The sequence below is a fragment of the Scomber japonicus genome, chromosome 7 (genome assembly GCF_027409825.1).
Source record: "Scomber japonicus isolate fScoJap1 chromosome 7, fScoJap1.pri, whole genome shotgun sequence".
In the NCBI taxonomy this organism is placed as follows: Eukaryota; Metazoa; Chordata; class Actinopteri; order Scombriformes; family Scombridae; genus Scomber; species Scomber japonicus.
Window position 1 is genome coordinate 7,301,372 of NC_070584.1, and position 144,179 is coordinate 7,445,550.

The window sequence follows — 144,179 nt, forward strand, 5'->3', positions numbered from 1 at the left end:
CAAAATTGTACAAGTCATTACCATGATTTCTGCCATTCCTAACTACACCTTCCTTTATTTTAGCTCATCACTGCCTCTGTTCTGCCTTCCCCCCCCTTTGCATAATAAACCTCCACCCAATTTGTCATGAAATCCCTCATTTGCTGGATACTCAGAAAGGCAGATTATGCTTATTTTTCATTTGGACAGTGGGAGATGGAGCCAGGTGTTTGGCAGCAGCAGAGTGTTCAGGTGTAACTGTGCTGGTGATGGGACATGACGAGCAGCCGCAGATGAAGGATGAGGCGTGGAGGATTTTGGGAAGAGGAGCACCCCTACGACCTGCTCCCTCAAGAATACCCCCACTGATCTGGAGCAGGTAAAAACTTTCTTTCGGATCACTTCTTGCTAGAATCAGCTCTTGTTTCTTAATTAGCGAGTTCAAACCATATTGGAGATACAGCTGTTAGTCTAGGAAGAACGGAGGGGTGATTTTTGCTTTGCTCAACAAGATTAATTCATGGCTCTTCAGACAATAGTGGTCTTATCTACAGTATGAATAGTTCATGAAATAATTTGTCTTTGCTTGTAGTCAAAGTAATACAGAACATTGTTCATAAATGCTGTTGTCTCAAGGGTCTCCTTTATTTATCAGGACAGCTTGTTTGCATGCAATGTATGATAGACCTACATTTGCATAGTGGTCCACATTGTAGGCTATGTTAATCAGGAGACCCAGTCCAATGACTCAGTGATGATTCAGTCCATAAATGTGTGTGAAGGTGGTTTAGGTCAACCGTACTGTAGTCCTCTAAACCTTTTCCAGCTATACACTGTGTCACTTTTGGATACCATTCCACTTTTAATTACTGTGTTGGGCATGTTAATGTTGGCAATTAATACAATATCATTTATACCTACACTTTCCTTTACAATAGCTGTGCAATGAATAATATCTCTGTGAGGTTTATGATTTATGGTATTGTTGTAAGCATCAATAATAGACGATGTGGTAGAAACCAATCATGACCCTTTAGATACCACAAACATTTATTGAATTCCCCCTTTTAAATTTCAGAAACCAGAAGTGTTGACCTTAATGTGGAGACAACTCAGGAGTTGTATTTCCTTTTATTAGTTTTTGCCACTTTTAGAGAGACATAAAACATGGATAGAGAAGTTTGACATGTAAGAAAAGTCCAAATGCCAAAAACGCTGGTCACAAACCACAGATGTTGTAGTAGCTTAGTAGGTTACAGGGTTGCCTTATTATTGATCTGGTACCATACAAGTGACTGTCATTGTATTGTCTGAAATAGCCCATTTCTTTTAGACATGTTAGCAGCATGGCTTTAGTGGAAGCTAGCATTGGTTGATCAGTCATTTTGTAGATAGGTTGGTCAGTCTACTACTGAAATATCTCAAAACATATCAGATCCTATAGCGCTACCAGGAGGTTAACAATTGTGAGTTGTAGTGAAATATCTCAAGTTGAATGCCATGAAATGTAGTACACACCTTCATGATCTCCTCAAGATGAATTATTATAACTTTGATGATTCCTTCACTTTACATCCAGCACTGTTAAGAATTTAAATTTTTCTAATGCTTTGATGCATGACCACATACCTGCTAAATTAAAGACGTTAGCCTGAGCCTCAGCTGTGCTTTGTGTTTAATGCTAACTAGAAAATGTTAGCATGCTATCACTCTAAACTAAGATGACGAACAGGATTAGCATTGACATTGTGAGCCTGTTAGCATGCTGACCTTAGCATTTACCTCAAAGCACCACCATGCCAAAGTATAGTACATTTTTATGGATTCTTGTTGGACCGCTAGTGGCACTATAGAGGAATATTTGATCAGTGGGTCTCCATAAAAACAAGATATGTACAATCCTGCCAATGTAGATGTTAGTAATACATACAACTCTGTGTTTACATGCACTTAAGTAAGTAGGTTACAGTTAGCAGATACAGACGCAGATTTATCTGCCATGTATAGAAGTAAATGGGTTTGTAATTGGCTTTTCACAAGAATGTATGTGTATAACAAAAGACTGCAGACAAAAAGCACAGGCCACAGCGGCTGGATGAAAAGAGAGGCAATTACACAGAGCAATGCGTCCTCATATTTAAAATAATGCCATTCAAAGTCAGACTAAAACTGAAACAAACACAAAGTAGCCTGTAAAAGACTAAATAAGTTAATTTCCACCACTGAACAATTGAGTATTGAGAGGAAAAGCTGCACTCTGTCTTAACTGTCGGTCGTCTCATTGGGCTGTCAGTCTGCTCCGACAAAGACTGACACACCCAAAAAGAAAAAATAAAGTCATAAAGCAGCATCGTCTATCACTAATACAGTTCATATCAGTAAGCCATGGCTCCAAGATAAGGTCGGGATAAATCTGGTTACTGATCTGCTGCGTGTACTGTAGTGTGTATAAGTAGATTTACAGTATTCACGTTACTACAAAGTATTGTCTGTGCAGTACAACCCCGGATAGATCTTATTCCTCTGAGCCGTTGTTGTCCAAAAACCATTAAAATCACATCAATGACACACACACACACACACACACACACACACACACACACACACACACACGCACTAGTTTATTTTAAGTCAAAACCCACATACACCAACCTGCTGCCTGAAATACTCACTAAAGCACCAAATCCTGGGCTGAAAATAGTCCCAAACAAGTACTCCTGTTTTAGTAGCCTAACGTTTTCTTAAAACTACATTCCCCATCTGTTCAAAATCAAAGTATGGATTCATGACCATTTATTCAGGATGTGTGAAAGTGGTTTTGGTCTTTTCATTGGATTTTTGGACAATGGAAAAAATATGATTTAGCATTAATATTATTGAATTTTACTGTCAATACTACTTGAGATTTGTCTTTTATTATTATATCTTATATATAATTGTATCTTATTGTCTTATCATATCTTATTATTATATATTATTATAGATCTATATATTAGCTTTAAACTCAGTCAAAGTTATTACTTCCTCTAATTGTGCTACTTTTTGTGTCTTACCATCATATGATGTGAGATTGTTTCTGTGTCTAACCTCTTACAAACATAAATATGTTGAAATGTCTTTCATATTTAACTTTGGATTAAATATATTGATTTATATTGATATTGATTTTGCCGTTGCGTACTGTTACATGAGATGACTTGTCATCATTTGCAGTACAAAGTTCACTCTGCAATACAGTACACTCCTGCGGTCTTCTGTTTGTGTCCTGAATATTGTAGACATTACAGAAAAATGTTTAAACTAAAATACACACAAGAAATCTAGACACAGTTTGAGTACTCCATGACTGTTTCCACGGTGATTGGAAAGGCAGTAGTGTTTGTTAACATACGCATTTGTTTTCATGTGTTGTCTTTCTTTTGTATCTCCTTCTATGTTTCACATGATTTCTCCTTGCAAGTTCAATTTGTGGCCAAACTGTAGCCATGCCTGCAAGCCAGCTCATCCTAGCACACACAGCCCCTATCATGTAAGCCCCCGAATTGAAATATCCTCTGCTTGAAATATTGACTTTAATATCTCATTTGAAAAATTCATGTAACCTTTTGATGTTAAATCCATACTCAATTTTGCAGAATGTTATAGGAATATGCAGAAAGGGGATAGGAGGCATTATTATGTTTTTTCCTGCAGAGAAATTATGTTTTATGGTTGTAACACCAACCTCCCCTGTGTTCTTTATAGTCCACGAGGGAAAAAATAGGGGGCCATTAAGGCAAAATGAAAAGAGCTATTGATTGGGCTCTTATGCCTTTTCTATTTGCCTCATTTCCTAAATGCATGATAATAAGGGCTCAGCCACTGAAACTAACAAACTCCTTAATGAATCGAACTCAGAAAGAATTAGCCTAAGTTTCCATAATGATTCACAGATGTTTCCATCAATGGATGATATGCATTTGGTTTGTTGTTTTTCTGGATTCGTGTTCCATTTACCAAATACACACTCATCTCTTGATGGCATTATGTTGCAATCAAGAAATTATTTGGTGATTTCTGTTTTGAGAAATCCACTGCTTGTTATCAGAGATGTCTGGGGTGATATTTTTAAAAGCTATCATATTAGAATAATGTTACAGCCTATGTATTGGAGCTAATAATAGCCAAATAGGGAACAGTGGGTTAAAAGAAGGACAGAAAAACATGTGTTGAGTTTTTTTGTTTTGTTTTTTTTTAAAATAGGGATTTGGTGCGAGAGCATCACAAAGAGGGAGAATGAGAAACGAAGAGATGAGCCATCATCAAAACCACAGTCTGCCAGTAAAGACGAGTGCCTTACTAATTTAGAAATGTGTTAATCATTTGCCCCAGGTGGTTAAAAAAGTACTTACACTGCTATGTCAGCAGCTCATGTCACACAGAGAGTTAAAGTGCTGCCGAATTGCTTAATTGAAATTACTGTAATTATATATGTTTATTTCTCTTTTGTTATAATCTCAATTTGTTAAACATGGGTTTTATATTTTGTAGTTTTGGTAATCATTCAGATATTGGACAGTACATATGAATTATTTGGTATGCTACACTGCACAACTACTGAAAGTACTAGAGGCCAATGTTGAACTAAGATGTAAGTCTGCTAAATCTAAAGAATGTTTAGCAAAGGCAGACTGAGTAGTACGTGTATCGTTTGCCTTTCTTTTATATTACAAACAAGTCGGCTTAAGTTGGGGGTTTCATAATACAGCTGCTGTACATGTTGTGTGTGTGTGTGGGGGGGGGGGGGGGTACGGGGATTGGTGGCAATTTTACAACCATTCCAGTTTTCCCACCATTTCTCAGCAATTTAGAAAGGTTCCATATCTTTACATACCATACAATACATGTACAGTCATCCGGTCTGTAATGTCGTTCCACCCCTTTATTTTATTTTTACTATATAAGGACAAGAAACAATTTCTGAACAGAGGTTTTTCTTCCTATTCTACCACTAGTGTTACTGTGAGCAGGACAGAAGTGCAGTGTTTCCCACTGGTTGAGCATTTGCTTGTGGTGGTGGGTGTAACGGGCGGGTTCAGTAATAAACTAGTCAATAAAAGCAATTTAAAAATGGCTATTTACATAATAGCATACTTGTCAAATTTTCAAAATATATTCAAGTATCAAACCACTTTAACTCTGCTTTTAGTCCAAAGTTGTTCTCAGTATTTTGTCATGTGCCTGTTTGTACAGTTTGCATTCTCTGTTGGAATGTTTCATTTTGATTTCTTTGGGGGGGAAAAACACATTTGTAACACCTGTCTGTGTGGGTTTGCTTTATTGAGATTTTGAGGCATGCAGCCAGGCGCTCTCCTTTCCGGTTTCAGCTTTCCTCTAAGGTCAGTTTTGACCTGAAATAGAAACAATCTGGCATAACCATTTTGAAGACAACCGTTTTGAAAGACAAACCAGAGTACACATCTACCCACTCACTTAGCTCATTTTAAAGTGGAGTTTAAAGATCAATTTTGGAACAGATACAGAACAGTTAGGTTTTATAGTTAGGTAAGTATTATCAAATTAGCAGGATTGCAGGAGGTGAGTATACATATGAATGCTCCTGACAGCACATGTTGCTTGAATGACATCAACTTTTGGAGAACTATGGCCTCCTGTCCTCAATGCTGTGATTGGGACAGGACCCTACATACAGTATAAAACACAAAAAGAAAACAAAAAATGGCTATTGGAGAGAATTATTCTAAAGCTGCTCCTTTGCAGAACTCTCTGGAACACCTCGGACAGCCATGGGGCAAAACATCAGCTTGAATGTAAAGAGCAGCAAACAAACTTGTAAGTGGCACAAAATGTGTACAGCATTTCGTGCCACTGGACTTTTTTCAATGTGTGCCTCCTCTGCTAATGCAGCAAGCACAGCTGGAAAGCTCCCCAGCAGGTTGGCAAGGTGCTGGGACAGCTACCGGACATCCTTTACTTCTTGGAAGTAGAACATTGTTTAACTAAAGAAGATGATGTTGATGGAAGACTGTACACTATGAGGATTAGCAGTTGACAGTACACCTTGATTTTCAAGTTGCTGATGCCAAGGATGATGGCTGCTGACCTCAGTGCTGTTGGCACTGTTTGCAGTAGTACAGATGGAGTTCCTGGAGATGAATGTTCCCACATACCTGATCTCTGTAGATGAATCCTTGCATGCAACTGCAAGTTGACTAGGAGTGCATGCTACTGAAACGAGCCTGGTGAAGCTGTCAGTCAGTTGCTTTGGAGCCCAATTCACCCAACCCTTGTGAAGAAAAGAAAGTCAAATAATATATGGCAATATTTTTAATAGAGCGAAGCCTATTATTATTGTTACTGCTGTGCCAATCATCCAAGGATAGTCTGTCTTTTGGGAGCTCCTTTTTCTGGATGACGTCCAGCAGCAACAACCGTGACAGCTTTACCATCCTCCAGGGTAACGTGTGAAGGAACACTCGCCCCTCTTTGTCCAGGTATCTGAAATAAAGTGCTTCTTATTGGCATACATACAGTGGGATTTATTGGCTGTGATTATTTTTGAATTCACCTTTCAACAGCTCCTACATTCATACCCGATATGTATGTTGAGCTGTCAGCTTTTGAAACATCCACGGTTTCATCCATTTCCAGCCTAATGGCTTGATATGACTTCATATCCTCCATGAAAAGCTCCTCAATTACTCCTGCCAGGATCTCCAGCATCTCGTCTACTATTCTGTGGGATCAGTAAGTGTTTCTATGATCCACCTTTTGGATTAAAGAATTAATAATGCAGCTTGTACATCTTTGTAATTGCACATTTACAGAAAAAGTTATCATTTGAATCAAGTTTGGTAAAATAATCACACCCCAAAAGCTCAGCCAGCCGCGTCCTATACCTGCTGTCTTCATCTTCTTGGCACCTTCTTTTTGGCTGAAAATAGGATTCAATGAGCCTCATGGCTGGTGAAAGTGTTAGTCTTTTTTAGGCATCCAATATACAACCTGCTAAGTGTGGTGTTTTTATTATCGAGGTAGGAAAAAAGTTAACGTACCTACCAGAAAAATTTGACACTTCCAGTCTCTCTTTGAATTTGTTGTATCAAATGAATCAGTGTGTCTTGCATGCCTGACACACATTGTCTTGAGAAGTGACAGGTTGGTTAGGGGGCTGAAGGTCTACTTGTCTGTGTACATTATGAAATAACATTCCAAAAATGTCATGTATCTGGATGGGTCTGTTTGGGCAGGTCGCCCATGTAGAGCCTATGTATGGGTAACACTGGATCCCAAACAAATTCTCACAAACATGCACAGAAAGAGTATACGGTCAATGTTTTTATTAAATCAATTTTGATCAAATTCAGACATATTTTATGGAAATGCATCCCACATAACTGTAATGATAAGTTTTATTGTAGAATTAAAGCAAATTGTAGCGACACGTTGACTGACAGTGCCCCTGCTGCCTCATTTGACCAAGAAACGAAGGTCTTTATTCACCATTTTTCCATCTGTAGCTTAGATCCAACAATGAAATGATAAAACAATGGAATTTTAATTGAAACGGATGTTTACAGATGAAATTTTTCCCGTTTTTCAGCAGAAGGCCTACAGAATACACACAAACCATTTGGTAAGCAACGCTGAACGCAAACAAAAGGATGTTTGTTTACGATAAAAAGTCCACAGGGTAACTTTAATTATCTTTCATAAGTTAATCCTGGCCCAATTAATTCTAATTGTTGTTCCCTTTAATGTATTTACCCAGCCACTCAGACAGATATTTATATTCTTTAGTATGAAGAAACGGCCCAGGTTTGTCCCAGTTTATGTTGTTGATTAACTCTTCTCTGGCTACAATAGAAGCATGTCAAATTGCCATAGGTCTTCTTATCAGACGCATTTGCCAATACACTGATGCTAGGTAAGGGTTTTACCACAGGGCAAATGATATATTATATGTCCAACCAGCATGTCTAAACATTAAAGCAAAACAAGGTTATCTCACAGCCCTCATTCCTTTGATCCAAAATACAGTAACATCGTTATAAAATAAGATGCTAATTGTGCCATCTTTACTCCACAGAATTGTATCGTCTAATTTGCTTTGGCTGTTTGGTTTTGCATTACCTAAGGCTACGTATTTGCATAATGAGCATTTGGAGTTGGAGCAGTATATTGTGAAGCCAAGTGCACAGGGGTGAGGCTGACATGGCTTCTTGAAATCGGTTTTGAAAATGTTTTTTTTTTTCAGGCAGCAACTAAACTGCAATGTTTGCATGGCTTTTTTGACAAAATTGAACTGTTAAAACAGCAAGATTACTGACCTCAAGGTTGTAGCCAATAGGAGCGCTGAACTCATACCATTTTTTTTTTCACTGTAAAATCTCTACACCTCCTTTAGAAATCAATGAGATCATAGCTGTATGTGGAAGGTGATACGTGGCAGTAACCACACATCAGTTCAAACTCTTAATAACCAAATAAGTATCTACAGATAACTATAGTGAGACATTAGCACACTATGTTTCTTTATAGACTTGTGCAAAGTGGAATTATATTGTCCTAAAAGGATTATCCAATCCTGGTCTGTTTTTATATCAGCAGTTAATGTATTTCGTTGGTGCGTCACTGCTGTAGACCTCATAACACCATTTGCACCAAGTGTGAAATCTGTTGATACCAAAGACAAAAGCATAATTCATGAGAGTTCACCAACTAACCCCTCGTCTTGCTGTGTTATTGTTAACCTTGGGTATTGAAAGTGCTGCTCCTTTTGATGCAATATTCTCAGCATGTGGCACTTTTAGCCTTTCTAAGCCAGTGAAAAAACATGGTCACAGTGTCACCCCTGGTGAGAGTCCATGGAGGATGTCAGTCAACACTGACAGCAGTGGCTCTGTGATAAAGCCCACTCAGTCATAAGTGAAATGTATCAGTGCAACACTCTAGAAACAACAGTGGAACAACAGAGACGAGGTGGCAGCTGTAAGGTGGCTCATAGTTGGCCGATGACAGTCCTTTTCCTGCTACAGCAGCTTTATAGCAGGACAGTTTACCCTGCCCCGCTCTCTTTCGCTGTCTCAGCTTAACACTATCCTCTATCCTGGGACAGTCACCTGCAGAGGGGCAGATGGTCTCATTTCTCCCACTGGGACTGTCTCACTTTCGTGCAGCAGTGTTGCAGTGCGTCGTTTTGCAACATCTTCCCTGCAGATATTAATTGTGTTCATAACGCAGGTTGTAGAATTAATTTTAGAAACAATTCTGATGAATTTTTTTGTTTTTTAATTTGTGGTGATAACAACATTTCAAATGAAAATGGACCAAGGTTAGGTTTATCTGTCTGTTGATCAGGTCAGCTAATGTTGTGGATGTGTCCCAACCATTATACCAACTAGAAAAGTTGCAAATGACACTGTTAAACTTCCTTGCCCAAAGCTTTCCTGCTGTTTCTCTAAACCTTATCCTCCTCGTGTTTTTTCCAGTTACAAGAAAGCGCTTTACCACAAAATTCACTGTTAATAACTCATGACCAGAGAAAAATGTTTTATACACATCAACATCTGTAAGAGGTATTGTATTGACTGGTTAGATCACTTCTCTCACATAGCACTGGAATCAGCTAGTTATTGTACTTAATGATAATAATAATAAGCTTCCAGGTTGGTAAACCATCAGTGCTCTTGAAAGTTTTCATGATAGAAACATTTATCTCGTAACTTTGAACCAAAGGTCGTCTTTTTAATCTAACATCTGTCAGACCATGACCTCCTCTTAAAGGTGGACTTGTGTTGCCAGCTGGGAAATATAAAGTAGCTATGGTACTGTATGTGAAAACATCAGAAAAGAGGCCAGCAATAACAACAGGAAGCTAGGAGACAAAAAAGCAAAATGGGCAACCCACATCATGTACACTGCCCCAAGCAATAGTTCAAAATAATCCTCATATACAGGAAATACATACTGTAATTATTATATTAATCATCCTTACTCACAACAAGATCAAAATACAAAACAGTATTTAGAGGTTGTTTATGATGTTCTTTTTTGCAGAATCCAAGGTTAAAATCACCAATTACATGTAAATATAATGCGTTTTTTATTGGACAGCAGCTTCAGACATTTTCTCATAAGTCCCAGTTATTATAGGTCCAGCTACAAAATCATGCACCTAAGGGAACCAAAGAAACATATTTTCAGTTAATATCCCATACATTCACATCCTTTTCTCTATGTAATCACTAATCACTCATCTTTACAAATGATGACCTCATCCTCATGTACAATATTATTTTCCTGCACATACACAGCAATGGCCGATTTGCCCTGCATTAACACCTCATTAATATTGCATGATCTTGTTAGTGTCTTCTACTTTTTCTTTACCTCTCCAACCTTCCACCACTCTCAACCTCTAGCTCAACGTCTGCAGAGGCCGGAGGGTATGTCTGAAAGTCAACATACTCCTGCTTTCACCAGGCTTTCCAGACATGGGATTATCTTTCTAAAATAATCATGATAGGAAAGTGTCAAAAGAAATAAGATTAGTTCCCCTCTTATTTGCTCTCTGCAGTGGAAAACACATTTTATGTGTGATTTTCAACCAAATAAGCTTGGGGCACAGATGAGTAGGTTCTTGACAGTTATGAATGAGGACTGTACTACTTTAAGGCAATGACAGAAGGCAGAACACGTTGACGTTTCAAAAATGGCTTGAATAAATCATTATCAAGTGTGTTTTGGGCCCATACCAAATCACTTGACCCCTCATTACCTTGGTCATTCCAGATGGAAGAATTCCTTTAAAAAAGATTGCAACATTTTTAGCAGCAGTGATTCTGCACTGCACTGGTGACCATACATGGAGCCTCTTCCTCATTACAGCAGACAGTGAGGGCAGCAGCATCTTGACGCTGTGGTAATGAAGACCCCAAAGAGGCCAAGGGAAAAGGCTACAGTGGAGTAGGAGTGCTTGGGAAAGAAGGTCAACACTGGAAGTAATGTCAGGGTTAGTCATTAAAAATGCATCTGCAAAACATTTTTAACTCCATAAATTCTCCCTTTTTATATTGTTTACAAATGACTATTACAAACTGCAGTTCTGCAATAAATGTATTATTTAAACACAATTAATCTAATTGTTCAGCTCTGGGTGATAATTGGGTGAAATTTGACTAAAATTGACTTTAGTTAAGATTTAGTCATATTTGTATTTAAACCCCTTGTACAACTACTCCAAAGGACACTCTTGTGTACGACCTGTGATGCTGTTGTCATGGTAACAAAGCATTTAAAGATGTGTTCATAATTGTAAATTACTATTCATTCTATTATTGAATAAATTGTTGAATAAATAATGAAGAAAGAGATCTTTGCATGAAATTTACAATTAAGACAAAAATGTAGTTATGTTAATTTCATTTTAACTTTAATTATTTTAACTAGATAAATGCCTCATTTAAATGTATGAGCAAGAAGCAAAGAGGGTAACATAAAATCAGTGTAAGAACAATATCTACAATACAAACGACGTAAAGAGGCTAAACAGTCAAATTACAAGAGTACAGATAGTGTCCAGTAAAGATGCAAAAACATGGTGTCCAAAGCCCCATCCACCAATCATATGACGGCACAAACACACCCTTCAAGTTTGGTAACTGAATGCAATTAGCCTTTCTTTTGCATCTATTTGAGGGAGCAAAGCGGTTTCCAGTGTTTTTTGGCTTTTAGCACACAGATTGATCCAAAATGAAAACGGCAGAGGGCACGAAAGCCTCTAATAATCAAACTTAGTAGGGTTCATCCTCTGGAGACCATGAATGTCTTTATAAAATGTCATGGTAATTCATCCCTCAGTTGTTGGGATGTTTTAGTCTGGACCAAGGTGGTGGACCAACCCATCCACCAACACTGCCGTCTATAGAGCCCCGCCAAAGAAACAAAGGGATTGACCAAGAGTGCTATATTCCAAATACTTTAAAATTTGAACTTCATTTCACTAGAAATAATCAGCATCAACCATTTCAACTCCCCCTTGTTTCTAGAAGAACGGGCAGAGTATGTAAACTCCAGGGAACCAGAATATAAAAAAATAAAAAATGAAACAAAGTAAATATTAAGATTTTATAGAACAAATATTTTTCCTTCACTTATAGTTTTAGGGAGTTTTAAAGAGTATTTACCAAATCTTTATTGCCCTAGAGACCATTACTTGTACATGAAATCTAATAGACACAGTAATCACCATAATTCAGTATATGTGTATAGCATGACAATGTGATCAGCTTAAAGTAGAGGAAATCTGATGAAAAAAATGTATGTGTGCAATGAATTAAATGCGATCCAAGCAGAAGAATAATAATGAATAAACTTAATATTTAGCATAGCTAGCTAGCAATAGCTTGATCAATAGCTTTAAATGTAAACTAACACTGATCTCTGTATGATCTTCTGCATGTGTGTTGAAACTTTGAGGCATGTGGCACCTCACAGTCGGTGTTTCCATCAGCTGTCAAAGGCAAAATACCTGCTTTGACACCACTTAGCGGGTTGTAACCTGTGCTCCACATGCTGCAAAGTTTCAACTGTTGAGAAACAGCGGATGCTTTATCTTTCTGCCGTGTGCTATTACATTTTAATTTATTTAATTTAAAAGCCTGGTCAGGGGTGTGGGCTGCAAAACGGTTTGAATTGTAGGCTTGGGTTTTTAATATTTGCTTTTTTAATGGAGTAAACAGAAAAAGAAGAAAGCAAATTTGGTAGAAATGGAGCACTCAGTCGGGGTGACAGTTTAGATAATAGTTTATTGGAGACAGAAAACAAAATCATTTTGTTGAAAGCTGCTTTGTTCTCAGTAACTGTAGTCACTCATGCTACAGCTAAAGGTCGTGATTGCTATTCAAACGCTAGCAATAAGTGTTTATTGCAGTGTACTTGAGCTAGCCTTGGATAAACCAGTAGTTGTATCATTACAGGGGTTATTAAATGTAGATTTAAATTAGAGACCAATTGCAAACAGTTATGCTATAAGCTCAATTGCACATTGGTTGTTTATCTATGATCAACAGTGTACCTGCCCATGCTTCTCATAATCCTTCACTCAAGATATGGTTAGATTTCACCCTGGCCTGAACCATTAGTACCGGACATTATTAACTGTTTAGTCAAGTCATGCTGTATATCAGCTGATATCAGATATTTAACTACATAGTTGAGTGTAGATAGGAGTTGTGGCTGTAAAGGTGGTGAAATACTGGACATAGAGGGCATCTGCATGCTGGAGTTTCATTCTGGCAGGAAAGAACAAGAAGGAGCTTTTGTCTGAGACAGCAGAATAGCTACTTTCATTGGAATGAGGTGTAAAATGTGAGACTACCCCATTAACTGCTGGTAATTTCAAACCCAGCTCTGCACAAACATCTTTTAAAAAACCCTTGAAATGACTGATATCTTAGCAATCAAATCCATTTCCGAGAACGGTTAAAAAGCCCTCTGTAATTCCTTTTTAACTATGACCACATCATTCAAACGATAAGGTAAATCTACTCGAGCATGGCACACCAAACAAGGCATTACCTTTTTCTACCAGCGCGCGTTTAAGTGTGGGCGGAGATTTCTGAGAACTCTTTGGAGATTAAATTTTGTTAATTGCCATCATCCATCAAGCATAACATTCATAAATGGAATAGCCATTGGACATTTAAGATAATGCTGAACTATTATGATGGATCGCGGTCTCAGTGCTCGTGTTCAATCTGGTTAATGTCTGAGATAATAATTTAGCTTTAATCAGTATTATTTGGTATATTTGAAATCACCACTACCTCCGGAGGTACTGAGGTGATATTTTTGGGTCCATGACACATAACACAACCATTTAAAGCTCTCATAATGTGACAAATAAATACATCTCTGGTAGTATATTATATATATATATATATATATATATGAGGTGCTTTTACTGCATTTGCTCCAACTGTAGCTGTGACAGGAGATATGGAGTGACAACATAGTCCAATGAAGACTATATTTTGAAAGAAAAGTTCATATTTGTTGATGAAAGATTTGGTCTTTTCTGTTGTTTGATAAATGGGGGGGATGAGATTTGGAATCAGCCAAAACTGAGAACATATTGTTTAATCTAAGTTTAGTACAGAAAATAGTGTGAAGTTGTTGAATCTTTGCAGGAGGAAAGGTTTCTGTGTATCATACCATTAGATTTGGGAACCAGATGTCATGTCAGTAGTGATGAACAGGATAGGCTCTGTCGGTTATGTGAGTTAAACGAAATAGAAAATGAAATCAATTTTGTTTTATATTGTCCTTTTATATCATGTTCAGAGAAAGAGAGAGGTTATCCAGTAGAAGTAAAAAACATTGCTTTTTGTGTCAAGACGCAAAAAACTAATGAAAAAAACAATTTTGCATTATCACTGTATCTGGAAAACACAGAGAAAACAAATGTGTTGTTCATATTGGGTAAAACATGACTTACTTTCTTTTTGGGTTAAGGAACAACACACTGTGTGAATTTACAGTGATTTGTTTCTCTGTGTAACTTTGTCTGCTGGAAGTGTTCATTTATATACTGTATTATTGTGAATCATGTATTTCCATATGGGATGGACCACTTCAGTGCTATGACATAAATAAAACACTCAGGATCAGAATAATAGGCAATAATGTTAGAAAATCAGAAATTGAAACAGCTCAGATGTATATAGAGGGCTCAGTGAACATGTAGGTGTTGTGGAATACCATAGTTTCTGTTTCTGTGTTGAATTCATTTGTTAAATACCACATTACAGAAATGAAACACATCAAAGCGGCTTATAAATCTACAAGGTAACACTTCTTTCTCCTGTAATTCCCATTATTTTGTGGCAGGATAGCTCACATACAACAGACGGCATGTGTAATGGGGTTCAAGAGTTACATCAAACATGCACCTCAACTCTAGTCCGACTTTCAAAAGATGTGTCAGTGTCAATAAATGACAAGCAGGTGGAGCTGTGAGCAAAGTTAAGTTCAGAAACTCCCAGTAACATGACTTTCTTTTTTTTCTTCCCTAAGAGAGACATGTGTTGATGCTTTATTCCTGTGAAGGTTCCTCATAAATGAGCTTATTATTACTGTGTAGCCTGCTTCCAAGCAGTTAACTCTATGCAACATCAAGACCTTGCCTCTCTGCACTTACTCCACAGCCAGCATAACTAGAGGCTAACGTTCTCATTTTAATTGATGTTACTTCCACATCTCTGCTTCTTCCTGTGCATTCTGACGCCGTTACTGGTTGGTGCTGTAAGTGTGGAGAGGCGCTTGTAATCCGGAGGTGGCAAATAATCAGAATAATTTGGGCGCCTGCGTGTTTGTGTGGGGGGGCATCGGCCTGTATGCACCGCTTGTCATTTTTTCAATTACTAGAGCTGCGGTTAAATGTTCATTTTCAGCAGTCAGCCCCAAGCAAAAAAACTACTGAGCCCCATTAGGTTTTACCCACAGCCTCGCACTCATTAGTTTTCTCCGGTCAGACGAGAGTGAGGGAGAAGCATGGGGCCGGCCTTTCTAAAGAGGTCAGGGTGGAGTCTAGTGCTGTGCACGGCCACAGTAGAGATTGTTAAGGAGTTTCCAGCCAGTATCCCACAATAGTAAGATTGCTGTGAAGACATGGGTGACCTTTTTAAGGTAAATGAGCACACAGTCCTAATTGACCTTCTCTCCGTCTTTCTTCCTGTCTCTCACATAGTCACCCTGCGTAGGAAACTACTGACATGACAGCACCAAACTAGTGGGGATTATGTTCATGTTTAAATCCAGATTTCAGGAAAGCTATGAGGAAATGCACATTCTCATCACTGTTAACAGTTCCAAGGGCTTTTATCTTTCCTCTTGCATCTCGCATGATGCTTTCAGAGCAGCACAAGCATCATTAAGCAACGTCCTCTGTTTCCATTGACCTGAGGGATCCTGTCTTGATTTTACGCCACTATACGGCTCTGCCAGCTAAATGGAGGTTACAGGGAGATGGCATCCATTATTGAGGTATTCAATTCAAATGTCACCCGTTTCCACTTGGCACTGTTTTCTCTTCCCTAATGTTTGCTCGGGGCATGGGGGGAACCGAGCGGGAGGGGTGAGCGGGAGATACTAGTTTTTGTGGCTCATTGTCTCAGCACAGGGAGGGACTTTTTAGCAGGCATTAGCAGCTACGGATGCAAGGTGACACCATTGTAAGTTTCAGCGCCTCACCTTGCACTCTGACACCTGGACGTTCTCTCGCACTCTCCCCGCATGGTTAGTATCCTCCTGAGCACAGGCCTCTAAAACAAGGCTGATTGTAACTATTCATCATCCAGCCTTCGCTTAATTGGAGCAAAAGTAGATTGTAGGGCGGCGCAACCTCTCAGGTGGTCGCGGACGGACTACAGTTCAGATGAGACCGTTATTAAACGATCGGCGCTGGAAATACGGGAGGTACTCACATGGAATAAACCCACTTTCTCTCTAAGTGCAGGTTACTTATTTAGCCACTGCAGACTTGGCTTTCATTACCCGGTTACCCTCCTGTCAGTGTAATTCAGTGCTGTCATCCCTCAACCCAGTTGAAATTAACAGGTAATTTGTAAGTGTCACTTTGGGTTAGACACCTCATTTTCTTCATTTTCCAACAATCCAGCAACCCACAAGCTAATTTTTCTTGTCTTTTGAATAAGATTTTCATTCACAAATAGAGTTATGGTCCACTAAATAAATGAGAGTAATTGATGAGGGGAAAAAAAATGTGATTTACCGTAACCTATTAGAGTCAATCAATGACACACTACCCAGGATTCCTTCAGTTATCGTAATGCTGCATGTCTGCCCAAATCCTGAGGATGTTAATTGAAGAAGTGAAATGAGACGCGGTGAGACGGTAAAAGTGCTGTTTTTAAAGTATTTTATTTCTTCTCACACACACACACACACACACACACACACACACACACACACACACTTGAACAAAGGAGATTCAAAGAGCTTTACACATTGCTTTAAAACATTAAAAAGGAAAAATAGGGTAACATATTACAGTGCAAATGAATGCGCTATGGAAATTACAGATAAATACTAGCTAAGTAAAGATGTAATTGCAAGATTGATGATGATGGAGAACATGAAGATCCCTAAACTGCTACAATTAGGGCAAGTCTTAAATATTCTGCGAGTCTCCAGCTGTCTGGTACAAAGGAAGTAAATGCTGCGTGTCCATGTTTAGTTTGGACTCAGGTAGCAGACAGCCGCCAAGGTTCAGGAGGCCAAGAAGTTTAAATATTGGATTTATTATATCACTACTGCGTTTAAATTATAACTCCATTGATGTATTTTGTTTATTTCTACAGTTTTTTGTTAATTCCATTTTTCCACCAAAGCTGCTAATACACTCTGTCTAAGGAGGGAGGATCCTTCCAACATATTTTCCTTCTATTCATCAAAAGAGCTCAGGGAAATTTTCCTTTTGACCCGTGGAGCGACCCTATCCTGGACTATTTGTTGTAGCAGTGACAGGAGTATCCGCTGTTTGCCTGACAATCTCATGGTGATGATCACATACCGAGCTTTTTTCCCCTATCTTTATTCAAGATTGTGGTCTTTCAATTTGAGAGTGTGATTTATTGATTTCATGTTTAGATTTTGTAATGCTTTCTTCTTGCTCTCAGATTTCCTGCTCCAGCTTCCTCGCACTCAGGCTGCTTCTGTGCGCTCGATAAACATCTGCTCTCTTTTTTTACTTTTTTTTTTGTGCAACAACCCTGTCACAATCCCCAAACCAATGGAAGAACAGGTGTAGTGTTGACCAATGACATGACCCCTGCCTCCTTGTCGGTGCTTTACTTCTTAGAGCGTCCTGAACTGGATCATCTCCTCCTGCTCTCCATGGTTTTATTAAATGTACTTCCTTGCTTTCTTTATGACTTTTTAAATAAAAGGACAGTTAATATATGCATACCAGTGCCTGTACTTATAGCTACATACTATAGTAGCCATATAGCACACTCCTGTTTAGCCAATCACAAGTCAAGGACCTCAAATTAGTTTGTATTTTAATAGCTAGCTAGCTAGTTACTTCTACTCTTGGTACTTTTCCCAATTCCTGAACACTACAATACAGTGGCATTCTATTTTGTTGTAAGTTGCCTACCAACCCTGTTCCAATAATATACAACACTTGAAAGCTAGCATATTATCATGGACCTATTATTGTGCTGCAAATATGACTTAACCAATTAAATTTGAAGGTAGTAATAGCACCTTACTATACTAACTTACTTGAGGTCCTTGTCTTTAGCGATTGGCTAGACTCCTGCTCCTGAGTCATGAAGGTGACAGCGTTTTCTCCTCTAGCACGCCGACAAGAGGCTCGTATGCTATACAGCTACTATTATATGTAGCTATTATAGTACAATGGACTGTACTTATATAGCACCTTTCTAGTCTTTATGACCACTCATTCACCCATTCACACACATTCATACACTGATGGCAGGAGCTACCACGCAGGGTAATCATTAGGGGGAATTGTAACCATTAATTCTCATTCACACACCGTTGGCACAGCAACGGGAGCAATTTGGGGTTAAGTGTCTTGCCCAAGGACACATCAACATGTGGACTGGAGGAGCCAGGAATCGAACCGCCAATCTTTCAATTGGAGGATGACCGCTCTACCGCTCTCCTGAGCCACAGCCGCCCCCTAAAAGAACATGTACAGGCGCTGGTATATACATTATACTGTCCTTTTATTTCAAAAGTGGTAAAGACAGTAAGGCAATGACCTGAAGAGCAGGAATGGATGAACCTGGTTAAAGAGTGACCCACAAGACCTGAGATTATTTCATTGGTCAACACTACAATGGCTGGCTTGGTTGGGGGACTTTGACAGGGTAACAGTGTACAGAAGCAGTGCTGAATCAAGAAATAATAAGTGAGAGCAACAATATATCTCAGCGCAAACATACAGTTTGAGCAGAAGCAGAGCAAATATAAGTGCAAGCAGGAACTATATGAGTGTGAGGGCAGGGTTTAAAGGAAGGAATTACAAAGTCTGAATGTGAAATCAATAAATCATGGTCTCAAATTGAAAGACCATGCTCTTGAATAAATATAAGAAAAAAGCCCCATAATCACAGTGCAGGAAGTGACTGCTGCCGGCAAATAACCCCCCACAAAGCAATAACATGTTGTTTTATACACTTTGGTTTTTATACAGACTAAGCTAACGAAATATATGTGTTCATTAGTGAGCCACTGGAAGGTGGACGTTGTTTGAACAGCCAGGCTTGGTGTTTCCAGTCTTTATGCTAAGCTAAGCTAACCAGCTGTTCATTCATATTTAGCATACAGACAACACTCTGAAGCAAAGCGAATTTCTCTAAACATCAAACTGTTCCTTAAAAGCTCGCTCTTTCCTCTTACCTGTGCACAGTCATGGAATTGTGTCACGCAGCCTTGGATTGCTGTGAATTTTCCACTCAAGCTGCTTTTAAACTGCATGTATACTTCAGTTTGAACACCTTTTCTTTGACTTTGTATCCAATCTTCCCCTGAAATTTTCTTCGCTTTCCTTCAGACGATGTTGATTTTGCGGACCCGAAAAACCCACAGAGATATTGTTGGAGATATTGAGTTACACAACTAAATCTGACTTGACGAAACATTGCAACGTTCATATTATAAAATGCGTCCCATTTTTTAAACTGTGATCTTTTGGTTTGTTAAAGAGCTGCAGTTCTTACCAAAAACCTCTACACAACCATAAATGGTTCCTGGCCAGATATTCTGCATTCATACCTGCTGGATTACATTTTTATCACACAGAAAAAGAAGTAACCGTTATACCTGTGGTGGCACTAAGGCTACAGAGAGCTGCCAAAATCATAAAGTACAACCTTGATATCAATAATGTGGTGATATTTGAGAAATAGCTATTGGTACTTTTCAAAAGATAGAAAATGTTTTAGAGATGATCATTAGGAGTGTGGATATGATGAACAAGCAGGTAGAGGGATTCATGTTTCATTTCACTCAGCTAGAAGGGCCCTAATGAGACAGATTGTTCCATTAACTATAATTCAGCCTTTATGACCAGGAGAAGACAACATTTGGGCTACATCACAGTATTATCACAGCCAAAATCCCAGATAATATCCAGCCTCATTTGCGGATATTGTATTATATTGATACATCGCCCAGCTCCAGGTGGCATGACTACAGAATGTGTTGGTAGCAATAACTCAGTTCAGACAAGGCATCATCGGCTTTCATACATAATGTATTAGTTATCAAGCACTCCGAAATTTTTGAGGGAATTTGCATAAATAAGCATGCAAGTCCAGATACAATGAGAATTGTGACCTCCTACAATTGAAACAGACATAATATAGCATGCATTCAGCAAGTTTTAGGACATGAAATGCTTTTGTTATATAGTTGTCTCACGACTTTTCCATGACCATCACTCAAAATAGCATTTAGGCTAATTCCCCAATCAGTCAGTGCAGCGGCTAAGTGGAATTCAAGACTAATTTCACCATGTGATACCGGTGTGCCTCCAGCCTAAAAGCCTCTGTGTGATTGATAAATACAAGAATTGGGGAGACATTTAGACTGGAAAAGGCCTCTTTCATTAAAAATATGGTGTTCATAATGAAGGAGGAATTGAATTAGCACTGAGAAGGATGACGGGGAAGCAAATTGCTGTAAATATTGTAAAGACTGATTGGCAACCTCCTCCTCCAGCCACAGCAGAAAGTCATTATGTGGGTTTTGGATATAGGTTCCCCATGACCGCATATTTATTATCTATCTAAATAGAATCACTTACCTCTGATGCTGACTCTGATAGCCAGTCACCACAAATATCAGTTCCCCCCGGTGCCTCAGCCGGCAGTTTTACATAAGGCCAAATGATTATGCGCGCATCCAGACAGGATTGCATTTTGTTGTTAACTTGATTCGTGTTTCCCTATGAGAAATAACCATTTGCGGGAGAGATTTTTTCCCTTTAAGACTGTAAATTCAACACTGTTTGACATCCTTCCATGGTGGAAAATGAGGTCAGTGGTAGAAAGTCAGTGTACTTTTTAGAAGCTGTGAAAAAAAAGCCTTCTTGTATTACTATGACTGCGATACAGCCATAATCTTCCTTTATGATCCCATATCTTTATTCACTGTACCTTTTTTGTCAGTATGTTGCAATTTTAGTTGTATTTTTTTCTGTACAGTGATTGTTCAGGCATTAGGAGTTATGGCAATAAATATATGTATTACAACAGGGGATGCAGAACAATGCCTATTTATGAAGGCAACATATGCAATGCTCAAAAGCATGTATGCACATAGGTATTGGCCCATTTGTCAAGCCTGGAGAGCTAATTATCTCATACCATGCGATATTGTTTTCAACTCATGCATTTCATTTTGCAACATTAAAACACGTGGTGGAGGCAGCAGAAATGGTTTCCATGAGTATGAATGCATTAGAAAATTTTGGGAGGGGATGTTGTATTAGAACTCCACAGGGATATCAGCATGCTACACCTCTTTTGGTTTGTCATTCATCTTCCTCTGTGAGGGCGGAGAAAGGAACCAGTGGGTAGTGGCACCTTCAGCCAACTTGGCAGGTTAATGAAGGTAATTTGATTTCATACATAATGGCTGCCCAAGCCACACAGGGCTTTAATTGTGCTCTGTGTCTGGGCGTCATTTCACGGTACCAGCCGAGGCCCTGTGTATTTCCTGAAGGTAGTGCAGAGGCAAACAAGTTCCTGATTCAAGCGAGATGGAACCGATAGCTCTTTTTCATCTGCTAATAGTTTATCTTATTTCCCAGGCAGCTGCAAGCTCTGCTGTCACAGTGTGACGGCGGCGGCTCGGTTTTAGTGAATCAAGCGAGTTCATTACTACATGGCAAACAAACACCATAGTAGGCCTTACAGTCCTGCGATGACTCTAAAGGAACATGCTGGTGTTAGCTCTGTCCTATTTGTTACACCTCAATTTGGTATTATCCGTGTGGAATCTGTTTCTGTAGAATTTTTCTGTTGTTGTTAGCCTAAGATGACTGTACGTTCCTATGTCACTTGCAATAGCTGCATGAATCTCTCAGTTAAAGGTGAATCAGTAATATGTAATAAAATACCATACTGTGTACGGTGAGATAATCTCTAAACAAGCATGTTTGTACTGTTGGAGATGCTCTTCAGAACTTGCCGTTGAGAAACGTTGATGAGGCTGTCAGTTTGTAACAGTCTAGACTGACAGTGCATATAAAGTACTGATACAATCGTTAATTCTGTCATTCAATAGATTATATTTCAATCTGCTTGCCAGCTGGATGCTGTCACAAGGTTAGACAACATAGCAAAGCGTGAGGCATGAGGAGAATTAGCTTTAGATTGACTGTGGCAGTCTGTGGGTACGGAAACCCAAAGACATCAATATTTAATAAATAAAATAACAACATATAAATAATCATAAATAAAAACACATCAAATGTATAACATAATCATGCAATTGTAAGTTTTTTTTAACAGGGCATTTATGTGATTGGCTGTTTCTTTTGTTTGTTTAAATTAGGCAGCAGCGAATCATGTAATAAGCATTACCAACTTTGTCACAAATCAATACTTTGTAATAAAAAGTGACTGTTTGAAACAAATCACTAATTCCTTGTGAGATAAAAAAAATGTCTTGAAATAATTACTGTATTAATAATATATACTGAACTTTGAAGATTGATTGGAATATTTCACAGTTTCATGGTAATATAACTTTTTTCCATTATTATTTTATGGTGTCTTTATTATTTATTTAATATTGAACACATTGTTCTACATATATACTCCATAAGTTATATATTTTATTTAACTTTAAGTAAGAAATGTAACTCATGAACTGACTTAATTGGTAATTTAAACATCACTGTGGACAAAGATGTTTGGATTTTTTGGGGACTCTGGTCTTAGATAGGTTTTATTTAAAAAAAAGAAAAAAAAAAAGATGTAGATAAGTATTAAGTATACAAAACACTGATATAAGCAATAGGAAAACACATACTGGAAGAACAATGCACAATGGAATCAAATCATACATAGGACATACATATTATATGGTTGTTTACTCAATTTTCGTTCTGAATTTGTTACTTTTAATTATAAATGAACTTTAATCTGTCATTAATTAATCAGTTGAATAAACAACATATCTCCTCAGAAGTCAAGCAGTAACAGTAAGTGGGATGATGTCTGAAATACACCATCCTAAAATTAATTTTAGATTTTTTTCTCACCCTATAATTGGATCCTAATCAGCATTGGGGTTCAAGCTATTTTCCTAAGACCTCTTCATTTGATCATTATCTACAAAGATATTATAGACCACATTCCTTTTACTCTGCTATACAATCTAAATGGATCTTGTTTCAAAGCCTCAAGGACAGTCTGTGATCAGCCTGACTAGATTGCACTTTCCTGCTTATCTTCATCTACAGAGATGTCTGCAAACATCATAATGTAAAAATCAAAATAATGTGTTGCGCAGGATATACTTAAAACAACTGTGCTTTCAAAAATTCCAAGAATTATGCAAATATATAGAAACCATGAGTGTTGCAAAACTCCTTAAATCAATCCTCAAAACCTGTCCTTATCAGTGAAGTAATGGAAAGTAATCTTTCTACAGTATCTCATAACAGTATATAGTGAATATAATTATATGTGTTAGGATTTATATAATTTTTCACTGAATACATAATTTTATATCGCAATGCGTCTACTTTAGAGGTAAAATAACCAGACAGATGGAGATGAGTAATTAAATGCACTGCATCATGTATAGATGCAAGGCTATTTCATATACAATCCAACATTGCTAACAATAGCCTAATACAACCAAAGCCTAAACAGTATCTACAATATGACAATATCTAACAAATTAATATTATCTCACAACCTTGTGTTCTCAAAATTATGTTTATATACAACCAGTTTACAACAGCAAATACATTTTGAAGGAAAGGTAATGCTGTTGTGTGCCATCATAATGTAAAGTAATTAGGATAATGATTTCATAATATATAGATGTAAAATGTAGGACACAGAATTGTGTCTCATGATATAAATACAACTCTACTGTCTAGCTGTGTGTCCACCCATTCGTCTATCAATCCATGTATGTTATCTGTGTTGGTCTTTATGTCAGCTTTGGAACTCTTCTTTCTTTTAAATTTGTGTCAAACTTTTAAAAGAATAGACATAATAATTAGTAATATGATACGTTACATTCAAGCCCTTGCCAAATGTGTTGACAAAAAAGTGATTAAGCCTATCACCATTTTTAATCTGGTGGTGGGTTTGACACTCCCCCACTGGCTTGATGAATACATAGTGCACATACTCAATGGGTAGAGCATGCACCAGCTGAGTTACTAACTTATGGTTAGCTTTCTGCTGACTTGTATGAGGATAAAGTTATTGAATTGTAGGTATTGTCTTGACTTCTCAAATGTTGTTCCAAGATGTTCCAAATGATTGGACTACATGGATCAAATTCTGATAGTGAAACAAGGCATTTTGTGGGGATTGTGTGACGGTCGATGTTTTTTAATTTATCCAGCAGTAGCAGCTAACCCTATGATGTAAGAATGTCAACAGCGTTTTTGTAATTACTTACCTACAGCCAGAAGGTGGCGACAGAAGTCCCACGCTCCACCTTTAACACTTTAGATTTTATGATATTTAAAAAGGAAACATGAAGATACACCATTATGATTAAGATGACAGTGATTATGAGAGCTAGAGGCCTCACAAAAGTATCAGTAGTGGGAAAAAACGTAGTGAAAATTATTCACTTCAGAGATTCATTGACTGTGTAGTTTCTTTTATTAGATAAGTGATCACATCACCGTTTATTTAAGAAAAATGATCCAAATAAAGAGTCAAATATCGAAATAGTTGCTGATTTCATCTCGATCAATTAATCAACTGTTTCAGCTGTTCTTCAGTTCATTAGTAGGTTCAGTTGCTTGTTTGAACTAGTCCTCTACAAACACTGTGTTTTACGTGGGCAGCTTAGCAACCACCTATTTGCAACAGGGTTATCACACCACAACTGTTTGTGATCTCTCAGTAAGCTTTCAGACAGGAAATAATAACAGTGAAGGAAGAGGCTTGGCAGTAGCTTTCTACAGACACTTCTGACATTGTATACCTAAACTATACTTTCCAGCAGAATTGAGTTGGAGGTTTTTAATAGTGTTGCTGTTGTGGGTTGACAATGAGGCAGTGCTTGCTGGATCACACAGTATGTTTGCAGGGGTGGAGTCAGTGCTGCATGAAGATTTCTGCCAGCGTGCAATAGTTTAGAGCCAAAGCTGAGCAGCTGCTTCTTACCTTTGACCCTAATCACATCACAGTCACCAAAACGAGAGTCTGCATTAGCCATTCTCATCGTCCTCTTACTGTATAACAGCGTTCACTCAATGCCAGGAGTGAAATAGAAAGCCGCTCGACTCGACGCAGAGTGGAAAAGCACTCCTACAAATTCTCGAAATATCTAGCTAAAAGCCTGCTTCTTCCTCACCTCACCTCACCTTTACTAGTGGCTGTACAATTAGCAATAACAGCCTCTCACACGGTGTGCATGTGCCAGGGACAACATTAAGCTTTTGTTATGTCTTGCATTCTTGTCATATTTGGGCTTGCATTTACGTTTTACATAACTTCAAACACAAAAGAATCTGTCTAAATTGCTCAACTACTGACATCACAAATAATCAATATCGTAGTTCACATTGAAGCCAGTGGAAAATGTAGAGGCCTAAGCAATTAACCCACTTCAGCCTTTCAATATCTTAGAATTATAGTGAGTGTTAGGCTGAAAATAATAAATGAAAATGGTCAACAATAAATGTCAGCATTAGCTATCTTTGCCATTCCGGTATTATTGCTTGTTTTCTGGAGGCAAGCCAAGCCGAAGATAGTTTAATGGCTGTGAAAGTGTTGAGTGGTTTGCTGGAATGAACGACACTCTTTGCTTTTAGTTGAATATCAACAACCTGAATGTATGGCCTGATGGAAAGAGAGAGCGCCACGTAGGAGCTTTGCCCTTGACCCAACATCGGCACAATAATATTCCTCCGCTTGAGCTTTTCTTCTACTTGTTTACACAAGAATCTTTTTAGGTTCCTCGCAGATGTTTTTTCCCTGAATTGTGAGGTCTTCTTTTTCCAATGATGTGCTGGACTCTCAACTCTAGAAAATATCTTCACCTTGTTTGAAGAGACAAGGATGATCGGCCTCAGCTTGGCATTACCCGCGTCCATGACTGTCTGGTTGTCGGCTGCTGGCCAGTCTGGACTTCACATACTGCTGGGTAGCATAGGGGAAATTTGTGGGGTCTGTTCACATAGATGTAATAAAGCTTGATGGATGTAAAAGACAAATCAATTCACGTCAGTGTCTTAAAGGTGCAGTGGCATCTAACGGAACAGACTTGGCAGAAATGGATCCTACAGTACACATTGGTCTTTTAAGCTTATGAAATTTACAAAAATGACTTACATACTGTACATTTCTTTGGTTGTAAGTGTGTTTATGTGTACAGTACCAGCAGGTTTGTATATTCTGGTTATTTTTCTATAACCCGATTTTGTAATCCGTCATACTAGTGCACTGACTGGGTAGTTACGTCATAGCAACTGTTATTTCAAATGTAGAAACTTCCCTTTTTATAAGGTCAACGTTCATGGTTGTTTGGCTCCATAATCTTCCATAAAGCTAAAGCCAAAGTCCACTTCTGAAAATGGCTCATTAAGATTTTGATCAATCTTGTGCTTTCGGTGAGACAGACTTAGGAAATGCCATCAGAAAATTGCATTTCCCAATGACATTAGGCGCCCAGTTGACCATCCAATTCCATGTGTTTCTATTGAGATGTTAAGATCTGATATCATTTGGGTCAGAAAACCTGCTTTTTTTTCTCTAAGTGAGGCAATTAAATTTCCTTGATGGTCTCTGAGAGCACTTAGCTTAAGAGAATACACTTCTAAATCAAAAAGCTTTCAATCATCTTAAATCATATTTGGGAGAAATCTGCCCCCGAGTGTAGTGTCACATGCAATGCTATCGAGCATGTGACAGACTGGTGCTGAGATAGGCGATGTTAGGAAAGGTTATTGTGCATGTCTGTGCAGGCCGTGCATTGGCTGCGACACGATGTTGGTTAGTTGGCTGGATGTTAACTTCATATCAAAGACAGGACAGGACGAGAGACACTAAACTTAACTGAGGAGAGGGCCGTCAGATTTATACAGAATTCATCAAATTATATAATTAAGGGGAAACAGCTTTTAATACAGGTGAAAATAAGCAAAGAGGCCATCTAGCAAGTCTAAAAATGCATTACTTCATTCTCTATTACTACCTGTTCACTGGTTTACCATTCTGCTCTATTTTATGACAGCTAATTAGGCCAGTTTTATAACCAGGTTTACTTAACTCTGTCATACAAGGATAAATTACCATTTTGCACTTCTCACTTAATCATTTTAATTACCACAGGCAATTTATCAGGCTGTCTTCAGGCTATGAATAATTGGAAGGATTATTAGTTGAGAGTACATATCAGGAAATGCAGTACATATTATACTGTATGTAAGGCTATAGAGTATATTTTGAGACTGAAGCTGTATGGAATATGTTTTTTTTTTAAATACTTCCACAGTTTATCGTATCCTGGCTTCTTAGTCAAATGTGTTGCAATGCAAGCTGAAGTGCAGTTATTCACAGAGTGCGTCCACCCTTACCGAGATCATCAGCCAAAGACAGAAGGCTCGCTGTTATGCAGGTTTACACATTTTAATGCTTGTGTGCTTTGGGAGTGTGTTTGGGAGGGGTGGGCCCTTTGCTGACTTTGTCCTGACATTCATCCCACACTATATCAGCAGCGAAAAAGAGGGGACGCATCAGACACCCCCTCCACACAGATCAAAGAAGGTGTGCCACGCTGCTGTGGGTTTACTTGAGAGACTACCAACATGAAAATACCACATCCCAGACCTCAGCGGGGGGGTGGTCTGTAATTGTGTCTTGTCAGACCTCCAAAGTCCCTCTCACAGCTTCGTACCTGACATTTTCCTCCCAATGAATTTATTTTTCATTCTTTGGTATTTTAGCAACAGTGCCACTTGTGACCAAATTTAGCTCCTCTCTCCCACCATGTGTACTACAAGCCAATGACAAGTGTGTGAAAATGCACTACCAAAAAAAGGATATTATCCCCCATCAAGAAAAGGTCACATTAAAGACCTGATGAACAGGCAGATGCAACATTATTGTGTTAGTTTATTATTCAGGAAAATAGCCATATCAGTTCACACTTGCCATAAAGCCATAGAAGTAAAAAAGTCAATACTGTAGATTCTGCTTTAAATTATATCAAAAAGCATTAAATATGACGGGTAGCGGGTAGCGCTCCCGCCCCATGTGTTGAGGCTACAGTCCTCGTTGCAGGTGACCCCGGTTCGAATCCCGAACTGAGCGGTCTTATCCTGCGTGTCATTCCCCCTCTCTCTGCCTGTTTCCTGTCTCTCTCCACTGTCCTCTACATTAAAGGCAAAAAAAGCCCGAAAAAATATACTTTAAAAAAGAAATATGACAAAATTATATAAAGAATAACAGCTCTAACCACCATTATGCACATTCAACTGCTTTTTAGAGGCACAAATCCCCCCCAAAACACTTATATTTCTAAAGAGTAGATTGGTTTAAAATGATTTTCACTCAAAGTGAATGTCCACACATTCAAAGAAGCCTTACAAGAAGGCACTGTTAAGTTTGCGGTGTACAAGAACCTCACAATTCATTCATCCAATTAGTTTCTTGTGAACTGTGCAACATGCCAGTTTAAAAAGACATTTTTGTAAGTCATAGTTGGGTTTAGAGATTACAGGAAACCCTGACTCCTGTCCAGGTGTGTTGAGAAAGAAAGATTTGTCTGCATGCATTGAAAATGTTTCAACTAGAGCAAACCTTGCATTTAGGTTTCATGCAAGGTTTTAATACTCCAATTCATGAACTCAAAAGGACAAGAAAAAAAGAGAGGAGTCTGGAGGAAAATATCAGAAAGACACATGACTACACGCATTAAACTGTGTAAATTCATGACTAAAACTATGTCTACACACAAAGACAGAAATATGCATACACACTATTTGCATCCGATTTTGTCAAACTGAGCATGTGCATGGTTCTGTTTAATACATCTCAGTCATTGTGAAGTCTGTACCATCCTGTCTGTACACCTGTCACTGAACAAAGCAGGAAAGAAGAAGTGAGTTTCACAGATTGTGTTTGTGCTGCTTCTCCAACAGCCAGAACAGTCATTATGCGCAACTATTACACACGGCTGTCCGGCTCTTCATTGTGTCCATATCATTAATTCATCACATGTAAACCATTATCAGCAGTGATATCTCAGAAACTTAATTAATGATTAGTTTGTAGCTCCCATATCTGTCTCATATCAAATATGTGGATAATGTTTATGCATCTGGCCTTTGGCGTTTCTGAGCTGTTGGTGTCTGTTGATAGCTAGGTTACTGCTAACATCTGTATAGTTGGTCTATAATTTATATCTGGAGCAAATAGTTAAATGGCAAAAACAATGTAGTTGCCAAATTCCTTCTTATCCAGTAGTGGAGTCAAGCTGGAGTTACCGCTACAAAATGTATATTACTTAAACTGACATTTTAAATTGGAGGTAAAACTCTGTCAAGAAACTATGTGATGATAATAGCTACAAAATGTTTTTCCAACACAAGTCTTCTCCTTTTTGATTTGTGCAGCAGTATTCCCTCCATAAACCAGGGCCTAAACGCAGCCTCTTCACTATCATCAAGAGCTGAAAGACTTCTCAGTGGTAGTGGGTGACAACTTGAACTCCTCTTAGTACGCTTTGAAATAAATCTGCTGCTTTATTTGATGTCATGTAGAGAGTGTTGCACAATAATAGAGTTCTGTAAGGCCTTGCAAATTAGTAGTAACTGCTACATTTAGTTGGGTTATACCTTTTATACAGCAACAAAAATCATACTACTGCTACTAACCACAAGAACAGAAAATTGTACAGTATATTTACCAGACAGCACCGGCACAATTAGTTTGACACAATCACATGCTGTTGGTCGTCTCTGTTCAGTCCCACACCTCTGACTTAGTGCTCCTTCAAATCTCTCCCTGCTAACATGCTGTATGTTACTGAGAGCACTGAAGATTAGCATATGACATGACAGATTACATTAAATCATGTCTGCGCCGTACTTTATGACATTAGCCTCTTAGCCCAGGCATACAGATGCATGCAAATGCTCCCCCAAACCCTCTTATTTAAATCTGCTGCATGACAAGGCACCTTTGATATGATTATTAGTCATCTAAGCGACTTGACTTCACCCTCATCAGATAGGGGATGTCAGCGAAGGTGAGAAATGATGGCCACTTTGAACACGAACCTTGACAGGCTGCCGTGAAAGGCTGAAAAGCAGACGACTGACTGAAAATGTTATTGAACAAAGGATGTCCACACGGAGAGATTTCTCTTACTCTACTGATTTTCCCCTGTAAAACGTTTTTTGAAAATCATCTACGACAGAAGTCTTGCTGTTTTTTTACCCCCTGAAATTTCATAAAAGAAAGAGAGTTGTTTAGAATGTGGTTGTTCTTTTCATGCTGTCCAACTCATTAGTAACAGAAGTCAGTCTGTCTCAATCATAACTGCTGCCCAGATGGCTCTCCAATCTGCCCCGTGTAAAGAGTGAATCATCATAATCACACATAATTTGCTGTTTAACACATGCCTTTTGCTTCAATTTTTTAAAATTATACACTACAGTAATACATAAATCAGGTTTGTCCTTTTTTTTTTTCTTTTTTTTTTTAGCTCCTGAAGCTACACAATGATTGCGAGTTATCACAGTCTGTAATCTGGATGTATCAAGCTCATTCCAATTGTCAGTCACATCAAGTGTTTGCATATAGTGGTACCCACAGTCTCCTACTCTTTGGGGAGGTACAGGGATTGTAGATACTTCTCTCCAATTATTCCCAGTGTCATCAGAGAAGCCCCCAACACCACTCGAGTGTCTTGTCTGCTCTGTGGTCTTTAATCTTAATTATAAAGCTATCATTACAGCGTGAACCCTGGACTGCCAACAGTGGAGCCCTGGGCTCATCTGCTCCGAATCAATCAAACTAAGTTCTGCTCTGGAGGACTTTTTCTCCTTTTTTTTCAATCAGGTCATTTTGATTCTCCCTTATCTCATTTTCATAATTATGCTTGTCCCTTCTCTAATGGAGTGAAAATGCTCTACCTCCAGAAGCTATACATGGCCAAGTCTGAATATTTCGACTGTGTTTCAACCTTGAACATCTGACCTTGCTACAGAACTTGGTGACAGTAAGTGTTTTTATTTTTATGCAGCCAGCAGAGCTTCAGTGAGTAATGCAAAAGATCAGAGTTTGCTCTCCAGCAGAGCTTGTTAATAAAGCCTTGTTAATAGGAGGATGAGACAAGAACAAAATAACTTGAGCGCTTTATTGTTTATGAGGAGGTGTTATATGGAGTTATGTGCGTTATGTCTGTGAAACGCCCTCATTCACAGTGAAATTGTCAGCTTCTGCTGTAAATCAAGGCAGTAAAATTGGATGACAGAGAGAAAGTTGGCAGCAGCCAATGACAAATTCTCCCTATCTCAAACGCAGCTGACATCTTAAAGCTGTGATCAAGTGGAATGATCAAAGGCATTCAGTACTCCACAGGGAAGTACAGTATATGTGTGTGCGTGTGTGTGTGTGTGTGTGTGAGAGAGAGAGAGAGTGGGGATGATGGGTGTCCAGAGGTTTTGCTATAAAGCAGTATGTACATAATTATTGTTTGTTTTAACTTTTGTATTCATGATCAAAATTGTAATTAGCATGAAGAAGAAATTAAAGTTTTATTATTCTTCAGCAGTGACTGCATCTCCTACTGTTTTCAAGGGGGGGATCATTTTTAGTTCAGACTGACAGCATTGTTATTTTAATATGATTAATGCAATATCCGTGCAGGCAGGCATTAAAAATAGTTTATAATATTACTATGTTGCCATTGGCCACATATGGAGGCTGACATGGTGAAACATTGATTAGTATTGATTAGTATAATTTAAGCATTCCTTGCATGACTTTGTGTGGTGATTTGATTTGGGTAATTTACTCCAGCTGAGGTTTTAGGACTCCCAATTAGTGAGTCTTGACAGTTTCGTCATATAAGATGACCGCTCATGAAGACACTAGCACTAGCTAGACCTCCTTTCTATAATGTCAAATGAACACTACACAAAGTGTGCAGGAGCATGTGTTGAAATAAAATGATTGTTAAGTAATGTAAAGTGTGAATCACTACAAGCTTAGACTAACTAACTTTCTTGTTCAGAATGGAAGCTAGTTAACCTAGCTAGCAAGCAACACTATTGCAAGTTCATAGGTCCACTAACTAGTGGAAGCTATCAAGCTAGTTAGCCTAGCTAGCTAGCTTCAATTTTCCAAGTGTAATACAAATCTAACATTGTATTTGGGTCACTCCGTTCCAGCATAAATCAGTGGTTGATACAGCTTGATATCACAGAAATATGTGAAATGACAGCAAACCTCTTAACATCACCCTGTAATGCAGTGTAAAGAGGTTGTGGTCATTTCACATATCTGTGTTGGGTTGGTGACAAATGCTATCTGGGCTTATTGAAAAGGGAAAAAATGCCTCAAAAAGAAGCCTGGATGCTGTCCAAAAATTGTTATATCTCTTTGCACAATGAAAATAATGTTTTTGTATTTTTACTAAAAATGTGCAGAACTAATATGTTAATGTAAAAAAAAAAGATTATTCTGTTATGAAGGTTTGGATAGGTATAAGACTTTAAATTTCATGATTTCTAGTAAATGTAAAGAACAGGATATAATCTGTTCTTCCAAAAGTAATATGCATAATTATGTATCAGCAACATCAATCAGCATACTGGTTTCTAATTCATACAATATCCCAATATAGAACCTCACTTTTTAACAGTGATAGTCAGTGAACTTTTGAAATTTGAGTCAACTGAAAACTGAAAGGAAATCTCACACAAAGACAACCTGTAAGTCACATCATTCATCATTAAAGATGATGAAACGGATCAAAGGGCAGATGAATTGAGCTTTTTAACTTTCGGCAGGCAGTGCAGGTATGGTATTGCTTTTCTCTGTCCATGCCACCTAGTCATAGCACAAAGAGAAAAGAGCCTGACAAGTGAACATAAGACAGAGAAGATTATGTTGAGTTCAAAGGTCACATTTCTTTAATGCCCAAACCCGCTTAAATACCTTTTATTGCTGTCTATGAGAAAGCCAAAGCCTTACTTTAATGCGATAGAACAGAGCTCCTCATTGGTTTTAAAATATGCAAAGAAGTACATGCTAACATTAACCACTGCCTACATTATTTATCCTCCTGAAAAGTGTTTTATCAGCACTAGGCCTGCTGTACTTTACTTTTAAATATTCAAATTAGAGGGGTACTAAAATATCTACCGTGCAAGAAAGCAGGAACCTTTTTACATTTGATTTTGAAATTAAGCTCAAAATTCTCATATGTTTGGTTAAAACTAGTTCGGTTTATTGCAAATTCTGTCGAGCTACAACTTTTAAAGGAGATGCCGGAGGCCAAGCTACCCACAGTGATCAATCATATTTCTCTATGTGGCTCACATACATTCTATAACCAACCTCTATCCCATGTTCACATTAGGTTTTTAACCCTAAAAAATAGTCCTTTTTTTGCATCATATGAATATCCAAATACACAAGACCTAGTCAGCCATACGGTTATACTACGAAATTCAAGAATACTCTGTGATACAAGGGCAGTATTTTATTGGTTTAGTTCCACTTGTTCAACTCAAAATTCGACTGGAAAATGAACTGGAATAGTATGAGTGAGAAAGTTTCTTGAACAAAATATGTATCTGAAAGTGACACCATGAGGTCATAAAGTAATTTATGAATCTGTTGCAAGTTACTTTGTGTCCATTTCTCTTTGGTCCCTTCTTTCCCTGATGTGGACTTTATTTACATGGCAGGAGGTTTTAGAGGGAGAGGGAAAAGCTTTTACTGCAGTTTACATTGGCCATGTATCATTGGGCTTACTAAAAACTGAAGCGCTGTTCCTTGCTTTTTAGCACTCAATCTTTCCCCAGCTCTTTATTCCCTAACACCCATCACAAATTTGGTCTGGTATGTGACTGCTAATTTATCCTTTCAATGTATGATATCCTGTCATCTCCTCATTTGTCCCTGAGTGTTTCTAATCTGAGATAATCCCAGTCAAATCCTTTGATTGTGTGTTTGGACCTGATCCATCTCTAAAGAAGCAATTTAATGGGCTTCATGGCACTTGGTGTAAAGTCATTTATCTAGTGGATTGGATGTGAATGCTTGTTTTAATAAGTGCTCTTCATGAATAGTAGGAGACGTGCCATTTAATTAGGCAGAGTGTAGACCTATCCCATCTCCACAACTTCTCCAAGGTTTTCTTTTTTCTTTATTTGAGGGGGTGGGGAGACGGGTTGAGGGCATTGTTAGAGAAAGTCTGGAAGTCTTCAGATTTTGGATGTGTGTAAAGAGTGTTATTGTGTGGTTTTACTAAGGTTTTGTCAGTAGTTCTAAATAGGGCTGTAGACAATATAAAGACTGCTAAATAGAACATTCTCCCAGAGAGTAGATTTCATATATTTTACATGACAACACTACTGAATTTTAACTAATAACATCGAATTTATGACCGCTGTTTAGGAATACTCTACATCTCAAAAGCATTGGTTCAGTTAGCTAAACACAATACTGTTTTAGTGTCAAAAGCCATATTTACCAATCAAAATTCACAACGTTTAAAACCTTATTTTTAAAATTTCACCATGTGCAAGTGCCATTAAAAGCATGTCTTCTCATTTCTAGCCAATGGTTGTAGATTTAGCAGGTTTTATTAGCCGCAGTTAGCTAGTGTTAGCTAGAAATGGCTATGAGGGGAAACCTCTTGCATACACACCAAAAACAAATCCAGTGGATGGAAATATTTATTCATTTATTCCACGAAGTTGAAAATATAGAAACAGAGTGTTTGGCTAATTATTATTTTATTGCACAGAAGGTTATATGTAAAAAAATATCCTCAACAATTAAAATTTTCCTCAACTAACTGTTAATAATTTCTATGTGTAGAAGAGGTGATGATTAAGCGATAGTCATTACATTTTGTGTGTCACCTGACACACATTTAATTTCTCCTGTGTATATTTAATCTTGTGCTGCTCTGGTATTTATATTAATATAACATCACTCAGTTCAGACTTGAAGGTCTGATCTGGTAAGATTGCCGTTGTGACATGTTAAATTGCCATCATATTTTCTTAACGTGGTGCATGTCTGAAACAGGTTACCCATTGCTTACAATTTTGCTCTTGTAGTTTTTTAGTTTTGGAAAGGTTAAAAAAAATGAAAAGACTAAAGTAAAAGTCATTTGTTATTGTCTTACTATATCTGTTGTGTTTATGTTACATTATGTTTTGGATGTATTTGCCTTTTATTCTTAGTTGTTTTGAGGTAAAAACTATTATTAATACTAATTTTATTATTTAGCTCCTACAGTCTAAACCTGCTGGAACAAGCAAGCAGCCACTGAGAGAAACATCCAGAAAACCCACTATTACATTACTACATGCTTGTTGCCCTCTTTATTGAGAAATCACACATCCTGCTGTTAATGACAAGGGTGTGGTGCTGACACACAAGGCCAAATATGATGACCATAACTTATCCAAGATATAAGCAGTCTAGAATGTATACTGATGAGTGATATTTTAATATGATTTATTAATTTAAATACATTTTACGTTTGCAGCTAAGGCAGTTTCATCATTTTCAGAGACTGAATTTACAACTAGACAGTTTAAAATTTAAAAGAATCTTTAAACTTAACAGAAAGTGACATTATATTGTGATATAAATCCAAACCTACTGACTTCTTCTGTATTCCACAGTCTGATAAACTGATTTTTGTACTTGAATGTCAAAATGCAGAATGATATGTGGGGAAATTCCAAAATCTGTTAGTCATTTCCCACAAGTGAGCATACAAGTTTGGCTTATTGCAACACAGTGTTGTTTGTAGGAACGCAGTGTTTTCCATTACACGCTCCTCCTTCATAATGAAACCAACCTAATACTTAACAAAGTGATGGCATGAAATGGAAATTAAAAAGAATCTACCGTGGCACAGTTTTCTATTCTGTTTCTCACCACTAACAACTATTTTTAGAAGTACTGACAGAAAATGCACCACAACCACACTGCAAGGGGTTTGTTTTTCTCCCTCTCTGTCTCTCCGTCATTTGGTTTCCTGTCTTGACGTGCCCCAATGCACAGCTGTGATTGGCTGCCCGCTATTACAACTTCCTCAGAAACAAAAACAGAGCTCGATCAGCTGAGAGTGAGAGCTGTAGAACGTGTAGATATATGCTAAAACTTTGTTTTGACGCGGTAGTCTCTCTCTACATGTTCATAGAACTTCAGCACAAGAAAACAGAGGAATGTTGACAGGAAGTGGAGGAATCTGCTGGTATCTGGAAGCACTTAAAAGTGGATGCAAGAAGACGTCTCTCAGCCATAAAGAAGAGTGAAATATGAGCAGTGACTACCAACCACTGTCTTCAGCAGAATCCTGCAAAAGTTTATACATAGGTAAGTTTGTTGTCCTCAAGAGTTAGAGGAACATATATTACACTTTGGGGCTGATTTGTCCACACATTCATGGTAGAAATGCTTTTATTTTTCAATGTGGAAACGTCCACTTTCTCTGTAACCCAGATGTGACCATACTGAGTCCTGACCCTATATTTATCAACCATGTCAGAATCACTCCCTGAAAAGCTAAACTTCAAACCAGAAACACTCCCACCAAAGAGGACTCGACTTATCTGTGAAGCCTCCTACACTTACTTTCAGCGGGAGTATGACAACTCCTGGGAAAGAGAGAGAGAGAGAGCTGTTTGAAATATTAGGAATTGGTTGAATATGAAAAACAGGAAATAGCAACTTCTTTATATGCCAACTTTATGAGTATTATCACTTATTAATAGATACAGCTTATCTAGGTTATACAGTATTTGTAAAAGTAGTAAGCATACGCTTGATAACTCCTGTCTGACTTTAAATGTTGAAAAGACTGTAACCATGTTCTTTACAAACAGGTGAAAACTCAGGGATTGTCCTGAAATCTTAGTACTGTAAATTTAAAAAATTAAAAATATGGATGAATTCACATATTTAGGGGTTACCCTTGATCAAACTCTTAGTTTTAAAAAACATGTTAAAAAGCTGAGCAACACACTGAAATTTAACCTCACAAACATAAGACACATAAGAAACTCTCTTACTATTGCAGCATCACACATGTATTTAAATGCAATGACTCTCCCACATATTTTCTATTTCATGACAAGTTGGTCTCAGGCATGTAAAACAACTGTGAAATCTGTAATTGATTTTAAATGAAATATGTTCCATCAACTTGCCCAGGGAATATGGGTGGAAAACCCGGTACAATGCATCTCTCCTTGTTTTATACAAGGTTCATGTTGTATTGAGCACTGTCCCTGTTCAAATATAAATAAAACAATTTATATCTCATGATGGTATTTACAGATAAGTCATTTGTTTAAGTAGGATCTATTGGCATTAATAATAACTATTTAAAAAAAATGGAAATAAAGTTTTAAAAAGCAGGAAATTAGTTAAAAATGGGTGCAAAGCAGAAACAGAACAAAGCCCGAATCATCTGTCAAGTTGCCAAGATTTCAACAGATGACAAGCACCTCAAAAAGACCAAAAGACAGAAAAGTCAGAAAAATGCAAACTGCCCCAGTAAATCATTCTGACCACTTCCAAGAGCGTGTCAGGAGACAGCCTTAGTATGAGACTGACAGACAAGCGACACAAATGTGGAATTCCCATTCTGCTGCAGTACTTTTGTGAGAGGAAAGGCTTCAGAGATGAGGACTCTCTGCTCTTTGGACTAACTGTATCTCTTGGAATTATGTCCCACAGGATTTCACAACACTAACAGACTAAAATAGTTTTTATCTTTAAAAAATGTCATTTATCAAAAACGGGTGTTGGTAATGGAGAGTTTGTCAGGGTGGACTTATTTGGGCATTATGGTAACATTAAAAATAGTAACTTGGCTCAATTAACTCACAACTTCCATGAATGCAGACTGTGGAAATGTTTGAATCTGTCCTTTGCAATATGTGATGTTAAGACCCAGATTATCATTTTTTGCAAAGCTGGATTTTCCTTGTTGTCTTGAGGTTTTCAGAGCATGTGCTCTCTTTTGGATCACAAACAAAAAAACAAAAAAAAATGTTTTTGGTTTTTTTCTGTGAATTAGGCCAGTTAGGACTGATTTCTTACTCTGAAATGGTTGGTGTATACAGGCCCAGGTCCAGCATAAGTGCACTGTAAGTGTGTCATTTAAAGCATTAACCTGGCCCTAAATATGGAAAATACTGGGCATACATGAAATAAATCTATATTTAAGCCATTATCTCTTAACAGGTTTTCTTTAATCTTATCATACCAATTAAAATATCAAGGTATGCTATAGATAAACAGAAACTCACAGATTAGATACAGATTTTCAAGCTTTTACACAGTTTTGAATCATGGAAAAGATGTCGTTTCTACTTTTTTATTGGATTTGTCATCTAACTTTGTGATTTGGATCTTATTGCAGTTCATATAACCAGGAAAATAAAAAGTGAATTCACGTTGGTCGGTGAAACACTAACTCCCTCTTCCATCTAGAGGTGCTCTAGGCCTGTGCTTAGAAGTCAGGACGACTGTGGTGTTAGCTTACCAGTCCCCCAACCCCCAACCAACCCCACCCCCCATTGTAGCCAGATGGCTGTCACACAGGCGGTTCCTTGCCCAGACCATGCTGATTTCCCATCACTCTTTTGTTAATGAGGTCGTTAGCAATGCAACGGACAATTAAATTATCTCAATCTGGCATTTTCCTCATTTGTTTACTGTATAGTGTACTGTAGTGCATCTCCTTCATCAAATAACAAGGCTCAGTTCGCCTGCTTCTACTGAGATTATGGCCTGTATTCCTTTATCATTTGTTTTTTTCTTATTATTCATGTCCGCGACGCAGTGAATTAAAACATCACTGACAGACGCCCACCACCAAAGCCAGACAGTCAAGTAGTGTAAACAGAGCTCTTGACGGAGTTCGTGTTGGTACATTCTCCTCCGTGATAGCAGGAGATCAGTGTCTCCAACTGACAAACTTTGTTTTAGTACATCATCACCCTGTATGGAAACAACACAGCCCGGAGCTGCTGCCGTCGCCGCCGCACACAGGAAGTTTTGTTAGCTGTTAAAACGTGTAGAGAGGGGTGACTTCAGCCAGTTAGTCTAGCACTCACCTTCATGTGAAACGCTGCCGAGCACTGACACCGCTGACAGTTAATTATGGGAGTCACAGATCAGGCAGACGTGTCAGCTCGGCTACGATTGACACGCCGCATGTTTACATCTCTGTTGTAATGTTGTTGGGTTTTTTTGTCACCAAGTTATTTTCTCAGCAGCAGTGCATCCGTTATTTAGTCCCAGAATTGCCTCAGGGCTCACCATAATGATCGTAAAAGCAGTACAGATTCAGGGCAATGAAATGTTAAAAATGACTTGTGGGTATAATTGGTGAACCTGCCATCACGGTAACTTTGGAAATATTTTCGGTCAGGCTGTTGAAACACGCAAGACTGCCTGTTAGCTAGACTGTCACACTCTATATGTGTCTGCATGGCTCCATTATTTCCTGCAAAGCCTTCTACACACACAAAGTTATTCTGACAATGAGTGAAAACCAAATTAGCCACATATATTGTGAGACAGAGGAAGCAAACATATGAATTCTGGCACATGGTGGCATTTGGAGTAAGGCTTCACTGGAATGATTTTCCATGTGGGCCAGGTGGTTGGTGTCAGGAACTGGGAGGTAAAACAAGTGGCAGCCAGACACCACAGACTTCACCAAAAATGAGTGTTGAGGGGAGAAAAAAAAAGAAGTTTATCTGGTTTCTCTATTTCACAGCTTGCCTGAGAGATATTAATGCCAGTAGAGTTATATGCCTGGTCAGTAATAAAAACTGCTTACACAGAATCCGATGGGTTACATTAAAAAAGCCCACCCTTTGATTAAAAGATTTTTCATCTGAAGATAGATTTCCACCTGCAGCAATCCGGTTCAATGAGAGGCCCAAAAGAGACAGGAGCTTCTGAGGCAGCAGTTTATCCCCCATGCAGATGACAGCTAGCCCTCACTGCTGTCTCCCAGTATTTTTATGGGATGAAACCAGCAAATCTGGCTCCCAGCTACTGTCCAATATTTTGCTTCAAAGCCCCTGTTTGGGAATCATCTCTGACGAAGATATTGTTGCTGTTAAATCAGAGATGCTGCTCCCAGTACAAAGAGGCATAAAACGGTGAATGATACTTGTGGCTAACCCCAGTCTTGAGCCAGGACCACATGTCTGGCAGCTAGTGCATGGTGTACTCTGCTCACTTTTTATATCCACTCCTAATCTTGATATTTATATATGTTAAACACATTTTTATAATTAGATTTGAAATAGACAGACAAATTATTTCAATCAATTGTCAATGAGTCTTAGTTCTGTCACGAACTGATGACCCATCAATAGTGAATCCTGCCTCATGCCTCTTTCAGATTTAGTGTCTCACATTATTAACACCCTATAGACATGTTTGGGTGAGGGTGGAAGTAAACAAGCTGTCATTAGTGGTGGCATCTCACAGGATTTTGCTTTTTAACCGCTTTATCCAAGAAATATGACCAGGAGATCTTGTATAAACTGTTACATGTCAAATGTGTTCATTGAAATACCCTTAGAGAAAAGGCTATAATTGAAAACAGCTTTTTTTTAACCAAATTTAGTCCAGTTTTAATTGATACCTAGATGTCTTTTCACCCAAACCACACTGACTGTTCTGTGTTGATATCAGGGAAGGCGAATCCTCAAGCCTCTGCTAAATTAAATGAATTTCACTTTAACTTATCTACATTAAATCCTCATGTTGGCATTCTGAGCAGCATGCCAGCAACATACCAACCAAAAAGACCATTGCTTGATCTCTTGCTAGTTTCCTGGTTGCCTATTTCACAAATGTTCTTAAATCATGTGTTTTCATTTGATTACAATGCAAGAAGTAATGGATTGCAAGTTTAGATCAATAACCATATGTTAGGAAATGCAGACTGGATTCTATTACTAGTCAAACCTTTGACATCTAAACTGTAGGGGTTAGGGTTGGGGTGATCCACCTGTTACTGAAGTACCGTAAATTACTAAATCGGGGCTAAATTGACTGTAGCAGAGTCAGGCCTGGACAAATGACTCAGTGGAAACGCTAAGGGGCTGCTTTGAGCTACTGAGTGAGACTTATTTCTTAATGACCAGGACTGCCTAAACAATTATGACCTACTAATGACACCATTACCAGCTATGTAAACCTTTGTGTAGACTCTGTAATTAAACAAAGGAAATCGGAATCTACCCTAACAATAAACCATGGTTTACCAAGGATCTGAAACATCACCTACACAGAAGAAGAATAATGCCTTTCTGCAGGATGACTCAAAAAGGAAGAATGAAACAATGAGATAGGAAGCATGATCAAAAAAAGCACAGACAGACTAGACAAGGTTGAGGAGAAACTGAGAACTGGTATTGCAAGAAATGCCTGGAAGGGATTGAACAAAATGATGGGCAGCAGCAGAGACCGACCCCTCAGTGTGATGACCCCCTCACTCTCTCAAACAATCTCAACTCATATTATTTCAGATTTGTTAAACGGGAGTTTGAGGCTGTCTGCCCTGGAATGACCCCATGCCCTAACATGCTACAGGACACGGGGGTCATCCCTGTGTTTCACAGGGTTAACCCCTGCAAGACTCCTGGCCCAGCTGGACTCAAGAGGAAGGTTTTAAAGGAACAAACTGGGGCTTATTTTGACCCAAATATTCCAAATATTTCTTAATTTTGCGTGGTACCCCAGACCTGGAAGAAAGTGACCACTTTTCCTCTGCTTTCAATGCAGTCCAGCCCCACCTTCTCTTTAAGCGCCTGTGTGACCTGAACATCAGCAGCATTCTGGTCCTTTGGGTCAGGATGTTCCTGAGAGAACGACCCCAACGTGTCTCCATCAACAACACCCTTTCTGACTGCCTTGTCCTGAATACAGGTGTCCCTCGGGGATGTGTACCATCACCCCTGCTGTTCTCAATATACACAAAGGAAGTGTAGTGTAACAGCAGTGACCGCTCCCTTATCGAGTATGTGGACGATATGGCCCTGGATATGAAAAGCGCCTCCTTGTTCCATTACTTCCCCTCATGGTTTGAAGACAGTTTCAGCTGTGTCTAGGAGGCAACAGAAGAGCAGACAGCACAGGCCCTACCTACAAGCCAATCAGTATGAAAAGCCAGGAAGTGAAGCAGGTTATCTATTTCAAATGTCTTGGAACAATAATATAGACGATAAACTCACCCTTCAGGACAATGTCAACTACATCCACAAGAAAACAAGACAGGTCCTTGCTCATCTCAGGAATCTGAGGAGCTAACTGAGAGTGATCTAACATTTATCATCTCATGGTATGGAAACTTCTCAGTGAAACGAAAGAACCAACTGACACAGGTTGTCAACCAGGCCCGCAAGATCATTGGAGACAAATAACTAGGACCCCAATTCCAGGACTTATTTTCTCAATCTGCCACCAAAAAGGCAATCCAGATCTACAATGACCCCACCCATTCTCTCCACTCAGCATTTCAGTAGTTGCCATCAAACGGCAGAAAGAACAATTACAGAAAGCCTTTATTCTATCCACTTGACCATCCATCCACACCCTCAAACACACTTTCTTTTAACCCTTTCCTCTAAGCCCCCTCTTTTATTAGACCTCTGTCTAGGGCATTCTGCAATCAACACCACCACCTATTTTAATGTACACTTATTAATTTATTGCTGAGTACTGTTGTGTATGATGCATTGTTGAGATGGTTATGACGAACAATCCACTTATCACTTTTATTACAGCCATTTACTACTTAGTCACTTTAAGATTCAATCTTACCTTAGTGTTTCATTATTGTGTTATGTATGGTGTGCATTGTCTCATATGCCATTTGCCAAAGATGAATTTCCATTTTATGTAAATTTAATGGACAATAAAGTAATCTGGATCTGACCAGGACATTCATTAAGATGTTTCTCATGTGTCTTTGACAGTGTGTTTGGAAATAAGCTTTGTTGTCATTACACTTAATATTACCTCAATGGAGAAAATGCTCTAGATTACAGAATTCGTAAGATATATTTATCCATTTATGAAAGCAGTTATTATCAATTATTTTAAAGTCATGGGGCCTATTGAGTAAAATTAGATGTATTTCATGTATTGGTCCAGTTTATAAGTAAAATCCAACATAATCCACTGGCTTTTTGATAAGCCTGTCAATCTAATCTTCAAATAGTTTCTAAATGCAGACTCAGTTCAGTTTTAAGTTTGTGGATCCTGCACAATAAAACTTTTTTTTTCTATTCTTTTTTGTCTTTGAGTTTATTAATAATTGGACAAAAATAGATAGTTTCAGCCTCAAGTAACAAAATGACAAATGAGATCAATACCCATTTCTTATTTTTGGACATAAATCAAATAACGTTATTGTTCACAGAGGAGAAAACAAACAAAAAAATTAACAAGATTCTAGTGGCCAAGAATGATAATTAAACGAAAAAAGAATTTTATTTATTTTTGTCACTCTCACCTCAGCACAGTTATGTTTATTGTCTTGTCAGGTCTTGTCAGCCTGCTACAATCAGTTTTAAAAGCCCAGATTCTTTTTGCCACACTCCCACTGGGAACAAAATAAAGGTCTAATGCTCTGGGGAGCTGAACAGTGTGTGTTGAATGCTGTAGTAGGAAATGAGTCGCAGTTGAAGTGAGAATGTTTGCCAAAACATTTCATCTGAATTAAATGTCACAATTTACTTAGGATCGTTAACAACTATGATAAATGCTGCGTCAATTAACAATTGTCCAAGCAGCAATAAATCTTAAGTTGACTCTGGGATTGCAATGTGAAATCAGTCTAATCAGAAAAGATAGAGTGCCATTCGTAACCTCTATCTCCTTCTCTTCTTCTACAGAGGTGTCAGAGTGCTTTATATGCAGGGATGTTGAACTTCCAGCCAGTGACCCACTGAGGAATTTCTGCGACTGCAAGAATTTACTTGCCCATCACGTGTGTCTATCCACATGGATCCAGAGGGTAAGAAGGACTTTCCATGCAGGGAACCTTGATATTTTGAATTTCAGTCTTGCTGGTTTTCCTCATCAGCCATTTGTCAAAATATGATGGGGGGGAAATGTCTGTGTTGAACAGTGAATAAATGTGTTTGCAATGTTAGCATTCCTTATTGAGACAAAACGCCGTTGTTCGCCTCAAGGTAATGAGCTACCTTTCAAATAGCAATACCAATTAGTTTTAATGAGGGTTGCTAACAATGATAATGTGTCATTGTTATACAGTTGAAACACAGAGGCTGAAACAGTGAGAAGTGCCTCATAATGGACTGGCAGAAATCCAACAAGCTATCATGCACCTGACACCTGTCACCGACTGCAGAATAGCTCATTAACATCTGTTGCACTCCTTGAACCAGCAGTTGTATTGATACAGCGGACATTGCTGTGTTGAGGCGCCTCCCAAAAGATCACTTTACAGACTGTTCAGTTAATGAAATGTAAGTTTCTGTAGGTGGCATACATTTCTCTTTCTCTTCAGCCACAGTGCTTATTGCAGCTCATGCTAATTATTCTTCCACCATTAATTCCAGAAAACTGCCGCCACTGCTGCCAGGATTGTAAAAATGTATAATTACCTCTGTGCACCCAAGTATTTTCCCAGAAATAAAAAGTAAAGATGTGTGCTGATTTGAAAATGTAAATGTAACTTTTTTTCACACACACATATATATATATAAACCCCCACTTGTATCAGATGGATTTCTCAGTCACATACTATGAAAATGCATTTCTAGCACCTGTCCATCGACTGATCTACTCAATTTTCACACAACCTAATCACTGTTAACTGCCTTAAAGGGAATCATAGCATTGGCATCATATTGCTATGGTGTTTTACAATGAACTGCACCATTGAGAAAGCTGTGTGCACCATAGCATACAATATACTGTAAGTTAAAGCTGCACTAATCCATTTTAGTGCATGAACAAAGGATCCAATGACTGTGTCAAACCCACAGAGAATTATCACCAAACCCAGCAGTTCCCCTCAGCTCTCTAGACCTTTTTAGTGTCTTATACCTCATTACTTGTTGTTCTTAAAAGCCATTGTACACAACCTGCCCATCACATATTAGCAGAATGACAATGTTAGTGACTATCTGGAGAACGTAGTGAACAAAGCTAAATAGCCAGATAATTCCCTCAGGAGCTGGTGGAGACCAAATACTGGACATTCATCAGGAGAAAACACAAGTCCTAATGAACGCTAATGTTGTCCTGCGTCTGCTCGGTAGTTTGCCAACCCTTTTAGCTCATTACGGATACGTGAAAACTGATTAATGCAGCTTTAAGTATGTGCCTCCAACTGCTAATAGTCAACTACTTAAAGAGGGGAAGTTAATGGATTTTACTCATAAAGATCAGTTTACTCCTCCAGGGACAAACAGCTGTTTAATGTCTTCTGTGGCTTAAAACAGAGCTTTAGTAAAGACTGAAAAGATAACCGTGATGACATCATTGTCAAATTTTATTACACAAAATCCCACGTTACAAACTTGGACCGTGGAATCTGAAAGGTGGGGGTGTTCACCAGGCAGGGAGGGTGTAAGAAAGAGACAGGGTGCATTAAGGGAAGTGTAGGATCTAGCATTGTTGAAGCTTGACTACTTCTACTTAATCAATTTTGATCATTCTTTGAAAAATCTGCCCTCAAACTTTATAGAAATGCAGTGAGTACCTCTTGAACTAGAGAGCCATAGAGCATTCAGATGATTTGAGAATGTATTCAATTAGTGTCATTGTCTCACATGCACCAGCTGTACTCATTAGTTTGAGGCAAAAAGAATCAGAATCTGAACTGTACATACTCTATACATGAGTTATTATTGCATATAATCATTGTGTATTAATTAAATATAATATGTGAGTGTGCTATTGTATGGTGTGCTGCTGTACAGTCCACTCCTGCAAGCTTTTGGGTCTCTTTGAATACTCCACAAGTGGTAGACAGCATGCTACAGCAGACCTTTCATCTGCACCACCCAGCTGTCAGAGTGAAGAGCCACTTCCATTAAGTGTGTGTCTTCCCACTATACAATTATATACAGACACACACGCACATGGCTCATGAGGCAGGCACGCACACACACACACGCACAAACGCACACAGAGAGAACCAGAGAGCGGCTGTCGGGAGTGTGTGCCGACGCAACGAGACTACTTTACTTTTTTGTGTGTGTGTGTGTGTGTGTGTGTGTGTGTGTGTGAGTGTGTGTGAGAGAGAGGCAGACAGACAGAGAGAGAGAGAGAGAGAGAGAGAGCATGCGACCTTTTAGAGTGCTCAGGGTAGGGAGCCCCTTTCCCTTTTTACGGAACAGAAATCAGCAATTGACCTGTCACTTTTGCTCTGATAGCCATCTCTGGAAAGCAGGTCATGCACATATGTCTAAAGTGCCTCTTAACCGCATTTTATGAAGCCACAAAATGTAATCCAATAATGATTTGACTTGCGAGAGAGCCAGCCAGCTGGGAGTGATAGCATGCACCGTTACCGCTCCTAAAAGCAGCTTGAACAGGGGGCTGTGAGGGGGGGCCGGGGGGGAGGAAAAAAGAAAGAAAAAAAAAGGGCAAATTCCACGTCCTTATTTAATTTCACCCACAACAGTATCACACAGATGTTGTCACTAAACAGCGGGCAGGCTGAATTCAAACACAACAAAACAGCGCTGGCATTCATTTCCACAACTGTTGATACATACTTGAGCGTGTTTGCAGCAGAGGACTATCTGAATGATTATCATCTGCACTGAGGCAAACCATACGCTATCTTTTTTTAGACTGACTCATTTGTGTACCCCCCCACCCCCACCCTCATCACCCCCTAACCCTCACTCCCTCCCTTCCATCCACATTCAGGTTCCCAAAGACAAATAGCATGGCACAAAACTAATTAGTAACCAGGAACTAGTTAGGAGATGCCCTTTGAAAAACATGTCCTGAGGCAGGATTTAAATATAGGGACAGAGTCAGTGACTGAGTGTGCCTGGGAGATCCCGGCCTCCAGGCGCGGCAGCACTTTGACCTCTGACCCTCATTATAGGGAGTGCATTCCTAGAGGGGTGAAACCCCTCACAGCACAAAGTACAAGGGCATGGGAGGACTGTATGGTTTGTACCACACCAGCCTAGTGTGGCCTGGTGTGTCTCATTGCCCAACCCAGCGACTGACTTTTTTTTTTTTTTTGTGTTAAATCAGTGGGCTTGAGAAAATACAGAGCAAGGACGGCAGTGTATACCATTACTTTCCAAAAGCCTACGCTAAGCCATCGCAATCACTTTCCCCTCCGCTATCCCAACAGATAAATATGTTTTTCATTTTTATACAGACTCCATCTGGTTTCACTCTATTGAAGTTAATGGGAATGGTATTCTGCAAAAAATTGCTCCTCAGAATTTGTAATCCCATCCATCTGAAATAAACCACATAGCAGTTAGAGAGCGAAAAAAAGGGGCAGAGGGTGGCGAGTCAGACGCGGAGGAGCTTTGAAAATGCTAACGACGAGCTAAGCTAAATACGGCATTGTTAGCGAGCCAGAGTGGTAGCGCTGGCCAAAGTGTGTAAAGATGTAAAAACATAACGAGACGAGCGGAAGATGAGTTTATACGCTGATGTGTCTTCAATATTACGTGTGTGTGTGTGTGTGTGTGTGTGTGTGTTTACATTAGCGTGCATACCCTTGACTGTGAGTGCCTATATCTCTCTTTAATTGCGAGTGGTGTGAATAGGAAGTTAAGCTCTCCCTCCTCGCCTGCTTGCCCCCCGCTCCCCTCCGCCCCCCACCTCCCTCCCTCCTCTATCTGTCTCTCTCTCATGGGTTGATAATTCTCATCATTGCAAACAGACTTGGTTTACATTCATTAGCCCAACACTCACAGCAATCAGGCCACAGTGCCAGGGGCAATGGTCCTCTTTATAAAATCACATTGCCTAATAGCAGTGTTCTATAATTATATGCCATTAACATCTATCAAAATGTGCTGCTACATGCCACGCATATTAGCAGTGGATTTGGCAGTTGTGTTTGTACAAAGTGCTTTTCTTGTTATTAGCATCTTCAGTCAGTTAACACCAGCTTGAAGATTATTGCCAACATGTTATTCTTTATTTGTTTGTTTCTTGTGACATCTACAGAGCAGAAGTGCATGCATTCAAATAAAAATAACATCTATTCATGTATGCCTAACTATTAATTATTAGTTTTTTTAGCTCTGTAATTAAATTAGCATTACTATGCATAATGAACCTTGGGGTTGAACATACCTCCTTTAAAAAAACACACATTTTCTCAAACAAACAATTATATTAGTGATCAAAACACAAACAAATGATTTGTCATTCTACAGTAAATCCAGTGTCAGAGCTGTTGTTTTGATGCAAGGTCACTAAATCACATTTGAATATTGTTTCTTTATAGGGAAGTGGCAGCGAAGACAGGCTGCGATGCATCTTGTGCAAAGCCAAGGTAAGTGTATTCATGTGTTGTTTTTGTTTTTGTTTTTTTATTTAAGGGGTGGAGGCATTATAAAAATTCAATGGGATATTTGATGATGTCTCATTCTTTTAATCTGACTGTGTGAAATGTAGGTACCGAGCATTTAAACAAACACCGTTTAAGTCATTAAACAGTGCCTGCATCCCACAAAACAGATTTAAACAGAGCAGATCCATAATACTAATGAGCAATCAGGTCTTTGTTTTGCTCTGTGATTTAGCTGATTTGCCAGCAGTTGTGTTTCTTATGAGCTGTAAGCTGTCTTTTATTCCTTATTATTGCAGCAGAACACTCGCTGCGGAAATGGAGAAACATTACAATATTTGGCAAAGGATACAAGCCATGTAATGACAAAATCTGTATTCATTTCATGAGCAGAAATTAATCACACTTTCCTGTGGTACATCCCTAATGCAAATTTCCCGTCAACACATTGTGTCTTGTGTTTGTGAGTTTATTCGGATGAAATGGTGGAGCCGATGTGTCATCACAGATGGGGTTGCATGCTGGATAAGGTGGCCACATTACTAACCATCTCAGATTAGGAAGTATGCTGTTGATGTGTTGTATGTATTCATGGTTGCACCGTGGGTCAAAGCGTCACAAGCTGGCTACCCAGTGTTTTATTCATTGTTTGCTCTACAGCGACGGGTTGATGTGATCCTTGCTTTCTGTTGCTGTGTGTATGTATGGGAGAGATCCTGTACGTGGAAGAAAATGTCACACTAACTCTGACAATGACCTTTCAGGATTTTAGGATATTTTAAACATGAAATCATGCTCACACACAGAGATTCACACACTGATGAAAGTTAAACGAAACATTTATTCTGTGGGGAAAGTCTCCAGTGATTGTTGTTATTCATCCAGGAATTTGTGTTTGTCTCCGTACTGGGGTCAAAGAGCGATTGGTCCAGAATGTGATATTGGCTGGTTTTGGACGTAGCTATGGAAACAGCATCTGACATGGAGTCAACTTTCATGGTGTTCTATAGCCTGCAACATTTGGCTGCAGGTACTTTAATTCATGATATGTCCCTCCCCTTATCAACAAACACATATAGCATTAGCATCATTAACCCTTTTCAAAGAGTAGCTACACACAGCGTCCTCATACATATTTTAAAAATACAACAAAGGACTGTAGGGGTCTTGGCCTCGTGGCTATGTAGTGTGTTGGTGGGTCAGGGGACACTGACAGGCCATCACTCGGTGTAGAATGAACAACAATGTAGAACTGGTAGTCGGAGCTGACCAGCCATAAGCAGTTGCTGTTGAACCATAGACTTTAGCCACCATGATGTCACTCCCATTTTAAAGCCTCGAATTTAGCATTTTGATCGTCGCCATCTTGTTTTTTGGAGCCAAAAGTGACTATCTTTGGACAAGAGGGTGGAGTTGACCTAGACGCCAGTGCTAATACACTGCTTAGCTTCTTAGAGAGTCTTTTAGGATAACCAAACACAAGACTTTGAACAAGACTTTTTAAGCAACTGAAATGTTACAATTAACCGTCATGAATTAAAATCACACTAAAATGGCAACAACTGCACATACTCCAGTTCTAATCAGGGGTTATGTTGCATAACGTTCATAAGCAACGTTGTCTCCATGGTAGTAACTTGGCATCCTTCGGTACCAAAAATTCACTGGGGAACACTAATGTAGGGGGCGCTATCACTGCAGAAAAATAGATAGGTATTTATACCTAATAGTAGGTATAGTAGAAATAATAGTACACAAAAAATAAATATTAGAAAAATAGGTACACAAAAATTAACACAATCTAACGCAAAATACTATTCCACTGTAACAAATAATCAGCATTAAAGATTATATAATCTTTAATGATTGTGCTGTATTTGCTGTACAAAGTGAGATTCCTGGGTGATATCTTCAGAATACATGAAAAATCCACTGCAAGCTATCATGCTAACCTGCACACTCTCACCTGACGGTAATAATGTAACTCTGTGTTTAAATGGGAGTCATTTTCACTTGTTTTTTTTTCTCAGTTTCCCTGACAGTATTTGGCTGCAGGCAAACACATTTTTTAGGTGTTACAAAAATCTCTCCTCCTCTGTTACCTATGATGGGACATCTATTGCACTTTTGCAGCATCTCCAACTGACTGTTGCACTTGTCTCCGTCCACTGTACCGATGGCATTGTCATCAATTATTAATGGCGGGCAGTAAATGTCTAAGAGACATCCCACTGAGAGACCAAGCATCCATGAACAGAGGTTAGTGGCAGGACTCGTGAATGCTGCGAGTGGCAGCTGTGCCATTTAGAGACAGATTGTTGGGAAGCTCCCACTATATATTGATATGAACTCTGCTACAGTAAGTTAATGCATCAGTATAATAACATTTTAATGTCTGCAGTGGCACGGCCATTTAATATTTGTCCACAGAGAGATGCATATGTAGATCAGCAATGACTGTAATGATGATAGTGATAATCATTTGGTCTTGTGCTGCTATCACTCTGTAATGCATTACTGCAATCACCCTTGGTTAACATTAAGAGGCTTTTTGCTATTAAGACTTTGAGCAAAGCAGTGCTCATCATACAGTCTCCAGTTCAACGCGTCAGACGTTTCGTTTAGTTGCTCTATTTTGTTGTTGATGCTGCTTTTTCTCCTATGTTGTTTTCCCGGTTTGCAACGAGGTCTCGAATGTGGGCCATTTGTATGAGTTATGCTAATTTGTTGGGGCAATGAATGCATTAATTTCATTAGCACATGGCCTCAAAGCAATAATTACCAGAGTAGGTGTGTCACAAGCAATCATGTTAAAATTTGCCAGTTAATTATTAAGATTTTGTTCTGAGGGACCTGGATTTGACATGAGTCGCCGAGGGAAAAAAAAAGAGCGAGGAGAAAGTTAATGCATTCCAGTGGCCGAGGCTAGGTGCTTGTTGTCGAGCACAGTGGGGGGGTTGTGGCAATGTGTGGGCCTACTGGCACGATTTTTGCATGTTGACAGCTCACATTCTGGACTAATTACTGCAAATAGCAGAGGGCTAGCTGGTGCTTGGTCAATCCAGGAGGGTGTAATTATAAAGAAAAGGAGGTTCAGAGACGCCTGATGGCCTCTGCTCCCTTTGATTGGGGTCCGGTGTTGAAGACATTGGTGGGGAGTTGTGGCCCTGATTAGCCCATAACCAACACAGGGCTGGGGTCATGCTGTTTTTCTAATGCACTCTTAATTTAAAAAAAATGTAATTCTTTGGATCAGGAGGGGTCCCTGACTTGATTAATGTATGATTCATATTTTATAATAGAGAACTGTTTTCAAAAGAAATGTGTTTTCTGTCTTGATAGGGAATTTAATTTAAGTCATGTTGTGTTACCTCGATTTTACAGCGGCCGACTGGTAAGAGGTTTAATTTAAACTTTATAGACCGGACACAAAGCTTTATGACAGTAAATAGTGTAGTGAAAAAATCATGAACCCTGCTAATGTGAGTATATTAAACCAGCAGTGGAGTGTCATATTTTTATGGCTACATTACAAAATCAGAGGTGACTTTTCCTGTGAATCTTGATTGTAAACATATTGTATATCAATATAATACTTAATTACAATAATGATATAATAAACCTCTAATATCAATATTCGTTTTCAGCCTCAGAAATGCAGTAATTTGGTGCACTGGTTTATTAAAACATATTATCCAACACAAACTATGTGTTTTTTTTAGCTATGCGATCATAAATTGTGTTTTCTTGCTGCCAAACCATAGAAAAAATACAACATGAAAATGAATAATGCAGCAGGCATGTATGTTCTATCTTAAAACATACATTGCACTGACAACTTATTTGTCACTAACAACTGAGTCAATTAATTACTGTTGCTAGTGTTTATGCACCATGTAAAGTGACACAATGTGAGATCCAGCATTGGTGAATTAGAGTAAAGAGTGTGGAAGGGCGACATGTAATAATATACATGCAAGTTAGATTAAAATACACTTTATCAGACAAGTGTATTGAGCCATTATCGTGATGGTAGAATAAAGTAATAACATATGGCACAGTCGTACTGTTTGTTTTGAACAGACTTTATATTCATTATGAAGACATGTGAAGCCTGACAAGCCTCTCTACATCTACAGTGTCCTGGTTAGTGTTTTACTCTACCACACAGATAGATATATCGCTGAGAGATTCATTAAAATAAAAATGTAACTGAAATAAACAGGTTAGTTTTTGTCTGATTTCAGTAAGTGGTCTACAATCCAGACATAATATAGAAGACAGTCTAGACAGAGCAGCACTCTAACCTAGAAGCTTAGTTTACACACCACGTCTTCCAACTTAAAATCTCCTGACACTACTCCGCACCGTTTCCGAACCTTCCCCGCCCCGCGTCTCTCAAGTGTCTCCTTAAAGGTGCTAGCATTTACACTCCCATCCCCCCCTCTTTAAAAAAAAAATGTTAATCATTGCTTGATTTTATATGGAAAGCAGATTATCCTTTGATTTTGATGAATGCAGCAGCTGCCAGACTCTTCATTTGACTAAAAGCAGGACATTCTGCTGAGGCCTCTCGTATGTCACTAAGCCTCTGTCAGGACAGTACTGTGACAGGAGATGACACATGAAAGGAATTCCTCCTCATGGCTTTCCCAGGACAATGAAACATGGCCTTGAGGTAGTGTATGTGTGTCTGCATATGTGTGTGTGTGTGTGTGTGTGTGTGTGTGTGTGAGTAGACTACGCATGTTGTCTGGCAGTGGATCATGTCAGGATAACAAAGGACCCATGACAGCACAAAGTTGTTTGTCCTGCTTATACCATCAACACAGACAGTATTTCAATTTTAAATATATTTATTAAATCATGGACTGCAATTCAAATCGTGTTGACTTTTTATGAGAGGAAATTATGTGTAATTATAATGTAATAAATATAATGATGAGCCATTGTACATATTTAAAACTGTCTGGATATATTTGTGGAAGCAGCATTTAATGAGTAACTTAACAGCAGGCTGAAAAGCAGCATTTCACTTCTGCCCGCACCTGTTATTTATGATGGGTGTGCTTTGAATAGTTCTGGGTTGCACCTGTAAGGAGCCTGGAGTACACCTGTACATCACTGCAGAAAGGGGACAAGTTTGAACCATGAAGGTCAGTGAAAACAACATTTTCAGGCGGTGTCATGTTACTCATAAAGGTTCTTTTTAAAGATTGGGTGTTGGGCCATGGCAGTGTTAGAGCTGGAGAACATTACACTGGAGATATTACTTACACTGATACAAGAAGATTTAGTTTGACCCACGTTATACAGAAGAGGAGGATGTAGATAACATTAACCGTTATTCACGTAATCCCATATCGTATGTTACACTAATGTAGAGCTATTACTACAGACAAATAATTAATAAGAAAACCAAAAAATGGACTTGAGTCTGACATAGTACTGTACGCATAATCATCTCCGCAAATGTATACATAGCATCCACGTTGTATTATATATTTAAAAATAAGATTATTATCAAATATAAAACTGAGGCATAAATATTATTGTATATGAACTTTGTAATGGATTACTTTATTTGTAAGAATCTTACTTTTGGGGATATATAACCATGCATTTATAAGGAAATATGTGCATTATATATAGCCAGTTATTATAAATGTTTTGTGTTATGTACATTAGGATCTGTATTTCTAATGGAGATGAAGCACATGGACGTTATTATTACAGATTATTTACTTTATTTAGACGTGTGTATTACAGTTAAATGATTGAAATAAACTCAAGTAAACTATTTGGTGTAAATTCCTCACTAAACTCTGACTGAAACCTTCTCAGAGTGAAGAGAGTCACGAGGTCACCAAACCAAAAAAAACCCACACAAAAAACTAAACCTGCAGCATCTGGTTTGGTCGGGTAAGGTCGCAAACAAGATTTAATTTACATCATAGCGGGGTCAGTCTGTAGCCATTATTCCCAGCAAAGACTTGGACTCTTGGTAATTTCACTCTTTTTATTTAACCTCCATGCCCTCCGTCTCTTTCCTTTCCATCCATCCCCCGTACACAATTCATTTGAGTTCCTGTTTGGGTGGGTCCTGAGGCTGATTCAATTAAGTTCTTTAATTGGCTTTCAGGCATCCAAACTGAAACTGATGGAGAATTAATAACAGGTCCAGTTGGCCCCCACACTGTTTGCAGCCTTGGAAACATCCTTAAGACTGGAGGCAAAGTCGCTCTCTTTTTTCCATGTGTGTGTGTTTGGTAGTCTGATAGTACATCTGAGAGGAATACGTGGTCACAGTTGCTGTGTGGTCCACGCTCTCGGTATGCAATTCATCTCTTTGTCAACACGCTAGACGCTTTTTTTTTTTTCAAACTTCGTACCCACAAAAACACAACAGAGGCCAAAGAAAGCCTCGTATAAGTACAGTGTCTCTTAAGTATTTTTTACTTTTGCTAAAAGATGCACGGTTGCTAAATATTTACTGTTCTCTATCACTTAGCGAGAAATATTAAAACCCTCCTGTAAAGCCCACACAGTGCGTTTTTTTCTCTTATTTGTTCTTGATCGGAGCAGATGTGATACAAAGCAAACACACGCCTTAAAACAAACACACACAAAAAAGCAACTTTTCAGTCAGACAAGTAGTTCTCTGTGGCTATGGCTCCACTCAGAAATCATTTGCAGATGCATTACTATTTAGGTAGCTAACAAAAGAAGAGTTGCAAAATGGCAGAAAATGACTGCGGCTAACATTAAAGGTTGAAGTTCACATATCATTAACAGCCATAAAATCAACTTTTCCTCTCACTATACTCCCCCACCTCCCCCCCAAGAGTCTGTGCCTTTGTCTTCAAACAGCGCCACAGCAATCATTATGCTCAGACATAATGCACCATAATGACAGTAATTTCAGTATCAAATTTTCAAATGTTAGGCCTTAATTCATTGTGGTTAAGTAGCTTAGTTGTAATTCAGATTTTCTACCCTTCTTAGCAGAGTGCTTCAAGGAATGAGACGTCTAAAGCAGGACAGGAGAGCACTGCATGCAGGAACATTGGAAAGCCTTGTATTTATTTAAATACTGTCTCCAATACATGAGGTTTGTGTTGCATTCAGGGTTTACTAGCAGTAACACTCATAATGTAGTAATGTAGTCATTTTCATTTCTAATTTACATGTTTCAGGTTTCACAAATATAATATAAGATAAGTTTTATCTCAGATTAGAAGCATTAAACTAGATGTCAGCATGGCTATCAGGACTGCAACCAGGATGGAAAATGGTTGAATTATTTGGGTTTTTTCGATGTGGCTGTTGGCTTTTCTACGTTAATTTGATTGTATAGTATTACTTGAAATCAGCACTTTTTCCTCTAAATTCCTCCAAAAAAATGAACCACCTCTAATAAAGTCAATGCAAGCTGACAACTGTAGTATCTAAATAAGTCTTGACAACTCTCCGAACTCTCTCTTTATTTTCCCTGTACTTAGGTCACATACTCCTTTCCAGGAAACTTCCCTGGGCATTATTAGAGAATACACTGCCAGGAATAAAATTCAGGAGGAGAAATACTGAAATACTTCATACAGCATCTAAAAATACTGGAATCAGTATGTGTACAGTTTTAACAGGAATCCACCCTGGTTGCTAAAAATCCCCCAAATCTTTAAAAAAAAAGTACAGAGGAAATGACCTCAGCATTCTTAAAGGTAGATAGAGTCCTGTTTGTTACTTTGAGTTGAAGTTGAGCTGAAGTTGGCCAGTTAAAAATACACCTCTATGAAATAAATATGTACTCTGCTTTGGATGGGAGAATGTGTGGCCTGTGTCAATATGTGCTTTAATACCTAATAATCAAGCAGTCATGGGATATCACTTCTTCAGTATGTTTTAGTGTTTATAAAAATGTAAGAATTACATATAATAAAGCCATGTATCATTTACTCCTATATAGAGCTGAATGGATTAGTCAGAAATGTAATTGGTCTCTAATTTGATGATCTATGAATCATTTCAGGCAATTGTCAAGCAAAAATTGAAACCACTGTCTCGTCCCAGCTTCTAAATTATGATGATTTGCTGCTTTTCTCTGTTTTATATAACTTGTACGCTGAGGATTTGAGGGTCTTGGTTTCTGGGGAAACCTGTTTTCTATGGTCTAATCAGCAGAATAACTGATAAAAGAAAATAATAGTTAGTTGCGGCCCTGAGCCAGGCTTATTTTAATTCAGTTTCACATTTTTGATGACCTAAGAACTGAATGAAAAAGAGTGTCAGCTAAATGCAAACATTGTAAACCTAATACTTTTAAAGTATGTGAGTGAAATGATGATGACAGGAAAGTGGCAAAATAGCATTATCACTCTCTGACTTAAAGGTTAATTATTGAAGAAAAAAATGGGAAGTAATGAACAGGGAAGATATTGTATTCTATTCTATTGTATATACATTAAATTCTCATCATGGAAGTAACTTTAAAACAGTTTCACTTTGGTTTGATATCTTACTGCCACTAATGTGAAAACACTTCAGAAATGAACTTATTTGAGGTTTTAGTGCAATAATATCAGATTTGGTTTCATTGTGTTTGCAGGTTGGAATAGGTTTAAATAGGGCATTGGAAATTGACTCCATTTAATCTGAGCATTGAAATGTAGACCGTGTAATCAGTTCTCGTTCACATGTGGGCCAAGATAAGACTGGTTTTATTTGTGTGTAAATCTATCCTGAGAGGCCTCATTCTTGGCTGTGGCTATAGTAAGCCATGCCTTCGAGCTATAGCAGTGTGCATGTGTGTGAGAGTGCATGTGTGTGTGTGTGTGTGTGTGTTTGTGTGTGTGTGTGTGTGTGTGTGTGTGTGTGTGTGTGTGTGTGTGTGGACATAACTGGTCCTTCACTCTGGTCCCCACCCTCTGCCTCAGGATCCTTGTGTAATTGAGAGATGATCTGGGCATCGTGCACAAAGCATGGTCACACTGCCTCAGGAAGTGAGCACAATAATCTTTGTAACAAGGCAAGGATGCCTCTTCCTCTCTCATGGTTGAAATAAGGAAATATAACTGGAGGGGGAGATAATTTAATTCCTTAAATGCATTGTTCAATAAAAGAAAAAGGTTACTGTAAAGCGAACTCCAAAAATCTGACATGTATTAGATATCCTTTAACACCTCAGAGTCACAGTTGTGCCAGTGTATGAACAATGAACTCTTTGTTTCAGCTCAAAGTTGCAGCGTCATACAATACGTGTATGTTTTCTCAATCATTTGCATCCATATCTGTTACTTGAGCTCGTTGCAGACTTACAATGCATTATGAAGAAAACTTGATCGTGAGTTGTCACCTGAGACACATTTCCTTTAATTACAGCCTTTGCACGGACATCCTGCATATGCATACAAATGGCTTATATAAAGAGTGGATGAAAAGGAGTTCATATGAAAAACTACAACAAAACCATTTGTTCCCACCAAAACAGCACTCGCCATATGACAAACGATGCTTTAGTCTTATGAATAATTCTCAAATTCTAAGCAATCAAGTTTTAAAGATATCGTAAATCCTGTTTAAATGGCCTCATTCATTACAGCGCCGGTATGGGAGGGATACTAATAAAGTGTTGCGTCTGGAATCGTCTCTGACTTCATGCGTTGCTGGAGATGTTCAGCGCAGAGCTGATGTATGACGCGACTGACTGTATGGTGATGGAAATGTGGCGGTGGCCTCGTTAGCATTCTGTTGTAACCCTCGGGCAGGGGTGTCAGATTCTTTCAAAATTTACAGCTCACTTTGGAACCAAAGATTGTGCGTAGAATGGCTGTGGGGGGCCTTATAATGAAAATAGTGATCCACAGTAGCGAGGTCTGCTATGAGGACGGTATTAATGAATGAAAAGCTTCATATGTGAAAGGTCAGAATTGTTCTAAAGCAGCAACACTGTGATATATAAATAGTTTTCAATAATTACATTTGCTGTTAGTTATTAAAGAGGTGTTATGTGCAGTGTTTTAATCATTATAATGAGGTCACCACCATACTGTCTCATGTCATCTTATTGTAAGCAGAAAAGAAAAAGAAAAAATAATGTGATACAAGTGAAGGGAAGGAAGTTGGAGGGGAAAGAATTGTGTGTTATACAGTATAACAAAAAATGTATTTTATATTAATTACATTATTAGTAATTATTATAATAATAGAAAGCACAAAAAACTACTAAAAAATAAATAAAATAAAAAAAGGTTATTTTCTTAAACCACTTGGTTAGTCACTATAAACCTCTCCTGCACAAACATATAAACTGACAGTCAGGAATCTAAGGATAAACTTGACAGTAAACTATACTTCTGAACCACGTTTGAATTGATCCATAATAATAACAATAATTGTCTTTGTATCTAAAGCCTGATATATCTCATTCCTCTGTGCAGTAGACTTCTATTGTTGTCTAAAAAGCATGAAGAACATGAGCCACAGTGTTGCACTAATGTGTTTCTTTATTAGATGAACACTGAGTACTGTAGTTAATGTTGAGCTGCTGCTGTAAATACTCACTAAAGCACCAAATAGTCCCAAACAAACACGCTATTTCCAAAATAAAACTTGAGCTATTTTACTGTTTTTCAGAAGGAACCAATGGGCTTGGGACTGAAAACTGCAGACAGTACAAACAGGAGAAGACTGAAAGTAATGACTGAGTTTATTCATTGATATTATTAATGAAAGTAATATCAATAGCCATATCATTTTATTCTAGTAGTGTAGTGATAGTGATAGTGAGTAGTGATCCTAAAGGTTTCTAAAATACCAAATATGATATAAAATGTTTTTTATCAATTATCAAAACCTTTGCCATCATTTTCTGTACTCATCAATAAATCCTCCAATTCTTTCAGCTTCAGGTAAACATCAATGAAAAGAGGAAACGAGAAGCTGAAAGCAACTATTTTTACATTCTCAAAAGCACTTGGGTGAAATGTATACTGCAATAATCAAAATAAGGTGTGTGACTCTTGAAGGCATTATCAGTACAGTTGGTACAGTATACAGCACATCTCTGCTGGGCAACGTGGCCTCTGTGAAACACTTAATATTTACATCTCCACTGGCAGAGGTTGGCAGCTACAAATAGACTGCAGTCTTATGGAATTACAGTAAAAAATTGCAGTGTTTCCTGATTTCATTTTTCTTTATATTTTGAAGGCCAAAGTCATTCTTCTATAGAGAACTCACTGACACCCTGAGGTCTTGTTGATGGCTAGAAAATGAATGAAACAACCTTCAGAGATGGACATTGTGTGCATTTTTAAATCAGCTATCAAATTATTGGTTTCACTTAATTTAGTTATAAAGAAGTGGATTTTATTCCACTTGTATTTATTTTTATCTCATTAAATAAAAACCTCTTATATGTGTAAAATATAAAAGCCTTGTACATTTAATTAACTGAACTGTTAACAAGTATTCAAAAACTAAAACTCTGGATTATTAAAACTAAATATATACAGTGTCTCTGTCTCTGTCTGTCTGTGTGTGTGTGTGTGTGTATGTGTTCTTGTATATGTGTGTTTAGGGGGACGCATGAATGGTCGCACATGCGTGGGTGTGCTTTAAAATCTCACATGGCTGTATTGCAATGCCTCAGCAAAGCTCTTGATTAGTTGTGGTTTAATGTCTGGATGGACCATTTAATTAGGTTACGTACGAGATAAAGGCCAGCCAAAAGTAATCACAAGGATTATTTACTCTTGTTAATTGAGGTTCAATCTTAACACCACAACTAAAGGTTAATGTTCTCTTGGTATATTATTTACTGTCCACACTCCAGAGGCTGGCTCCTACACAGCGGAGGAGGGGGAAGGAAGCTCCACAGGTACGGATGGGGAAATGGAGAATGATTTGTAGCATAATATTGACAGCTGATGAACTTTGGATATTTAATGGTCCTGCTCTAAGCCCTCTGAAATACTGTACAACCTTCATTTTAATAATCTTACTTTGGCTCAGGTGTGATGCTCAAGTTTCCTGGAGCTTTAGGTGGGTGCAGCCCATCACCACTCCTAATCTCTCCTTTAACTAACCGCAGATAATTCTCCATGCACATGTAAATCATAGAGCGAGCTTTAAAGTGAATTGAAAGGTAGATTTGAAGTGACATTGTGTGATTAATTCTGCCGCTCTCTAAATGACCCTTGGTTCTGTCTTCATAGGAAAGCTGTTCTAATAGTCTTTCCAATAGTGATTAAAATTACAAAAATGTGAACCTGTAGGTTAATAAAAATGGAAATTTAACTAGTATCTGATTTAATTGACTCTGAAGAAGTACTTAAACGTGTTTGCACTCTGGAAAATCTACATGGCTCAGCGGCAAAGAAATTGGAATATCCAGCTGTCAAGATAATAAATTTGACTATTTCATCACTGTAATCTTCATACAATCTCCCTTTGTGCTGGTCTCTACCGCTCGCCACTAATGTGATAAATCATCTCCATGTTTGGAATTGTTTCATGTGTTTTAGAATAATCGTAATATACTCAAAAGACCTCAAGTGTGGTGATCCGCTGCTGTTCTTAGCCTTTTGTAGATTTAAGATTTGGAAAGTTTAACTCAACCTTCCACCTATATCAAACTTCTGCTATGTTACTATAAAAATGGCTTTATTAATGCGGGATGGATTGGAATGTAGGGCAACAGAAGATTTTTTTTTTTTACAGTTAGACCTGTTTGAGACTTAATTAAAGTAGCTCAAATCAATGATAAATACATTGTGTATCCTACGGCTGCTCCATAAGCCACCCTGTGTTTCACTAGTTTAACATGTTTAAAGTAAAGCAGTGGTATTAGTGTATATTCAGTTTGCATTAGCAGTAACTTAATGCATTTTTGATACTGTTGTAACAGAATAAACAGTAAACAGCTGTCAAGAAGATAAAATAGCACACAGTAAATCTGGATTACATACCTGCATCTGTGAGTCCTTCATGTATGTAAAGGCAGTTTGAATCTGGAGCAGGAATGACAGACTCCCTCACTAACAATGTAGAGTACTATAAAGAGGTAATGATAGACTGTGAATGCGTTGAATGAATATTGCTGAAAAAAAGCAGGTTTGATTTTACTAACATCAGATAACAACAAGAAAAAGCAGTGAGAGTCTTTCTTTCCCCTTTTTTGAACTTCTATTATGTTCTTTATCCCAGTAAATACTCTTTGTATGGCAACTATAACTCATTTTTATACTGTAGATATTATATTACTAACAAAACCACTCCTTATCTAAGTTTGGAAAAATGTTTAATGCTCATCCCTGCTATTCCTAAGAAATGTAATGACATTTCTGAGCATTATTAATGTTATTCAAGCATAGACATTGCATGATAAATGGTTAACATATATGTTTATACAACATTAATGCATATTACTTTGTGAATGTAGTAACATGATAAATCCATCATAACACGCAGAGTTAAGATTTACATTAACACTATAAAATGTAATGTCTAATCACACGCTCCTGACAAATACTGTTTGTAATAATTTATCAGTGTTATTAAAGGATAAATAATTTACACTTTACTTTAGGTGCCCCTTCTCTGCGTAATACATATTCTACTGCATTACAGGAGGCAATACACAGTTACACTCAGCAGAACATACACACTGACTTTACTGTTTAAATGCACTTTGCTGGGAAGTAATTCATAGATGCCAGAGCTGGGCTGATCAGCAAGCAAGTACTTTGCTCTTCTAAAAGTGGAGAGATGAATTAAAGGTTGGAGTTTAAATTGGTTATATATCCATATATATATATAAATTAAGTGAGCCTTAAAGTAGATTAATACAATTTTACAGTGCATAAAACAACTGTGTTAACAGATTATGCACATATACAAATCCCATAAAATGTGTGAGTTGGTTATATTAAACAGAATTGAAAGACTATGGATGTAAACTTTTTACAATAACATTTATGTATAATATATAATATATTGGTTAACCATTAAACATTTAGATAACACTTTTACAGTGTATTACACAGCATTTATTAATTGTACACAAGTCGAGCAGGTTTAAACTAAAGATGTTTAACTATTGAAGGTATATGATTATATATGATTACATGTATATTATATTTATCAAGTGTTCATTAACTGTGCTTATATCTGTTTACAACAACATTATACTGTTATAATGTATTCATTATTGTATCAATTCTTATGAATGCTAAACAGGAAGGGGCTAAAGTACAGGACTGTGTTATAGACAGGGCTCGGTATCTAAAAGTGTGTCACATGACTGTGATTGTGGATCCCTACAAGGCTCGCAAAGCAGATAATTCTTTCAGGATTATAATTTCCCTCTTTTTTTTTTTTTTTTCTTCATTTCTTATTTATATGATGCCAAAAATATGCTCCCAGGGCTATCATTTTTCTGAGGGTGTTTGCGAAACCAGAGAGCTGAGAGGATTTATCTTCTTGACCCATCACACAAAGACAATGAGCTGCAGAATAGTGGTGTCCAACTGGGAGGACTAGGGGGGAGGAGGGAGGGGGGTGGGACGGGCACACCCAGTCATCCTCAGGCCTCCTTCTAAAGACAGAATCATGTTACAGGTGAGAGACCCCCATTACTCTTGTCTGTATCAACTCTCGCTGCCTTTCTAAAAGCTGGATCATGTGTGTCTGTTGCAGGGATTACTGTATGTCAGTGTTATATCTGTGCTGTGTTTTGACCAGTCTGGGCTTCAGGTTTCTGACAATACACAGCATTAGATATCTGCGATGGCAGCGGCGGGACAAAGCAGCTTGTCCCTGTCTCCAGTAAATACCAGCACAGTATCAACCTTTACATTGAGACTTAGTCATAAAATAGTGTTGCAGAACTCTCTACTTTTTAGGAGGCGTTTGCCCCGGGGCTATGGCTAATGGTTTACTCACTCCCCGACAGGCCCTCGGGCTCCAGGTAACACACATTGTCAAGCTGCTCTCATTAACTCCTATAACTCCTGGAGAGATTCACATCCGACAGCCACACAGTAGAGGTCTTACATGTGGAAGTGCAACAGACTGACAAACACGTTTACAGGCTACAGTACACAGTCAAATTATTAGTTTTTCTTTAGGTTGGAGACAACTTTTTACACATGAATTGCAATTAAAATACATATTTCATAGCATTTTCCACACAGCAGTTGATCATGAATCACTTTTGTGTATGTTCCAAATCTATGTTTCACATTGGCAACATTGGAGGAATATTAATGTGCTTTATTTCACTGAGAGCAACCATACCACAATGTAATAATAATCACTAATATGTAAAGTTCTTTGAAAATGACTCTTAATTAAAAGTGCATAATGTTATTAGCAAAATACACAAAAGCAATTATTCTAAAGATTGACCCCTTCCAAAGAGTTCTATTAATATAAATATTATTAGATTATTATTATTATCATTGCTTTCTTTATATGTAGCAGCATTTTAATGATACAGCTGATAAGGTGGATATAATTGTAACTGCTTTGTATTGTTAGGTAGTTTATCCTCAACAATGAGTTATATTTTTCATATTATGAGCTGATCAAATGTTTTGATCAAATAGCATAGAATTGAAAAATACTCAAGTAGTACAAGTATTGAAGTATTGTACTAAAGTTCAGTACTTCAGTTATGTTTTTTTAAGTTTAGGTTTTAGTTTAAGTTTTAACTGAATTTTGTCATTTCAGCCGAGTGAAGTTTGTGTTTCTTTTACTTTTTGAATGAATGAGTCTTTTCTGATCCACAGTGTACTCTGTGGTTTTTTTACCCAGGCCTGGTGCTACAGAGAGGTGCCATGGTCAAGTACACCCTCTACACCTCCTCTCTTTATTCTGTACTTTTTGGTCTTTTTAGTGGAATGGAGTCCGGTCGCTGTGAGTGGCAGCTTCACATGAATGTTTTGTCAGTAGAAGAAGCAGCTGCTGTGACAGAGAGGGTTATTCTAAAAAATCCTTTATTCTTAGCCAAGTGTAAAAACCTCAGCCCACCAACTATTTGGTTGAACATTTACAGTAAGACAGTGATTTTGCGGTGGTATTATGAGTTCTGATTTAGACAATGGACCTTGTCCTGGGTACTCTCACAGTCACCTGTTCCACCCTTTCTACTTTAATCTTGATTAATGTGGCAATCTCTTTGTTTGACAATGTCTGAGCTCCTGGACCATCGCTCAGCAAAATATGCGTCTCGGCCTATAGGGCTGTACAGTAAATTATAGACTGCTAAGCCAACATGTTTTCTTAAAACATAGTCTCACGTAGAATCAGTCACTTTGTTAATCTACTCATCTATTTATGCACCTCACAGCAAATTCACATCACATACATTCATTAACTTAAAAGTACAAAGATATGTATGCACTCCCTTTTACGGTATATCTAAGAGATGAAAAATCTGCATCTGGCCGACACATTCAAATCCTCTGACAACTGCAAAAAGAAGTCTGATGTGGTTATTGGCAAGAGTAGATGCAGCTGTCTGCATTGTGTCATAGAAAAAGATGACAAGAACCAGACAGTGGATAATCACCATAATCACAACACTTTTAAATCAGTCCAGTAAATAATCCATGCTTGTTTCCTTGTTTGAAGCTTATAGTGTTTTAAGTTTTATTGATTCAACTGTTAGGTAGGTTTTAAGGCATTAGTTTGTAAGATACAGTATACCCAGTGGGCAAAAGACCATATTGGAGGAGTCACATAGCTGAGCAGTTCAAACCAGTGAGTGTTGGCTGTACAACAGTAGCACAGATACGCTTTGTAAATGCCATTAAATAAAGAACATTTTAAAACAAGTTAAAAAATGTTAGAACTTTTTCTGAAAGTGGAGAAAAAAAGGGAAAGTGTAGCTCATTTATTTAATTATTAAGGTTTATGTTTAACCAACTACATAATGTAAAGGACCTTTTCCTTTTTAGCATTCATAGTAGTGTCTGTTTATCGATTTTTAAAAACTTACATAAGGCCTCTCAAATATGCTGTGGAGGAACTATATATCAGGTTAAATGTATTAATTAGCCAGTATGTGTTTTATAGTGTAGCCCAGCTATAAAAGCAGTACTCTACCACCAGTGATATACTATCCATTAGCTGTTCACTGTTCATTTCCTGTGCTGCTTATAAACGCTTATCATTTTAAATAGAAAAAATCACAGAAAGGAAAAATAGTAAATAATTGTAACTTTTTGGCACCTCAAAATTTCAGATTTTTTTTAGTTTGTTCACGCTCTATAGTTTGTAGAGAAGTGTTGAATATGAATGTTGCTATAATGTAGCAGCTTGATTAAAGCACTAAACTTCCATACCACTACACAGCTGTATCACACAGCGGTAAACCACCACTGTCAACTCGTCTTCAAGATTTTTTTTTTTTCTGGAAATAGCAGAGTATTATAATACCCCACCCCCCCGTACATTTTTGTACCTATACAACACATTTTTCTCTCTTCTCTTCTTCCTTTCGCTCCATACTTGTGCTTGTTGAGGTTGAAAAAGATTAGGGGAAAATAGTGCATCATAAACTGGCTGCAGGCCTCGGGGCAACAGTGTCTGTTCCAAAGCTGGATAATCTCATATCAGTGTGGCGTGTTCATTTAGCTTAAAAGATAGGACCCTTTTAGAAGCACCTCCTTAGGTTATTATGAGGCTTTTCATACTCAAGATGATAAACTCATTCTGGCACCTGTGTAATTTACTAATGACACATGATTTTAGCCTGCGTTGCCTGTGAGTCGGGGAGGAATTACAGTGCAGTGCAGAGCCTCTGCAGATATGCCAGCCGCTGACATTGAGGCAGAACCTGCTTGGGTTGTGTTTTAACTTCTTTAATTAGGTGTGTTTACTCTGTATTTTATTTGCAGAGATCATGGGAGAGCCTGGGGAAAGGTAGATTTAATTAAGGGACACTGATGAAAGCACACAGCTTGTACAATCTCCAAAGTGTTTCCTCTGATATTGCTGCAAAATATCCTGATGACAGGTGGTGCTGGGGAGGAGTTGACACGGCTGCGAAATAGAACGATTTGGATTCATTCTCACCATGTGTAGGTGGGAATGTGTTATAGGTCTTCTGTTATATATCACTGAACTCAATTTAACGGCTAAATAAAAACCCATTTCAATACACAATCTGACTTACAGTATGCGTTAAGAGTGGGATTTTTAGGAGTGGAAACATAAAAAAAAAATATGTCAGTGCACATAAAGGAATTGTGATGATCGGTTAGATAGTGAAAATGTACGAGCAGCTTTGCAATTAGCAAGTGCAGGCCTGCCACATTGTCAAATGCCCTCACGCTCTGTCTCTGCGATAATTGTCACAGCCCCTCTCTTTTATTACAATCTGTCATAGAGTCAACCATATTCATTATGAATTCTTATCTGCTTGTTCTTTAAAATTTGCCAGATGGCACGTTGGTATCAAAAGCTAATAATGATGTAGTAAGGAAATTAAGACCTTATCAAAAGCTACTTAATGCCGGAAAAAAAGAAAAATCTAAATACATTGATGCATCGGTTGATCCTTGATGATCCCATCTGCCAACGTGTAAAAAGGTGAATCATCCTATCTCCAAGCCCCACAATATGCAAATTGGAGAGCAAAGCTGAAATTAGATTGGGTTTAACTTAACTAATCTCCTTTGGTCACAATTTAATTTTGATGTCGGGAGAAATCCCTTTTTTTCCTTTTTTTTACACACAGATCTGATGTGCTTTTCTAACCCACTGTGCAGAATCCAACGGAAGGAAACATAAAAGATCATGAAGTGTGAAGTAAGATGTAAGCACACGGAAAGAAACCCAATATACAAGAAGCTTTCAACCTCTCCGATATTATATACACCTGCCAATTCCCAACAAAGGGATTTACCTTTGCCACAAGCTGCAGATGCACCGGTCTAATTAATACATGCACAGAATATCTAAATCTGCTTATAACACAGAGAAATACAGAAAAGGTTTCTTTCAACTCATGAAACCGTAAAATTTTAAGGGCAGCTTAATGTAGGCGAGGTGAGAAGAAGTGTTTGTCAGGGATTGGTTATTGAGAGCCCTGATCTAGTTTTGATCTTATCTTTAAATAATGCAGAATTGGCTGTTGGATAAACCCCTGAGAATAAATAGTCCCTTACCCATTGTAACAAGACATGTCAGAGTGGACCTTTGTGGTTCTGGGCAGGGGCCAAACAGGACCAGTGCTGTCGGGGGGTTTCTCTCAGGAACCTATAGACAAGCCAGGACTCCCTCACTTTAATTCTAGTAAATATATTTAATCATTTTCTTTGCCACATCCACTTATTTCATTGTTACAGCCCAATCTTCTTCATTTCTCATTGAGACATTGAACATCTGTATTGTAACTGCTGGTAAATGTCAGTCGGTGTGTGCGGTCGAAGTCGGTGTTGCACCATCACCGAAGTATAACTGTGGGAATAAAATGTGAAGGTCTAACCCAGCCTAGAGGTCCTGCCATCTCAGGAAATTGCAGCAAATCCAATAAATTCACCACATACTTGAAATCTTAGTTTCTCATTTGAAAAAGTATCAAAAATGTAGTTGCATAATAACAGTCCTAGGATGAATTGTCTAAAAGCATTGAGCCTTTTCACATTTACAGCTCTATTTTCTTTATCTGGGGCTCTACTGGAATATCTTTGCATGATTTGCAGTTTTAAAAAAAAGTCTTTATTTATCTTATATTGACTCTTTAAGCAGCCCCCCTCAGTTTAGCCTCTGTCTGAAACAGGCTGTTTGAGCTCCTGTCTCTTTAAGACCATATTCTGTTATGATTGGCCAACTCCTCTCTGGAGACTTTCGGCAGATCCAGATGTTACATTTAGCAAATAATGAAATGGAAACCTCTCAAATACATCCGTACATATTTGAGCCAAAATCCGATCCGACATATGCGAGTGGACAATTCGAACAACACACGAAACAACCCTAGCAACAACCTTAGCAACCTCAGCTACGGAAAAAAACGGCCTTTTACTGAAATGTACAATGAGTTGACATCAGCCGGGTTGAAGAAAATTTTGCAAATGAAGCATCTAACTAGGCTGAATCCCTCGCTTTTGACTTGCAGGGAGCAATTCATACATTAACCATTTCTGTGCTTTAACCATGATTAGCATATTTAGCATTATCTTGCCAGTATGTATAAAACAGAAAGCCAGAGAAAGCCCCTTTAAATGATGATATAACAAAGCCTCAACACAGGGGACATGCCATACTCAATACTCTCCTACTCTATGGTTTCTCCTTTTGACAGAAATACAGTTTTAATTCAGTAATTAATTGCAATTGCTTCGACTCTGCTGTCAATACAACTCATCACTTCCTATATGTTTCACATGGAAAGCCTTCCAGGAATTGTAGCCTTTTCGAGCCTCTTTTAATGTTAAACGTCAGTGAGAGGCAGTGTTGAGTTTGATTGTTGGCATGATGAATGCAACTGGGAATATTTACTGAATAAAAACAATAAAGCAGAAAGAATAAGAATGTGAGAGCAGCTGAGCGGTGAGTAAGAGATGAGTGTTGATGCACTGATGCACATTACACTAAATATATCAAGATAACAGCGAGCATCAACAGCAAATGACTGTGTAATGGAAGCAGATCAGGAAACAAGAAGGTTTCTTATGATGTGATGAAGATAAAACAGAGAGATTGAACTAAAAGCCCACTTTTCTCAACAAATGAGGTAATTAAAGGGCAGAATGTGAGAGGAAAGGAGGGAAGCTGGCCCTCAGGTCTCACCCTTTGAAAACAAACAATACCAAATACGCCTGATAACACGGCGCTTCTGTGATGCCACCATTACTCTTACCTAAAACGCAAGTAAAGCCCGTTGTTAATGTGTTCCTCTTGAAATGTAGGTAACAGCACAGAGGGAGAATTTCAGCAATGCACAATAAATAGCAGAGAAAATGAGGCTCACGGGAATAAGAGGTACGCTCCTACATTTTCCTCCCTCAATGACACTGTGAATAGTTCAGGAGTTATGTGCAAAAGTTGCGGAAGATAATGTCTGGTGACATAGACTTGTTGTCACATTTTTCATCCACTACTATCTAGTCTCTTTACATTCTGATCACACCTCTTCAGGCAGATAACTATTTCCTCAGGATTAATGTCCCAATTTCTGCATCCTCCAACACATCACAGTTAATGACCTTGATTTAAATCACAAGAAGGTTTGTGTGAACTCATATTACTTCCAAACAAGAAAATACATCAGCCTTTAGGTGTTGTTTTTGTCTGGCCCCGCGCTCCCTAACTTTTGCCCTGCAGCTATCAGCGAGATAGGCGATCGCCTCTACTTTTGGTTAGATTGATTCAGTGTTGTGTTGGCAAGCTGGGACACCTCACTCATGCATATGCTGTTTCTTTCTCCTTTTTTTTGGTGCGTCCTTTTTTGTTTGTTTTTAAAAGTTAAATTCCATCTGTTTAAACGGCGAAGCTTACAGAATTAGACAGTGAAAACTCATGTAGGTCGTGTAGCTTTACACAAGTGAAAGGTGGTGATGGTGATAAGCTCGCAGGGTGAATTAGCGCTACTTTGAAGCTTGCCACATATTTTCGAACTGTATAATAGTTCCCAACGTCTGGGCTAAGCTGATGACAACATCACAGCTGATGACAACATCACAGACGTGACAAAAGTCAAACAGATGCAAGGCAACCTGCTCATAGGCCTATAAATGATTTTAGGCTCAGAGCGGGTGAATCCTGTGACATTGACATTACATACTCAACCCCCTCCTCAAATAGCATCAACACACAGTCTGTCTGTCTGTCTTTCTCTTTCACACACACACACACACACACACACACACACATAGCCAAACACATGTCCATACATTTCCCTCTCATATGACTCTCTGTAGTTATTTTAAGGCTAACTGATACCATACTGCTTAAAAATAGTGTAATATTCACACAATGCTGTAAAACTCAAAGACAAACACAAGTTGTGGGAGTGAAAAATGACACTGTACTTATAATGCTTTAATTTATACCAAATGTTAGCCAAACCCTCTAAAGTGAAATAAAAAACATTTCAAAAAACTGAAATAAGGGGTTTGGCTTCGAGGGCCAGTCACACCACAACTCAAAATGCTGCAATTTTGTGGCAAAGTCAAAGTCAATGAATGCTTGTGGAGGCAAAATTAATTTATACATTTTTACATGCAAATATCCACCGTTGAGAAATACTCAGTGTCTTCTGACCTTATTAAAGTCACAGTAAAACAGCAGTTACATCTTTAGCTTCCATAATGTGGAAAGATAAACTGAATATCTGTGATGAGTGTAAGTTACAAAAGGTATTAAAATCAAACTCTCCAGATTTGACTGGACTTTTTAAAAGCGGGTGTGGCCTAGTAAATACAGTACAGCACAGAGCTGTGGAGAGGCATGGTGCAGTAGTGGACTGCCTGCATCCATCCACACACAGCTTCATTAGCAGCAGCAGGAGGAGGAGGAGGAGGAGGAGGAGGAGGAGGAGGGAGAAATGAATAAATTAGACCTCAACCACATTCTTTGGAAAGGTAAACAAAGTTTTTACCAGTTGATATCCAAATATTGCTCTACTAACGGTTAGGTACCTGAGCAAGGCTCCAAATCACATTTGAGTGGGAACATTTATATTTCAAGACTGAGAATTCAGCATGAATCCTCAAAAAATATCACAGAGATATTTTACAGAGATTTTGATGTTAAAACACTGACAATGGTGTACTATTATTGTTACTATTATTTTAAGTTAATTCAGTTATTAAAGTAAATGTGACTTTATATAGAACGTTTTAGACCACATTAAATGAAACTGAAAACTTTAAATGGTAAATGGAGTCATTGTTGACCTTGGTAGCAGAACATGTGACCAAATGTATATCTCAGCTCAAGGTCCAATGACTATTGTCATCTGAGCTTTCAACCACATTACATGGTCTTCACCAGCAAATGGAACTGGCTCAGGTATCATCATGTGACCAACATGGTGCAGCGTGATAGGTGCAAAAACCTTGACCTGAGATCATTTAGTCACACATTAAAAATGATCTTTTAGCTTCTTCCTATTTCTGTTTGACTTTTTGCATAATCTTTTTCAATGCTCAGTCTGTGAACTGTCTGTCAGTGAATGCAGCGAGACAGATGTGTGATTGAAGAGGAGTAATGACAGTTTACAACCAAAGGTCAAAGTTTCTTGTGTCTGACTGAGAGTGTCAGCTCAATGTCAAGCACACATGATATGACCGTGTGTGTTTTTTGCATCGATGGGGGCGTTAAAAAAAGTGTGACCATTTCCCACGTTTACAGCAACACAGCAAACTGCAAAGCTAATGAACACCTTTTAGTTTTCAGTAACATCTGTTGCAGACCTGCTGAGAATGACATTTCTTTCAGTTCATCCACAGATATATGCTGTGTGTGAACTCATCACTCTGCTGTTGCAAAGATATACAAGTTATATCACATACTGTATGTGAAATCAGTTTCCATGGAGTTGGAAATTCGATCAATAAAGTGTTCAGTGTTCAGCAGTGTTGAGTAGTAGAGAAAGAGAGCAGACTTATGTTTGAATATCAATGTCTTTAGTCTGCTGTACTTGTACTGTAAGAGGGTTATTGTCAGAAACAGATATTATGTTAAAGTGAAAATACAGACATTGAAAGTAGAGCTTGACTGATACTGGATTTTAGGGGCTGATGACGATACCAATATTAGAGAGAGAAAAAATTGTGATATCTATGTATTGGCCAATAATGTTTTATATGGGTCAATGATGTTTTGTTGTGTCCATGTGGTTTAGTCAAATTTAAAGGGGTTAAAATTTGAAAATAAACATATGAATACCTTTGTACACATTGTTTTTTGTGGACCCAGCATAAGATTTCTGCTTTTAATCCATTTTGAGAGAATATATTAGAGGATTATGGCAAAATTGTCTAAGTGGTGTAACCATAACTTTGTACCATAACTTTTTATATTAAATAAAGGTAATGGAATAGAATTGTTCTAAATAATAAATATAATCTGGGGAATCATGTCAATCAGGAACCATTTACATATTTTAAATTAAATAATTATTTGTATAAGTCCACTTAAATACACTGTAGATGGATAAAATATTTAATATTTATCATTCTTTTGTGGTTACACCATTTGACATTTTCAGAAGCAGTTCAGTTGGACAACATATTCACCGATTCTGATACATCACAATGACGAGAGAGCTTTGCAGTGTGTTTCAAACAGTGTATGAACTGCAGTGGTCCAAGTCACAGCAGGTTGCTGTGACGCACGTGTGACGAAGTTGAACACATGCCTGCACAGAGCCAGTAGACAGCAGCTTTAATTGATATGCGAGCATTACGACATTTTTGTCCACGAGACAGATGACTAACATACATGAGTCACTCATGGTGTAGACCGGCTTTAGCCTCCGAATGTGCTGTTACTGTGATACAGTATTAGAATCATAGCCTATAGGATGCCACATATTAAAGCAGTATTACCATTATACAAATCTGTTCCAATCAACAGTTGGTTGTGTGGAATTATCCCTAATAGTGAGGATGTTTTCCAGAGTTTGGTCAGTGTTTAGATCTGTTGTTAACAATTCAGATACATGATTTTTTTTTCTTACTATCATAGCTGTGAACAAACAACCACATCTGGATTTGATCTCAGTAAGGCCTGAGGAGTCTGACTAATCACCAGAGTAACCCAAGTAAACTATTGCAGATGTGAGATAATTGCAGGGACTGACTCTCCAAATACCTTCATTTACAATTTGCAGAAGTTACTCTGTCAATAAGAGGGGTGACGGGTGATTGACCTTTCTCATTTTCCCACCTCTTCTCAGTGCAACACGACCTCCCACTGGTCACTGCTGTAGAACGGATATAGTATTAGAGACTTATCAGAGAGCATGCATGTATGTGCGTGTTCTAATTGAATTAAACACACTTTAAAACTGGGTCTTTGTTGTTGTTAGGTCGTGGTGGAGAGTAAGTGCAGGAGATTTTGAAAGACAAACTCACACTGGCAACAACAGAGCTCGGATTTTGAAATGTAAGCTGCAAAGCATCCTCATTAATTGTGCAAAATAGGTTACTCTCCCAAGAAGTGACAGAAATGGTGTAATGCTGGGCTTCATGGGTAGATATGCTGGCTAATTGGCTCTTTAAAAGAAGGTTAAGGCATTTTAAAAGGCCTCAAATTGGTCTTTTCTCCTTCAAAACAAGTTCTTAGTGCCAAAAATAATTAGGGCAGCGCTGATTGTTATGGAGTCTGTATCACACTAAGGCAAAACAGACAGCAGGGATCAGGGGTGTGCTGGGAAAGAAACTGAGTCCAGAACTTATCTGTTGGGATGGGTCAGGTCAGTGAGGGTTGATTACATGTGTACAGTGTATAACTTGGTTGGGATTGGCCAGCACGTAGACAGCATGTTCTCAGGCGCGCCCAGAGGGCCGGTAAATGCAGCGGCCCACCAGGATTTGTCCCGGTATTCCCAATGGCCTGAACACCACTGGCACAGAAGATGCCAGAGGAAACTTTGAGTCGCATTTGAAGTAAGCTCAACTGATGCTCATTACAAACTGAGCAAGTTGTATGAGAGATACTTAGAAATACAGATTACATAACTGTCTGGCGCTTATAAAACAACAGTTTGCGGTTTTGTGGAATCATTATTAGTGGAATTTAATTTCTGTATGGCACAAGACCTTTCATTTATTCCAAGCATAATATCTGAAGTTATGAGGAGGCCTGAATCCAGAATAAACAACAAAATGACACAAGTGTTCTTTTGTTCAAATGCAGCAAATAAAGCAGCAATTATTTGATTTTTTTTTTTTTGGTTTGGTTTGTTTTTTGGCCACCTGGGGGCAGCAGAAAAAGCATCATAGCTAGTTGTTAAGTTTCTGACCACGTGGCAAAGGTTCACTCGCAGATCAGAAAACATAACTTCCATTTTTCTTGGTTGTTATTTTTTGGGGGGTGGTTTGTTTGTTTTTAATGGGCCAACAGTCTCTGCCTGCTAATAGGGACACTAGATCAGAACATTTGAAGTGGTTGGGCTTTTTTGCCATTTTGAGGCAACAGAACCCACTATAAACACAACATTGATAACACATACATACTATTGTCTTATAAGGTTGTCGGGGTGAACATTATCATTCTTTCAAAGCTTAGTTTCTGGTCAACTGAAAAATATAAATCATATATTCTCTGTTTTGGTCTCCACCAACTCCTGAAAAAATAATCTGTCTTTATAAATTATATATAAATAAATAAACTATGTTCACTAGTAAAAGTATGTAATTTGTCTTTTTGCTATATGCGACTGGCCATGAAGTGTACAGTGGGTTTATCAGAGCTGTCTTGCTGTAAACAGCAGCCAGTTGCAGCTGATAAGGTGATTCATGTGAGAAATGAGTGTGAACTAAAACAGTTTTGGGATATAAAACTAAAATAATGAGCAAGAAAAAACCCACTAAAACACTCTATAGAGCTGTGGGGAACTGCAAAGTTTGATGATAATTCTCTATTGGTTCATTAAAACCAGCAAGACTTTTAACATAACACATAGTTTGTTCCATTGTTAATATAAAACATATAAAAAAATATATTGATTAGTGCAGCTTTAAGGACTAGATTTGGTTTAACAGCAAAACATAACTTTTAAGACATAAAAGATATAATGAAGTAAGCTGCTGTTAAGGAAAAAACATGGTGTACATACAATACATACGTACATACATACATATCCTTGAATGTCTGCTCTCATTACACAGCATTATAAGAACTAGTCTAATCTGATCTTATTTATTAAAAATTAAAATTAAAATGTTTTAAATTCCTGTTTTTTTCCTACCAGCAGTATCTCTATTCTTTGGCAATGACAGAGATTAAACATTAATAGTCAAATACCCCTCTGAGCACTCATTCCTCCTTTGCAGCTGTTTGGGGACTTGGGCATTGTGAGGTTCCGTAACGCTGACATGGAAACATGGTGAGCAGTCGGATGTCCTAGTAGCCTCATTCTCCCCGCTAGCAGAGCATGTCCCAACTGTTGTCAATTTATCAATGTATCGTGCACTAGTGGGCACAGTTTGAGCCACCATTAGGACAGGTGCCTCCATCCATCATGGCCAAGTCACTTATTCTGCCTTGTCAGGGGAAACTAAATGGAGCTTTTGAAGAAATGTAAACAACTCTCTGTGGACAATCAGAGGACCCATCTCAACACTCCAACTGGAGGAGTGAGTACAGCTAGAGTTCAGTCTCCCATTAACATCGGAGGCCTCCTGTGTTCACGCTGATGTTTTCCCATATGTTCTTTAATTCTACATACACACTTGATATGCAGCATATCGGCTGCTTTGTGTTAAGATTGTGGCTTGAAAGCTGCATATTTTCCTCCGTTTGTAATTATCCTACTGTCTTGATTAGAAGAAAATTACTCCACTGTGAACTACAATAACCTTGTCATATTGAGAAAAAAAAGAAAAGAAAAAAACTCTTAGCTGATTTTCTGGTTGACATGAAAACATGTTGTGGTCAGGACTGTAGAGGGAAAAAGAAAAGGGTGGGTAAACCCTACCCTGACTCAATTACAGTGCTCTTTTGTGGGACGCGAGGCCTGTGATGGAGGTAACGAGGAACCGATCGGTATCTCAAAAGTATCAGCTCTCAGATGTACGTCGCTTTGGATAAAAGCGTCCGCTAAATGGAATTGTAAATTGTAATTGTGAAAGACAGTCTCCCTTATCAAATACATACATCTCTATTAGCAGCTAACCCTGTTTCTGTGGCATTTATGATGGATCAATGTTTGAAGTATAGCTCAGTGACAAAAGTGACTGAGGTGCAATTAGGCCTGTCACAATAATGATCAACTTATCGAACAATAATGTAATTATCATCATCACCATGTCTATATATGGTCTTATCATATGATACATTAACATGACCTTGATCATTTTATTGATCTCAATATTGCCACATTTCACATCAGCAGCTAAGAGGCTATTCATGTCACAGTGGCTAAGCAATATAGAATTAAAGGTAAATAACATAATGGCAATCTGTGTTTTTACAGAAGCGTAGCACCCACTCTCCAATCCCAACCCCCACCCCTCTTGCATTATTATAGTATTATATTATCATTATATCAGTGGTATAAAATGATCTTCAAATGACAATAATATCGTTTATCGCGATTATTTCTGAGACGATATATCATCCAGCAAAAGCAGTTATCATGACAAGCCTAGGTGCAATTCATCTCTGTGAAGTCTAAGCTGCATCACATTCATACAGTTAGTGGACAGCCTGACTTACATATGACAAATCTGCATTTTGTGTGTCTCAACTGATCATAACAGAAAATATCTACCAATTACAAAACTTTTCAAAATAAAAAGTTAAGTGACCTGCTACGTGGTCTTTGGTTTGTCATATTATTTGAAGCAGCATGTTTCATCTAATGGGTCCACTCTCTTAACACTGCTCCATTAAAGTGTCTCTGGTTTGCCAGCTAGTTTCAGCACAAAGGTTCAGATATGGAGTGGATGAGTAGATGGGGGCGGGGGGCGGGGGGGGGGGGGGGGGGGGGGGTTGTTGGGGGGGGGTTGTTGCTGGTTGTTCTGGGTCAACAGGATACAATGATGCTGATATGAACATACAACATTACAGCTGAGAACAATACAAGCAATCCTAGAATCTACAGAAGAAACCAGGAGAGGAAATCCACTTTTAGTGCATTATTGGGTGTAAATATGTGTGAACAATCGGGGGGGGGGGGGGGGGACACTATTTCAGAATTTGAGAGGTGGCTAAACATTGTTACGGTGCATTTAGCCTCCACTACAGCCCTGGTTGTAGTGATTTAGATTTTTTTTTTTTTATCCTCTCAAAAAGGAGGGAGCAGGGAGGTAAAAGGTTTCTAATTCTCCAAGACATTTAGAGTGGCGTTTTTGATTTAATAATAAGGGTTAGTGATACAATAATGAAAATATTTAAAGCTTTCACTGAAGCTTGTTTAGGAGAGAGTTTCATCTTGACAATTATAATCTTATGAGAAGTGTTCTAACCCCCCAAGGCAGCAGCTCATTCATTTTAGTTATACTGCTGCGCAATACAGCCAGAGGTGAAGTGAACCGGGTTTTAATTAAAAGACAAAGAGAAATTAGAAGTTGGGGGATGCACAGAGCTGTTAATCAATCCCCACCAATCAGCCTGGATGATGGCAGCGCAGCCATCAACAGCACAAACAGAATAGAGAGCAGACAGATTGATAACATTTTTTCCCCCTTTATCACTAATCTAAATTAAACATTTGCAGTCATGATGAAAGCTTTTGTCTTCTAAATTAGCAGTACTTTGTAGATTATGCTGCATCAGCTTAGCCACCATAGACAGTTTTACATTCAGTTGTTTCCTTACTTCATTTTCTTGTGAAAAACAGCATACTATTAACATAAAAGACCTAACAGAGAAAAACATGAGAGAAACACAGAAACATGAAACAGTGTTTTAGAGACCGTTTTCATTCAGGAGGCAATTATATGTTTACAGTTTGTCTGTTGTTGGACCTGAATCTTTTGTAATTTCTATTTATGTCTGGAAAACTATGATTTCATTAGAAGCACTCATGCCTACTGACATCTCGACAGGTCACAGTAGGAAAAGCACAGGTGTAAATAATAAAATGAATGACGGCTGAATTCCATTTAGCTGCTTCGGTTTAAGGGTCCTCGTATCGTGCGCGCTGGCTCGTTAGAGCCATCGTTAATGTTATGAGTAACACCTGTGCTTTGCCCTCCATGCCAAGTCCAAATACAGGCCCATTGTAAAAGGTTTATTACTGTGGTTGGTTATGAGGTTAAAGGACAAGGCAAGGGATATGTGATATAAAATTGATAGATTCACCAAGAAGTAACGTTAGCTACCAGTTAACCAGACTATTGTTGCCTTTACTAACGTGAAACAATAAAACTGGCATGTCCAAAACCATCTGAAAAGTAATGTGAGAAAAATGATTTGATGGATGAAGTTAGAGCTGTTTGCTGACTTTGTAAAATGCAATTGCCTTACAGTAACAATAGCTTGTCAGTCAAATCAGGCAGTATAAGCATTGCAAGTCAACAGAGCATTAATTATATCTAGTATTTAAGGATATGGGGGGGCTACAGTATGTGGGTGGTGTTTGAATTCATTCCAACTAATTAAGTGTAGTTCAAATTTGGTCAAACTTGATTTTTTTTTTTTTTGAAATCCTGACAGCTGTAATAAGCAACATAGTTTATTTTGAGTCAGTTCTAAATAAACGATCCTGCTCCTGTAAATACTATCTTACCAACTGTGGATTCATCTGGGTTGAAAACAGCCCTTAGAAAAGTATTTCTGCTAAAAATAAGTAGGTATAGATATACAAATATAGATAATGTATTTGTTTATATAGTATAAATGTCTTCAGTGGGAAGCAATGAGCCAGAGAAGGGAAGTCAGAAAGTACTAAAACGCAGACTAGTGTTTTTGATTTTGGTCTTTTCGGGGGATTTCTTGACTGTAAGAAAAATATGAACCTACACCATCTCTATAAATGTAATAGTTTAATAAGTGATATTGTTAGCAGTGAATATGCCTTGTAAATAGTGGCAATAGAAGCACTGAGAGAGGGAGCTGAGACTCATTTAAAGCAAAGAGGAAGTTATACATAAACATTTTTTAAGGGATGAAACTTATACAGAATATCAGATTATTAGTTCCCTTGCTGGCATCCAGTGTGGCGGTGCAGCTAATAATAAAAAAATAATATATATACACATATAGATGTGAATAATTATGTAAATTAGCTCTGAATATAATGATTAATTTTCTTTTTTTAGAATCCTGATCCTGATGAGTGTAATTCATATCATTACACACAGCTATATTAACATAGTATCCTGAAGTTTACTCTCTAGTGACCCATCATCCACTATAACACTTGATTTAGTGTTATATAGAAGTGTATTTGAGCTTGAGGAGAGGAAATATGCTAAAAACTAGTGTGGCACATATTGTGTGGCTCTTTTCCAAACACTGACATTATCTGAAGTGGTTACATTAATTTAAAGGCTGCCACACGTGTTACTATTAGAGGAATTCAGTATAGTGAGAAGTACTATGGAGTAGCAAATATGTCAAACCTCATGGAGAGCACTCTTGTTGATTACTTCAGAGACTCTCGAGGGCATTGAAAGCCACTACACACATCATACATGTTGAATGATTTTGCAGTATTTTTTCCTCTAGCAGTCCAAATTTGTATGTAGATGTAAGAGCAAAAAAGCATTTATCTAATTACCATGCTATTTAAAATATTCTTTACGGTTCTAAAAGTAACAACAACAACAACAACAACAAGCGACTGCAATATGATCCACGTTCACTGCAATGAAAAGACATGGGAGATAGAAAAAGCATATCTTTTAATCCAGATATATTTCACCTCATTCTGATATATTGTTATGAAGTGAATTCAATTCAAAAATGAAAATAATTACATCTATTATATTCAAACAAAATGTTGTAAACCTTTGGCCATGCTAATCACATCTTCTTTTATTCCCACTGAAGACTCTAGTTGGCTGTTTCTTTCCCTTCATATTTTATATGCTTATTATCTAATTTTCTTTTGAAGGCCTTGATTACTCCCAGTCTGAAAAGAAACAATAATTGCTGCCCTTCTGCTTACAAAGTCTGCGGAATAGAAGAATAAAAGAGTAGTCTTTTCAATGGTCAATCAACAAAGAAGTACATTAATCATTATCTTACATTACAGTTTCTTGTTTTGTGCGTGAAACATGGTTCAGGAGAAATTAAAATGTCTTTTACCCTCCCAATTATGCATGAGATTTGTATGGTTACTCTGAAACATAATATGAACAACAAGCATAAAATAGAATTTACAAAGAGCAGAGTGCTTTGATCACATACTGTATGCCTTGAGGAGTCTTGCCTGAGAGTCTTTGATGTGAATCAGTGCATGAAAGACAGGTCCAATTGGCCTGGGGTGACCCTCAAATTTGCACTCTTTAATCATGTGTTCCATGTCAGGTGTATGAAAAAAATGGTCTCCTGTGGCTTATAATTTTTTACCATTATTGCATGAGGCACATTTCCTGACAGAGGACTGTGAAACAATTTGCTGCCCTTAAATATGGTTTTAGCTATCACATAAAAACACTACTGCTAACTGCTGTAAACACGTTATGGAGGACAGAGACAAGATGGGAGGAAAAGCCAAAACAGTTGTTGTGTTAATACCTTCATAAACACTGGTATTGCAGCACCTAATTACCATCAGATGGATGGAACTGAAAGGTCATAGTTTTTTTTTAGCCACGCTACCAGTATGGCTCTGGGGATATTGATGTTGGTCTAGTCTAGAGTGAGTTATCTTGAAAACATTGCATGGATTTCCTTGATATTTGGTTAAGGCATTCATGATCCCTAGATGGTGAATCCTAATGACTTCAGTGATTACCCAGCTTTTCATCAAGCTCAACCAGCAGGCTGAAGTTTATCCAACATTAAGCACACTGACTAGGGATCTGTATTGCTCCATCTCAGATGATTCAACACACGTGTAGACAGACAATCCATGATCCTATACAAAAACTATGTGGAAAACACATACAACAAGACGATTCCAAACCAATTAGATACAATTTGATTCAGCTGTGAGAAGAATTTGATATTTGTGAATCAAATAAGTAAAGAAACAGAAATTAAACAGAAGAAACACTAAACAGGCTATCCTCTGCCATACTAACAGTGTTAAATATGAACAGTGGTGCTCTGGATAACTTTTTGGCCATGAGAAAGAGAAGTCTTTCACTAACATGCTGCTGACTGGATATGGTTTTCGTCACTGTCTGAGTCATTGTCATCCTTTTCAATGTGGTATTTTCAAGAACACTCTTCGGGCACAAGTCCCTGAGAGTAAAACGGCATATGTCTTATGTAAAAGTAGGAGCTGACAAGGACAGTACAGACCAGTTAGGTAGTTAAGTAGCACCAGCTGCTCACCACCTTTTCCAATTTGATTTTTAAAAAATATAACTTTCATGTAGACTTTGATCTTCATCTGTGATTGTGTATCAGTGTAGCCACATTTTTTTATGCATATCAGTTCATCTTTACACTCCTAATACCGACTAAATGTTTGCATGAAAACATGGTAAACATTTCTTAATAAACATCAGAAAATGTACAAATGATAACAAAATAGCAAGAAGATACACCTGAAACCTTTAAGGCTATATCTTGGAGTAAGTCTGACATATCTTCAATTTCTCATCTTATTTTTTATTGGCATTTTACTTCCAGTCATTCCCACACACTGTGCTCACACTAGAGTCATCCAGTCTAACCAGACACAGAAGGCCTTGTTCTTTAACCCCCTTGCTACCAGTGTCCACCAGCAAGTTTTAGGATTGCTGCCACAACAAGCACTGACCACAAGCTGGCCAGTATTCCTTGTGTTTAAACAAGGTCCAGTTGACTCTGTCTGAATCCCCCAACCACATAAAAGAAAATGTTTGCTCTGAGGTGTGGCTCTTCCAGGCAAAGTCGTCCACCAGGCCTTCCCATCAATGTCTCATTAGATGTTTGGGTTGCTGGCCTTTTCAACAGACGTCCCTGCTGTCCCGTAAACCTCACCACAAGATGATGATCAGTTGACAGCATTTCAATATTTATACATTTGACCTAGGGTAATGAAACAACTACAGAGTCCAATTTTATCCATGGTGTGTTGAGATACAGTTATTGTTTTGAGCAATCAATGGGTAGCACTGCCATCCACCAACTTTGTACAGGTCAAGTTTGGATCTTTCCTAAATAATCTTTCATGGTTAAACAAGACCGCAATGATTGGTTCAACAATAGCCAAGATAATGTCTCCTAGAGCAGGATCAGCAAGTTTCCCATTGAAAGGTTCTTTCCGAGCACAGTCTGGTGACCCATAGCTTGGTGGGCAACAATTGGCAACACGAAAACTACTTTATGCGCCAAGGGTAATTAGTCGTTTAATGGAAAGTTATGCTATATTTCAACTCTAAGAGTGTGGAACTCTGTACATACCACCTCCATTGTTGAAATTTAGGAAACACAACTTGGGCAAAACAGTATTTATCGGGGTAAGCAACACAAGCCACAAACTTACCAAATGGAAACACATAATTTAGGACCTCAGATTAGCTTTTATAGCAAACTTCACATGGATCTATTTCCAAGGCAACTTGCTGGATAACCAAATGCTTGATTAACAGCGAACCACAGCCTCACAAGTATACAAGCGGGCATGTGCCAATGAATAGGCGGCTAGTCTGGTTAGCCTCCCTAATCAGACTACCAACAACACTGCACCAAAACCGGTACACAAACGCAATACGGTGTAGTTAAACTTTGCCACATTTGGCATGGTAGAAATCTGCAACGTCGACATCAACAGCAGCTTCCTACCGCTACAGCAGTACTGTTTAGCGGCAAACATAACTTTAGCTCTCTTAGCACTGTGTATTTAAAAAGATAGAATTTGGCTTGCTCCATGCGGCTAAGCAATAGGGTCAAGAGGCACGAAAATATATCTGCATGGGAGAGAAACAATGAACTAAGCATCAGTTTTCACTCTTTGTAAATTCCCCGTTATTCCTTTCATTCTTCTGACATATTTTGTAAAAATGATTGTTACCTGAAGCTGATGAAGCCCAAGCTTTTAGAAGAAGTAGGAGGGCTATAGCAGTGTGTGTGTGTGTGTGTGTGTTGGGGGGACTGAATACAACAGCCCAAGCAGAGAATAAATGGATCATAGGTTTATTCTTTCCAATATCTTTAGACCATTTTAGAATAGTTTTGGCCAGCTCATAATGTAAATCTTACCTCAATCCTGACGCTGCAAATGCAAATTGTTATCTGTCCATGAACTAAATTCCATTGCTCCTGCTGTATAGACATTCCTGTGTGATTTAATAGGTTCTTCTTATTTCTATATGGAGATAGAATTGGAAGACAAATAGGATTTAAGGAAACATATTACCTCTTGTCCCTCTCTGAATACACAAGGGCAGACCTTAGTGCTATCACAAAGAAAACAGCTTAGCAGCAGTGCATTTGTTTTCCATTCAGAGAGAGAAGCACTTTGTCTTTCCAATCGTTACCTGTCTGTGAATCAGTTGCTCCATTAAGGAGGGCCTAAAGAGGGAGGTGCTGTCTAGGGCTAAATTGCAATTAGTCGGCCTGCGAGTGAGGCTGGCACCAGTTAACTTGGGATATTGGAGTGCAAGGGCCCCGTAATCAGGCTTTGGTCATGTAGAACAATGCATAAAATTAAATTGACATTAATGAATAATTGTGTAATGAAAATGGAGGAGTAGAGTTAATTGCATGTTACAGTGAGTGTAATGCCCAGATAACCTTGTGTCTAATGCTATTCTTAGTCTGACTGCCAAGGCTCTCACCGTGGCTCCTCTCGGCAGGAAGTCATTAAAGCCAGGGAGTAGATAATGCCAGTGTGCCGAAACCCAGAGTAGCTACAATCTTGCAAAGACTTTCTTTCACAAGCTTTTTTCCCTAAGTGGGCTATGCCGAAGTCATTTGTACACAGTCTGAATGAAATTAAAGGTCACCAGTGCTACGCATCTGTGTCTGGATGGGCTTTTAGAGTAAGGACCACTCACCTACAGGGGCTGTCACACGGTAGAATGAACACCTTAAGCTGAACCGAGGTCTAGGATATTTGTCACAGATAAAGAGAACTTGAGTGACAGCTGCTTGGACTAATTTGTAAATGCAAACCCTTTTGAATCACACCTTCCCTTTTAAAAATGAATTTGACAATTAGATGCATTGTTCACACACCAGCTTGAGTTGCACTTATATCGCCAGATTCATGGTCTATTTCGAAATGTTATTGACTGCTCAGGACCATTAGACCAGAGGTGATTCTAGGATCAGACCTTTAGGGGGGCTCAGCTCCTAATGAGAATTTGACATACAATGCCCTGCAAGTGTTCAAACCCCCTGCTAAATGACTCATTTCAGTGGATAACGTCAGTTACAATAAAAAATATTAATACATAGTAGAGTGTTCTAGTAGTGTATAATAATAATAATAATGGTTCAGAATAAACTATCACAGATTTCTACAGAGAGGATCCTAAGATAGTTAATGAGCCCTGAGGGAAAGATAATATTAATGACAGAACTATCCAAAGTAAATTGAATTTTTTTGGGGGGGGGCTTGCTGTGATCAAATTTAGGGGTACTTAAGCACCCCTAAAAAAGGTCTAAAATCGCCCCTGCATTAGACAGATGATGCTATATGAAACTGTCAGCAGCGGTTCCCAACCTGGAGGTCAGCAACATCAATGTGATGGATGATTAACAACTGTATTTAAAATCATGGTAACACTATATTTTAGAGGACTGTACAGTAAATTCCCATGCTACTTTACTAGTAAGCAAGCTTTCCTAGAAAGAACAATATCATTTGGCTCTAAGTTTAGGTAAAATAGACAGTAAAAATAACATTCAAAAGTTTGCAATATGTCTACAGGCAAGCATGCAATTCAATAAATATGGAGAATAATGTTTCCAATAATAAATGTATTATGAATGAATATTTAATGGATTTAAGTGGAGCCGTTACTTCAGAAAATTCTTCTAGAACTCAACAACAGCTTTTAAACTCAACACAATTATACCAACTCAATAAATAGCCTCAGAACATCAATTTCCCTCAAATTTATACCAAATCTCATCATGTTCTCCAGGAAGTTACTAGGAAACACACCAAAGTCTCTCTTTGGTTGACGTGGTGATAATCTATTGTCATATTGAACCCGTGATGTTGGCGAAAGTGTATTTACCTTGCTATAATATAACACTATTAACTAGTTTGCATTGCTTTAAATCTACATTCATCTATATTCAGAAATTGAAAACAACCACCTCCATTTCGCCCTTCAGCAGCAGCAGATTCCCATAGGGAGAATCAGTGAATAGAACAGCAATGTATCAATTCACTAGCTGCTAATTTACCATTGTCTCAGCTCATTATGGTGAAATGCATCGGTAATATCACATTATCACAGTAACGTGCATTAAATAAAGCTAAGGAAGCAATATTAGACTAATCTACCTGATCATTTCCAGGAGTCTCTGATTTGTTTACTTATTGCTTTTTGCTGTTAATGTACTGAATACGTTAAAAAGTCATCTAATGAGTAAACCCTCAGGAGGAATGAAAATAAATAAGCAATAAGGTAAATCTTTTTCAAATGCACATGAGGTGTTTCCTCTCCATACTAATCCAGTGTTATGTGTATTATTACATATAAAAAGAGAGTAACCAAACTTTGAAAAGAGCAACATGAGCTCCAGAAGCCTAAGTTCATCTGAAAAATTGATGTCACCAGCCCTTAGCATCTAGTAGCCAGAGCAGGATGAATGTATTAATATATTGAAAAAAAGACACCATTACTTGACTGCAATCATCTGCACTGCCCTTTGTTGTTTTCTTTAACCCTCATGCTGCAGGGTGGCTACTGTTAGGGAATTTTCCTTATTTAGGGTCAAGCATAGGCCTTGAGGTCACAGTAAGGGCCACACTATCATCTTGGCAGAGAGATATACTGTCTCTCTCGTTGAGACAGTGAAGGCAGCTGTCTGTGGTGTTTTGGGGAAAGCAGGAGTCACTTTGATAACAGTGGCACAGCATTTCTGTGGCAGCCAAGGTCAGAGGATATGACTGTCTCACTCCCTAACCACACAGAAGGGTAACAGTGTTTCCTTGTTTGTAGAATAATGAACCAATAGGCTAATTCCCTTACTGTAGAGGCATTGAGTATGACCATTTATGGGCATAGAGTATTCATGGTACTATCTGTGAAGGCTTAAAGACTAGAATCATGGTGGCATCATGTATCAGACGGTGTACTGATAATACTTTGAGTCTCCTCGGCCGAGCTTCAATAAACATTTTCAGTGTAAAACATCCTGGACTCCTGAGCACTTTCCCCACTGCTGAGGTTAACCATGGACAAACACATTCTCTAGAACAGCTATGAGTAACATTAGCCATGTCTTGTAAGTTTAAAAAAATAAATAGACTCTAAGCAACTGTTTGATTTATTAAACATAACTGAAAAATGTGCCTTGTGTTTAATGTCCTTTACAGTGCTAAGGTCAAAATCTAATGTCAAATACTGTTTCTATAGGCTAATCTATAAAAATCTCTCATTGAAAATTAGAGAACTGAACTACACACAGACTGTATCACCTTTCTCTATTATTTCTTTTTATTTATTTATTATTTCTCTATTTATATTCAATCATAATTTTTAACTCAAAGCCCAGTATTTTGACTCAGATAACAATAAATAGGTTGTTTGATAGGTTTTGTCCCCATTGAAGCCATGAGATGAAATTCTAGCTGCAACTATACTGTTACATGTTTGTTGTCTTCCACTCTTAGCTGCTAAAATGTAAAGGATTTTAAGAGATATACAGTACGCTCCAATGCTCCAGTGTATTTCTCTTCTCTTCAAGACTTTTTCGATTCTTAAGATCCGAACTCCTGTAGTGCTGGAGTCAAAAAGCATTAAAGAGAACCAAAGAAGCATCTTTTTTAGATAAAGCTAATGTACGGCCCCCTGCATAAGTATCATCAATAAGCATGATATTGCTGTATTTAATTTCACTACCCGATGCTCTCCAGGACTTCTATCTTGTAGGATTTGGCCTAGATAGACTTACCCTAGTTACGTCAATCTAGCCCCTTTTTATATAGTTTTACATTTCACTGCAATGGCTGGGAGTGATCAAAAACTGCTGTTGAATTACAGACAGTAACCTGCATGTTTATGTACCATGACATGATGTAATGCTTTATATCTTATCACAGGCACTTAGTGTGCAGCACCAGGCCCCTCATCTCCCTTACTGTGAGTGTTTGGTTTCTTTGGACATGCCCTATCTCGTACACTTTTACAGTTGCCTTGTTTCATTGGTGACTGGGACAGGATGTCACTTTGGAGGAAGTAGTCCAATTCATCTACACTATCCCCCACACATTCTTCACTATTATCTACTAACCAGGAGTTTCCCCAAAGTGGAGTCCCTGGAGAGCTTCCAGTGGGTTGATAGGCCCGTTTGTTTGGATCTTGATGTGGTGATTTTGAGGCATGTTGGAGATTGAATGTTGTCAGCTGTCCAATCCAACAAAACAGGTAATCACTAGTTGAGAGATTAAATAAATTGCTTATTGTCCACACGCATTATGAGACTCTTGTTTTACAGCATAATCAACATTGTATTGTCAGCCACAAACAAATACACAAACTACTTAAAGAAATAAATTCAGTAATTGCATTTGCCCAAAGGCTGTTCATTTGATTTATTTGAAATGGTTATTCCCTATTCTTTATTAGGGACGCCTCTCAAAACCTGTTTTGGTGTAATTTATTATGGTGCTTCAGCCTTTCCTCTGCTGTCTGTGTTGATGTTTCACAGACAGACACTGAGCCAGGTATACTGAAAGACAACATTTTACCAAGGTTGATGACAACTCAGCTCATTACTGTGCTATAAACCTTTATGAGTAAAAAGTCAACACTTTTCAACAGGTATAAACATGCAGAAAAGTGAGATTCATCTAGTTTATCTGCAGTCTACCAGCCATAAACACAGCACAGCACTCTATTTTGGCTAATAGTGAATTGGTATGAACAAGCTTATATGAAAGCTGTCAGTATGTAGCCTGCCTGTTTATCTTAGTTTGGCAAATTCTTGTAAACTTAGCTACTGGCCAAGGCGGCAGCAAACCAGCCCCTCCTCTCATTAGCAGCTACAGGCAGGTCGTCTTTCTAAAGTTTGGAATATTATTCATGTTATTCAGAGTTTAGATTAGTTTCCTGTGAAATATTATTGAGTTTATTATGGCAACTTTGCATTACTGTTGCTGCACTAGAAACAATATTTAGTTATATTTAAAATCAATCAATTCTAATCCTGTTCTGAATTTATTCTTTTTTAAATAAGGTATTTTTTTAAACACAATTATTTAGTAATGAAAAAGAACTGAACCAAGTATTGAATAATACCCATACCTACTCTTTGTCTCCACACACTTCTTTGTTCTGTATTACTGTTACTATTTGAAGCTGACATAAGGCTACTGCTCTTTACATGAGTATATATCATTGTAACCTAACACCCATGTAAATATTGGACATGTGCTATATGTGTATTAGATTATAGGATTGAGTAGCATCATAGTAAGACAGTTTTTGTCTCACCTGCAATTTACACTGAATACATCACATTAGCAACATGTACATGTGTACACATCTGTAACTCAATGCATTTTGTAACTGTCACTACTGGGCACGAATCTGTGTACACATTGAATGACATGCAACGTGTGTTTGAGCATCCTGACAGGCAGCAGGGGAAGCCCTCATGTCTGAATTACAGTCTAAACACCTCATTTACTGTAGTAGTAAATAATGAGAGCTTTACAGATTTAATCATCTTGATTGTCTCATGGACTAATCTAGACCAGCCTGATCATATCCATAATGATTGATATTTACAACTCAGTGGTGTCCTCATATCCCTCCTAAAATGAGTAAAGCACAGTGCATTATTCTTAATGAATGTGACATTTTAAATCCTCCTTTTTTGATCAACTGTTTTTATTTGATTTTTCCACCATTTCATATAACAAAATGAAAAGACATCACAATACAAACATCCCCTTAAAGGGGAACCACGCCCATCCAGAGTGTCCAGATGGTTTTCCTGAATGGTCCGAGAGGCACAGTTAGTTTAGTAATTATCTGAAGTCCAGACATAGAATAAAAACAAAAGCAAACAAACTTCCAAACTGTTCAGTGATCCCTCCCAGATCATAGACATGAACATTAGAACTCCCCACCTGGGCGCCGGCCCCCTCTCAATCCCCCCGTCCTCCCACCCTGCCTGTGGCAAACCCCAACCCAATTAAAAAAAAAAAAAAAGTAAAAATAAAAAATCCAACAATACAAAACACAGTCAATTCAGTTAATAATACAGATCTGTCCTTTCAGCTTTTCAATGGCCTGTGACCATGAGCTAAGTGTTCTTGGACCAGCACCATACAATCTTACCACTGAAAGTTCTATACAGTATGTAACATTTCCATGAACAAGTTAGACCAGTGACCTTTCGACAAATCACGTGGAGGCAATGCGAGCATTTTTTTTGGCTGCTGTTAGGCCTGCCAGGTATACACATTGTTCTGTGGCTGACAGCTTTATCAAGGAAACGTCATTAAGTACGTAGGAGCACACAGGGAGAACAAGGAATTGTCTTTCCAATAGTGTTAGATAAAAAGGTACTCATTTGTTGGCAAAATGATATTATTAATCTGCATTGCCAAAACATATGATACAATGATCCTACAGTATATGATTTGGTGAAAAGAAGCTATAAAATGGAGAGGTATTTTTATTGATTGCATGTTGTTTTTTTGGTGTTAAATAAATTCTGTGTAAAACATTAAAGTAGATGAGCTGATGATTAGGGTTTTTAGAAGCCAGGTCTATGTTGGTAAAAACTGATATTTCAAATGAAATGAAGTGTTTTTGCCAACTGTTCTGGAGCGCAAGACGTTTATATGAGGACTCAAGAAGAAATGTATATAAAGATGAAGCTAAACCTGTCTTGTTAAATCATACCACTACCACTATAACGAGCAGTGTTCCTTCTCCTGTTAGTAAAAGTGTGCACTTTATGTGTTGAGAGTCTGGAGTTTGTCCATCCTGCAACATAATGGCTCACCATGACTGCTGAAGTCATTCACCACCTTCTGCTGTGCAGAACCATGCTTCCTTATGTAATGTTGACGCACACAACTTAAAAAAAACATGTCCCTTTAAAAATTCTATTTATTATTCATTTTTTCCTTCTCTTACTGAATTTTTGAGGTTGATACCCATATCAATATTTGAGCGTTTTAAAAGAAGTTAAGGATATGTCATCCAATATTTATTTATTTTTCAACATAAAAGCATGACATAAGCTAACATTTTTGATGTGCATCCCTTAAATTTGGTTATTAAAGAACTGCTTGATCTTGAAGAGGGTCAAAATGCACTTTACATGTATCCAACCATGTGTATTTGTGATAAGCCAATATGAGCTGGCAGATTTATTGGTCGGTCTTTTACCACCTCATCCTGTGAGGCCTGGCTCAAGCGTCCCCTGTGGACCCATCATTTGGATCATACTGGAGTTTACAGGACAGTAAATCATACTGATTGACAGCTCTTTGCTGTAACCCATGAGTGACAGATACACACATGAGCAACACATATATTTTGGGAGTCACAACTCAAATATTTATTTACATTTGGAACAAAATTCTGACATAATTCTAGAACTTTTCACCCAGCATGCTCAACTTCTCAATAATCAATGTCTTGCATGCACATTCACTTAGAAGAATGCCTGAGTGTCTGATGCAATATTATCCATTTTAAGACTTATCAGGCAACTACTGTACATCAAAGAGACCCACTAGCAGTCTTCAGATTGACTGCTTGCTGGTGTCCACATTGCTTTTGATAGGGTCCTCACAGCAGGTGGTGATACAGCCATTAATGTTGCTCGCCTCTTCTTTTAGACTCCCTGGTTCCTCTGCCTAGAAGTACATCTCTCTCACTAAAAGGAGACAGGGCTTTTCATCCAAGCTACTGTGTTGTTTCCATCAGAAGTACAGCACTTGTTATTTAATCTGTCGTCAGTATCATGATGACACAAATAATGAGACATGGGCTCGAGACACAATGACTGAGGCAAACTGAACAGGTTCAAAAAAGCCCAGACTCATAAGGTGTATGAAGTATTAGGGATGAGAAAATGAAGCAATTTTTCCTCAATTACTTAACCTTAGTGTAATGTAGCTGCAGGCTTCACTCTCAGTAGGAGCAGCACATTTTCTGTGAGTTCTGAGCACGCACTTTGATCCGGTCTGCTGCATACTTTACACTGCCTGGAGCCCATTTTCTAGATGTCTCAACTTATGCTGATCTACATAAATGGATAAACTCAAACTGATCAGGTGGTTAAATTGTTGATGTCAACTTCTCATTTCTATGTATATCAAATAAATTAAAAAGTCAAGGATTAAAGTCTTCATAAGCCTTTAAAAAAAAAAAAAAAAAACTTTGTACAGTTGTGCGGCACATTGACGCTCCAGGCTATGCTGACTTACCTGTCGGAAAGGGAGCAATGAATAATTTGATCACATTTTTCATTTCACTCGAGTGCTGAACAAACAGGAATCTGTGATTAACAGTTTTAATTAGGATTCTAACTTGACAAATTCTTACAGCCTCGCAACGTGCCTAAGATGAATAAATCACTGGCCTGGGATCATCAAGCTGCCTCCGAAAGTGAATGTGCTCGAGATTACTTTGTGGTTCTACAAACTGTGAGTCAGCCAAGGTTGAGTGAGTTTAACTAATCCCTTTTCTTTTACGCCCCCCTCCTTTCCCATCACATGTCAGGTGTATCCCCCTCCTCACAGGAAGTTTATGTCCACTCAGTGAGCTGACTACCCCACTCAGGTATTGGACCCTCGTACTCTTTGGTGTTTCTTCTTTGACTCTTGAAAGCTTGATGTCAAAACTGAGAGGAGCCAGTGTTGCTTACACATCTGCACACCTGTGATGTGAGGACACTGTTTGACTTAGAAGTCAAGTTTTTGCATGTATGGTTCATTTACAGGTGCAGTTAGTTAGGAAAAATAAGCCTTTTTTCATAACTCATGTGATTATTCTGTCAAAGAAGAAGAGAAACAAGGCTCTCAATGTTGGCAGCTGTTCTTTCAAAGTAAACCTGAAATGGTATTGTTTGTTTTTGATTGTCGAATTCCCATGAGTTGCTACCTTGGAAACTGCTACTCTTCCTGAGGTCATTATTAAAATCCATTTTTAATCAAATCAGTTCATATGCTTATTTGACCAAACTTGTCATTACCAAATAAAACATTTTATGTATTATTCTTCAGTGATAGGGCCAAACTTTGAATACCGACTACTACTAGTATATTGATTGGTGCAATATCTGTGTGGGCGGGCACTAAATATAGTTGTTTTTTTCACATAAATTCCAGCCTTCAACAAATTTCCCTACTGGAACAATAAAGTATATCGTATCGTACCGCACCGTATCATATCGTACTGTATCGTATCGTACCGTACCGTTTTGTACTGTACCGTTTTGTATCGTATCGTAATATCCACACAGGAAGTAGTCCATCTTTTTGGCCAGTGTTAGCAGTTGCTAACTAGCTTCCACTTTCCAAGAGGAAAACAAACTTTACAGCACAAAAATAACAATAGTCAACCTTATCAACCTTATGTGAGCTTGGTGGTAACTAGTCTTCTCCATTAGTGCACGAGTGTTTCCTGCTGCCCACCTAGTAACTGAAGTAGCTAAGGAGCTTAACACTGTTTCTATATGTCCAAAAGGTTGTATGTGTCAGAGGTATAGCCTTACTGACTCTACAGAAATAGCCTTGATGAGGAGACATAATTGATTTTTCTCTCTTTTGTAAAACTAAATTGTTAATATTCTATTTAAATCATCCACTTTAGTAGATGAGCAAACATTATTAAATTGGCTTTGAGAGAAGATAAAAAAGAATGGCCACAAGAAATAATACCTTATTAACCTTTATTAAGACAGGCTACAATAGAAAAATACCTTTTGTCACATTCTTTGACAAACTGTCTACACAAGTACAAGAATAAATAGTGGAAATGATCACGTTTCCTCCCTCTTGGATGTAGTTTCTGACATCTCAGGCCTGGTTGTGCTGCTCCCTGTTTGACCCTGTATTAAAACTTAAATGCTTTTCATTTCTCAGTTTCATTTGGCATTACTAAGTGCCTTGTTTAACTACTTTCTTTTTATTGTGTACTCTTTGATATACATGCATACTACGTTGAACATTTTTTCTATAAAGTAGAACAAGTTTAACATCAACTGAGTGACAGCAGGGGGCGGGGAGTGTGGGCTGTGGGCGGAGAGTGGTGTTTTGTTTTGTAAAATGTAAAAATCAATAAAAAGTGGAAAGAAAGAAAAACACCTTTTGTCCTCCACCAAAGCACCTTCTCATCCTGTTAACAGCATAAATATTTAAACAGAAGCAGAAGGTCATCTAAATCATCTGCATTAAAGCTGCTATTCTGTATAAAAAGTAAATTTATGGCTGAAAAAAGTTCTGCACTGTAATTTTTGCAGTAGCAGTTTGGTTAGATTTGTAGATGGAGATACACACCATCCCTCAACCGCTGCGGCCCGCCCTAATGCCAAATTTAAACATCAGTAATGCGCACTGGTGTCTGAAATTCCACTGTGAAATGTAAAATTTAAATCTTGATGATATGCATCGTAACTATTGTAATCAGACATCCCAAGCTTCGCCTCCATTATTAATTGTCCAAAACGTAATGATTTATTGTAGTCCTGCAGAATGATTATTAATTTTCTGGTTGATTATACCTGTGGGCGGCAACAACACTCTTGTGCATATAAGCATCTGCTAAATGAAAAAGTATTCTTCACATGAAAAGATGTCCTTGGAGAAACAACAGCCCATTTTTACTTTAATCAAACATATGTAAAAGTGCTGTTAATTAAGGGTACTGTGGCAGGCGTTCAGAGGGGAAATATGTAATGAACATTATCTGATGATTTCCTTTTGTTCAGACTTGTAAAGGAAAAAATAAACTTTATCGTGCATGCATTGACGTCCTAGCAACCGCTGTGATGTTGAACAGTTTGCACGCCGTAACTTGGCTGTGTTGCACCCCCCCCCCCTCCCGAACTGCACCTGCACTGCAAAACATGCAGCCCCAGTATATCACGCCGCTGTGACACTGGTGGTTTACATTCCAAAGGAACAGCAGAGAGTGACAGGAGTGTGTACAATACAAGCTGCTCTCAGCCAGGCAAGTCTGGGTACGCCTGAGCTGCAAACAGCAGGCCAAGTTCAAACTTCCCTTCAAGAGCTGCTGGGATCTCCACGCTTAGAGGAATGCACAGGTGCAGACACTCGGCAGCAGACAATCCCTGCTAACACTTGATCAATTTGACACTTTGCAGGGCCGGGGCCAATGGCAAGTTCCTGTGGGATTGTGACTGGGCTTCATGCAACAAAAGAAAGAAGTCCATTTTGTTGTTTCTCCCCCACCCCCAACCCCAAATCCCCACCCCCTGTCTTGCAGTATCCTGGCCTAGTAAATCCATCTCTACTCTGTGTGTTCCTACTGCTCGTTCACAGGATCACAGCTGACGGTTGTGTAATAATACTTTTACTCTGATAAGCTTGGCATGGGTATCCAGTGGCATATTAATCTATCCATGTCCAATTAATCAATGCTGGATCACACGCTGGTGCTCTTAACTGCAAGCCTCCACTTACATTAACTGATATCGCCTGACATGTTTTTATCAAGGACCACCTTCTCTATACAGCAGAACACATTGCATTACTTGAATGCATTTTTATTGTCAGAAGTGCCTCTTTTTTTTCTTTTTTAATCGTGTTTTTTTACTAAGCAGTTTCACAGTTAAAAACACTTACAATCACTCAGGAGAGAATCTATGGAGAGCTCTATTTGCAGCTTCATTGATCACAAGACATATCGCTGTCCTTCAAACAGAATTTCCCTGGACTTAAATTAAACTGAATATCCAATTAAAAAGCTTCACTCATGAAATTAGAAAGGAAGGACATGATGCAGTATTTTAATAATACTAATTAGACATGTTAACATCTTATCCTAAATGAATATGTATTTGTTTGAAATAGTACATTTAACCTTTTAATGTGATGCACCAGTGCTGAAAAGTGAAAGGCAGCACTCCCCCTGTTCCCCCTGCACCCCCAGTCCTCTCTGGCCACTAAAAAGGAGAGGCAGATTAATTAACAGACCTTTGCAGCCAATGAAGACAGGTGGCAATAATCCTGACAAGAGACAGATCTGAAGGCTCTCATACAAAACCAATTTCAACTGCACTCCATTTTTCAAAAGCTCATCAGGGTGAAGAACGAGAGAGTTGAACCCGTGTGGCTGCAGAATTTGTTTCTCTCTGATTGCCTTGTCAGGATATCTTATCCGATGGCAGATGACCAAAACCCCACCCTTCGCAGACAAACTCTCCCTCTCGCTCTCTGACACACAAACTGTTTCACACAATGCATTCTCTGTCTTCCTCACTCACATGCACACGTGCATGTCGTCTCACACTCTTACACTTCTACGCACACACAGATGGACAAAGGCACAAATGTGAGCTAAACCCTCTCGCACCGCACGCGCACAGTTTACAATGATAACACTGGCAAATTTACGACTGTCTTTTTTTTAAACAATAGGGTCAAACAGCAGTAGGTTAAACAAAGGCAGGCTTAGCATTTCTAGCTGGAAACCTGTCAGCTTTCATTACTGAAATAAAAACTCTTGCTAATTTTATCCATTTTAGCTAGCTAATTAAGCTAACATTAGCTACATTAGTTGGTTGAAAATGCTGACTTGTTTTTTAAAAAGTACCCTGTAAAAAGCCTATTCAATATTTAATAGAGGGACTGAAGCTACATATCCCAGCCAAGAAAAGTTATTCATGCTACTGTAGGTAATGATACATGTTGAAAATAATTGAAAAAGAAGTTCCATGAGCTATTACCCCTAGTATTATAAATATGATGTAAAATCAGACTGTTATGTAGTTCTTAGCTTACATTTCTGGATTAGCAACATACGGCTAGCTTTATGTGTCAATCGTACTTTCAATCAATACATTTAAATTTTAACACATTTTGAGGTTTGGCAAACTTCAATGACTTTATCTTGGGTAACAGGGTTGGCTGTGGTTGTTGCAGTGAGGTTATTAAACAAGATGTAACGCCACAGAGTAGTGGAGTTAGCTAATGATATGCTAACATTTGGCCTTCGTGGTAACACAGGTTTGGGTTACTACCTGTAGGTAGTCCGCTATTGTTAGCTGGACATGCTAATTTTTGCAACTTACTTTAGAGCAGATTAAGTAATTCTCTACACTTTTGCTCTTGTATTAGCAAACGGTCAATTCTAATGTGAGAACCACATACTGTAGAGGCACAATTTCCTTGTCTTCTTTTTTTATATGTGATATTAACACTTCTAGTTTTGTCGGTTAATAGTTCCTCCTCAGTCCATAGTTCCTCAAACATTTCAGTTGACTAAATTATATTGTTTCTGCAGCTGGCAATGATTCGGACCATTTATCTTGGTTATTGTTGTAGGTACAATGAGGTTATTTATCTGAACAGAAAGGCAGTCGTCTATTCAGTAGCAAATTATAGTAATGTTACTATCCATTGGCAATTAGTACATGATAATGTGCTACACTTGAATTAATGTGATTGAACACATCTGCGTTAGGGATATGACATTCTTTCCCTTCTTTTTCTCCACTCCAGCTAACTCTCCTCAAGAGAGTCTCAGTGGTCGATGACAGGATCCACCCTGACTGTCCAAACACCGCTCCCTCAGGGACATTAATTTCAAACCAGTCCCATGAGCGAGTCAAAAGGGAAAGCTCACTGAGCATGAAGAGTAGGGAGTGGAAACCACACTCTATTTTTTTAAAAAGTCTCTTTTTTTCTCAGGGAAAGTATAATGGCAAATTAATTTCCCAGAGATTAATGTACAAGGTAAATATTTTAGTGCAAGTACTTATCTTCTAAAAAGTCGGAGGACGGATACCTCCTCTCTCCCTTCCCCCTGCACTTCTTTCTCAGTGTGTTGAAACAGCTTAGATGCATAAGGAGTCTAATGAGAGGAGAGATTCCAAGCTGCCTGATGGCTCTCATCAATCACCTTTCTCCTTTGGAGGTGTGATGCCGGCCGGAGGAAGGGGCCACAGAGGGGCGGGTGGGAGGGAAGGCATCAGGCTTTTAATCTCAATAAGTTAATAGACTTTCTTGCCTGGTCCTGCTAAGTAGAACTTCATTCCTGTTGTTAGCAAACAAGCAGCATGTACTCGGGAGACTCAAGAGCTGGTTGGCATTTCCACATTACACAGTTAATTTGTGTTGCACCTGAAATTAGGGATCTAACTAAAGTTTGTCAATACACCGATAACTGCTAGTAAAAGGTCACTAAGTACTGAGGCAGCTCAAGAAACCAAGGTCAGATCTCTATTGAAGCAGGTATAATTAGGAGTTATGGTCTTTTTTTTTAAATGTAGTTGGTAAATATGCCATGAGTACTAATATTTATCATATATTAGTGCAAAATGTGTGTGATTCCTCAGCCCAGGCCTTTGTTTCCTCAGTTTTTCACTGAGTAGTTTATATTATATATTATACAGAAGGGGTGGTTTAAGCAATGTGTTTGTCTGTAGGGCCAATGTCAAAAATGTCAAACCACTTTGATATTTAGCCAAATTCATGCTATGTTTACATGTTGTAGCATCTTTGTTTTTCAGCTTACTCTTTCATCATCTTCAAATTAAAAAATGTTTTTTTTAAAAGCTAACTCTTCCATGTCTTGTCTCATCACCCCAAAAACCACATTTTAGTAAACAACCCATTGTGTATGCATCATCTTACCCCCATCCACCTTTGATTGGTTTACTGAAATATGAACTCCTTGTTGGGGTTTGGTTTTTTTACTCAGACATTAGTGACTCCATTCATAAACAAACATACTGTAATGTAAATTGTCATATTGCTTATTGCAAGATGGATTTAGCACCATTGCCAAATCATTTTTTGTAAGTCCGTGAGCATATCATTTATGTCACCAAATCATTTGTAGATTTTTTTTATCTTCAAATAAGTCAGCTGGACAAATCATTTTACACAGTTAGCAGTTATTACAGCAGCTGTAGTTTCACCTAGCAAAGTGAGACCACCTAAAATTAAGAGCTTGCTTCTATGGGTCTGAAATTTTAAAATCTTTATCTGCTACTGCTACATACATACCGTGCTAGAATACAAAGCTTGACAAGACATGGCAAAAGTTAAAAAAAAAAAAGATGAAATGAAAAGCTGTACAGTTGTTATCTGATTGAGATTGAGCAAATTGTTTCATCTTGAGCATCTGAGAACATTACAATCAAACCTTTATGTTAATATCGTTGGTGTTTGATGTAATATCAGAGGAAATGTTAAAGTAAGCCAAACATGTCTGACCATGCCTTTCATGAGGATAATATTGCATTTTCCCCTTGTCCCCTTTGTTGTACTAATGTGAAAGCTCTAGTTAATTAATTATCACCTTGCTGGACAATGTGTATATCACTGTTTCTCAACCATTGATTCATGGACACTTAGTGGTCCCTGATGTAATTGCAAGGGGTCTGTGAAATAATTTTTAAGGAGATCCTATAGCCTTCATAGAACTTCCTCAAATCTTGATCAGGGCCTTTATTTATCTGAGCTGCAGAAGATAGGCTTTTATTTGAAGCAGGCTTGCATTCGAGGCAGGCCTTTATTTAAGTACAATTGGTCATATTTTAGTAAGGAGTCTTGTTTTGTTTCGCTCCTATTTACCTTGTTAAAGGTTTACAGCATTACATTGTTATTACAAACTCAACACTTCCTGTATGCATTTGAAATTGAAAGCCCTCTAGCATTACAGTGGGCAGAAAACCTTTCTTAAGGCTTTCATTGTAAAACATTTGCAGATACATGTTATGGAAAACTTGCAAGGTTCAGCATACAGCACTTGAATTGTAGCTACTAACAAACAAACAAACACAAATAAGAAGAACAGTTCTTCAGTGTAGCATTACCATTATGATAAAATAGCTAAAACTAAAGAAATGTCCTTCTGTATTGGACAACGGTTAAACAGACTCTGGTCCACAGGTAAGCCAAGACAAAGAGCGAAAAGAGGCACTATAAAGAGGATTGCTTCATGTTCATGTTGATTGAGCATACATATGCTGGTTTATGCAGCTGTATTACAATGAAGCAATGTAGGTTTGCCCTACTGGGGGGTCCAGTACCTAAAAAAGGTTGAGAACCGCCGGTGTATGTGGTAGCGGCCATACTTCTGGAGGGAGAAGGGGTAAGGTGGAAAATATGCAGAAAATGTATTTGGGTTGACTGTCCAGCTATTAATAATGATTGTGCTTGGATAAATAGTGCCCTACTTTCAGAATCTGTGGATCTAAATATTCCCAATAGGCTGCCTCCCTCCTGTATTGATTGATTGGTATAGTGTTTAAAGGTCACAGTCATAAAACATCAGGATGTAATTAACACACTGTGATTTTTAACCAGCGGTTAATGCATGGCATGTTGACTTTTTAAGCTACAGCTTTCTTCTCAGTGTAGTGTTTGGATTAACACATGTTATTTGAATTAGACACAGAGAAAATGTAATTTCTAAACAGACAGTGTTCCTAACCAAAAAAAGGGCAGGTATGTCTGCCAGGTCTGTGATACATATCCTCATATATGGTGTGTTTAATCATAGTCTCCTTCAAGGAATAAATGGACCATTGTGTCTCATTATCTGAACCGCTAGGCTTTTTCTATCTCTCCAAAATGTTATAAAACATGCTTACATTCCAGACAGAGTCATGTGGAGACAGGACAGATGTGATGGTCTGTCTCCTTATGGTTACTCAGCGTCTTCACAGATAATTAATTTGGCAGAGGGAATACAATAAACATATTGAGTTGCTTTTAACCTGATTCAAACTGGCTTGGCCTTGATATGACTAAAAGCTGAGGTCCCACTTGATGGATGTGATGTAAACAGCTTCAATTAAATGTGCCTTTTCAAGATTGCCACCAAAATGTGTTCAATTGCTTTCAGTCACCCGAACCTAAAGGACCGGTCACCACATTTAGTTCCGATGTAATTGGTTGTGTTATCAGGTCCCATTCCGAAATAACAAAAGAAAGCCTTCACTTTATGGCAACACATTCACTCTGTTGTTACCTTGGGAGTTGAGTCTATTCATATTTCCTCAAAGATTGAAAACACGTGTTTTGGTTTGTGAAGACATTTATCTGAATGCTTGGACTTTCTTTGGCAAAAAATGATGGAATAAGCCTCCTCTCTCTCTCTCTCTCTCTCTCTCTCTCTCTCTCTCTCTCTCTCTCTCTCTCTCTCTCTCTCTCTCTCTCTCTCTCTCTCTCTCTTTCTCTAATAGCTTTCGCAAAAGCAGAAACACAAGCTGGTTTTCATCATGAAACCAAATACAAAAAGAGATTTATAAATTAAATGAATTAAATTAGTAATTTGATCAAATCGAACTTCAAATTGTATAATTTCTAAATGATTATTTATTAGCTAAATTTACATAAGTTGAAACATAAATAATGACTTAAAATGAATAAACTTGATATGATCTTTAGCTCTATGTTAAACATCAGGCAAAATGTTTTTGTGTAATAGACTGCATTCATTTAAAAAGAACCTTGTTGCAGACTTGCTTTGCTTGGCACAGCTGACTACAATGGCTCTTTTTTAAATTGATCCACTATGACAGGATGGAATGTGTCTTCGCAGAAAGGAGTCAAGACAAACGTTAACACGAGATTTATGAATTACTTGGCTGTTTATCCAACAATTCTTTACTGTGGATTCATAAAGAGAGTTGGTAATCTAAAAACCAAAAAGAATGTGTTTGGTTTCCATTTGGCTGCACCACTGTTACCTACCTTGAGAAGGAAAAATCACCACTAAAGAGTGGAAAACACAACCCAGTAATTTAATCAGAGCAACTAAAATCAAAGGAGGCAAAAGTTCACGATCTGAATGCAATGAAATGTATCAGTTCCTTAGAACCTACTGACATAGCTCACTTGTGGAGGAGCAAGCCTAGACAGAAAGGGCTGAGTAATGAAGATGGATGCATTCTGTTATCAGGCAGCCACTTACTGGGGCCTGATGTAACCTTAAACATTGAGGATAGCTCAGTTGCACAAAGAATCTAATTAATGAATAGCAGCCATGAAAGAGGACAAGGCAAGTGTGCATTTGCAGATGAATTCCAGACACTAATCAAACACTGTTCAAGTGGTTTGGTTTGTCTCCAGAGTAAGGCAATATTTGGCCAGGATTTAAAGCAGTGTTTGCATGCTGGCTTGATGACTGCATGCATGCTCCAGTGTTTTTATATATGTGACTGTCTATGTATTTATATGTTCCTAGTGGGTTTTTTTATGTGTTTTTAATTGTTTAAGTGTGCCAGACCACAGGTAGAAAAAAAGACTACATGCACAGAACAGTTTACTCTTCATTATGTGGTGACATAACAGTTACCAGGATTTGTATTTGGATAAAGAAACGTGTAGTTTTATACTCTTTGGCTCTGTAATCCAGTGGCTATCGACTGTTTGAAGCTGAGAATACACTACACATTTTAAAACCCAATTGCAACCACAATTTGGCCAGTGCACTAGTTGCTATCAAACATCAGCATGTCACCATAGACAGTTTAAGCAGACATTATCTTATAATGTGAGGTTTTAAGGTGAAAACTCTCATCTCAGATATGTAGGAAGTGTTTATTACAACTAGAATCTGGACAAATCATCATCCATTTGGTCTATTATACTAGTTTAAAACAAATCTAAGCACACCGCGCTATGTCTGCAATCTGCCAGACATTAATGAAACCGACTCTTTTCACAGTTGGTTTAGATTTCAACAACACTACCCTTGTTCCAGACCTCTGAATCATCGCCCACATCTCAGATTTATTCATTGATTCAAAGAGATCTGGTGTTGTGCCAATCAACAGCTATTTCAGCCGTTTAGAGCAACAGTTGACTAATCAGAACTCTGTAGGCAGGATTATGAATGATTAAGTCATTTTCATAAATAGCTAGCTACTTATACCTATATACATGAAACGTAGCATCAGAAAAATGGCAACAAGCATTGCTCAGGTTGTTGAAACCAACACACAGAAATAACAAAAATCTGCATATTTCTTTGTCATTGAAAACTGGTTCTAGCAGTTGCCACTGAAACTTCCACGTCAATAATATACCACTTGCAACTGATTGTTTGGGCCAAAACTAAACAAAATAACTCCCTTACCTAACCAGAAACATGAAAAGTATGTCAGGGTTAATGAATGAGGTGAACAGAAAAGGTTCATCAGTTTAATTATCAGGCTAAGTCTACAGCCATGCTAGCAGCTATGTGAGGCTGTACTTTGGCATAGTGGAGCTAAACACCTATATTAGCATGCTAACATAAACAGTCTTAACATGCAGATGTTTGGCAAGTATTTTTTTACCATGGTCAACATATCTTACCATGTTAGCATGCTAACATTTGATAATCAGCACCACAAACAAAGTAAATATTGAGCTGATGTTTCTGGAAAAAAAGTTAGGGGATCGCTAAAGTCATTACAATTTGTTCTAAAAGGGGTATGAATGTCTTTAGAAAAGTGCATGACAATCTAATAATTGTTGGGAAATATCACTTAAATTCAGAAATGTGAACCTCATGGTGGCATAGATGAAATCGTAGAGATAAATCTCACCAAAATCAATAGTCTTCATCATATGGGGACAATGAATGTATGTACAAAACTTCATGGCAATCCATCACATAGTTTGTATTCATGGACCAAAGTGGTTGACCAATCAACCGACAGTCATTCGCAAAGCCATGCTGCTAATGATGGATGTTATTAGACTAGACTAGTGTGACTGTGTGAAGTCATGAGGACTAAGACTTGCTTGCTTGTTTGTCTCATCCAGTACCAGCTCCAGAGGAGGTCTCCATGGCTGTCGGTGAGCTTCCAGTGGCAGACGTGGCTTGTTTTGCTCATTGCATTTACTTTGCTGGGACTGGTGCCTTACGTTGTTCACTGCATGATGACTGCATTCACCAACCCTCCTCCTCCCAGCACCTTTAAAGTGGCAGCAGCCTCTTTTGGTCTGCTAACAGAGATCCTCCTGATCAAGTGAGTATATCATTTTTCAATCTGTATTTATTAACTTGTGTATTTGTACTTTTTTACAAGCGTGCCCCTTTGGTCTGATCTTCCACAGTGAACACAGTCAGAATATTAATGACTAGTATAATGATGTGTCTTCCCATTCTGGTCAGATGTGTTTTCATCTACCAAATGCAAACAATATTTTCAAGTAACATTTCATTTTTATGTGAGTTTGAAAACAAGACGCAGTGAGCACCCGTGTCATCCAAATAATCATCTCTGAAAACATGTTGTTGTCCTACCCCCAACAACCCCCCCCCCCCCACTTGTTTTCACTTAGTCTTCTTTCCCATTTTGATATTGCTAATTGGAACGATGCCTGCGGTACTGTAAACCATTAGTAAATGAACAGTCTGTTTTTATTAGCATCTAACTTGTAAATAATGCATCAGATTCCTGGCATAAACAATATCTCTGTGATTAGAAAGCAACATATGGCTGATACTGTAATCAGATTACAAATTCAGGTTATGTAACCTGTTAATGCAGTAACTCACGCTACAGATTTCTAAAAAAAGCCAACTTCCTGGATTAATTAAAAAATAATATTAAAATGATCTGTAATTTGTATTGACTGTATGTACCTAATGGTAAAAACAAAACCATATTTTTAATGTTATTTTACTAACTGACTTTAATCAACTGAATGCTGGGATTTAGACAAGCTCCCCTGCTTCTTGGAATTAATTGTAAAATATGATGCTAGTAGTAGAAGTGATGTAACCCTCCAATCACCCTAAACTGCTTTTCGTGCCAGTAGCAAAATTAAAACTTTGTGTTCTACATCTGTGCTTCCCCCAGTATTTGTCTTAACTAAAATAAGAGAGGCTGTTTGTAATTAACTCAACAAGGCTCGTAACTTTTTTTCCCCCATTAACCGCCTTTGCAAGGAATGTGGCTAGTGAACTGGTAATTAATAAATATGGTTGCACTGGTAATGTGCTTCTGCATCATTATGTTGTTTAAGCCCATATCCGCGCTTGTAATGAGCTGTAATTTCATGACAGGAAATTGGTTTGTTTACAACACACTCAGCAGCTTCAGACGAGCTACATACTTGGCATATGTTAGCTGTAGGTATTTGCTTATTGTTTGAGTTGAAAGAGGTTCAAGTATGCTGTCATGCTGACAGCTATACTGTTAAAATATTAGCACTTTAATGTGCATGGATCACTCAAAATAACCTATAATTACATATTTATTGAAGCGTCAAAGTCTGTACACAGCTGTATTATATGGAACAGACACGATAATTATATCCATACTATTCAGCTTTATGCGTACCATAGAACTTATGATACTGGAGGTAGTAACCCAACTGCATCACACAGGTTAGCTGTCAGATAGTACTAACATTACTACTGGTACAATAGGTGGGTGCCCTTCAAAGCATTGGTGGGCCTCACAGACCCATGCCCCATGGTGCTTGTGCTGCCTGGGATGTGCCAGCCTCCTGCTGCCCCCTGTCAGGGTCCATCTCAGTCACTTTTTACCCTCAGGGAGGAAGTCCTTGTAAGGAGCAACCCCCATGTCTCTCACAGAACAACACACCCTGGTAATCTTTGAAACTAGGCTTTAAAACAAAAATAAACAAGTAAACAGTTCTAAATGACCTTTTATTGTACTGGCTCTCAGTGTAATGGTAACATGTAGTCATGCCGGTCTAATGGTGGGGGGGTTAAAGCATTTTGCTGCCCTCCCAGTGAGTGAGTCTGTTTCTCTGTTATCTGTTGTCAGTTGCCATGGCTACATCGACTCAGATGTAAGTTCAGTTTGCTATATTGCAATTAATGTCTTTTTTTTTAATTGGTCATTATAGGAGTTCATGTGAAGGATTAAATTGGACATATTAGTCTTGTTGATAAAGTATCCTTTAATCAAAAGGAGTTTTGTCCTGTTCAGTGACAGAAATTCATGTATTTCATGTACTGTACATATGTGAAGTATTTGCATTTGCTTGCAGATTTTCAATTCATGTTAGTTTATGCTTCTACCCTACTACATTTGAAAGGGAAAATGTTTTCTAAAATGTTTTTTTAAATAATACTACTAATTACATTTATTTAATAGCTAATGTTATGAATTACTTTGACTTATCATAAATTACAATAGATTAATTTGTAGGATGTGATACATTATTTGTAATGCAAACCTGAACTCCCTGGGAAACCAGTGACTTCCAGAAAAGTCTGGATGGCATCTGCAGAAGATTGAAGAAGAATTATAGCTCACCTCCCAGAAACACTGGTGTGGGCAACGGGACCAGCAACACCTAGTGCAGAACTCACAAGAAGGCACCAAGCAAGCTACAGAAACGATAAATGAGCAATGCCCCCAGAGTCTCCTGAGAAGGGGGAAGGATGAGAGACTCGCCAGGATGGACACAAGAGTAATGGCCAGGACAAGGACATGGACACAGAGTAGGTTAAAATAAGCAACGTTGACTGTGTAGGTATGTGAAATCAAGTGCCATTGCGGAAAGATCTGCAAGACCGCTCAAGGTACATCAGACCAGGTACACGTGTGGACAAGGAGTGATTCATGGGCACTGCATGGAGAAGGAGGCACACCACAGTTCTAGAGATTTCTGTGCCTGCATCTACCCAAGAACCCATGCGGATCACCTTTACTGCCCCACATAAAGCCCACCCAAGCCAGTAAAGGAAAGAATCTAGTGACTCAAGATGAGGTTGGTTCACCAAATCACTGCTTGGGGAAACAAGTCTGGGACTCTTACACGCTCAAAGGAAGTGGAAGAGTTTGTAAAGGAAACCTTTAGCAATCCATCAAGAGACATCGCCCTAGGAGGAAACAACCTTTGCACTACTGATAAACCAACAATACCCCTCAGCACAGACTCTCCATCCTGTGAGAGGACCAGGAGATCCCAGCAGTAGCAAAACGCCCCAATCTCCTCTGAAGGCTTTTGTGGAGGATTTAGTCTAAGGATTTAGTCTAAGGACACTGTTCAAGCAACCTAGGCAAAGAGCAGTAGGGTGTCTCACCTCCAAAGAACTGGGCTCCACAAAGATCAGTCTGTTTTGAACCATCTCTTTGCTCAGTGTGGAAAGAAAAATCTTCTTTTCTATACTTGCCAGAAGGATGGGCACATACTTGACCCAGAATCGATATGTTGACAAATCTATTCAGAAAAGGAGTACACAAGAGTTCTCAGCCAACTCAACCAGGAAGCCAAGTAGACAAAAGGCAGCCTCGTAGCTGTCTGGCTCGACTGCACTAATGCATATGGGTCCATTCCCCATAATTTGATTCAAGTTGCTATGGACCATTACCATATCCCAAAGCACATGCAGGTCCTGATTACCAGTTGCTTTTGAGATATTATTATGATTTTAATCTGCCAGGTTCACAACAAAGTGGCCTCTCATTGAGAAAGGTGTCATAACAGGGTGTATCATCTTTCCCATCTGTGTTTATTGACTCCCTGGATTCTCCTTGGAAATCTAGTCCAGATTTGAGAGGTCTAAGTATGGAGTTTTTGATCTATACTTGGTCTATGTGGTATGGTTGCAAAATTATCAGTAAGATCGCCTTTTTTATTTGTTTTCATTGGCAAAATCTGAGTGGGTTTAAGCTGCTTTAAGACTTTTGTTTCCCTTGTTCTCTCAGGCAACTGCCTGTCTTCAACTCTCTATTCCATCCCTGCATCCAAAGTCTCAAAAGTCAACTTGAAGACCAAGTGAGTGTTGAGCAAGTAAGAAAGGTTGACCTTGCGCTTTTCACAGCCCTGTGCTCTCAGGACTACATTTGTGCACACGGAGCACTTTCATAAAGATGGTTTTCAGCTCACGGATACTGTTTTTTGTGCTCGTATCACATGCACACGCCTGGTTTTATGTGCACAGGCTTGAAACTGATTAAATGCCACAACATTCAAGCCTAAATCATGGTGCCTGCTGACCCAGAAGTGCAAACCAACAAACAACAACACAATGAAATCCACCAGAATGCTCTCTTAAGACCAATCATCATTGGAAAACCTTGCATTGGAAGACATGGCCCAGGAACCATGATGAGGGTCGACCTGCGTAGAAAACTCCAGGTCCCAGAACAGTACCAGATGTCATCATCCAGTCTCCTAGAGGAAAGAAAATTATCATGGTGGATCTAACAGGTCCATGATAGGAGGGCTGTAAAGAAGCGGCAGAGAGAAAGAAGACTAAGTACCAACAACTGGTCCAAGATTTAATTCAAAAAGGCTTGAGAACATGGCTGTTTACAGAGGAGGTGGGATGTCAACCTGAAAAGAACCTATAGTCAAAAGTAGGAGTGAGGGATCATGAGTGAAAAACAGCTGCTCGAAGGTTGGTGGAAACGGTGGAAAGAGCCTACTGTTGGATCTGGCATAAGAGGGAGGACACCAGCTGGAAGCTTGGAGGAGAGGGGCAGTCACTTGGCCACCACTGCCGACCCACCAGCTGGAGAATGTTGTCAATGCAAAACTACAAAACTAACAAGAGAGCCTCTTAAACCATTGAAAATATTTTTCATGTTGAGATATTATCTTGTGCGCATAAGATACTTGCTATTTTCAAGCAGTTATGAACAGTTAAATGGTTTATACACACTATAATGTAGTTGTAAGAATTCTGAATTCTGTTGGGGCTCTTTCACATTGTGCTTTTGCTATTTTTACTTACCAGTTGCGACACATGTTTCTGCTTAGGTTACTTTATTTTTCATTAGAAAGACAAGAATTATTCTGACATTTCATTCTTTGACAATGGAAAGTATAAGACAAAATAGCAGCTCTGGGTTCAAGTGCTCTAAGACAAAATCTAATAAAAATAGAGCCTCGCTGAATTATTCTAGTTGACCAAATGACTTGTTTTTCTTCACAATCGGCCAAATCAGTGACGCTTTGGCTTCATTTTAACACTTTGAACCTGCAAAATAATCCTTTCTGCCCTCCTCGTCCTGCTGCAGGTCTGTTATTGGACACATTCACAAAGTCACATGACATTTGTCAGGCTTGAACTGCCTCTCAGAAGGCTGTCACACAATATGCACCCTCTCCTTCGTTTACTGTCATGGCAAGAGCAGCGGCAGTGAGACAGTGCCCTGACCATGCAGCTCTGCACTTTGAATTTTTATATGCCATTGCCTGGAGGTTAGAAACTCTCATTATGCCGTGTTAGATTTATTAAAATAGATTATGGAAATGTTAATTAAGTCATTAATTACATTATTTAAGCAGCATTGACAGATAAGGGTGTATGTGTGTGTTTGTGTGTGTGTGTGTGTGTGCGCGTGTGTGTGTGAGAGGGGGGTGGTGTCGAGCTCCCTGGGTGGTTTAAAAGGATGTGATTGGTGACAAGGGACACTGTGGAGATCGCGTCTAACCGCTAGCGCTGACATGATACAAAGTGGCCTACACTGCTCTCTCACCTCACGCTACTGTCTACAGCAGTTTGCAGAGCTGCCGGAGGACGAGTAGCTCATCGCCCTTTTGCAGATATAAGTGTACACAAGGATACAAATGTGCTTGTAGCAGCTATAGTAATACACACGTAAGTTCGAAGAATTTTGGGACACAGAGAGAGCGCAGTATACATATTTTACATTCTGCTTTACAATTCTCTTTGTGCAGGCATTTGGACGAGACATTTTTTTTTGTGACATTTGAGCAAAGGCCTCAAACCATATTTCCAAGCTGCTCCGAAAAAGAAAACACAACAGCACAATTGTAGGATGAATTACCCACGAGTTGATACTATGGATTCTCTTATCTGTTGACAGTTTAGTTACCATGAAGCAAAAGAAATGTGTTTCCCAGCTCTCTGAGAATTGAGCTTTTCTTTGTACCATCAAACCTATATTAAGGGAGGGAAAATTGCTCTGATCGCTCTTGATAAGAACAAATGATAGATGTTGTAAACAAGCAGAATGCTTCAATTCTGATCTGAGGTATTGATCTGCTTCAGCAGCCAATTACGATATGGACTGAGGTTATGCATCCAGTCAATTTGCTGGGTGAGTGACTTTCTCTTTGCCGTCCAGTGTATTACTTTGTGCCAAACAGTTCCTAAAATTGTTAAACTGTTGAGTTAAAATATATTACGGTGCTGATAAACCAGCTTTACACAGCCAGTTAAAATTGGGAAAAGTACAAGTGGAGAAGAATGGCCTTGATTCCTCTGGTGCCCCGTCAGGTTGCCAGGAAGTACTGAAAGGTGTATGTCTTGATATTAAGTAGCTGCTGATGATGGGAAATGATACAGTAGAAGGGCATCCAACCACATCTGAGACGAGCTATCATGATTAGCTCCCACATCAGTTACATGAACTTCAGGTCAACTAGCAACTCTTTGCAAGGATAGTTAGTATGCACCAACACGAAGCATTTAGCCCTCTCCACAGACTAAAACATGCTTTCTGTGTGAGAAAATAAGCTGAAACACTGCACCTTTTGTTAGGTCTGAATGCCTGTGACAGATTTTATGATTTGCATATTGATTTATATTTTGAGTGCAAAACTTTGTGATATTTTAGAAGAGAATCTATGCACATTTGCTCATTAGCACTTAAACATTGCCCACAGCATGACTCTGTAGAAATGATTAGAAATACTTGCAGCCTCTTGGCAGTATACTGTATACTTTAACAGCTTTGCCTCCTTAGAATTACATTCATATACAACTCATTTGAATAGCAAATGTGTTCTGTGAGAAATGTAATGTCCTATGGATTAGGCTTTTATCAACATGAGCAAACATTTACATTGAATGTATCTGTTGTTCAGATGTTCAGTGTCAACCTATTTAATAAGATTTCCTGTCAAATCTGCTTCCAGAAACTAAAGCATGATTAACATTTGATGGTTTATGTTTAGGCAATTCAAAGCTGTTAAAGCCGCTCTTTAACCAGTATTGGATGGATGAAATGACTGTGTAATGTGAAAGGAGTCGCTCACAGTGATGAAACCAAAGAGGATTATCACAAGACTTTACAGTTTCTCTCAGTGTCTTTTAGATCATTGCTGTGGTTGTACAACCCACAATTTTATTCTTTTGATCTCACTGCTCTCATTTGCGTCTTTTCCAGACGCAGCAGGCAGCAAAAAACTCTATAAACCTACTGTGAATTACCTGCCCAGCACCAAATGGCAGACACACAAAACTTAGTGATTAGCTGGTGGACATAATGCAGTCGATTTTTCTCTTAGGAGTTAATGGAGACCAAAAACAGAGCTAAAAGGTTAGTGATTATTGGCAAGTCTAAATAGGCAACTGTTCTCTAATGTGCTTGCCATATTAATTTATATGTAATGTGACAATATGTCAATTTTGCGTGGACTGCTCTTCATGCTGCCCCTTAATGGACAAACATATACCTGTAGCTTTAACAGCAGGAAAAGATGTGTTGTTGGTAAAATACTGAAAAAGTCAATGGTGGCTTGAAGCATGAGATAAGCATAATTAGGGTTAGGGTTAGATAGGTATCATTTACTTTTCAATATTTAACCACTGCAACAATTCATGAATATTTTGTGACAACTGAAATATTTCACCCTCCACTACATTAACATTTGGAGAGACAAGGTCTCACTGGACTGTATGTTCACATGTTGTCAAGAGGCCAAGCATCACCCTGGATTCCTCAGGAGGTTCTCACATACTCTCAGTTAATGGGAGGAGAGGGACTCAATAATGGGATTAGGATTATGTTATTATATTAACAAAGTTATTTGGGATGAGCCGAAGTGTGAATGTAACTAATTGGACTCTGTGTGACAGAAATATGTGGGATGAAGCAGTCACACCGTCCGTCCCTGTGTATCCTTAATGTTTGTATTTGGCTGGTGTTTTCTCAGGTGTCTGTCCAGTTACCTCAGCAACCGTTACCGGCAGGCTGAGCAGAGCTCCTTCACTGTCCAGGCCAGAGGTTTCCAAGAGGACAGAACGAGCCGGGGCCCCTGGGATCAGTCCGCGGCCGCTTCAACAGCGACGGGTCACGCTTCATCAGCAGCCTCACCCAGTCAAGTGGAGGAGAGGAAAGTGGATGTGGTGAAGAGTGGATGTCTCAGCTTTTTTTAAACCTCTAACAGAAGGAGTTTACAGAGTAGAGGGTGAGAGTAAATCCTTGGGGTATTACAATGTGTCTAACAGCCATTTAAGATATCACATCAGTTTATCAGTGTGGCGTTTATGAGATCTTACACTTTAAAACCTATTTTCAAGGTGTCAAACATTCTTGTTTTTCTCTATGTCAAACTCTTGCACTCTCACTTTATTCAGTGGATATATTCTCACATGTTGCAAATTGATGATAAGGAAGAGAACGCACGCAGCTTGCATGAGTGTGTTCAGGCACTGAGAGGAAAAAAAAAAGAGCCTGAAATCACTCTCTTTCCTTAATGATGCCCACACAGAGACAATGGGGCGCCGCACTGATTAGTGTCACCTGTCCTTGTGCATCTCATCAGCTCCATTATGGCTGCATCTCCCATGCCTCTTCTGCTAATTGAATAGCCTGTGAAGTGGTGACGAGGACGGGGGCGAGAGCGACGTCTGTGCCTCTGCTGCTTCAGAAATGAGAGTAAATCTTCCCACAGAGACACTAGTTCTTAAAACATAAAGCATTATCATACAGATAGAAGAGGAGCCAACAAGTAGCCCTCTTGTTATATTACAGTCATATTGTCTACACATTATGTTCATATGCAATAGTGTTAAATTTGCTTCTACAGTATGTTTTGGTGGGAGATGCAATGCATTACACATTTATTAAGTTTATCAGACAGAGCGTTCTTATTGGACGTAGCCATAAGACATTCACTGATTGACTGGCAACTAAAGTATGGTTTAAGGTGTAGCAGCCAATAACATAATAACAGCTGATTACAATCATTTTGTCTGTTTTAAATGTAATAATGTAATAACGTGATAACATTTCTGAACGTAATAACTTTCTGCCAATAATGTAATAAGTTATTACATTATTGGCTAGGTTAAAAAAAAATCCTTTAAAAAAAGAGGAGCCGATTACATAATAATATACTAATATCACTTTATTTAAGTCCCATTTACTGGATATGAAGTTTCACAGTTCCATGGGGGGGTAATAACCCCATAACATAATACGTTATTACATTATTGGCAAAAAGTTACATTTTTGGTTCCAAAAATGTTTTACGTTATCAGCAAATGATTATGTTATTGGCTTTATTACATTAAAAATGGGCAAAATGATTACATTATTGTTCGTTATTACGTTATTTGCTGCTACATAAGGTGTAGTTAAAGCTCGGAAACAGAGCATTTGGTTTAAGGACAAGGCTGGCATAATTCTATAGTTTACATTTTGTCAACAAATCCCATGATATGACTAAAACCAACAATTTGTTCATCTTTCAATAACTACTGACTTTCCTAATCTGTTGGTGGCTCTCGGCCTTAAGTCCAATATTTCCTACTCAAGACATAAATCTTTAAAAAGCGGTCATAAATGTATACTTTTTTTCTGTTGGGTTAAATCATTTCATAAAACAGCTGGACACCAAAGTGTTCAGTGAAAGTTACTTAAGTTGGAAGAAATGGGTTTTTTCTTGGGTACTATTTTCAGTCATAAATGAATACACATTTGGTGCTCTGTAACCTGCAGCAGCACGATGGTCAAAATAAAACCATGACAGTAATGAAGTAATATATACAGTGCAACAGTATGGCTCCAGCAATGTAGTATTGGACTTTCACTTCAAAAGAATGGTCAAGATTGATGGAGCAGTGACAGAGTAAATGCATTGTATGAATGGTTGTATGAAAATGAATTCTATCTAGTCTATAAGCCCAAACTGATAAAGTCAGTGACATCATCATGGGTTTTTTTTTTGTCTGACAGAGCTCCACCAGAACCATAGAAAACATTAGATGAGAGGTTTTCAAAGTGGGAGGCGGGTCTCCCCAGGGGGGGGCCCAAACACTTTCAGGGGAAGCTCAGTGAATGGAAGTGAAAAAAATATCACATTAGTTATTACACTAGTGATCAAAAGGAGATCACATAGAATAGCCTGAATGTGTGTGATTTGGTTAAAGAGATTGTTCAGAGATACAGCAGTTTTAGGGGAATTTTACTGTTTTGGTTTTGAGTTTTTTTACACTGTCCCAGAGTCAAAACTATTAAATGTCTTCAGACAGACCATTTGTGTATTTGATATAGTCTGAAGTTATGTCAAAAAGCAATATCAGGCTATCTTGGCTCAATTGTTGAATGTCTATGAGATTAAATAACAGTCATGATCCCATAGGCATCCAGGAATTGAGAGAAACTAAGCAAGTAAACAAAGAGGGTCAGTTGGGGTCGGGTGGGGCACCTTTTTCCAAGCCTTGTCTGAGGGGAGGCCCACAGTCTCAGACTTTGAAAACCCCTGCATTATACAGCTGTTTTTACATAATGCTGCTCTATAAATGTCCTGTAAATAAATGCTCCTCCATAAATGTACTCCATAGGAAAGTGTCTTGTATAAAGTAATTATGTTGAATAATAAAATAAAACCCGAGGCTGGCCTCTATCTGTTGGTCACTTTGAATGATTTTCAGATCTAGCTGCACTCATGTAATATCACATACATGTGATATTATTCATATCTGCAAAGAAAACCTTGAGATATGTAAAAAAGTATTCTTTTATTTTGATTGGATAAACACTGGCTGTGATACAGGGCTATAATGTTGGTGTCTGTCCTGCCAGCCAGGAGCTTTGCGGTTATCTGCATGTGCCTGAGGCACAGTTAATGTAAAAAGATCCTCCTCACTCTGCTCTGCTTTGCTCTGCTCTGCTAACAGTGAGCTCTGCAGGCTTATCCCACTCACTCCCTCACCGTTTCACCTCTCGGTCACAGCCAAGTGACTCTCAGCTGTGCTCCACCTCAGCTCAGGCCTTTCTATGAGCGGACAGAAAAGAAGAGGAAGAAGAAGAAGAAGTACAGCGGTATATCTCACACTCCTGTATCTGGTAAATGCCACAACAACAGGACTGCAGAGGCTTCCCAGTGTCCCCCTGCCTGTATGGTTCCAGGGCTTAATGTGTGCGTGTGGGGCCAGATGGACACTTTCATGAGTGTATGAGTGTGGATTATTCTGCCTGCTACATCTGGGGCTCCACATGGTACAGCAGACTGCAGTAAGAGAGGCAGGTGGGCACGTGGGGAGGGCACCCCTCCAGTGGGCTTTCTAACATCTATACCCACCGACAGGGCATCGCTGCAAATAGCAGACCGAAAGGTTACAAGACCATCCTGCAAGACAAATGCTTCTTTGAATCCTGGCAAGCAGCGTGTCCTCTGTCCTCAGCTTCCTGTCTGACAGCCACTTTTTCCAGGTCTGTTCACTGTAAGATGCGATCACAATGTTCTCTGCATTTCATTTATTTGGCAGATGTTTTTCTCCATAACATTCATCACACATGTTGGGAGCAATTTGGAGTGCAGCGTCTTGCTCAAGGACACTTCAAAACGTGGACCACCAATCCTATGATTAATGGTCCACCTACTCCACCACCTGAGCTACAACTGCCCCTATGATGAGCACACAACACTGCAATCAACACATTATGTCATTATATTCAGGGGCCCGTTTCACAACATGAGATCCTCTCACATTGATTTAGTCTCATTTAACTCATTGATAGAAACCATATATTTGCACCATCATCTAATAAACTAAATCTGATTTGATATGCAGACAATAGAAGGTAATCATGTATGGCTTAAGATTAAGGTAAATTAATTAATTAGATAATTTATCAATATAAGATTCAGTATTTAAAGCTGGATTAATTATTTTTGGCCACCAGGGGGCAGCACAACAAACAGAGAATATTGACCTTTTCTAACCTTTAAAGCTGTTATGGCAAATGTATTATCAAATAGCAACACAATCACAGATATCACTTAGAGTGTGTGTCTAGCCACCTAATGAATGGAAGTCCAATATTCACGCATCTTTTAGCTCTGTTTTGGTCTCCACCCAACTACCGAGAGAATAATTTGGCTCTTTTGCTGTATCACCAGCAAGTTGCGAACTTTGTCTGCTGTTTTGGTGTTAGGTAAGTGGGTTTATCAGAGCTTTTGTCCTCTGAAAATAGCTGCTTTCTGCATCTGGAAAGTTGATGAGAGCGATTAGAGTGAACTAAGACAGTAAAGGTAGGGACTGTAAAACCAAAACCATGAGCTAAAAGATGCTAAAATGCTCCGTAGAGCTGTGAGGAACTGACAAACCATGACGGTTCTCTATGAGTGACAACTTTAACATTGTACATAGTCATTTGATCTATTATTACTCTAAATATATTGATTTAATGCAGCTTTAAGTCATTTATAAGTCATTTATAAGCAAAAAAACCAAATATTAGCCGGTTGTACTTGCTTTTATGTAAGGGTTTACTGCTTCTTTCTGATTTCTGTCATTGTAAATTAAATATGTTTGAGTGTTGTACTTTAAAAAACTCAAAATGATTAAATAATATAGTTAGTTGCAGCCCAGCTTTTCGTAGATCACCACAATAATTATTTTTAGATGTAAAATGTATATCATGTCAGATTTAAAACTAAATCATTCCGATTTGAAATAAAATTTGCATTGAGCATGCTCACAAAACTCCAACACAAACTTACTAATGAACCACACTCCTGATAGATTGAATTCCTGCCAAGGCCTTTGTGAAATCAGAGCTCATTAGACAGTCCACCTCATAATGAATGGCCAGATCCATCAGGGGAGATAAAGCTCCTGCTCTGCACTGACTGAGATCCAGTGGAACAAACCCACAGCGCTTCATACCACATGTGAACAAGATATTTGCTTTGAAGCACCAACACACAGATTTTGAATCAGCGTGTCAGAGTGCCAAATGTCCTAGGTTGTGAGTGACAGGGGATCCGCTTTAGAGTTGGCTACCTGTTGAGGAGGATTAAAGAAAATACAGATGGTGTTTACATACTAAACAAACAAAGGCAATCTCTGTCCTGATGGTGACGAAAAAATGCTTCCATCAATGAGGTCGTGTTGAAAAGTGGGAGATAAGACATCAGATAACATGATTAGCCGCTATAGCTTTTCCTAATCATGATCAGGACACTTCTTTCCTCTGTGTGTTCCCCACTTTTTCCCCCCTCATGAAAGCAGAGTGTCTGGCTGCAGATAGGAAGTCATGAATGATGTTTTTCTGGCTTCTGATAGAATCACGTATAACCCTGAGATCACCTCTGAAGGACGAAGGCTGCTGAGTGTCCGGTCGTGTATTCCAGCCGTCAACACAACACGAGCGTGGCGGCACGGTCTCATCCACCACGGGTCGACTCGAATAAATTAAACAAATTACCAGCTGCCCTGTGCAAGCTTGCAGGAATGCAGGGTGGCATGAGCACGCCATTACAACAATGTTAAGGATATGTGCGCGGCCTTGTGTTAAAGGAATTACACATAGCATCCAGAGCCTTTAAGAGAGTCTGACAGTTTTGCGCACACTGGCAAGTTAGTATGACATGAAAATGTGTGCGGCTGCAGAACGGCTCGGCCCGAGTCTGTGGCGCTGAGCGATTTGGCTTGTTGAGAAGTCAAACAAAAAAAGAGGAGGGAGGAGTATGGAGTGTTATTGTGATGCAAATGGACACAGCATTGTGCTTAAACAATGCATTAATACACCCCCTTTACCAGAAGATAACATCACAAGATGCACAATAACACAAAATGATGTCCTCCGAGGTTATTTAAAGCGATATGACATCAAATCCTGACATTGCAAGAAGTGCTTACTGCCTGTCCGACTGCTTTTGTCTCCAGCTTCTGATATAAACAGATGAAGGATAGAAGGCTGCTTTTAAATCCCATGCAGCCCCTATATATGGAAGGGAAAAGCCCATTTACATAATATTATGTATATTGTATTCCACTCCTTTCTAATGTTTGAATGTAAAACTGAATTTAAGTCCTCCATATGCGAACACAGGAAGTCGTGTTGTAGCTTAAACGCAAGACACGTGGCAAGGTGTCCGATAACTTTGTCTTCTACCTGTAATCTGATGCCGCGCCGAGAGGAGGGATCGGCCTCACTTCCCCCAGGGGTGATTTATGATTGAGGACATGTTAATAAAAATATCAAAACAATCTGAGCTCTGGTGGGGGAGATACCGGTCCGCTACGTACATCATGCTCGACAGGCCTGGTGCAGGGAATCGCCTGCTCGGTGATATTATGCTCCGTATGGATGCCCCGTTGCCCCCCTCTTGAATAGAATATGCAGCTGTTGTTTGGTTTTTTTTGGAGGGTTGGTGGGGGTGGCGCTACTCACACAAGGTGACATTTGTGTGAACGTGTGCACCTGCTCGCCTCGTGGGTGAACCATCTTGAAATCTTGGCCTCAACAGGAGCCACGGGTGCTTAAATCCTACGCCAACACTCATCCGCACCTATGAATCCTTTGGAAAGGGTTAAAAGTCGGTTTAATTTTGAGCTATATGGGTCACTTGCCCTTTTAAAAGAGCACAGTGTGCTTTCAAATTACACCCAGTGACACAAGATTGAGGAACACGGCGCTGTTTTTGGATAAACACCTCTTCCAAAAGTCTTCTCCTACTAAAGGATACATGAAGTAGTTCATTAAATGCTCAGAATGACTGGCTGAACAGCTACAGCACTGTGTTCACTTTTCACACAGATTTGATATTTTTCTCCTCTCTCGCCTTTGATGGATTTATATCGAGTATGGGCGTGGACGCAGAGTAATTTAGTATGTGTTAAAAGCCGCTGCAGGGATGGAGCCTGTAATACTCACTCAATTCCACTTCCAATATCACTGTTCCTGAAATCTCAATGATTTTCTGTCTCCACGTCTTGCCCGACCACAAAATCATCACAAAGTACACTGTCAAAAAGGAAAATGTTCTGAAACGCGGATTCCACTCGAACATACATTGATGGTGTTGTCGGGGAGCACAGAGGAGGAGGAGGGAAGCAGTGCTGACTCTCCAGTCGTTCACTGGAAAAGAAAAGAAACCCTCTTTTACATTTTTTGTGGAATCAAGCAAAAAATCCTGTAATGATTTTCTAGTTGTGGAGTTCTTTATAACACAGCAGACTGTTCATTTCACTGACCTGTCTTTGCAATTTCAGTATGTATGGTAGTTAAACACGTACCATGACCTTTTCTTACACAAACAACTCTGGTGCTTGGAAACAGCCATTCAAGAATTCTTATCTATAAAAGTGGAAACACTCATCTCTCTCAAAGGTCCAGGTGGTAAGTGTTAAAGTGTATTTATGACTCCTTCTCTTTCCTTGCGGGCAACCGCCAATTCAAGTTAGTCCAATCCAAAGTGAGTTTGGCTAATATTGGAGCATGTTTACGGCCTGATGATAGTTTCACTGTTTGTGTTTCTGGCCCCTTTTTTGACTTCTTTCTTGCAATTTTGCCACGTTCCCAGATTTTGCGTGGCTAAGCTCCAGGATCGGGAATTAACGGGGGCTCAGGGCAAAGTGCTCGTAAAAAATGAAAAATTGCCCTTGGAATTGGGATGACGGAGGGTTTTTAAATGCTCTCGTAAAATAAACAGTTAAACAAACACTTAATACGTTTTGTAAAATGTGTCCAGATTTTGCTCTGTATTCAAAGCGCAGCTAGGTTGCCGTACCTTCCTCCCGCTCAAACTTTGCGTGGTTGCTAGGTAACTGTGACAACATTGCAACAGAGCATTATTAAATCCCTAAACTAGTCACACATCCAGCTGAGTCGCAATCATTTCAAAATAAAAGCACATACGACAATCACTGACCCTCTCCTGGTCCACCCTTTGCGTATGAAAGCTATCAAAGCTGTTATATCACGTGATTTTAAACCATTGTTCAATTACGATCTTATTACAAAACTAGCGTTTACTGGTTATACTTTTGAAACTAATATCTGCATTAAATGGGTAAAAAAAATACTCAGTTATAATATGTAGCTGGAATTAACTAGTCTATTTTTATCCATTAAATGTTCTTGCATTGTAAGTTCATCTGCTCCTTTCACTTTGTTTTAGATTCAAGATCACTTTTATTTGTCATTGTCTAAAGATACAAACTTCAGTGCACTGCCTAAAAACTGAACTCAAGATATATACATACATAAAGATTTATCACAGTCAGTCATCAGCATGTTGGCATATACAGTTCCAGACATTCAAATCATTTCCAACATATGCTTCAAAGATGGACCAAATATAAAATATAACAAAAATAGCACTTTATAGATACTGCATTTGTTTAAAATAGAAAAAATAGAAAATGAATAATAAGCAACAAATAGCATTGCTCAAAGATGTTGATAGATTTGACGTGTTATTAATTATAGTGTGTGTGATTTCAGTGTGTTGATGGATATTAATAATAATAATCTCCTACCTGCTACCTTGCTGTGAACAATCTTATTATGACCAATTAAAATGACAGCAACAACTACAAAAATAAAACCCATGTTGTAATAAACTACAATGATCCAATAAACAGGCAGCACTTCAGCTGATGACATGCTGCTCTTTCACAACAGCAAACAGATGATGATAATAATTTACAGCAGCCAACGTGCATGCAGGTTTAAAATCACATCAACACCCTTGTATCGTATCTCACCTTCAGCTACCATGAAAACACCAGTTCACAGTTAGTTTAAGCAGCGTAGTCTTTATTGATTTCAAACACAGTCGAGGTTTTGAGTCACTGTCTTCCAACTGAGCGGGAAAAACATTCCTTCAAGACAAATTTCACCCAACATGAGCTGTTGCACCCTGGCACCGGCAAACTTGGAGTTGTATAAATGTCAAGAGAGATGTGTCCTCCTTTTGTTCGCTGCAGAATTTGCCAGCAGCTCATTTCCTCCAGGAACGCATTAACAAAGCAGTTAATTCTATCATTAATTAAAAGGAATCACAATTCAGTGAACACTTCAAATTAATCTATTGAGATTTGCTCTCACACAATGCTCACATTTTAATTTCTTTGTCTCGTCAAAGCAACTGCTGCTTCCACTTCTTATGTTTCTGTGTCGTTTCTGTCAGACTGGTGCTGTGTAGCTCCGTTAGCAAAGCATGTCAACCACACTGCCAGGTTTCATGCTTTGACTCCAAAGGGATTCATCCAAGCAATAAATGAATACACATGTTAACTGGAGTGATATGACTAAAAAAACATCTTAGAGACATATTAAGATGATGTGAATACATACACTCACTGGTCTCTTTAATAGGTACACCTGTGTGATCTACGTCAATCTACAGCTCTGCTATATATTCTACATTTATGAAGTTTAAATATTTCAGTTTTTGTTGACATTGTCAGAAAGGTAATAATTTGACTTTATGTTTATTAGTGAGGTTGTAGTGAGGGTGATGGTGGTGTACTGGAGTGCATTATATTCAGTTTTGGGAAAGTAACTAGTTACTGTACATGTGACGGCTGCAGCATTATGTAATTTAATAAATGTATCTGTAATTTGTTATAGTTACTGAGAAAAATGTGTCATTAAATTACAGTTACTACTACAAAACCTTGATGATTACAGAGGAGGTTACATCTGAAGTCACACCTTTAAGATGTTGGGTTATAATTCCAGTTTACAACTTTTAGTGTAGAAGAAGTGTTTACAATCTAATTCATAACTCACTTACAACCATTTCTTCACACAGGAGAAAGACAGTCATTCAAGTGCCTTTTGAATGCATTTCAGAATCAGAATATGTTTGTAACAGGTACAATGAAATGTAGTGCAGTCCTTGGCAGCTAATAAATCATTTTAAAAAAGAAAGAAGAAACAACAATTATGTTAACTGCTCATGTCATTAATGAGATAATGTGCCACACAGGGTTTGTTCCCTCATGTTTTAATGTTAAACATGTTACTGAATACATATATTAATGTGTTTCATTCTTTGAATACAATGTTTTTTTTAATATTTAGTAAATAAATGATGATGTGGGCTTATTTGGAGCACATGTGGGCTTAAATGGTGTCACAGTACCAATTAAACTCATGCCAGACTTTTAATTTTTGTCATAAAATATCATTTAATTATTTTATATTCCAACATCTACATGAACCAATGGATACATTTTCAAATGAGAGATAAATGTTGCTTTATAAGAAATGATCTCTCTTATAAATCATGTCAGTATCCATGAAACACAGCTGAGATTTTGGTGCTTAATGGGAACACTTACCGCTGGAAACATATGGTAAAAAATGTAAAATATATATATAAGTAGTTACATTATTTATTACATTATAAGCAGGGTAACTAGTAATCTTTAACCTATTACATTTCCAAAGTAACCTTCCCAACCCTGATTATATTGAAAGGATTTCCTAATATGTTATCCACTCCATTGACATACATAAGAGGAGCAGAATATTAAGAACACCATTCAATATAATGCACCTCAGACCAACACCACTAGTATGACCTTAGTAATAATCATAAAGTACAATTATCACTTGTTAACAATGTCAACAAAAGCTAAAAATGTATAAGCATCAAAAAAGTAGAATTTAGGAGGTGACTGGCGGGTGAGAGTAAACTGATTAATCATATCTGGTGTTGCAACTTACATGACACTACACTACCCAGAGTGCCCTTTTGAAGCAGTAAAATTGATCTAAAAAGAGCAATATTGTCTTTATGATTCCCACATTTTGTCTCAATTAATGCAGCTAAATAGTTTTGCAACAGCAGCGAAATGTTTGATCTGGCCATTGGCCACGCTGAGCTGTTTATCTCCTCAGTCACTGGAGTTGTGTTATAAATACTCTGAGCTTGGCGTCTCCACAGTATGGAGCTACTTGGAGGGTGATAAGGTGCTAATTAGCGACTGTTAGCAGAAGTATAAAAAAAAAACCTACATCCACAGAATGAAGCACATCTCGCCGTTGCCACTGAATGTTCGGCGGATGATCCTTTCTCCTCTACCAGCAGACACCGAGCGACTTGAGCGATGTCCCTTATTAACACTGTGTACAAGAAACTCTCTTTTTTTCTCACCTTCCAGGCAAGCCAGGTCTGACAAATTAAGGCTGTGGAGTCATTAGATTAAGATAAGAATTTATCTTTTACTCTGAGACAGACTTTTATCTATTGTATTTTTCTTTCCCCCTCTCCACCACCACCACCACCACCCTCCTCCTCCTCCCTTCACTGTGAGATTGTTAAAGTAATTGGGATGTTATGTGACCAGAAAGGCCAGATAAGTTTTTAACCCTGTCATGGATTAACCTTTCATGTCTGAGGTAGGTCACAAAAGGTGCAGCTGGAGACATGTTAAGACTCATTTAAGAGGGGAATCTTGATATATTATTGCTCATAGATGGCTTGTTTTCGCTGCAGGTACATGTGCAGAGAGGTCTAGAAATGACTTCTGTACGCTGTCAGGGGTTATTAATGCATAAAGTGTATTTCTTGGGGTCGCTGAACAAGCCTGGTGTGGTGTCTTCATCTCCGAGAACATCATTTAGAAAACGTTCAACCAGGTTTCATCGCGCTCTTCCTGAAAGCTATTTTAAATGACCCTTTAAAGTTAATCGCAGTCATGCTCTGTTGAACTAGTTTAAAGAGAATCTGCATCAAATAAAAGAAAAAGGAGGGGGAAAAAATCTCTATATAATCCTCAGGAAGATAATTAGGCTAGAAACTCTCAATCTGTAGCTCCACATCAAATAGACAATCAACATCAGCTGCTTCATCTTTACACGTGACGCAATCTCAGATACTTGTGTATGTTTGTGTGTTATTAATATCTGAGAGAAGAATCCCAGCCTCCAGCAAACATGATTACACCGTCGAGATTTATTATTCTTCAAAACCGCAACATATGAAAAACACCTGAAATAAATGAGTTCGACCCATATGGCAGCAGCCGGTGCATTTCTATGATCCCGGTGTTTATAATGCTTTGTTTTAAAGGTCATCGCACCACCTCGTTGATATCTAGACATTTCTCTGTAGCGCTAATTGTGTCTACATTCTTGACCACTTTGTCAGAACGACTCCCAACACCAGAGCCTAGGATTCAGAGTGGAGTACACGCCGCTTGTTTACTGCGATCAAGATAACAAGGACAAGTCTGTGAAATAACGAAGGCCGGGCTGATGCAGAAAACAGTATATTTTCCATTTTAATGGTGTTTAAGCGTGGAAGCTGGAGGAGAGATAGCTTGAAAAATGTAACTAAAGGATCGGATTCAGTGGGATCCAAATGGCAAGGGTAGCTGTTGGGCATGATGACGTTCCTTTGATGTGAGCTATAACTAGCTTTAAGCTCAGCTCGGGTGCATCACGGCTGAATCCTGACTGATGTGGGTATTCCACTTTGTCATGTGAGCCAACTGTACCTTTAATTTCAAATTCTCTAATGTCTCTGATGGGGTGACATTAAAGGCTGGGGTCATTAGTGTATTGTAACTTTTTTTTTTTTTTTTTGCCCACAACTGTGTGAGCTGGCCTGTCATCTCATAGAATTTTGTCATATTCATCAATGCCCTGCATAATAGGATGAGAACCCATTTACATATCCGATCAAAATTGCCAGAGGAGAGCATTAATTATTGAAAAAAAAAACTGATAAGAATCAAAAGGCCGGCTGGCTTTTTCCTCTTCGTAGTTTGTTGTCTGCACAGACTGAAAACCACTGAAAGCCCAGTAAACACAATTATCTCAATTTTAAAGACATTGCAGGCTTTCTTGAGAGAACAAGCTCAACACAAAAGGCCCGAGCATCTTCTGTCACCACAGTGAAATGAAGGTTTGCCCTTCATGCCGCCGTCCCCCCAATAGGCTGTAACAAGCGTCTGAGAGAGAGATAGAGACAGAGAGAGAGAGAGAGAGAGAGAGAGGGGCCGCAGCGCAGCCTCTGGAGAACCACCTACAGTACAGTCTGCATCTTTTTTGTTTGTGTGTCAGGCTGCTGATGTGCTTAGCAGACTCTGAATAATAGAAAGTGCATCATATTGATCAGTGTCATTGAGCTCCAGTGCTTGTTCTGACTTAATTATTGAATATAAAGCAGCGTGCTAACAAGCAAGTGGGCGCACAACATTGCAGATAGTTGTGCACTTTGGATGGCAGGTGGAGCAGCTTCCTGTACTGTTGTGTGGCTGCACATTACCTAATTAATGACACAAGCAGTTAAGATAAATGCATTTAAGAGGTACTTGAATGACTGTCTTTCTCCTGTGTGTTTGACACATATCTATTCTTATTTGGGTACCACTACAATAAGACTACCCTTACAAAGGATTTATAAATGGTTGTAAGTTATTAATTAGATTGTAAACACTTCTTAAACCATTAATTAACAGTTGTCAATTATTTACTATACATAAATACAGGGTCACTATTTGGCAAGATGAAGGTAGGCTATGCTACTGCATGTTTATCCATCTAGATTAAATAGGCTATCAGATATTGCTATTTTATCACTTTAAAGGTCAGCTGATTCTTCCCCCATCTATCTTGATGTTTCTTGCCATCTCATTATGAGCATTCATTTATGAGTTATAGATATTTATAACTGCTAAAAAGGAGGCTTATTTTAAAGTATAATACACTTGACCATTTATTTATGAGCGACTAATATTAACAGACCGTTTTGGACATGAAATGAAAAGACAGATGCAACAGAATCATGCAAAGCCTTTTATTCACACATGTTCACACTCAAAATAACAAACCAAAGTATATAAATGTTAATAAGTCATTAGTTAAATGGTGATGTCTTTTACACACTTTACAATAAAGCTCCTTTTAGTGTTGAAATAATGTATTAACTCATAAATAAATGCTAATAATTGGATGGATTGGAAGAAACATGAAGAGAATCCACTCAACAAACAATGGAAACCAAGGATGCTGCCTGATGAAGACAAGCTAAGAATCCAATCTGAGATTTAGCAATACAGATAAATCTGGGATCACTATTTGGCAAGTAACTGGTCACTATTAAGCTTTTTTGCCACTGAGCTATAGCAGCTTATTAATGATTTAGAACGAGTTCACAACCTAATTAACAAGCCAATTATAAAACATTCATATAGCCTTTATAAGGGGTAGGCTTAGTATAAATTGGTACCATTATTTGTATTAAAATGATGCCTGTCTGATGATGATACTGCAGTAGCTGTGGTACATTATCTGTGATATAAGTATTGTATACCTGACTTCTTGTCGTGGCTCTGCGTACTGAAACTTTTGGATTTAGCTGCAAATATTGAATTTTTATGCACTTTCCCTTTGGGGATCATTAAAATTTCATCTTGATCTTATCTTCCTAATCATAATCTTAAAATCTGTTTGAATATGTTGTAACCTGCTTTTCCACTGATGCAGTAAACTGGTTATTTTGTGCTCAATGCTTAAAGTCTTAAGACCCTCCAAAATAAAAAAAAACATATAAGAGAAAATCATGTGTTTGCTGGCTAGTTTTAAGGTGTGTCACACAGCAGACTTCTCAGAGAAATGCAGACTGCTGTTTGAACAGAGCCATAATGCCTCATAATGAAGTTTGTTTTACTACACTGCCCCAGCGCACTATATACTGTAAATTATATGCACAGGCGAAAGGGACAGCACAGAGTTGAAAATGCAGACGGATACATGTTACTGCATTTTCCCCCCGACCACAGTGTCATCCCCTTAAGCTGCCAAGAGAGTGTAGGGGGGTGAATTCATGAGGGTCTTCTGTAATAGGCTGGCACACACACAGGCACAGCCTGTGGAACCTTACAGGCTGCTGAAGCTGGTCTTGGCATTGCTTTTGGCAGCTATGTATGTAGTTATGTGCTCTACACATTCTTCCTGGAAAAAAAGAGAAAGTTTTAACTAGCTGGTCTTACCACTCCTTTATAAATGAGGAAGCCCTTGGCATAAATAGATCTACATGTTCATTGGTATATTAAGAGAGACACACAGTTAAAGAGTGTTCATTACAATTGTAAATTTCTGCCCTCGGGCCCTTAGCCCGGCGCTAGATTACATGAGGTCTATGCTCACGGACAGTGCCTGGCATCTGATTGAGGGTCCAGTGCAGCTAATTAATTTCATTAGAAAGTGAAGTCATCTTCTAGCAGGAATTAATATTTGGAGCGTCATGTTGCTAATTTATTTCCAGATTTAATTAGCTCAGAGAAGAAATGTTGCTTGGGCAAGAGGACTTTTTAATTATCAGCTTGGATAAATTTGAAAATGTTGATGCCTAAGGGTTGAGTTAATTAAAACCTGCATTATTTTAACTTTAATTAGCTCCCATCTTTGTTTTTCTTCACCATATGGCCATGTCCTGTAGTCAAATTTAGTTAATTAAGCTAATTAAGCTAATCATTTTAATTACTCAAGACAATGTGATTGGATAGAGGATGACTACAAGTTTATAGCCAAGTACTTGTTTTTCATTAAGTTGAAGGGACAGAGTTATTTCTGATTGCAGTTGGCAAGCATAACAGAGTAGTTTGAGAATGTGACAGCCTCTGAGATATTAAGGCTGAAGTCTAATTGCATTCCTTGATAATAAAAAAAAAAAAATCTTGTCACCAGCACAACTCTTTTAGAGGAGAAATGGTTTACTACTACGTCTTTAAGCTTACTGCTTGTATACTGATGTTGGTCCCTTGTACTCCATCAGATTAAATAATGTCTGCTCTTACTCATTTTCAAAGAGGTTCAACGTCTGTTCACTAGCAGGAGCATGCGGGAGGCACAATAACAGATCTCATGATTTGCAGATAAAGTCATTGTTGGTCTCTCCTGATGCACAGGGCAGAGAACATGTGAAACCTTCATGTCTGGCTTGTTTCTTTTGACCACAGCAGGGTATGAAATTGAATTGTAATTGAGTAATAGGCCTGTGTGTGTACATGTGTGTGTACGTGTGTGTACATGTGTGTGTACATGTGTGTGGGTTGCTGGTGGGATAGGATGCTGCCCTTCCCCTCCATGACCCCGCTGTGTGGGATGGCCGGGGTGTGGGTCTATGTGAGCTGCTAGCAGCTGTGCGTCAGTCTGGACACAAACTGGGCCCATCCAGAAGCCAGGCCTAGCTGACAGATGCAGAGGCTAAACCCAATAATGAAATAATACTGGGAGACATCATGTCCGTGGTTTCCATCATTGTTAAAAGATTTTGGTACTGAGTACCCCCACTTAGGTAATTTGTTTCCATGTATAATCCTATTGCTCACTATTAAATTAAACCAACTGGTCATTTCAGTTTGGAGCCTATAAATAAACTGGTTGCTATGTGCATGGGCAGTATGTGGGACATCTCATCTGATTAGAGGGGAAGCACTTAATAATTTGAACAGAAAAAGGTGACCTTCAGTGCCAGGTGACCTCAGTGGTCTGCCACACATATGGCCCAGCAATATTACTAATGTCCGTGCCTAATGTATTTTAACAATCCTGATCCAGGACCACTCTCCAAAAATTGTTTTGGACAAATGTTGATGTGTGGTGAGATGGCAAAGTGAAGCTGGTTTCAGTGGTCGAGAGCAAGAACATTCTGGACAACGGACGCTCTCATCAGTGTGAGGCTGGTTAGTCATCAGTGTCTGTGTGTGTGTGTGTGCGTGTGTGTGTGTGTGTGTGTGTGTGTGGGCTCAAGTTTTGGCCAGTGCCAGACCACAGGAGCCCCCAGCCTTCTCATAGCTGCACTGTAACCTAGAATGCAATCTGAGAGCGGAATTAGTCACCATGTCGCCACCAGGCATTCGCCCACTTTAGTAATGTTTCTGTCACCACCTGCGTAGTGTAAATGGCCCTGTCTCTCACTGCAGCTGCCCACCTGATCTGCTCGAACTCAGATACTCACCTCACTTCTGGAACTTTGGTTGATGAAAATCAATCAATCCCTTAATCAATATTTTATATTCAAGAATCATTCTGTGCTGTAACTCCCACGTGATTAACTTTTTAAAGTAGGATGTTAAATTATTTGGTTCAGGACTTTTGAATAGAAACTGACAAACCTGATCATTTACAGTGCTTTCACATTGAAGTAAATGAATAGTAATGGTAAGCTAAAACCCAACGATTATTATCAATTATACTAAATGATACGGAATGACTGTTTAGCCGCTTACTCTCAAGTAGATACTTGTCACTTTAAGAAAAAATGGTTGCTAGTTTTGTCTGTCAGTTAGGCTTAAATGACGGCACAGTAATGATAACAATAATAATAATAATGATAATAATAGCCTACTAATAATAATAGTGCATTTTATTTGTAAGGCACTTTACATTTGACACGAATCTCAAAGTGCTACAAGGAAAAAGCATCAAAATAAAGGACAGATGTAAAAAAAAAACAATCAGAAAACATCATGAATATAAAAGCATAAAAGCAGCAACCAACAAAGTTAGCATCATTAGCATTAAAGGTTGCTAGCCGGGAAGCTAACATGCTAGCTTGTGGATATGCAAATATTAGTCTTTTTGTCTGATGTCAATGCAGAATATGTCCATCTTGCACTATGACTTTACTTTCACTGTTAGCATGTATAACTTTGCTTTTGTAAACTATACTTAAACTAGTGTGTAGCTAACTTGAATGTAAAGTTTTTAGCTAGTTAATTCTCATATAAGTTTTGCCATTGTTATTATGGGTTGTATCAGACTTTGCTTGTTATTGAGTCACACATTATTCTAAGTTAAGCCCAGCTAACCTTAGCTAAATTATATAAAGAGTGTAAGTTTGCAGTTTATTGTGTTAACAAGTGATGCTAGAAATAAAGAAATGGTGTGTCGCTCATTTTTAATTAGCAGATTGACTAGTGGTTATTTTTAGTGTAAGTGTTGTTGATAGCAGCTTTGTGGCTACTTTGCTTCTGGTTAGATGACAACTTTTTGTCAAGTAGGAGGAATAGCAGTTGTCAGATATTCCTATTATACTTCAGACTAACAAAAAATGTTGTTTCCCCCCCCCCCCCCCCAATTTGACTACTTGGAAGTCACCGTGTTTATGCATATTGCACAGGGGTATTCAATTTAAATTCACTGAGGTACAATTTGTGAAAATTTCCTCAAGTGTTATTTTTCAGTAGCTTGAAGTAGCATTGTAGTTCCATCAGCATCTGTGTCTAGTGGCTAGATTGTAGACTGTCAAATAAACACAGTAGAATTATAGAATATGGAAACAACATCTATTAGTATTTACACTGAAATCTGGGACTCAAATAAATCATAAAATAAATAAAATATGAATTTAAAAAAATGAGATAAATACATTTTCTTATATCAAATAAAGCATTTGACTGTGCTTAGTTTTAGAAAAATAAAATCCCTTTTTACTTTTTTCAACTTGACTTAAACTTAAACCATAAACTTCATCTCACATCTAATAACTTTATAACAAAACATTTCAACACATATTAACTCTTTTCCCTTTTCTCACTGACAGCTGAGTCTCACCGCATGTCCAAATGCACGGATTTGATTGGCTGACTGGAGTCACGTGAGAAGATTCTCTATGCACAGTGGTCTGTGAGTTCCTGAGGGCCGCTTCACTATGCCCGTTAAAACGGAAATGCTCAGACAAAATTTAACAATCCTCAATATTTCATCAGTAACAGGTTCAGGTCCAGATAGGACAGCGCCTGGGTCTGGATCCAGATCACAGTCCGCCTGTTAGTGACCTCTGATATAGCACTTATATAGCACTGGGCCCAAAATCACTCCCTCATTCACACATGTAGCACTCTCTACATAAAAATAGCTACTGTACATGAATAGCGCATAATAGAAAAGCAGTAAATTAATAATTTTTCACACTTATTCTAGTGTAGTGTCACATGACAACTCTGGAGTCCAGGCTCTCTGTATGCAAGTGTTTTTTTCTTAGTATGTTTTTTATTTGGCTAATTATTTGTTGTCTGATTTTTATTTAATACTGTCACTGCTGTCTTGGCCAGGTCTCCCTTGTAAAAGTGATCTTAATGGGACTAACCTGGTTAAATAAAGGCTAAATAAAACAAATAAGTGCACATGCTGTGAACATTTTTCATTCCTTTGAGGGATTTTTTTATATACTTGGACAAAAAATCAAATCAAATGCTGCATTTATTTCACATCAGAGTTACTACAGATTCTGAGTTGTAAATAACATTCACATCAACATCCAAGTTGTAATTATGACTAAGACACTGAGTGCTGCAATATATCAGACTTGGTACTTAATACTAATGACAAAAATGTTTAAATGCTGAAAACAAAACAAATGGATGGACAACCAAATTCACTTATTCTAGGTAATTAAACCCAAATTTAATAGATGTGATGCTATATTGCTAATGCACAATATTTTTAATCCCCACATGACCTACTCAACCATACTGTGCTATAATATATAATGACGTAAGTGTTCCGAAGTCGTAAACATGGGAATCTATCCCATCTGTACCATCCACTCTGGATGCTACCTGCTCATCCAACACGGCCGATCAAAACTGAACCTAAGACAGATTAGGTCATTATATTATTTTTTCAACTTTTTTTCACTTTTTACAACTACAACTATATATTACCAATTTTATAAAAGTGCCATTTTCCCCCCTTTGTTATAGCTTAACTTCTTTGTTCTCACCTAATCATCTTGGAAAACAGATTGCAGTTTGGCCTTATGTCCGATATAAGCCTCTGCACCGGCCAAGCAGAGCTCGGTGAGAAGCGGCTTAATAGATTTAGATGAAAGAAGGGAGTCGTGGAAGCCTCAACCAGCAGAGAGTGAGGAGAGCATCTGCTCAAAGGCCACCTCCCCACGCCCGGATCACCATCTCCAGAAGAACTCGGGCATGAAGCCTCCATCTCCACAGCTCCATGCTAATTCCAGTGCTCCCGCCACACGCAGGCTAATTAAGGCCATGCATTTATTTATGACTGAGCTCATTAAACAGGGAAAAAGATGGTCGCCGCTCTGAAAACACATTAGTCCCCGAGGAAACTGCCTGTGAAGTCGCTCTCCTCAGGCTGTTTCAGGTCACAGATTCTGAATCTTTGTGACATATGAAGAAACAGAGAGTTGTAATGCCTGAAAAAAAGAAACATCAGTTCTGAGGCGATGAAATGACGGTGCAGGACACTCTTCAGGGTATATTTGAAGCTGCTTGAACTGGTCCCATAATTACATGTATAGGTCATTGTCCGGGGGACGAATAGAAATTTCACTCTCAGCTCTTTTGCGCTTTGCATGTTTGTCTTCGGGTGTGTGTGTGAAATCTGTTGTTCTTTACATCGGTGAGGTACTTCCTTTAATACGCCATGACAACTGCAGCAAAATGAAATAACACTTTAGGCAAAAAAAAGCAGTGATTAATGGACATAGCTCAAGTTAATTTAACACAAAATGCCTCCACCCTCAAACTCACCCCACCCTCAAACCCACCCCACCACCCCCACTGTCATTTTCATATTACTGTGGTATTTTAAGTTAATTTAGGACTTAGGCAGTGTAGAGCTATGAAATCAAAGACAGAGGATATCCCCCAGGTGTGTTTTCCCTCCCAAGAGTGCTTGTCTTTCACACTCGCTCACTCACTTAATATGTATGTGTGTGTGTGTGTGTGTGTGTGTGTGTAAAGGGCATAGACAGAGAGATCTTACTCAGATCCTACTCCCTTCCTTGTAATTGCAAAGATAATGCCAAATCACACAGACCTTTGCTGAGACAACTGGCAACTTGATTTAGTGCTCTTTAATGGCTCCAACTTTGACGACTCAGAGAAATTCCCCCATTTCCCGCTCGCGGTGTCGAGCAGCTCGTCTGGACCGGAACCATAACTGAAAAATAATGTGTTTTATGTTTTCATTTAGAAAAAGATTTAGATGCGAGCAGATTTTCCCATCACTTGGTTTTATGGATGCCGGTGATTGATGTGTGACTCGTGCGACAAAAAAGCAACACTGTGAATCCTACTGAGTTGCTATCTGGTAGCTGTCTGATTCAGCCAGCTATTCACAGGATGTTCATGCTAATGCCCGACCACCAACTTCCAATCACCTCAGGCCTCAGTGTGTCAGACACTGGAGAGCACTACTGCAATTGTGGTAAATTACAACAAAGCCCATAAACTTTCTAAGTAACATTCCCTCATTTTTGTTGGTGCAAATCCAATTTACTGGTCAAAGTGAATTGTTAAAAAATGAATGAATGGATGACATGAATAGTTCCCTGGACTGGTGACGTTGCATCTGTGGGACATTTGTTCCACCTGAGCAGAGATCAGCTTGACTATAGCTACAGTGAACAAACAATAGTCATGGAACTCAGATCTTACAGCCCCTTTTTGCTGATCCAAGAAAAGTTGGGTTAGACTATCTATTACAGCTGTAATAATTGCTGCTAATTGTTAAATGATTATTTCCAATTTACAGATTATCTTCTTGATTAATCAAATAATGGTTTGGTCTCTAAAACATCAGACAGCTGTGAAAATGCTAATCCCAAAACCTGAGAGCCTAAAGTGACATCATCTCATTTTGACTAGTCAACAAGGAAAGAAAGTTAAAGTTCTCACATTTGAAAAGCTGGGACTATCATATATTTGGTATTTCTGCTTGAAAATGTACTCAAACATCCCTTTAATTAAAAAATAGTTGCTGATTTTCTGTCAAGTGGTGAATTGACTAATCATCAGAATTCTTTTTTAACCATTAATTAATCTGCTGATTGGTTTCCTGTCTATGTAATGTCATAAAATATTGAAAAATGTCACTTCTCTGCTGTGTTGTAGGTGATGTCATCATTTTTTCTTTTTTTTTTTTTGTCTGACCAACTATCCAGAACCCAAAGATGTTCGATGTAAAACTCCAAAAAAAGTAGCAAATCTTCACTTTGGAGGAGCAGGAAGCAGATAACTTCACATATTTGCCTCAAAATGACATAAATAATTCATCATTTATCAAATAGTTGAAGATTAATGTTCTCCTAATTGACTCATCAAATTGTTCTACCTCTATATTAAGTTATATAATCTGCCCAGCATGCCCCTCCAATGAAGCCTGGAAGTTGTTCCACATTATATATTATATTTATTTGGGCCATTTAGATAAGGCAAGGCAGCTTTATTTATACAGTATAGCCCATTTCACACCCAGGGGCAACTCAATGTGCTTTACATAGAAACAAACATTTAACAGTAAGAATTAGAAGCATACAAACATACAATTAAAAAAAAAAAAATCCAATTATAGTAAAATTTGAAACATTAAAACATACAATTAAAAACCAAAACAAATTATATTAAAATAAAAAGCACAGAATAATTTATTGACTACAGTTTTAAATGGAGTTATTGTTTTGCTATTATAATTTAAATCATGTTTATTTCATTTATTGCTCTAATACCAACTTAGATTTTGTGGCAATTATGGTCCACACCAGTAGTTTAATAAGGCTGTTATAATAGAAACTGTGTACTTCATGTTTCAGATTGACTTTTGCAACATCCAATAATCAATTAATTAATTTCCGTAAAATGTGCACCTTTATTCATTCCGCAGTATTAGTGTACAAAGGCATACAAGGATAATGATTGTGGTGTGTTTGGAAGGCTGCAGGCACAGAGGGGCTGAAATCAATCCACAGGATACCTGCTCAGCGCTTCATTTTAGGATGGCTGATAAACAACAGCATTTGGTGACCTTTCGGTGTTCTTACGGGGGATTTAACCCCCTGCTCAGAGCTGCACCACGCTGGTGGCTCCAGCAGACAGGAGCATGATGTGCTCTGGAACTCAGAGGGGACTTTTTTTTTTCTTCTGCAGGAATCACAGGACGCCTGCGCAATAACTCCTGATACTACACATCCAGGTCCTCTGATTCACCGGACGCTACAAGACCACGAGTCTGACAGCGATGGTGTTCATTCGTTTCATCATTCAGAGTCTCAGACAGTGTGTAGGAGTCTTCTGTGTGTGTGTGTGTGTGTGTGTGTGTGTGTGTGTGTATGAGAAAGAAAGAAAGAGAGGGTGGGGGGGGTGTAGGGGTAAACTCTCCACTCTCTGTAGGACTCTGTGTAAGATGCTTTCAACAGCAGGCAAACTGGTTCTGCACTTACTGTGAGAGGAAGCTCTGAGTGTTTAGAGTACTCAGCCCACTTAATGCATTATTATTGTTACTACATTCTTGAGGAGAATGGGGGAAAATGGAACAAGGAATGCTTTTCAAAAGTCAAACCAGTAAAAGGAGAGGAGTGTGTGTGTGTCTCTGAGAGTGTGTGTGTGCAGAGGGGTAAGCATAACATGAATGTTGACTATCTCATTCCTTTTGTATTTATCCTCTTTTTCCCCCAATAACGTCCCATAAAAGCCGTGTGGGCCCAGATGTCATGTTTGTAATAATCTCTCATGAAATAAACATTTATGTCAATGGAGAAATGAGTGGCTCCCATTCCTTTATTCTATTTATTTATTCTGTGAAGAAAAGATGATGAGGTTACTTTTTTTTTTGTCAACCGATCAAATATCCTAATCTTATAATAGTTGTTCCTTTTGTCATTATCATTGGGGAGTCCTGTTTAAAAGCTACAGAAACTGGACTTTTTACAAATTTGAAATAAGGTTGTCTTTGTGAAATTGATTTTTTTCCCCTTCCTTTTCTCAAATAACAGCGCTGCTTGTAAACAACTTCTACTTTCAGTAAATGTGGCCTTAAGAAGATAAAGAGTCCTGGGGCAGGAGGCGCTTTGTTTCTCTAGTTGCATTACGAGTGCATTTCCACTGTGAAGGACGTCTGAGTGTAAAGTGAGCCTCTTGTCTTCAGAAGGTAAGCCTTTTAACAGTAAAAAAGCACAGCTTTAACCATTCTCCTTGCACCGCAGTTCACAGCATACATAATGGAGAGGATAGAGTTACTGTGCACTGCTACTTTAGGCCAAACATGACTGCCAATAATGGCGTTAACATTATTTGCATGCCCCCCCCCCCTCTCTGTTATTGAACACCCTGCTAAGTAACTGAGCACCAGGGCCCAGGCACTATTTTAAGTTGTTTGCTGATTCCATGGTGGGCTGAAACAAGACAATTATGAACCACACTTCACACCATTATGGTGATTTAAAGGGCTTCAGGTTTCACTAGGAGCTTGGATTCTGGCTACTGAATACTAAGCTCATGCACCAACACTTAGACCTGCCTGATGATACCTCATTTATTGTAATATGTGAAGGATTATTAAAGAGAAGGTTGCTCATTTGCCAAATTCTCTCCTAACTCATTTGTATTACTGTGATTTTTACCTGTAAGTACAAAACAAACTGTAGTAATGAGACGCATCACTTGCCCAAGTTTTTGTCAAGACCTGATAAATGCTTTATGAGCTACAAATGAACAAAGGAACAGACAAAGCCCCATTGGACCTAATCAGTGTAATTACAGCAATGCTGGAACGCCATGGTGAGATGCATAATTTTCATAGGTTTTGGCAAAATCGGATCGAGACTGGCCAAGAAAACAGATGGATGGCTGAGCTAATGAAGGAACAAATAAAGAAGTGAAAGTTGAATGATGGTATGGGGGAAGATGTATTGAAAACAACAGGGAATGGCTCGTATAAATAGGCTACGTATTTATTTTAGATTCATTGTAGGAAACATGAAATAACATGAAATAAAGCTGTAGCGTGGTAATTATTTATGTTTTTAGTATTTCAGTACAAGAGGAAGAGGAAGACAGCGAAGTTACTTATAGTTAGTTATAGCAGAGCAGTTTTAATGTTTCGTCTCACAATATTTTATTTCTTAAGGTTGGAATGACAAATATTTTAAAGTTGAACTTGAAACCATGTTTATCAAATTAGCTACCATAGCAACCGAACTCACATTCATATCAGTGAAAGTGAGACTCTTTTTTTTTGTTACATTTTCCTGTTTTTGTCTTGTCAAAACTGAATAGTAAAGAAATAATTAAAACTTCCATCAAAATGTATGTATTCACACCTCAAACCCACAACCATGGAGTCATTCCTTAAAAATGTTATTTATTAGCAGAGGGAAAACTGTCAGAATGTATCCTGTTGTTTGCAATAAATGAACAAATTGTGTGCAATAATCATTTTTACTAAATAGTTAAGTCAATTTGGCAATGAAGTAAATGACAGACTGTTGAGATGATGGTCACTGCTTCACTAATGTTGTAATGCAGAAGTTTTAGTACTTTTATAAAAGTGTACAGTATAAACTCTGTTAGCTTTACCTTGATGTTTTATCTCATTTGTAGCAGATGTGTAGCAGTGTTACATTACTAATCTGCAATCAGTTATTTGGAAACACAGCTGGATCTACCATAGGGGCAATCTGGGCAAGTACCCAGAGACCCTTGAGCAGGAAGGGCCCCTCAATGATGGGAGAAAAAAAATGTGTGAAACAAGGCTTGACCCATTCTCTTGATGTTGATAATTCTAGTCATTGTCTGAAACCTAGTATGTCCAAAACAAAGTATTGAGTTACGTGAGCCTCAGTCAGTATTGGGGAGTAACTAGTTACATGTAACAGTATTACATAACTACTGTAATCTGTTACAGTTACTGAGAAAACATGTGATTAAATTACAGTTACTGATGAAAAAGAATATCTGAATATGTTGTGTAAAAAGCTAAGGCCAGGCACGTCACAGCACTTTGACAGAAACATGATTTCATCCCCCACACTTTTTCCTGAGGTGGTTATTGATAAAATCAAATAGAGTTCCCCCTACAGTACATAAAGACCCATTGGTCAAGTTAGATTAATTGAACCATGATCCATCCAATCAAAACCATTTGACCAACCCACCACCAGGTCAGGGAAGAGTCAACAGTTAAAGTAATGTACCGTAAAGTTTCTGAGTGCATTCAGACACAGTGCTTCTGTCACTTACTACTGGCTGTCATAACAGCTCAGGAACTAACAGATGAGATGCATGAAAGACTATAGAACTAGGAAACAACTAACTATAGAACTGGAATTTCCTTTGTGAATGTTCATGTCCCACCACTAGAACCCCCACACTTTTAAAATTGTACACTAACACTGATAGTTGAGAACATTTGGTAGAAAATAAGAAAAGTAATCAAATGTAAAAGTAACTTAAATAGTTACATTGCTTATTCGATTTCAAATAGGGTAACTAGTCATATGTAATCTATTACTTTTCCAAAGTAACCTTCACAAATCTAGCTTCAGTGCCCGGGGCCCCTGGGTGGGTGGGAGGTGGGGGGGGGGGGTTACTAATGCAGTCTTGTTTGGAAATGAATGAATAATGCCACCAACAGATGGTATAACATGACATTTATGTTCTTTTGCACCGTTTTCTCATTAACAGGTAAGGAGCGCCTTGGTAGTCGAGTGGTTACTACTGATGCCACATGCTGGTCATTCCCCTCTCTGTTTCCTATGCTCTATTATAAAGGCGAAAACGACCCAAAATAATAATAAACAAAAACCATCCAAGGATGAGCACACCCCGACTCATTTCAATTTCTATTAAAAGTATAAAAAATAAGAGAGTCAGGGTACCTGTGGTGCCACGTTGCTTGACTCTGAGGTTTGCTTCTGGCTGTAAACAGCTTTTCAAATAGCTTGAGCTCATGTTACAAGGCTGGGTGAATATTACTTTTAAATAGAGGTCTTTAAGATTTAATTTATGAATTTAGAAGCACTAAAGCCTGTGGATCATAACTAAAGAAAGAAGCATTTTAGACAAAAACTAAAAAAAACTCTTTACATAACACAACAAACAAATCCAGACTTTTTCTATTCCTAAACAGCAAAACCAGTTTGGCAGAAACTAACATTTCTAAATAAGATTCCTTGCTTTGCACAGCCTGTCATGCAGAACACAACATGCACTCCAACTGCCATAAAAAATCTCCCGATCACACTGCGATAGATGATAATCAAAAACATGCAGCAGAATGAGGACATAAACTAATCATAAATAAATACAAGGTGACTAATCATAAGTAATCCAGTTGTGGTGCATCAGCAGACTCCCCAGTGAGAGCAGGAAGGAGCTGGAGTTGAAGCAAAGTGATTTCCCTCAGGCACACATGCCATTTAAGTGTGTTCCATTGTTGTGGGTTAGATCCATTAGGCCCTCACTCTGGTTCGCCACATCAAAGCAAATTCTCACATATGGATTATGTGTAAATAGTGGTTTTTAAAAAAGTATCATTTCTGGCAGTCTGGAACTGAGCAATTTCACTTATTTGATGAATTGATTCGTAAAAGGAAGACGTATGAATATGTGTGTGTGTGTGTGTGTGTGTGTGAGTACATGCATGTGTGCAGCTTACGTATATTTATGTGTGTACGTGTGTGTGTTTATGTCAGAATATGTGTGTGTGTGTGTGAGTAAACAGCTTAATGGAACCAAGCGGATTTCATAATGGAAAAGGCCAACGTGGTGTGTAGCACGAAATAGTGTTGTTATGATGTGGATTACTGAGGGTCACTTTAAAGCAAAATCAAACCCAAAATCAACTTAAAGGATAATTTTTTTTTTTTTTTTTTAAATCTGATACTCAGAGGCTTCTTTGGCCTGAGAGTCGTTTAATAAGCAGGTGAAAGTGGGATGCACGGCTCAGGCTGTGTGGTTATCACTTCAGAAACATCACTCACATGACAACTGTAGCATGTTTCATAATTCAAATCATCCTAAAAGACCTTAAATCGAATGCAACGGTTAAGCTAAATGAGGATGATGGGTTTGAAACATTTTGCAGTCATCCAAGTATTAATGCTTGACTCCATTTTGTTGATGTTTACATAGCTGTTCCCCCAAAATTCCAGTTTTAAGTGGTTCATAGAACCTCCGGCCAAAACTCCATTTAAATGTCACGTGAATTATCCCTTGAGATTGTGTATTTTATGTCAGTCTGACCTTATTGCTTTTGCAGTGAAACTCAGAGCAGGTTTATAAGTTTATTTTGATACTTTCCTCGCCACATGTGAAGATAAGTGTGAGAAAATACTTTTCTTTCTGTCATATCTATTCATCATTTTAATCATTTTGTAAGCAAAATCTCCTCTCAAATGAAAGGATTTGCTGCTTTTCTTTGATTCATATCCTATTAAACTAAATATTTTTAAGTTTTGAACTGTTAGCACAACACAGAACATCTGAAGAAGCAGCTGGGACTTAGTTTTACCCTATTTTCTGATATTTAAAAGAAAAAAATGATTAATTAGGGAAATAACTAATACAGCTCATATTTGTTTAGCTTAAAAATATGCATTTATCCTCCAACCTTCTATGTTAAATGTGAAAAAGTGTTCTTTATGTTGGTATGGATGTTCATTTTTATCATTGATCTGCTTTACACTTATCACAGATAAACCATGATCTACTGTACAAAGGATCATATGTAGATGGAAGCTTAAATAGTTGATCTTTTGACCGGATATATTTAGATTTGATGAGCAGTAGACAGACCTGCAGCTGTAGAAAACACAGGCTCACAACACACCATCGTCGACATACTGTGTGATTTAGCACTGGACTCTCATTACGTTGGAGGTTACACAAGAGATAGAATAAAACGGTCAAGGTGTTTTAGATCAAACTCCTACATTTCCAATAATGCAACTTGTAATTATAAATCATAATAATAATACAATTAATATGCAACACACTTTTTTATTCATAGTAAAACTTCAAATCCAAAGTGTGATGGGCCTCATCATCTGGATTATCTTCTCACACCTCAGAGAGCTCCCTTTAGAGCCACAAATGACATCATTCAACCATTTTACTGGCTGAGAAGTACTCTTTGTAATGACTAAACTGAGCTTTATGTGTAAAATTGGTGGAATGCTCCTTTAAACATTTAACAAGCCTGTCACAATAATTACGTTATCGACTCATCGTACACTAACATAATTATCTACATCATCATGTCTATATATGGACTTATTATATGATACATGGACATGACCTTGATCATTTTTATTGACCTCAATGTTGCCACATTTCACATTAGCAGCTAAGATGCTATTCATGTCACATTGGCTAAGCAAGTAGTGTCCTCCATTCCTCACTGTGTAAGTCCTGAGTGGAGACTGCAGAAGAATTAAAGGTAAATAACTCTGTCCCCAACCATAATGGCAGTCCCTTTGTATTATTATACTATTATATTATCATTATATCAGTGGTATAAAATGATCTTCAAATGACAATAATATCGTTTATCGCGATTATTTCTGAGACAATATATCATCCAACAAAAGTATTTATCCTGACAGGCCTGTGTGTTGTATTTCCTGACTTTGGAATGGCTTCAGAACATGTGGATTGAATGCATTAACAAAAGCTCAGTTTCTACAGCTATGCAAGACTTTCCAAGCATTTAAAGTCCATTTTAGAGTTTAAAATGGGGCGAGCTGACAGCAGAGTGGTCAGGGTGCATACAGTACCACTCAGGAACAGATGCCCTGAGCTTTAAGTCACCAGTTCAATTCCCAGCTGGCCAGACAATTTGCTGAATGTCATTCCTCTACTTTCTCCCCACATTTCATCTCTCTCTCTCTCTCCATTATCACTGTCAAATAAAATCATATAATGCCCAAAAGATAATCTAAGAAATCTTCTGCTGGAGCAGATTTTTGAGGTCTTCCTGCACAGCGGCATTGTTTCAGTGGCATTGGCGGTGGGCTCACGAGGGGCCCAGACTCCATAGATAAACGCATCAGCCATTACTGGGTTCCTCCTTCAGACCTATTAGGTCTTGCAAGGACTTCAAACACCAATTTGTTCTGCAAATAGCCCATTCAATTTGTGCCTGCCAAAGAGAGACACCTCTCTCCTCTCTCTGCAGTAATTGAATCTTCAAAGGGACATTTTCCTCTATTTCTGTCAGGTATTAGAGTGATGAATAGCAAACGGTCATTTGAACAGAAAGAGAGGATACATGTTTATCCATTTTCTGTTAGAGGCTCATCATGCGCCTTGATGATTGCTGGGGCTGGAAATTGAATGACGGCGCTCACAGTATCTTCAATGGGAGTATTTTCAATGGTGAGGCAGACAAGTCATGTGCTGATATCTGGGCCTTTGCATTAAAAAGATAAATTTGTGGGCACTTGGCTAATGGGATCTTGTAGTAATTATGTAATTCAGACATAAAGACCACCCTGAAATGCTTCATTGGTAAAAACAAGGGGTGTTATCACAGTGCAGAAGCATTTCTGAGTCTTGTGGATTCTCATTAGGCTCATTACTGAATCCAGTAGTAAAGCAAGTTCAGCAAACTTTTAAGTGAAGATTGGAGAAGCTTATAATGAATCTAAGGAGGCTTTTAAATCTTCAATATTTTTATTAATTAAATACACCATACTGGAGCAAATGTCTCGGAAAATATCACAAATAAATTTCTCTTTCATTCAGCATTTATATGTTGGTGATGATCTCTACATTACGGACTATGAGCAGATTTCTTCAGTTTGCCGTGGGTTCAAGGTTTGAAAAAGGGGGTAAGGAAAAGGAAGAGGAGGAGGAGGAGGAGGGACTGGAGCTGAGTGCGGAGGGTTGAATGTACTGTAGCCACGCCTGGACAACGACATTTACATGCATACTGTACATACATGGTAAGTTTTACAAATAACACCAAGAGTGTGTTCATGATTTGTTTTTCACAAAAAGCCACAGATTTTTTTTTAAAACCCCATTTTTTTATATATATATATTTATATACCACCAAAGAAAGAAAGAAAGAAAAAAAAAAACACATTCCCCTTTTGACAACACCTAAAATATATAAAGTTGAAACACCATGTTGTTGGGAAATGAGGATAGAAAAGGAAGAGAGGGAAAAAATGAAAAAAGGTCCTGGTTTTTCCCCAAAATGTCTTTAAACAAAAATGCAAGCGTTGAAAAACCTGCATCTCTTAAACCTCATTAGTCTTTTTTCTTCTTCTTCTTCTTCTCTTTCCCTCACTTCAGTCACAACATCCTCTGTGTGTTATTTCATTTTTCTCTTCCTGAAGAGTCCCCCTTGGATTCTGATTCGGTCTCCTTTTTTTTTTTTTTTCTTCTTTTTTAAAGTTATTCCAAGGTCACGGAGTCCTCAGCTTCCCGATTCAGGTGCGTTAAGTGCAAAAAAGTATCCGCCCGTATTTGGGGAAAAAAGCCAAGGTTTGAAGGCTGAGCGTCGGGTGGGGCAGGGGGGTTGTGGGTGGGGGCAATGAGGGGGGGGGTTTGCAGAAATAAATGTCAGGTTACTGGTTAGATGGGTGGAGGATTCCTTTCGGTAGGGCGAAAAAAAGGGCCTTGGGAGCACAGCTAAAAAAGGCCGGGGGTGCTGCTGATCCACGCTGTCTCGGGTGACGATGGGTAAGGGCTAAAATGAAGGCACACATCCTGCTGCTTTCCTGCACGCCGTCCGTCTAACACACCTGGAAAACAGCCACAAATAAAAAAAACAAACCAAAGAATTACAAAACTGTCATTGAGACTTCACAAAATCTTCCATCCTGATAAATCAACCTTCCCTCCCCGCCCCCGCTCCAGTCGTGAAGCCCCTCGTTTTAATTTATTGATCAGCCAGGCTTTGAAAACCATCTGGTGTCCCATTTACTTTGCATTAACTTAAAAGTGCATTCATGAAGCGATTCTCTTTGGTATAATTATAACCGTGCTCTGACATAACTGCAGGAGGTGTTCAGTCCTCTGAAACAGAAAAATGCAAGGGGGGTGTGGGAGGGAGGGAGGGAGGGGGGGTTAGGACAATTATCTGTCTGGGTTCCACCAGCATTCAACTTTTTCATCTTTTCTTGTTGTTTTTTTTCCTTCGTGATTCTAAAGGGCCGATTTACTTTTCCCTTCATCCCTCAAATCACTAGGAGGGCTTCAGTCTATTAGTAATTGCAAACTCCTACTTGGGGGCTAATTAAAGTGACTGACGCTGGGAGGGTCTCACTCCCCCGGGTCAAAGCAGCTCTGTATGAGAGAGGTAATTTGTCTGTTCTGAACAAAGAGATTAAGGAAGAAGCTGGGGGAAGAAAAGCTTAATAAATG

At 38.4% G+C, this 144,179-nt stretch overlaps 2 protein-coding genes across 2 annotated transcripts in view; one reads left to right on the forward strand and one right to left on the reverse strand.

Moving 5' to 3' along the window:
- Positions 1-36,613: 36,613 nt before the first annotated feature.
- On the forward strand, positions 36,614-112,992 carry LOC128361774 (uncharacterized). Its single transcript, XM_053322329.1, has 5 exons — positions 36,614-36,830; positions 44,390-44,511; positions 48,964-49,011; positions 103,922-104,127; positions 111,998-112,992. Exons 1-5 carry the CDS (start codon positions 36,773-36,775, stop codon positions 112,218-112,220), a joined length of 657 nt encoding a protein of 218 aa, XP_053178304.1. The 5' UTR covers positions 36,614-36,772; the 3' UTR covers positions 112,221-112,992.
- A 29,495-nt stretch (positions 112,993-142,487) lies between these two features.
- lmo4b (LIM domain only 4b) overlaps positions 142,488-144,179 on the reverse strand; it is an 11,560-nt gene continuing 9,868 nt past the window's right edge. Inside the window, exon 5 of the mRNA XM_053322106.1 lies at positions 142,488-143,557. Coding sequence (XP_053178081.1) covers positions 143,549-143,557 — 9 coding nt within the window. The 3' untranslated portion in view covers positions 142,488-143,548. The remainder of the gene's footprint in view (positions 143,558-144,179) is intronic.

Excerpts from the sequence above, each read along its gene's own strand:
- LOC128361774 (XM_053322329.1), top strand. The coding sequence starts at position 36,773 with ATGAGCAGTGACTACCAACCACTGTCTTCAGCAGAATCCTGCAAAAGT. Across the intron at positions 44,512-48,963 it reads TATCCACATGGATCCAGAGG|GGAAGTGGCAGCGAAGACAG; the intron begins GTAAGAAGGACT and ends GTTTCTTTATAG. Across the intron at positions 104,128-111,997 it reads ACAGAGATCCTCCTGATCAA|GTGTCTGTCCAGTTACCTCA; the intron begins GTGAGTATATCA and ends GTGTTTTCTCAG.